General features: G+C 41.0%; 1 protein-coding gene across 1 annotated transcript; it reads right to left on the reverse strand.

The window, feature by feature from the left end:
* Positions 1 to 6,739: 6,739 nt before the first annotated feature.
* On the reverse strand, positions 6,740 to 101,195 carry Clmp (CXADR like cell adhesion molecule). The gene is made up of 7 exons (XM_026402718.2): positions 100,864 to 101,195; positions 29,157 to 29,314; positions 14,298 to 14,499; positions 13,188 to 13,355; positions 12,381 to 12,503; positions 7,885 to 8,026; positions 6,740 to 7,317 (listed from the first exon to the last, which is right to left on the reverse strand). The coding sequence occupies exons 1-7, from the start codon at positions 100,889 to 100,891 to the stop codon at positions 7,017 to 7,019; spliced, it is 1,122 nt and encodes a 373-aa protein (XP_026258503.2). The 5' UTR covers positions 100,892 to 101,195; the 3' UTR covers positions 6,740 to 7,016.
* Positions 101,196 to 144,179: the final 42,984 nt, after the last annotated feature.

Here is a 144,179-nt window from a genome sequence, read left to right on the forward strand (position 1 = left end):
AATAAACGAATAAAATAAAGGTCCATCAACAATTAAAGCCAGCATCAGGACTTAGCCAGGTTCTTTCTCAAAATAAAAAAGACTAGGAATGTAGCTCAATGGTAGAGTACCCAATAGTGAAGCAAAACAAAAACCATTCTTGAATCCTGTGACACAACTAAAAGATGCAGTGTATGCCCAGAGACGTGAGTGTATTTATGGCATTTCATCAAGGAAATTTGAAACGAGGATAAGTCAAGCTGTTATTAATATTTTGACTTTCTGACTATAGTCAGGTATAAATTAGTGGTTTGGAGCATAGGATACATATACGTATCCTTGATACCTTTTTCCATCTTATGTCTTGCCTCCCTAACAAGATATGCCTTACAACACTTTCATGCCTTGTGCAGTGTTTTACAGACAGTAGAATCCTTGCCATTGCTGTTTTTGCTTTTTTTGGGGGGTGGTACTAAGGATTGCTCTGCGCTACATCCCCAGACCTACTTATTTATTTATTTATTTATTACAGTCTCACTAAATTTCAGAGGCTGACCTTAAATGTGTGATTCTCCTTCCTTAGCCTCCTGAGTTGCTGGAATTACAGACATGTGCCATAGCACCCAGCTGCCATTGCTGTTTTATTACATGCTTATGTACAGCATGCATGCAATCCTCACAACTATTTTAGGCAGGTTTTATTATCTCCATTTTTTTTTTCCGTGTGTGGGGGGGTGGGGGGTGCTGGGGATTGAACCCAGGGCCTTGTGCATATGAAGCAAGCACTTTGCCAACTGAGGTATATCCCCAGCCCCATATTATCTCCATTTTATTTTATTTATTTTTTTAAAGAGAGAGGAGAGAGAGAATTTTTAATATTTATTTTTTTTAGTTCTCGGCGGACACAACATCTTTGTTGGTATGTGGTGCTGAGGATCGAACCTGGGCCGCACGCATGCCAGGTGAACGCGCTACCGCTTGAGCCATATCCCCAGCCCTATTATCTCCATTTTAAATAAAGGAATTGAGGCCCATATAGATCAAATAATTTTTCTACCTAAATCTGAATTTTTCAAAATCAGATTTGTTTTATTCCAAAGCTTATACTCTTAACTCTTAGGCTAGGTTATTTTCTACTTTATTAAATTTAAATTCCTTTTAAAATATCTTGTGTAACCACTGCACTGTAAAGAGGAGGAACTATATAAATTATATTTTAATTAGTGCACTTTATTCTTTTATTAATTGAAACATTTAACAGATCTGCTTATAAGTAGCAAAACTAATTGAGTTTTCCTTTTTTATAACTTTTCTATTCAAGAATGATGATAAAAATGAGACATACAAAAACAAGAGGGCTGGGATGTAGATCAGTAGTAGAGTTCTTGCCTAACATGAAAGGCCCTGGATTCAATCTCCAGCATGACAGAAAAATAAAATAAAAAACAAGAGGGAATAGTTGGGGGCTGGGGATGTGGCTCAAGCGGTAGCACGCTCGCCTAGCATGCGTGCGGCCCGGGTTCGATCCTCAGCAGCACCACATACCAACAAAGATGTTGTGTCCGCCGAGAACTAAGAAAAAATAAAATAAAATGTTAAAATTCTCTCTCTCTCTCTCTCTCTCTTTAAAAAAAAAAAAAAAAAAAAGAGGGAATAGTTGGACATGTAATCCCCACTATTCAAGAGGCTAAGAGAGGAGGGTCTCAAGTTCAAGACTAGCCTGGACACCTTAGCAAGACCCTGTCTCAAAAAATAAAAAATTGCTGGGGATGTAGGTCCGTGGTAGAGCAGCTCTGGGTTCAATCCTCAGTACTGGGGAGGGAAAGGGGAGGAAAAATCTGCCCTAAAGAATTGTAAACGTGATTGCTTTAAGTATGGGGTCCCTGAAGTATTTAAATTCTAAATATTTGTTAAATTGACATGCCCTTATTATCTTTGGAAAATTAACTCTATTAATTTGGCCTCTTAATGCAGCTTGTCTTTTTGCCTCTCAGAAAACCTGACAAAATTCTTAACCTTGCTGTATTCAGCATCCTGTACTTAACATTTATTATGCATTATATGATCTAAGCCCATTATTATTTTATCATATAAAAACATCATATACAATTATAAAGTTGAAAACTTTGTCCTAATTTGCAAAAAAAGACAATTCTTTAAACAATCTGGAATTACTGTGTAAATGAGCTATCTATGTCCCATATATGGTGAAAAGCTTTATGGCAAGAAAGAAAGCAAAGGGAAGGGAAAACTCATAGCTGAGGATAAAGATGTGAGGATTTCAGGAACCAGAATGGTCATTAATCAGGATCTTACAGTTCTGATGGAATATACTAACATAATGACTGGGTTTAAATCCTAGCTTTCTGCTACTGACTTAACCTCTCCAAGCCTTGGTTTTCTCCTTTATGAGATAATAATGCAAACATCTTCTCATAGGGCTAAAGTGAGTTTGAAATTGAGAAAAAAATATGTAATATACTTAGTATGGTTTCTGACACATGAAAATTTCTCAGTTCATGAGCAGACATGGTGGTGCTTACCTGTCTTCCCAGCAACTCAGGAAGCAGCCTCAGCAATTTAGCAAAACCCTGTCTAAAATTTAAAAGGGCTGAGGATGTAGCTCAGGGGTCAAGCAAACCCAGGATTCAATCCATAGTAAAAAAAAAAAAAAAAACATTTGTTTTAATATGTGATAATTACTATTATTGCTATTATTTTATTGATGGACTTCTATGAAGAGTTATGAAAAATAATAATCCTACAAATCAGCCCCAAAGAAAAGCAGAGAGATAATGCAGCTTGGGAGGAGGGAGGGGAAACTAGCCAAGCATTAACCTTCCAGTAAATCCTTTACCAATGGGCCTTGAAGGAAGGAGGCAAATACTGAATGTTGGGCTCTGGACTTAGACCTCCCCCCATTGCAAATTAGTCCTAAAAGGACACACAGTAAATACTGAACTATGGGCCCTGAAGGAAGGAGGGGATCAATCACCTATCTCTCCAAGTAACAATGAATCTCAACCTTTTATAGCTGCCCTTCGGAGTTAAAATTTTTAACTTACTTAACTAGCCCCTGACTTTCCTAATGGTACACCCACAAGTTCCAATGATGAAACTATCCTAATTGTACCCTATAAAACCAAAACCCCTTCTGTAAACGATGGCCATTTTCACCAGAAAATGGGTCCCTAGAGTCCCCAAAGAACAACAAACTTCCCTGAATCTGTTGAGGTCTGCACCATCATTTTGGGCTTACACTCTGAAGTTTGTTTTCAGATTTTTGTGAACATCTTTGTATATACTTCTCTTTTCAGGTTTATTTTATTTTCTTAGTGTTACTTGTTAATATGTTACCTTGGCACAAAATACCTGTTTTGTGGTTTTGGTGCAGTGATGCACACCTGTAATCCCAGCAACTCAGGAGGCTGAGGGAGAAAATTGCAAGTTTGAGGCCAGCCTCAGCATTTTACAGAGACCCTCAACAACTTAGTGTCTCCAAAAAATACTGAGGATATACAGTGGCAAAGCGCCCCTGGGTTCAGTCTCTAATTTATAAAATTACTTGTTTATTAAGTTTTGCTTATTGATTTTGATAAAGCAATTCTGATATCTCTTGGTATCCTCTGTACTACTTCCTTGTGAGAAAAAGTACTTGATGTATTTGTGACTGAAATCAATAAATAATAGACCATATTCAGTCTGAGTTCTTCTGTTCTGTTGGCAGCAAGCTGATAAACAAATTTCCAAGGCTGGTTATATGAGCTTCAGCCTTTCCTACAGCATCACTTTTACTTATTTATTTTTTAATTGCTGATACAGATGCATCTATAATAAATATTTGGTTTTTATGATGCTCAAACAATCCAATTACAAGGCAACTTAGAAATTAAAATTGAAACAAACAGCTTAACACCAGAAAAGAAGCAAAATTATATATGTCTTTTTGGAGCAGTCATTCTGAAACTTTTTTTATACAATGTAACAACAAAGACATCAATTCATTATCTTACAAATTAAAGTTTGGTTTACATATTTTATAGAAATGGTTATTCTCTAAACATCCACATCATTCCATCTGTGTTTTCTTTCTACAACATTTATTTCTACCATTTAGTTATTTTATCCTGGTTTTGTTTTCATATTTAAAAATCAATTTATTTGATTTGCAAAGTCAATGGAATATGGTTTAGAACCAGTAGTGATTCTAACTTTATCCCAAGCCCAGAGCCTATATTATCTGAACCCAAATGCTGGACTCAAAAGAGAAGCATTGCAAGACTTCAGCACCTTTTCTCTCAGATCTTTGATTCCCTAGAATCTCTAACTCTTTGTATACTCTCTTTTGTGTATTTGTTGTAGATTTCCATTGTGAATAGATTTTTCAAAAAAACTGGATATTCAGTGGTATTTTAGCCTTCTGAAAACAAACATTGTTTAAGTGATTTAAACCTTTTCATGCAAAGGGAATTGATTCCTGCTTTCAGTGACACAGGCAGGAAGCTTTAGGTTCAAAGGTAGTCAATAATGAGAGCAAATTGCTAGTGATGACACAGCTGCAGCCTCCACAATGTACTTGTTTGGCTCAGGTACTCTAGGAATGAGAATTCTCAGAATTACATAGCAGAAGAGATGTTGCCAGGATACCACCCTTCAAGAAAAGAAAAAAGGGAGGGGGAGGTATTCAGAGTAAAGGATTTTTTATATCTTACAATGAGATAAGAGGCAGTAGAAGGGGGCTGGGGATATAGCTCAGTTGGTAGAGTGCTTGCCTTGCATGCACAAGGCCCTGGGTTCAATCTCCAGTACCACAAAAAAAAAAAAAAAAAAAAAAGTAGAAGAAGCATTCCAACTATGCCAGTTCTCTTAAACTTACATCAGGCATTTTTATGTTTCTTCTTAAGTTTCTCATTTCTATCTTTTTTTGAGGAAGACAAAACTCAGGTTAAGACTTTTTGCTTAGCATGTTCGAGGCCCTAAATTAGATCCCTAGCACCAACAAAAACTTTTAACCTAAGAATCAACTCCTAGGAACTTTATAAGGAAATGCATTTATAGTATGGGAGAACACTACTGTGAAATTAAATAATGAATGAAAAACCAGAGGAGCCAGGTACAATGGTGCACACCTGTAATCCCAACTATTGGGGAGACTCAGACAGGAGGATTGCAAATTCAAGGCCTGGGCAGCTCAGTGAAATCCTGTCTCAAAAAAAAAATAATAATTTTTAAAAGGGGCTGGGGATGTAGGTCAATGGTAGATTGTCCCTGGAGTCAATTGCTAGTACTGGAGGAAAGAAAAAAAAAAAAAAAGGTAAAACTAGAGAATGGACAAAATCCCAGGTGGTCTTGTCTTTTGGAAACATCTGATTACTATTTTAGAGACAATGCTTTCATCACCATACTTGGCATTATTTTTTCTTTCTTCTGGCCTACTACTCCAGCTCTACCAATGGTGAACAGTGGACATTGTGTTAGGTCTTTGAATGGCTATTTCAGGATCAGCATTTTGGGACAGGTATCCTAATAGTCAAAACAATTAAAAAGACATTTTATTATATTGGAGGCTACTACTTTATATTTGTCAGATAACCTTTCTTCTTCCATGCACCAACTATTTCAGTGGCTTTCCTGGTGAATCCTTTCTGCTAATTCTTTCCAAGATGCTGACAACTGAAATGTTAACAGGCACGAGTTATTCTCACTATTTTCCCTATGTGTTAGTTCCCTTTTCTTCCAACCCAGAGCTAGGCTTCTGTGGAAGCTGAAACTGAGAAAATACTGAATTTGTCTCTGCTTTGGCCTCTCATGAGGGAATGATTATGACATACATTTGCAAAGCCATAAGGAAATGTTGACAATCTGATCTTTTTGATAATTTAAGGCCTAGAATCATCAAAAGTCCCAGATTCACATCCTTCTAAAATGAAAGAAATAGAGGAAGCTCCAAGTTTGGTGCAATACTAAACTTCTTTCTATCACTTCCTGGCATATTAAGAGAAAACTGATCTAATCTCTCTTTGTAGACCAGTCAGTCTTGAAATTCTGGTTTCACATATTCTCCAAAGAAATTATAATAGTATGTCAAATTCAACATCTCTGGATCATTTTCTCTAGAGGACTTCTTGCTAAGGACATTGTTAAATAACCTGTAATGAATATTTGCGTCTTCTGGAGATATCCAGCAGGGTAGTCCTCAGAGGCATCTGATTTGAGGGAAAAACTCAGAATTGCTCCAGTATATATTTCTGATATTTGTCAGCAATCCTCTGAACCTCAATATGGTAAGCTTTCCATAGGCCCTTGTCACACATTTTGGACTCCTTTTTTAGTTCTTAGTTTGGGGTTCAGTGTAAAGAAAATTAATAGCAATAGATAAGAGTAGGAGAAACACAATCACTCTTCTCCATCTCTCACTACAACGATTTCAACTCCTTCTGAAATTAATATCCAAACTTATGACATATGAAAGTAAGTTGAACAGAAGAGACATGTTTCCTTTTTTTGGAGTTTCTTGGGAATGGTTAGTCCCATACATGGTACAGATCGGTTTAATATAAGGCTGTGGGTTCTGTTAGACTATCTGAATAATCACAATAATCCAGTAGGTTTGCAGAAATGCATAGAAAATTTATGAAAAACACCTCATTTCTTCTTGACAATAGTGAATTGAAGTATTGATACAAACCATCCCTGGTGAGTAGTTTTAGGAGCATTCACTTCACTTTTCCCCAACCTCCTCACCACAGGTCCTGGTCAATAGACAGATTTGTATTCCTATTTCCCTCTGCCCCCCAACTCTGGTCTAAAGGTCAGTAGGTGCCTTTTTGGAGATGATCAGCTTACATCCTTTTGCTCATTTGGTGGTGTATAAGTAAAGTGCTCATCTGAATCTGTTCCATGTGATGTTCACTGGTACTTAAATGACCTCTTATCTAATTTGAGTGGGTTGTGTGGCTGGTGACTGAACTCCAATGACTAGAAGAGTCCTAAGATCCTGACTCCTAGGAAAGCATGGGAGTCAAGTCCACTGTAATTCAGACAGTTTGGAAGGCTCTGCTCTGGCTGGGGATCATGCTGGGTGTGTTTTCTGCTTTGGTCAGGGTGGCATGATGAACTTTCTTTGGTTCAGAGCCTCTCACTTCTGGCCCCACTAGGCTGTATTCCTGGGTGGCCAGCCCAGGCTGGGGTGCTGCTTCAGTTGACAGTGTCCGCTGGCTGCGTGAGGCACTATTTGCTGTGGAGCAAGTGGAAGAAGAACCGGAGCGTGAGCTCCGAGAGCCTGAGGAAGAGGAGCTAGGTTTCACAAGCCGGGCTTTGGGGGCTTCAGCATCTTCTCTGAAGAGAAAAAACAGCAAAGATAAACTTTAGTACTGGCATTGCTTCCACCATGGTTATGTCCTCCTGAGGTTTCCCAATAAGTTCCTCAAGTTTTAAACCTCAAACAATACCATCAGAAGGCAGCCATTTAGGGAACAAAGCACTTCCTCATTTCTTAAGACTTAGTGCTCAGCAAAGGTTTGGTTTTTGGCCCAGAGATCCATCCTATTACACTGGGAGGATGTCTCCACATGAAATGATTTCTATAGCATTTACCCTGACATAGAGTTTGTGTATGTGAACCCTTTCATGGCCTGTAGGCCCAGCCTTTATTGTATGCCCTTTGAACATGGAAATGAATCAGAAGTAATGGAAAGTTGAACTTTTATATCTCTGTTGAGTATAGTTTCACAATAAAGTCCAGGTAAACGAGACCTGTCCTAGACCACAACTTCTTTCCTTAACAGAATAATCAATTTAACAAAGTCATGATTCAGAAGAAACTGGGAATATTTATTTTGACTAGTTACTAAGGAACTGGCCCTAGAAATAAAAGTTGGTGGAAGTGGAACTTGGGAAGCTTACCGAATTTCATTTGGTCTCTCTTCTTCCTCATATCTCTCTTTGTCTTTCCTTCGGATTAACAGCCACACCAAGAGGAAAATCAGCAGGGCTCCAGCCACAATACCTGTCACTGCTCCTGCAACCATGCCGATGCTTTGTACATCTGTTTTCTCAGAAGCAGAAGCACAAGTAAAACCTAACATAAGCTAGGAAATACAGGAACTTAAAAAAAAAAAAAAAAAAAAGCCCTAGCTGGGTGCAGTGTCACACACCAAAGGTACCAGGGTGCTTTACCATTGAGCCACATCCTCGGTTTTAAATTTTATTTAGAGAGAGGGCCTTGCTGAGTTGCTGACTTCCATTTATATATTTCATTTATATCTGACTTGCAGAATAGCACCCCATTATCCTCTTGTGTTACATGACTGTCCCTCTTGATATTTTTGCAGTTGTAAATATTGAATCACAGACTTCACTAGCAATTGGCCTAGATTTTATTGAATAAGTCTGTGTTAGTTCAGATGATAAACTGGGCTAGGATAGTTACTGTATTAGATCTGAATATTTGTCAGCCTTAATAAGATGATCATTTAGGCAATCCTGTGGCTCTATCAACTACTCTGCTTTCTGTAACTTCCCTCTTCTTCCAACAGTAAAATAAAAAAGAGTAAAGGCAATAATGTTAGACTCCATGTGGGAATTACAGTGGATCCTAGAAATTTAGAAATCAGACTGGGTGCAGTGGCGCCCACCTGTAATCCCAGTGGTTTGGGAGGCTGAGACAGGAGGATCGTGAGTTCAAAGCCAGCCTCAGCAATTTAGCAAGGCCCTAAGCAACTCAATGAAACTTTGTCTCTAAATAAAATCCAAAAAAGGCCGAGGATGTGGCTAAATGGTTAAGTGCCACTGGGTTCAATCCCTGGTACCAAAAAAAAAAAAAAAAAAAAAAAAAAAAAGAAAAGAAATTTAGAAATCAAAGTGAATGTGATTTTGCACATTAGTAACTCACACACTCTTGTATCCATACACTAAATATTTATTAAGTGCTTACCAGGCACAGTTTTAGGCATTTGTGAAGATAGTCAAGGATTTTTGCTTTTTTTTTTTGAGTTTATATTCCAGAAGGGGGAAAATAGATAATAAGTACATAAAAACAATTTCAGATAATATTTACGTACTGTGAAAGTAAAAATGTATTGAGTGATCACTTAGAGAATGAGGGGATACCACTTGAGTTTGGGTCATTGGGACTCTGAAGAAGTGATATTTTGAGTTGAGATAAAAAATGATAGAAGGGCTGGGGTTGTAGCTCAGTGGTAGAGTGCTCGCCTTGCATGTATGAGTCACTGAGTTCGATCCTCAGCACCACATAAATAAATAAAGGTATTGTGTCCACCTACAACTAAAAAAAGATATTTATAAAAAAATTATAGAAGAGGCTGTTTCTTCTGATTATCTAGGACAGAAGGAGTAGCAAGTGCAATGAATATGTATGGGTTTGGGGCATAGTAAGGAAGATATAGTGTAGGGGGCTGAGGTCATGAGGTCACAGATGGGATAATAGTATTCCTGTCAAAATACTTGGGACCAACTCATACAGGGCTTTATATGCCTTAAGAGCTGTAGATAAATAACATGATCCAAGTTACATCTGAGAAAGTATTCCATGGCTATTATAGGAAAAATGGATCATGAAGAAGAAAGGGGAAGCAGTGACACAAATTAGCATGCTTATATAAAGGCAGGTTAGAGATCGTGGTGGGTTGGGTTGGGCAGGAGTAATATATACAAAACAGGTAGATGAATATTACCTATATTTTAAAAGTATACTCAATAGAAAGTGCTGGTTATTCTTGTCCTGCTATCTTTATTTTTTTCTAATATCTTTATAAACGAAATTACCTCTTTACTTAAAAATTGACTTTTTGAAAAAGTTGAACTTTAGATATCTTTTATTTAACTTCTCAAAGTGCTGGATTTATTTTATCTGGGTAATATCAACTTAAGGAATGTGTTTTCCCTGCTACCACACCCCCAACACACATATAATCAAGATGAATTTTCTGTTACTAGAAATTTGGATTGCTTTCACGTTGTCACAATTCAAAATATATTATTCTTTCTCATATGTATTTGCACACTTATGGAATATCTCTGAAGGAAAAATTCACATAAGTATTGTTGGATAAAACTTTTCCATCTAAAGTAAAATGGGTCACTAATTGTTGTATACTCATACAATGGAATACTATAAAATGGCCAGGTGTGGTGGCACACAATTGTAATCCCAGTGACTGGGGAAGCTAAGGCAGGAGGATCATGAATTCGAAGTCAGAAGCAAAAGTTAGGAGCTAAGCAACTCAGTGAGACCCTGTCTCTAAATAAAATACAAACTAGCATTGGGGATGTGGCTCAGTAGTCGAGTACCCTGACTTCAATCCCTGGTACTTGCTGCCGCCCCCCCCCCCAAAAAAAGAAGCTGAACATAAATGGAATAATTTCATTTCTTTAAAGTAAAGTAAAAGTATTCCTATTAAAGTAATTTTAGAATAAAGTATTAGTAATGGATAAAGTTAGTAATCTGGGTAATGGAATGGTAGAAGAAACTGTGATGAGTCCATAGTCATGATACTGGTTGTCAGATCAGGCGGGGGAGGCTTTATTGAGATATCACTCTGGGGCGGAACTCATCAGACCCATAGAGGGAACTAGGGAAGGGTCTGAGGAGAAACCGTGTGGAAGCTCGACCTGACCGGACTTTTATGGGACTTACAGCAGGAAGGGAAGGGCTTGGGACAGGAAAAGGTGTTCTTAGAGTCCCTTGCCCCCTTGGAGTTGGTCAGGGGAGTTGGCTGAACTCCAGGATTGGCCAGGGGGTCCTGTTGATTGACAGGCGTTAGTCAGGAGATCTGGCTGATTGACAGGCGTTTCCAGCGGCATCTAATTGATGTTCTTTTTCGGCTTGGGCTGCCGTTGTTCTAAGTTGCCACTAAGTCTCCACCAAGTCGCCTCCACCGACCTAACACTGGTTATATAGGTATATTTACTTTTGAAAGTCTATCAAAATGTACATTTAGGATTTATGTATTTGATATATTTTACTTCACTATTTTTACTACCCCAAAGTCTGTAGATTAAACTAAATGGTGCTATTAGATTACACTCTGATAAAAAATGTAAAAACTCCTATTTCCTCATAATCTTTCTTATAATTGGCACTACATTTATTTTTAAATTTACTAAGACGAGGGCTTAAAACTTTAAAAAGAGTAAGTTGGGCATGGTAAACCCAGCAGCTGGGGAAGCAGCTGGGGAAGCTGAGACAGGAGGATCACAAGTCCGAGACCAGCCTTAGGTTCTAAGCAAACTAATGAGACCCTGTCTCAAAAAATAAAAAGGCTTGGGCTGGGATTGTGGCTCAGTTGCACAGCACTTACCTAGCATGTGTGAGGTACTGGGTCTGATTCTCAGCACCACATATAAATATATAAATATAAATATATAAAGACCCATTGACAACTAAAAAAAAATTTAAAAAAATAAAAAGACTAGGAATGTAGCATAATGGTAAAGTGCTCCTGGGGTGAATCCCAGCCCCAAAGTAAATATACAAAATAAAAGAGGTCCTTTTATTTTATTGATATAAAACACAGTTAACAGTATTTCTTTTTCTGTGAAGTGCCTGTTAAATCTGTGAGAAAAAATAACCTGAAACTTGAAAACAGACGTAAGAAGTACAATGACTGATAATGTACTTCTAGGTAGAGGGGTAATTGGTAAATCTCTGTTCAATAAAGACAGAAATGATTGCTGGTACCAGTTAAACAAGTGACCCCAGAAATTATGGTCTGTGATTTTGTAGAATATTAACCAGTCCAATGCCTAACTCAGCAATCTTCACTTTCTTTGTTAAATTGTTTCTATCCCTTCTTAAATGCTCTTTAAACATTTTACTAGCTTCCTCATTTAAGTAAGTAGTCTTTTTTTGGGTGGGGGTGGGTGGGTACTGGGATTGAACCCAGAGGTGCTTTACCCAACATTCTGAGCTCCATCCTCAGCCCTTTTTATTTTTTATTTTAAGACAGGTTCTCATTAAGTTGCATAGGGCCTCACTAAGATGCTGAGGCTGGTCTTGAACTTGTGATCTTCCTGCCTCAGCCTCAAGAGCTGCTAGGATTACAAGAGTGTGCCACTGCACCTGGCTGAAGTATTTTTTTTTTTTTTCTGGTGCTGGGGATTGATTAAACACAAGGCCTCATGCATGCTAAGCAAGTGCTCTACCACTAAGCTATATCCCAGCCTACATTTCATTAGAGGGCAGGTTAATTTACAAGCTGGCAAATAGAGTCAGACACAATTGTTGAATGGTCCCTGCAACTGCCAAATTTATTTTGGTAATTGCCATATCCTTCTAGAAATAAGGACTTTGACCTTGACCCTACTCTTGCTCATGATTAAAATGTCTTACATGGAACTACAATGCAAAAATAAAACAAAAATATCCTTTGGATACTTACACTGTACAGTCACTCGCACCACACAGCTTTCCTTCCCAGCCTCATTGCCTGCTGTGCACTGGTAGAGCCCAGAAGAAGACATCGTGAGATTCTGCAACAGAACTCTGCCAGGGTTGTTGTAGTCTATACAAGCAGAAAGAATGACATTAAGCAGCCTTAGTGACAGAATCTTTATTTATTTTTGACAATATAGGACATTGTTGACCTAAGATTCTGTATTGTAGTTTGATAAGAATGAATAGAAAAGATTCATTTTTTAGCATGGGAAAACAGGTAAATATTCTTTTAAATTGTAGTACATCTTCAAAAGTTAGAAAAGATTGTGGATCTTGCCAGGTATAATGGTGCATCCCTGTAATCCCACCGGCTTGGGAGGCTGAGGCGGGAGGATCTTGAGTTCAAAGCCAGCCTCTGCAATGCTAAGGTGCCTAGCAACTCAGTAAGCCCCTGCCTCTAAATAAAATACAAAATAGGGCTGGGGATGTGGTTCAGTGGTCAAGTGCCCCTGAGTTCAATTCCTGGTACCAAAAAAAAAAAAAAAAAGATTGTGGATCTTTATGGAATACTAAACAAGACAATTAGATATGGTAGATTTCTGTAATATTTTTTCCTAATCTCTTTTACCACTTTTATATGGCATTTGAAGAAAGATTTTCTGTCCTAGTTTATGGATTAAAAAAATTCCATTTTCAAGAGGTTCCACAATGTCCTCAAGGTCATATAGTGAGTTGCTGACAAAGCAGATTTAGAATTCATGGACACAGTTCTATCTTATTGGCACAGTAGACTGGTAGAAAGATGACTTACCAATCCTGGATTTGGGAGGCAAATGTTCATCCTCTCCCTCTTTCTCCGGGATTCGCTGCCAGTAATACACAATGGGCTTTGTGCCAGAGGATGACTCACATTGCAGAGTCAGATCACTTCCTTCTGTCAGGTCTCCTTCCAACTCACACTTGGGCTTGGATGGTCTCACTGCCCAAAAAAGAGAAAAAAGGTGTAATGATTCAAAGATTCTCTAAACACCACATCAAAGGAAAAACTATGTTCAATTGAGTTGTTTCTCCAGCCATACCTTATGGTTGACCTTTGAGTTGGGATTCAACTAGGCATGGGTTATATTACCCTGTGATTTCAACCCACTTTATTTACCCTCTGCCACACACACAGTTTAAGCTGCTACTAGTGGTGCTGTTGTAATTTTTAGGGGCTACCTCAGAAACAACTACATACTTTTCAAAGAAGAGAAATTGTTTTTTTAGGAAATTTTAGGAAAGTTAAGTGTGATTTTATTGATACTAAAATAGGGATAGAAAATCATTAAATTGGAGGTAATTAAGTAGAACTTAGTAGGTTTTGCTATCAAAAAATAAGGTGGGTGCCATGGTAATCCCAGTAACTTGGGAGGCTGAGTCAGGAAGATTGCAAGTTCAAAACCAGCCTCAGAAACTTGGTGAGACACTGTCCCAAAATTCAAAAATTAAAAAGGGCTGGGGATGTAGCTTAGTGGTAAGATGCCCCTGGGTTCAATGCCCAGTACCAAAATAATAATAATAATAGCAACAACAATAAATTTGAATCATCTCTGAGAGATTTAAGATAACTATAAGGGAGCTGGAGATGTTTCTCAGTGGTTGAGTGCCTGCAAGGCCCTGGGTTAAATCCTCAGCACTACCCCCGCACCCCCGCAAAAAAATACAAACTCTAGAGGCTATTTAAATTTTGTAATGGGCTATCATGGAAAATATGGCTGAAATACAGAACATAAATGCTTCTTTGCAGGGAGCTGGACTAGGTGACCTCTAAGCGTATAATACAAAGTGCTGAACACAAAGTTTTGTACCACCATGACTTATTTGCCTATCCCGCACAGAGATCTTATTAAGATATGACATTTACCTTGGCACTCTGCCTTACCTAAGACTTTTAAGATGACGTGGCTCCACACATAACGCCCTGAATTCTTCACCTTGCAGGTATACCTGCCCTCATCACTGGGTTTTAGAGGCTCGATCTGCAGGGAGGCATCTCCTGCCAGGAAATTGGAAGCAAATGCCACTCGGCCCTTCTGTTCCTCAGTTAAGTTACTGTAGACATGACGACTGGAGTAAGTGATCACCTGTGGGAAAGATGGAGGCAGAGTCAAGCAATGTGGCTCTCAGTGTTCCTCCCCTGCTGATGTCAAGATGAAGAAAGGGAATACTTCCAGTGGCACTAAGTGGCCAAGCTTGGGGCTGATTCTAATAGTCCAAGATGCCTTGGTTCTCAATAGCAGTACAATTTTGTTTAGGCCTCGCTTCTCCTTCCATGAATCATATATCTGTGTAGCATTTAATTATAAGGTACTAATCATTTAATGCTCAGAATCACTCCAATTTACAGATTAGGAAATTGGGTTGCACACTGAAGTTCACATATCTAAGTTATAGAAAGAAGTGCATAGTTCTGTGTACTCTCAGCATAGAATTTTTCTGAAATAGTATACAACAAATGGTATCAGTAGTTGACTCTGAGGAGAATTGAGGGGACAGAGAGTAAGAATGGAGAGATTTACCCTTGCCCTGTAAACTTTTTTCTGTCTGTTGCATTTTCTACCACTTGCATGTGTGTATCTTCAAAATACACTACACTCTTTGTCTTAAAGAGCATTTAGGTGCGATCTAGTTTAGTTCTTACCACATTTTTTCCAAGTAGTTATTTTTTCCCAAGTAGTTATTATTCCCATTTTTTTTTTTTAGTATTTATTTTTTAGTTTTAAGAGGACACAACATCTTTATTTTATGTTTAGGTGGTGCTAAGGATCAAACTCAGTGCTTCAAGCATGCTGGGCGAGCACTCTGCCACTGAGCCACAACCCCAGCCCTGAACACGGGTCTTTGAAATTCATCTTGTTCTTACATACTATAGTTACCTCTCTCCCTCTTTCTTTTTTCCCTCTTGCATTCATTTCACTGCTCATTAACTATTCTTTTGTAAAGTTTACAAATGAAGGAGAAAGAGTAAAACTGAAAAATCAATCTATTTTATTCTTATAAAATTTGAGAATTTGGTGAGGAGACTGGAGGTAAATGGTCATAATTCAAGTCTGACACTATGGCCTTCATTGTTTGATTTTCTTTCCTTTTTTTTTTTTTTTTTTTTTTTACTTTATTGCAGTTTTGTAAAAATAGGTAGGAAAAATATGTTTCTTCTTTCATAAAATTCACATGAGCATCATGCTTTTGCTTTCCCAGTTAGGAGGAACAAGTTTTGATTTTCTCCAATCAGGAAACAAACTAAAACAAACAAACAAAAAACCTTGAAACTTGTTGTCTGCCTCTACTTTTGTAAACTTTCCCTGAATTTTCTTAGTTTATCACTCCTGTTAGTTACAGAAGCCATGCTAATCTAATCCATCAAAACTTCAGCCACATAATTTCATCTTTGTCCTCTCTGCCATTCAGCAATCCTATCCGTAAACCTGTTTGACTTAACAGGCAGCAAACATGGAGATCTTCCTTTGGGTCAGGAGGAAGTCAGATGAGTAAAACCCTCTTCCAAGTAACTTATAATCAAGCGGGCTTAACAAGAAGAGAAATATAAACATAGAAAAAAGAAAAAACAAGAAATGATTTACTTGAAATAATATCAGGGAGACTGGCCCAGAAAAATTGGTATTTGAATCAGGCTTTGACAGATGAGCAGACTAAATAAAAGACAAGAGGCAGGAAGAAAAGGGCTGAGGGAGCATTCCAGATACATAGAACAGCACTAAAAAAAAAAAAAAAGACATGCAAGCATATGGGAGTCTCCCAAGCACATTTCTGGCTGCAGCTGTCTAAATTGTTTCACTCTAAGCCTTTAACCCCTCCTCAATCATGTGATGCTCTGAAGCTCATCCGATACTTTTCTGAAAAGATTTAAAGCTATCCAATGAAGAGCCCATCCATTCTCTCTCTATTATATAAAACTTTTTCAGTACCATCATGCATTTTGCTCTTACCACCTCTCTGAGAAAAACGTTTTCTCTCTTCTCTGCATATCCTTTTTCCTCAACAGATATTTACTGAGCTTGTGTCAGGCACTATGCCCAGCACTGAGAAAACAAATAGGAATGAGACATACATAGTTCCTCCCCTGAAGAGCTCACAGTCCTGGGGAGAGGAGGAGTGGAGGAGAACTGAACACTGTAACTAATAATATACTTAAAACATTTTCTCAATATGCCCTCACATTTCAATATTACACTATTGTGACGATTTTCATATCTGTGTCTCTCCTTCTTTGTCTTCATCTTCATCTTCGTCCCCCACCCCCTTCTACTTCATGGAGTCTTGCTGTGTTGCATAGGCTGGCCTCCAAGTGGTCAAGCAAGACTCCTGCCTCAGTCTCTGGAGTAGCTGAAATTACAGACCCATACTACCGCATCGGGCATAAACTCTATTTTCATATTTCCAGCTCCCTGGCTGCTGTATATTTCTTTCCACTCCACTCTGCCCTACATACTGCTGTCCAGTTAATCTTGTTACTATGAGCCACACCCCCAGCCCTATTTTGTATTTTATTTAGGGACAGGGTCTCACTGAGTTGCTTAGCACCTTGCTAAATTGATGAGGCTGGTTTTGAACTCACCATGCTCTTGCCTCTGCCAATGCACCTGCCTTTGCCAATGCACCAGCTCTTTTCCAGCTCAAAACCCAAACAGCTCCCCACTATCTTTGAATGATGACCAGACTCAGCCTAGGGTTCTCAAAATGACCTCTGTATTTTGATCCCAATCTCCTTTATTCTACTTCATATACCAGGGTGTATCAGAATACTGTTATGGTTTGGATGTGAGGTGTCCCCTAAAAGCTCACATGTGAGACAATTCAAGAAGGTTCAGAGGAGAAATTATTGGGTTATAAGAGTCTTAACCCAATCAGTAAATAAATCCCCTGACAGGGATTAACTGACTGGTAACTGAAGTGGTAGGGTGTGGCTGGAGGAGGTAAGACTTTGGGGGTATGGCTTTGGAGTGTATTTTTTGTGTCTGGAGAGTAAAAACTCCCTGTTTTCTGATCACCATGGGATGAGCTGCTTCCCTGCTGAGGGCCATTGCCAAGTAGGAATGACGCATTGAAATTTCCTTGCCAGCGTACCCCATGTTGCTTAGAGGACATTCGATGGGACATTGCATGTATGCTTTAGTAAGGTGACCTTGCTCAAAGACCAGGGCGGATCCGGGTTTAGAGCTGATCAGGTTTGAGGAAGTTTCCCACTCCTTGAGTTTAAGGTGTTCCCGGTTTTAGACAAGTTTAGGGCGTTCCCGGTTTTAGGGAAGTTGGAGGTTGAAGATTATTGCTGCTGGGATTAGGGTGTTCCTGCTGCTTGTTCCCATTGAGTTCTCATGAGATTCAAATGGGATTTGGAAAAAAGCCTCGTGGAGTAGATGAATGGTGTGGCAGAACGGGATTTCCCCTGAACGTGTTTGTACAGGGCCGGTGTGAGTTCGGGAATAAAGAATTGCTGTTTGAATCTACAAAGCGGTGAGTGGCTCGTGATTCAGTGCCAAGCCGGGACATTGGCACTTCCCTCCACCACCCTCTCCCATCGTGATGTTCAGTCTCACCTCAAGCCCTGAGGAATGGAACTAGATTTCTTTTTTCTTTTTTTTAAGAGAGAGAGAGAGAGAGAATTTTTTAATATTTATTTTTTTTTAGTTTTCGGCGGACACAACATCTTTGTTGGTATGTGGTGCTGAGGATCGAACCCGGGCCGCCTGGATGCCAGGCCTGCGCGCTACCGCTTGAGCCACATCCCCAGCCCTGGAACTGGATTTCTATGGACTACTCTGAAACTGTGCACCCTCAAATAAACTTCCTCCTCTATTATTGTGCTGGTCAGGTCCTTTAGTCACAGCAGTGAAAACGCTGACTAACACAACTACCTCATTCCCATTTCATGAAAATGAGTTGTGTTTCTGTATGCTCACTGCATTTTTTCACTTAGATCTAAGTCCTTTTTCTCCATCTCTCCACAAACCCTATTCAACTAAGTGTGGCAGCTCATGACTAATTCCAGCAACGCAGGAGGCTGAGGCAGGAGGATCACAAATTCCTAGGCAATTTAGTGAAACCCCTTCTCAAAAAATAAAAAGGGCTGGAGGTGTAACTCAGTGGTTAAAACAACAACAACAACAAAAAAAAAAAAACCCTGGATTTAAAACCCATTACTGAAAAAAAACAAAAAACAATTTGTTCTTTTTTGTTTGTTTTTCTTTCTCTATTGTTTAAATTTTTATTAGAGCATTATAGTTATACATAGAGGTGGTATTCTTTTTAACAAAGACATGATACATAGAATGTAATTTACTCCATTCCCCTCCACATTCCCTACTTTTCCTCCACTCCTCCTTCCTATTCATTCTTTTAAGTCCCAAATCAATGGTTACTTCTCATTACACCCCTTTTTTTTTTACACCTTTCTTAATATGACACTCAAGACTGAGAAGGTTTTTTTTTTTTCTTTGCTCTCACCCATAACATTCTTTTTTTTTTTTTTTTTTCTTCTTTTTTTTCCCTGCAGTGCTGGTGATGAAACCCAGGGCCTCATTCATGCTGGGTACTCTTTGCCACTGAGCTATACCCCTCATCCATAATATTTCTTTGTACCTTTTTTTTTTTTTTTTTTTGAACTGGGGGTGAATCCAGGCCTTGTGCATTACGGTTTCTGCACCATTGTATTTGAAAAGGAATCATGGGAGACTTTGAAATGGGCAGACAGGTTGCTGGATGTGCTTTCAATAATGCTTCTGGGTTATTTTATATGCATCTCTTGTTTTTGTCTTTGGTTAGAATGTTTTACAACTCTTCATTCAATAAGCATTGATTTAAAACATACTCTATCCTAAAAAAAAAAAAAATAAAAAAAAAAAAAAATAAAACATACTCTATCCTTTACACTGTGCTAAAGATGATAAAAATACAAAGAAATGAGTACTATAAGTGTTAAAGTATAACTTTTTAAAAATCAAGTAAAACCATGATTTTCATATATACAGACAAAAACACATGTCAATGATTTTAATAACCAATGAGACATTAAACGGGTTCAAATGAAAAATGGGTCTAAAAGGGATTTATATCTTCTTTGGCCAAAAATCATTTGCATCTTTTTTTTTTTTTTTTTTTTGGTACTAGGGATTGAACCCAGGGGCGCTTAACCACTGAGCCACATTCCTAGCCTTTTTTTCTATTTTATTTAAAGATAGGATCTTGCTAAATAGCTTAGGGCCTCACTAAGTTGCTGAGACTGGCTTTGAACTCCAAATCTTCCTGCCACAGCCTCCAGAGCCACTGAGATTACAGGAGTGTGCCACTGCACCCAGCTTATATTTTATTTTTGAAATAGGGTCTCCCTAAGTTGTTGAGGGTCCTCAAACTTGTGATCCTCCTTCCTCAGTCTCCTGAGTTGCTGGAATTATAAGTTTGCACCACCATGCCCTGCTAAATCTTTTAGATTCTAAAAGGTGAATGCCCTTCCCCAAGATGGATTTCAGAACTTGGATTTGAACCCAAGATTTCTAAAGATGAGTCCCTTTCCTTCTTCTTGTCCTCTTCCCCCAAATATGCAGCTCTCCCTCTCCACTTATCTATAACTTGCAGCTACTATTGAAAAAAATGCAGAAATTCAAGACAAACTATCTGTTTCGATGTTTTGTTTAAGGATAAGTTTTCAACTAAATGCACTTACTGTACTTTTCAGAATATTTCTTAGCATGAAATGATGTTCAGGAGGCACCTACCAATGGTATAAGTGGGGTCCAGTGCAGTCTGGATCACACCTTACCTTTCACCCCTGCGCTCACATCTCTTTGCTCTCACCTAGTTTTCAAACCTCATGTTTCTTTATTCTGAACAATGTCCTCTGGTGTGTTTTGGGGTCTGATCATTCAGTCTTCTGAAATTATAACAGGGGTCCACTTCATGCTGTGAATATAATTTTAAAACTGACATTTCTTTTTTCCTTTCTCTTCTGCTTTTCCCCCTACCTCACCATGGGGGAAAGCAAGATTAACCTTCTTTCCATCCTAGGCAGAGTTATCTGTCCTTCAGCTCAAGGATTTCAGGAATGCAGGAATCCAGCCTTTAGGACTGGCACCAGTGGTTCAAGAAATGGCTCTCTCTCAAGATTACAAAAGAATTATGACTCCTGACAGGGCACAACTGGAGTGTAACCTTTGTAATCCCTCTTTAAAAGCTCACTGTTTCCCCTGACAGTTAAAATCACAGCCTCTGGGACAGGAGTCCATTGTGTGTTTTCTTTTGTTAGCAAAGATATAAAACTTCTTTTTTCTTTTTCTCAAAAATCATGTCCTTATTATTGGATTAATATTGGACAAGGACTGAGCTTTCAGTATCAAAATGTCTCTATTTTTGCCTGAACAACACCTATACATCTTTTGTATGTAGGCTCACCGGTTTTCTCAATTAGAATAGTGACTCCCTCCTTCAAGCTTTAGTGTATGGGGCAAATCTCTACCACAGTGGTTAGTACATTCAAGTAGGCCTGATTCTGTCTGCTTTTCTTTCTTCTCCCCAAAATCCCTTCCCAATATTTAATGGGGGGGGAAAAAAAAAGAACAGATAACATACAGAGTAAGCATCTAGCATTTTGGAAAGCACAAATTAAATTGTAAGATAATCTAATAATTAATCATTTTTTTTTGAGAGAGAGAATTTTAATATTTATTTTTTAGTTTTTGGCGGACACAACATCTTTGTTTGTATGTGGTGCTGAGGATCGAACCCGGGCCGCACGCACACCAGGCCAGCGTGCTACCGCTTGAGCCACATCCCCAGCCCCTAATTAATCATTTTAAATATGAGGTTTTCACTCACACTTCTGATGAGGTTTTCACTCACACTTCAGTTACAGCCTTGCAATATTTTTTGTTTTGTTTTATTTTTAGGATTTTTCTTTTTGTTTCATTTTGTTTGGGACACACTTTGGATCCCAGATGCTTGTTTGCTTCTTGGTTTTCTATATACATGTACAGGTGTGTGTGTGTGTGTGTGTGTGTGTGTATTTTTTTTTTTGGGGGGGTACCAGGCATTGAACCCAGGGGAACTTGACCACTGAGCCATATCCCCAGCCCTAATTTATGTTTTATTTAGGGACAGGGTCTCATTAAGTTGCTTTGCACTTTGCCATTGCTGAGGCTGGCTTTGAACTCACAATCCTCCTGTCTCAGCCTCTGGAGCCGTTGGGATTACAGGTGTGTGCCCCCATATTTTTTAATATGGGGGACTTAGTCCAGAGGCACTTTACCACCAAGCTACATTCCCAGTCCTCTTTAGTTTTTACTTTGAGACAGGGTCTCCCAAAGAAGGTCTTGCTAAATTGCTGTGGGTGGTTTCAAATTTGTAATCCTCCTGCTTCAGGCTTCAGAGTTGCTGGGATTACAGGTGTTCACCACTGCGCCTGGCTTTATTTTGTTTTTAATTGTAAGAAAGATAGTGCTGAGATTAAGTTGTTCATTGCAAAAAGAAAAAAAGAAAAAAAAAGTTGTTCATTGCAGTATGATGGAAAAACAACATCAATTTAATTCTTTTGCAAGCAAGCAAAAAAAAATTAAATATATGAATTACAGTTGTTGTGGGATGTTTGTTTTATGGCATTCCTGGAGGACAGGACAATTTGTTAGGCTTGTATGGAACAGATGGATCAGCTCAACTTTCTGGCAGTTGCTCTGCTGTGCTGTGGTCGGTGTAGCAATTGTAAAACTGTTTTGAATGCAGATAAAAGCAGGTCTCTCTCTGTTTTAGACCAGGATTTTTCTTGCTCAAAGCCAAAGGAAAGAGGGAAAGAGGGAAAGAGTGAAGTACACCAGGGTAGGCATGAAAATTGGAACATCTCTGTTCTAATTTCTCAATCTGAAAAATAGACAAGATTTCTGTTGTGTGGTCTGGACTAACTTTTGGGGAAGTGATCACTCTTATATTAGAAATTTCGTTGTGTTTCCAGAGTTCTAGTGGCCAAGATACCAAAGCTACAATTCAAAGGTTCCTGAGACTGCCTACCCACCCCCAGATGGTCCCTGCCTACTCTGAACATTCTAGACAAAAGGGATGAATACATTTCTTTTCAATTTGAAATTCAAAGCTAAACTGGGGATCTGCGTCATTGGTTAGCCTACTTTAAGCATCACATCTATTCCAACCCTTCCAGTCTTTTCTTTCTCAGTCACCCTCAATCTATTCTCAACACCTTGGCAGTCATAAAGTTCTGTCAACTTTACCCACTATTTATTATCCATGTCTCGAGATCCCAACCACTCATGATTGATGTGTAAGACTTTGTTGTATAGGATGAAATTATTCAACTGATCTTGTTTTTAGTTGAATCTCCCTTAAATTAGTATGCCAAACATTGTCAGAGTGATCACCCTAAAATGCAGATATGTCCCTTACATTCTTAAAATCCTTCAAGAACTTCATGACATTATAGGAACAATTCTAAGTTTTCTGCTATGGCACACAAAATCTTCCATGTGCTGGCCTGCAGCCTCTGTGGGCTCATACCTTATACTCCATCCGCACTAGCTGCTTATGATTTCCTAGAATTTTCCATCGTTTGTGTTTATGCTTTTATGATTCCTTTAAGGCAGTTCCTTCTATCAAGTTTAAATAAGCTATGCTTACTTACAGGAAGCTGTTCTTGACCTCTCCCCTCTTTCAATTACTCTTGGCCAAAGGCTCTTCCTTTATATAGTAATCCTCTCTTATCCATGATTTTGCTTGCATTCTTTCCTTCTCTTCCCCTCCTTCCCTCCTTTCCTTCCTTCTTCCCTCCCTCCCTTCCTTTGCTGGGGATTGGACAGAGTCTTCTGCTAGGCAAGCATTCTATCACTGAGCTACATCCCCAGTCCTGGGGTTTAGCTCTCTGCAGTTTTATTACCTGCTATCAATCACTGTAAAAAAATATTAAATTGTGTACCATTCTGAGAGGTATGATGAGATCTCTGCAGTCCTGTTCTCTTGCTTAGGATGTGAATCGTCCCTTTATCCAGCCTGTTCACACTATAGAGATTCCCAATGTTAGTCACTTAGTAGCTATCTCTGTTATTACACAGCTGTTGAGGTTTCTCAGTGCTTATATTCAAGTAGCCTTTATTTTATGACCCCAAAGCACAAGGGCAGAAATGCTGGGAACTTGGATATGCCAAAGAGAAGACATAAAGTGCTTCCTTTAATTGAAAAGGTAAAGGTTCTCAATAAAGAAAAAGAATCAGGTACTGAGATTACTAAAATTTATGGTAAGAATACATTTTTATCTGTGAAATGCTGAAGATGGGGAAAGAAATTCATGCTAATTTTGCTGTAGCACCTTAAACTGCAAAACTTATGGCCACAGTGCTTAGTTAAGATGAAAAAGGCCCTAAATTTGGGTCTGTAAGCATAGGAAGAAAAATATAGGGGGCTGGGGATGTGACTCAAGCGGTAGCACATTCGCCTGGCATGCATGCGGCCGGGTTTGATCCTCAGCACCACATACAAAGATGTTGTGTCCGCCGAGAACTAAAAAATAAATATTAAAAATTCATTCTCTCTCTCTCTCTCTCTCTCTCTCTCTCTCTCTCTCTCTCTTTCTCTCTCTCCTCTCTCACTCTCTCTTAAAAAAAAAAAAAGAAACTCTTTAAAAAAAAAAAAGAAAAATGGTATATATAGAATTCTGTACTATCTGTGGTTTCAGGCATCCACTGGAGGTCTTGGAATGAATCTCTTGCAGTAATGGGGGGGAAACTGTATTCATGTACAGACAATCCCCAACTTATACTGGTTTGATTTTATGATTTTTTTTTAAAATGCTTTTTTAGTTGTAGATGGACACAATACATTTATTTTATTTATTTGTTTTTATGTGGTGCCATGGATAGAACCCAGTGCCTCACATGTGCTAGGCAAGTGCTTTACCACCAAGCCATAACCCCAGCCCTGATTTTATGAGGGCTTCAATAGAAACTGTACTTCAAAGTTGAAATTTTTATCCTTTACTAGGCTAGTGACATGTAGTATGATACTCCCTTGAGATGAAAGGCAGCAGCAGCAAGCCTTAGCTCCCAGTCAGCCACGTGATCACAAGGGAAACAACTGAGACTCTATAGCTCACTATCTTGCTAAGCAAGGATGTTTGGTAGGTTAGCAGTATTAAATGCATTTTCAACTTCCAATCTTCAACTTAAAATTGTGTTTATATAACTCTATTATAAGTTAAGGAACATCTGTGGAATACTGCTTATCTCTGTCATGATGATTGTCACTTCGTTTTTGTTGTGTTGTTGTTACCAGGGATTGAACTCAGAGATTCTTAACCACGGAGCCACATCCCCAGCCCTTTTTTATATTTTATTTAGAGACAGGTCTCACTGAGTTGCTTAGCGCCTCCCTGTTGCTGAGGGTGGCTTTGAACTCGCAATTCTCCTGTTTCAGCCTCCCAAGCTGCTGGGATTACAGGTGTGCACCATTACGCCCAGCTGTCACTTTGTTTTGAAATCGTCTCTTTACACATTTATTTTTTTCAACTAAGTTCCTTTGCTATAGAGTGTATGTGTTTTTATTAAATCTGACTAAATTGACTTTTATGTTTTTTAAATTTAAAAAAATATATATTTTTTGCAGTTGTAGATGGACAGCATGCCATTATTTTATTTGCCTCATACATGCTAGGCTAGTGCTCTGCCACTGAGCAACAGCCCCAGACCCTAAATTGATTTTTAATCTTTGGTAAGTTCCACTAATGCCAAATAATTTCCTGCACCAGGGTTTATGCAGCATTAGTTCTGCCTAGAATAATTTCCTACCTATATTCTCTTTATTTTCCATATGACACATGTTATACTTTCAAATTATTTAAAAATAATATAAATAGTAGCCAGGCATGGTGGTGTATGCCTATAATCTCAGTGGTTTGGGAGGCTGAGACAGGAGGATCGAGAGTTCAAAGCCAGCCTCAGGAAAAAAGTGAGGTGCTAAGCAACTCAGTAAGACCCTGTCTCTAAATAAAATACAAAATGGGGCTGCAGATGTGGCTTAGTGGTCAAGTGCCACTGAGTTCAATCCCTGGTATATAATAATAATAATGATAATAATAATAATAATAATAATAATAAAGATAGTGGTTAACAACGCAGACACCAATGTCAGAGTGTCCAATTTAAACACGCAAATAGGTGACCTTAGGCAATTTGCTCATTTTTGGTTTTTATTTTGTTCTTGAACTAAGGATTGAGTTCAGTGGTGCTTTACCACTAAGCTTTACCCAGTCCTTTTTATCTTTTGAGAGTTTTACTAAATTGCTTAGAGTCTTGCTAAGTTGCTGAAGCTAACCTTGAATTTGTGATCCTTCTGTTTCAACTTACCAAGTTGTTGGGATTATAGGTATATGTCCCACCACCACACCTAGTTCAGTTCCTTTTTTTTTTTTTTTTTTTTTTAGTTATTGGCAGACACAACTTCTTTGTATGTGGTGCTGAGGATCGAACCCGGGCCGCACGCATGCCAGGCGAGCGCACTACCGCTTGAGCCACATCCCCAGCCCTGGTTCAGTTCCTTATTTGTAAAATTTACCTAATAATCCTCATCATGAGGATTGAAAATAATGAGATAAAATGTAATAAGCAGATTTTTATCTGGCATGTAGTTAATATTCCTCTTTCCTTTCATCCATTCTTCCACCTTCCCTCTCTTCCAAATTATAATGATTATTATTATTTGGTACTGGGAATTGAAAATAGGGGTGCTTTATCACTGAGCAACATTCCCAGTCTTTTTTTGGGGGGGTTTGTTTTTTTTGTTTGTTTAGTGCTAGGGATAGAACTCAGGTCCTTGTGCATGCAAGATAAACACTCTATCAACTGAGCTATATCCCCAATTTTTTGGACACAGGGTCTTGCTAAGTTGCTTAGGTTCTCATTAAGTTGTTGAGGCTGGCCTTGAAATTTTTTTTTTTTTTTAAAGAGAGTGAGAGAGGAGAGAGAGAGAGAGAGAGAGAGAGAGAGAGAGAGAGAGAGAGAGAGAGAATTTTTTAATATTTATTTTTTAGTTTTCGGCGGACACAACATCTTTGTATGTGTTGCTGAGGATCGAACCCGGGCTGCACGCATGCCAGGCGAGCGTGCTACTGCTTGAGCCACATCCCCAGCCCTGGCCTTGAAATTGTAATCCTCCTGCCTCAGCCTCCCAAGTTGCTGGGATTATAGGCATGCACCCCCCACACCTTACTTCCTTCCCAACTATTGAATGTCTTTCCTGGAGGCCCCCCAGAAGGCAGGGATTATGATAGCTTCTTTATTATTGTATTCTAGTGTGGCATACAGTTAAGTGCTAAATAAATTTGTGTGATCTGAATGACTGAATAAATGACCATTTTTACTGTAAACTGAATCAATGACCATCCTTACTATAAATTGTCAGTGAAGATAAATAGGGAATTTTGACCTATTTAAAGTTCTATCAGTGCCTTTCAAATCAACTTAACTCTTTACCCATATATTCACTTGCCTATGCAACCAATAACCAAGCAAGTCTTTTTTTTTTTTTTAGATCAAATGTAAAAACCTAGATGAAAGTTAGATTATAGAGTTGCTAAAGAAGAAATTATTCAGTGACTCTTGTTTAAAGATGGTAAGGCAGACTTTATTCAAGGGGGCAATAGCAATAGGTATAGGGACCATTGCAATGGGGTCATAGAATGGGGAGAGAGATTGTGCTCAACTCTGACTCCAAAAAGAACAAGGGTGGTTTATACAAGGGTCAGGGTGAAGGTGAGTGGATGGAAAATTAATAAGAAGAAATATTAGGAGTAAGAAAGTCTTTGACTCAATGCTTGAAAGGATTATTGTTAAAGACAGACCAGGTGATAAGACATTGAAGATGGTTAGACATCAAGGATGAGAATTTATCACTGAACTGACTTGGCAGGACTCTTGCTCAAAATGGATTTTATAAGAACAGAAGAGGAAGTCCAAATCAGGCCTAGTCAGAAAGACCTCAGGAACTTGACTCAAGTATAGTGAAAAGAGTATTTACCAAGTTCTTGGATTTTTACTATAGGAACATGGCTCTTATTAACTTCATTCAGAACTGAGAATATCATGTCTAGGATTGACCAAGAAGTTGTTGGAATAAACATGTTAAGGTTTATTCAGGTTAAGGTGACCTTGCCCTACAGAGTGTACATCATCTCAAGATGATGTACACTGAGAACAAAATGACAATCAGAATCAAAATAACAAGGTGATGTAGACAGCTACTTAAGCAGATTAAACTCCAGCAGTGATTCTGAAATTTATTGTTAGTGAAAAACCTTGGCTTCTTATAGCATAAATGATCTTATGAAATGAGTAGTATAGATACAGAGTGGGAAAGAAAAATTTGTATTTTATTTTTTTAACCAGGGAAAGAAGCAAAGCTCTGAAATAAAGAAGAAAATTCTAAAATCAGTTTTCCTAAGTCAGCTTTTGACGCTGTGACCAAAATACCCAACAAGGACCACTTAAAGGAGGAAAAGTTTATTTTGGCTCGGAGGTTCAGTTCATGGTAGGCCAATTGCATTGCTCTGGCCTAAGATGAGGCAGAACATTACAGAGGAGGGAAATGGTGAAGGAAAGAACAGAAGAGGAAGTCCAAATCAGGCCTAGTCAGAAAGAACTCAGGAACTTGACTCAAATATAGTGAAAAGAGTATTTACCAAGTTCATGGTGAAGGGTATGGCATCCAGGAAGAAGAAAAAGAGGGAAAGGGGCCATAGGAGGAGGGCACATCTCCAGTGACCCACTTCCTCCAGCCATGCCATGCCTGCCTACAGTTACCACCCAGTCAGTCCATTCAAACCAGTATAGACTGATTAGGTTACAGCTCTCACAAACTAAGCATTTCACCTCACAACACAGGAGGTTTTGGGGGACATCTTATATCCAAACCATAACATTGGGTCACAGATTTTTTAAAATCACAAACTTCTAAACAAAAATATACACTTTCAAAAACAACAACAATAATAAAAAGAGTGCTGGGTGAGGTTGTGCCTGCCTGTAGTCCCAATAGCTCAGAAGGCTGAGGTAGGAGAATCAAAAGATCAAATCTAGCCTCAGCAATTTAGTAAGGCCCTAAGCAACTCAGCAAGGCCTTGTTTCTAAATAAAATATTTAAAAAGGGCTGGGGATGTGGCTCAGTAGTAAAGACCCCTGGGTTCAATGTCTGGTACAAAAACAAAACAGAGTAACAGAGGTGAGAATAGTAGTTATAGTAGGAACCTGATTGAACTGTGGCTGCATGGGAGACAAGGCAGGAAGAATAACAATGGTAGGTTACTTAGTTGTCATTCTCTAATTACAGGCAGCCCAGTGGATCCTCAGAGCACTATGAGTACCATTTTCACCTCCAGAAGTATGGGAAACCAGACGTCCTTCATGGTCCTACTCTAATTGAATACCAAAAACCCAGGGCATGCTCTTTTATTTTCCAACTCCAGAACCAATATCAATTCTCTTGCTGGCTAGTTATGTATGTGGGCATCATATTATGAGGTGCTGAGGATGGAACCCAGTGCTTCATGCATGCTAGATGAGTGCTCTACCTCTTAGCCACAATCCCAGACCCTCTCTAGTTTTGTACATAAAGTCTTTCAACTATAAGTGGAGATGAAAAAGCGATCCAAGCTTTTTCATACCAAATGAAAAAAACAGGAAGATTGAGGAAAGGCCAAAGTAGGGGGACAAGGGAGAGGGAAGACTCTAGCCAGGTGTATACTTACTACTTTTTGGTTTCCTTCATTATCAGTGAGCAGCCATTCGATATCAAGCGTGTCTTTTTCTGGAAGCCCCAGTTGATGGTGGCAGGGCAAAGTGACCTTTTCCTCTGCCACTCTCTTGATCTCAGTGTGAGTTCCCAAGGTTCCAACATAATAGGAAACTGGAAGAGGGAAACTTTAATGAGTAATGCAGAAACTGGAAGGCAATGTGTGGGGAGCAAATATCACAACAAGTAATTACTGGTGTTCCTATGTGCAAGGTACAAGTCAAGGGTGTGGGAAAATCCTAGATGAGAAGTACTAGAAGTCCTGTTATCTCATACCACTGGACCCTCTGTTAATGGAATTCATGAACCTTCTTTTTTGGTAGTGCTGGGGATTGAACCCAGAACTGACACATGCTAAGCAAGTGCTTCTTCGCCAACCTACATCCATAACCCTCATTCATATTTTTTTATTAGTTATTGATAGACCTATATTTTACTTATTTATTTGTTTTCATGCGGTGCTAAGAATCGAACCCAATGCCTCACACGTGCTAGTCAAGTGCTCTACCACTGAGCCATAACCCCAGCTCCATCATTCATATTTTTTAACCTCCCTGATTACATTCTTCCCTTACTACCTTACTGGGTTTTTTTTTGTTTTGTTTTGTTTTTTGGTGTGTGTGTGGGGGGGGGGGGTGTTTATTGTTGTTGTTTGTTTGCAGTTTTGGGAATTGAACCTAGGGTCTCATGCACACTAAGCAAGTACTTTACCACTGAGCTACATTCCCAGCCCTTTTATTTTTATTTATTTTTTTATTTTTGTGGTGCTAGGGATTGAACCCAGGGCCTTGCGCTTTTTATTTTGTTTTGAGACACGATCTTGCTTACAAGCTGGCCTCAAGCTTGTAATCCTCCTGCCTTCACAGTATCTGCAATTACAAGCATGTGCCACTGTGCCCAGCTCTTACTGGATGTTTATCAACAGTGGAATATCTCAAGTCAACAACTGTGTCTTTTGATCTTTCTGTTTTCTACTAGCAGAGGCTTCCAATGGATGATGTTCATAGAAATCATGTACTAAATTGCCCAGTAACTCCTGATTTTTTTTTTTTTTTGGTACTGGGATTGACTCCAGGGGCCCTTTACCATGGCGTTGTTTTTTGTTTTTTGTTTTTAACTTTGATACAGAATTTTTGCTCAGTTGCTTAGGGTCTGCTTTAGTTGCTGAGCCTGGCTAGAACATACAATCCCCCTGCCTCAATCCTCTGGGATTATGGGTGTGTACCACCACGCCCAGAACAAGCCCTATTCTTTAAGTTATAGAATTCAATGTCACTTGAAGCTGAAAAACAACAACAACAACAAAAAACACCTCAAAAAACCTAGAAGTGACCTTGTCACTTTGCAAATGAATTCCTTTAAATCCCTAATAATTGCTGCTGACCAGTAGCATAAATTTAAAAGAATAAAGAGACAACTAAAAAAATTATAATCTAAAGGAAAATTATTCATGATCAAAGGACTATGCAAATTTAGGAGAGAAAAATCATAGGCAATTGATTATAGGATTTAAGAAAAGCTTAACTCTTTCAAGGGATTTTTAATATTTATTTTTAGTTGTAGGTGGGCACAATATCTTTATTTTATTTTTATGTGGTGCTGAGGATCAAACCTAGTGGCTCATGCATGCTAGGCAAGCATTCTACCACTGAGCCACACCCCCAATCCTTTCAAGGGTTTTGTAAATATTAGAAATACTATGTGCAAGTCACCTGATGTGGTGTTTAACACTTAGTGGCTCTAAATACAAAGCAATTGGTTATATTTTTAAGAAGGTGGTATTTCATCAGGGCATGGTGGCACATGCCCATAATTCTAACCTTAAGAGGCAAGAGGATCACTTGAGCTCAGAAGTTTAAGATTAGTTTAGACAACATAATAAGACACTGTCTCAAAAAACACAAAAAGGGCTGTGTGCAGTGGTGAATATCTCTAATCCCAGCTGCTCTGGAGGCTGAGACAGGAGGATGGTGAGTTCAAACCCAGCGTCAGCAACTTAGTGAGGTCCTAAGCAACTTAATGAGAACCTGTCTCTAAATAAAATACATAAAAGGGCTGGGGATGTGGCTCAGTGGTTAAGTGCCCCTGGGTTCAATGGTACCAAAATACATACATTCATACATACATACATACATACATACATACATACATTCATAACACAAAAAGGTGGTATTTGACATGGGCTTTGATAAATGAAATTCACCTAGATAAGAATAGAGCATGAAAAAGGTATTGAGATGTGGGAAGGGGAAATTATGGGAATAGAGGCAGAGTAGGGAGGAGGATATCAGTAATGGTAATAAATAGTTTAGCTTGGCTGATGTGAAGAATAAGTATAGAAAGCAGTAATAAATTAAACTGGAAAGGTAATGGGGCAGTTTATGTGATAAAAGGTCTTACCTGCCACAGTGGGCATGGTGACATAATCCCTGGCTTGCTTGAGGAAGAGAGGTTTAGGAGCTGTAAGAGCACACAGTGAAAGGGGAGATACTGAGACATGTCTTTGTGAGAAAGCTATTAATTTTTTCAGGTGAAAGATAGGTAGTAAATGTGGTAAAAAATAAAAGACAGATCTGAGAAGCAATGTGGAAGTCAAAACTATTGAATAGAGCGACTGGTTAGAATTAAGCAGTTTATGGTTTCCTATAAGCAATCTAAGACTTGGCTATAGTCTGGCTGTTTATATCCTCACCCTAATGCCCGTGTTGAAACCTAACCCCCAATTGATGGTATTTGAAGATGGGGCCTTTGGAAAGTGTTTAGGCTATGAGGGTAGAGACTTTGGGAATACAATTAGTGTCATTATAAGGGAAAAAAAAAGATTCAAAACCTGAGATTGTTTTCAAGCTTGTGTGACTGGTTGGATGATGATTGCATTAGCAGTACTAGGAAAGTTAGGAGCACAATGATGTGTTTTATTTTGGGGTGAAGTGGGGAGGGTAGACACTGAATCTGGGTTTAAGTTCATTGCAATATCTAGGTAGAACTGTCCATGAAGCTGCCCTGAGCACTTTCCCTGACCATAGCACCTCTCCTTATACTGCAGAAACCCATACAGCTCCCCAAATAGTGCCTACCCTCAATTACGTTAGAGGAAGTTGCATGACCCTGGGCATTGCTTATTTCTTCATCTTTCATTTCTCGTGTGCCTCATATAAAAAGCTCTTGGAAACACTCCTGTTCTATCAGTTGTGCCTGGGATAAACTTTTTCAGATCCCTTGAGTTTCCTTGGTCATTTCACAGGAACACCCTATGTGGGAGAGGGGAAGGCAGGGGTTGATATCCCACCCCCACCAAACTGGCTCCACACCATGTTGGGTTTCCAGGTCACTCCTTAGACTCTTATTAATGGCAGCTTACTCTCAGACCTCTTTGTAGTACAAGAATGCCTCCAGGAACAAAAGAGCTTTTACAGAGAGTTCCTGTTTCTCTTAGTAACATATTATTTTGTTCTTTCAACTTCTTTCTAGTTTCATGTTGTATGATTTCAAAATATCAAACAAGCTGGGCGCAGTGGCACACGCCTGTAATCCCAGCGGCTCCAGAGGCTGAGGCAGGAGGATACTGAGTTCGAAGCCAGCCTCAGCAATGGCGAGGTGCTTAGCAACTCAGTGAGGCCCTGTCTCTAAATAAAATACAAAATGGGGCTTGGGAGTGATTCAATCAATGGTCAAGCGTCCCTGAGTTCAATCCCCAGCACACCCTCTCCACAAAATCAAATCTTTCTATTCAAAACAAAATTCCAAGTTACCCCAGTTGAAGCATGTCCTCTATTCATACAATATCCTTTGGCCAATAGGAATTCAATTCCACTTTTCTTTCTTTCTTTCTCTTTTTTAAACCACTTTCATCTTTTTATAGCAGTGGTTTCCTATAAGCTATAAGTAACCTAAGACTTGGCTATAGACTGGTTGTTTATATCCTCACCTGAATGCCTGTGTTGAAATCTAACCCCCAATTGATGGTATTTGAAGCCAGGGTCTTTGGAAGGTGGTTAGGCTATGAGGGTGGGATGCAATTAGTGTCATTATAAGAAAACCCAGAGAGTTCCATGGGTCCTTTCACCATGTGAGGACACAGAAACAAGATGGTGGTCTGTGAGTGAGGAAGCCCTCATCAGACATTATATTTACCAGCACTTTGATTTGTGTGTGTGTTTGTGTGGGGCGGTGCTGGGGTTCAAACCCAGAGCCTTACACATTCTAGGCAATAACTCTACAACGAACTATATCCTCATCCCCTGGTACCTTGGTCTTAGATGAATAGCCTCAGAATTGTGAGAAATAAATTTCTGTTATTTATAAATCACTCAGCACTGGTGCTTGGTTATAGTGACCTGAACTAAGAGACTCCAAATTCATCTTCTCTCCTCTTTCCTATTAATCTCTCTTATTACCTGACTAAATAAGGCAGCTTATATAAGTAAGGCATTGTTGACTATTAAATCTACAGCATTAAAGACTGATAAAATAATATGACAAAACACTGGATCAATTAAAAAATTTGTTCCTGCAGGTCAAATGCTTCAATTGATTCTTCAACTGAATAGTTTTTCCTATTCTATGGATCAAAATCCCAGAGAAGGAAAGGGACGGGGGCAGGGTGTAAGTATTGTAAACAGTACCTGTCGACCAGCTATTGGTTATTTGGAAGTAATTGGTGACTGTTCCACCCAAAATTTGCTGCCTATTTTGTAATGAGTAGTTCAGCCTGGTTCTATCATTCACTTTGATTCAGGGGCTGCCTATAATAACATCCAGCCTCTCCTTGGTTTGCAACTTTTTTAGGTTAGCCAGAATGATCCCAACTTTAGTTTCATATCACCTCTTATCATGCATACCCCAAACATTGAGTTCTATTGGGAAAAATGCAAAGCAAAGTGCAGGACCATAGGAGGAATTCAGTGTGTTGGCCTAATTTGGCTGAATTTATGTGGTGCAATTGAAATGGAAATAATACTTTCAATTTCCTTTTACTGCATATGTCAGAACAATTTTCTATGAACTAATAGGATATTTTCACTTGGGGTTTTATCCTGTAGGTTTGAATACACTGCAGGTATTCAAGAAATATTTATTGAATTGATTTGAATCTAACCCACACAACTGTTTTACCAAAAAGCAAATTAAGACACAGGGGTAAAAGAGTTCGTTCAAAGTCCTAAGAACTCATTAAGAGCAGAAATAATCTATAGAATAACACATTCTCCTTCAATCCCATAAAGAAGCTACAGAGCAACTGAGAAATTTGCCAGTTTGCATTATACTAAAGTAAGCTTGTAAGAAGGAGATCCTACTTCTACCTCTACCAAACACAACAATGCTCAAATGAAACCACTGATGTAAACCCTGGGCAAGGCTAGAGAACCTAGCGCCAATTTCGTGCATACAGTAGGTACTTACTATACACTGAATAAGTAAATGAAAAAAAAAAAAATCAGCTATGAAACTTGCTGAGTTGGGCCACTAGAGGGAATCAAAGACTCAGATTTGGTTCATGTCCCCAAAGAACTGGAACATAGTGGTGGGTGGTATGCTTTGACAGAGTGCCAGATTCTATTTATACCATTTCCAGAATTAAATACAGCAGTGCTGAGAGGGGCTCTTCTGTGAATACAAATGATTTTACCAAGGCAGGGCGCCTCAACCAGAGCTTATGAATCTATAGTCTTCTCTGAACCTCAGCTCCCTAGACACTTAAGAGGCCACCAGTAGCTCTGCAGATTTCTTTTTCTTTCTTTTTTTCTTTTTTAAAAATATTTTTAGTTGTCAATGGATTTTTTGCTTTATTTGTTTATTCATGTGGTGCTGAGGATTGAACCCAGGGCCTCACTTATGCTAGGCAAGTACTCTACCACTGAGCCACAACCCCAGTCCCTCTGCAGATTTCTATGACCCTTATGTAGTCTTTTTGAAGTTCACATGTATCCTTGTTCAATAGCCTAAGTAGACAGGGCCTGGCATCTGTGTTTAACTCCTAGGCTTCGCAGCATTCATGGGTATGCTTGGCATGTGTCTGCCATCTAGTGGGTAAGAGGGAAGGGACAGGCTGACTACCAATAATGAGCCTAGGATTCCTTGGGCACTGAAAGAGTCATCTTTGTTTAAAAATACCTTAGAGATAATCAATTTAACTTACCAGGAAATTCCTGCCCAGATGATTAAATGTCAAGTTGCAAAGCTAGTTAGTGGCAGACCTGCAAGTAAGGGAAGGGTCTCCATTGGCATCTAGGATTTTTCTTGTACCATTGAGAATTGCCTCCTGGTGTACATGCAAAATGCCTTTGAGGAAGCTGCAGGCTTTCCCTAAGTGGGGCTTTTGCATGCAACTAGGCACTTAACAAAGGACTCGGGAGAATTACCCTCTCTGAGCCTTACTGTTATAATCTACAAAATGGGAATTCAGAAAGCCATTGAGGTAAAAGCACCTAGCACAGGAATGGCACACAGGAGGCTCCCCACAAAATATGAGCTCCCTCTCCTGCTCATATCTGCTAAAAAAGGGGACTTTTTCTCATATGATCATTGCTTATATTCTGTTAAGATTAGTTTAAGGTTTTAGTTTCCAAAAGTTTAGAGAATAATATTTTATTAAAGATTCTCTTGAGGGGCTGGGGATGTGGCTCAAGCGGTAGCGCGCTCGCGTGGCATGCGTGCGGCCCGGGTTCGATCCTCAGCACCACATACCAACAAAGATGTTGTGTCCGCCGAGAACTAAAAAATAAATAAATATTAAAAATTCTCTCTCTCTCTCTCTCTCTCTCTCTCTCTTTATAAAAAAAAAATAAAAAATAAAGATTCTCTTGAGCCTTCAAGACCTCCTTCAAATAGATGAAGCAGGGGTACTTTTTAACAGAAACTAAGATGCTGCCTTTAAATAATCTATTTCTCTCATAGTTCCCTAACAGATAATTCTTCCACTTCTCAAATACTTACTGGATGCTGAGAGTGCACAACTTACTGGAACTCTCCATGTTTATTCTTCCCAAGGAAGGGATCCTACAGCATTGCCCTCATCAGCACAGGAACCAAACCCTCCCAAGGCTCCACTTAGGAGAAGCCACGGTGCTTAGTGCAATTTAGGAATGGGTGGGTTCATTTTTTATTTTTTATTTTATTTTATTTTATTTTTAAAGAGAGAGTGAGAGAGGAGAGAGAGAGAGAGAGAGAGAATTTTTTTTTAATATTTATTTTTTAGTTCTCGGCGGACACAACATCTTTGTTGTATGTGGTGCTGAGGATCAAACCCGGGCCGCACGCATGCCAGACGAGCGCACTACCACCTGAGCCACACTCCCAGCCCTCATTTTTTAGATTTGAGTTGTTGTTTACTAGGCTATGTAGACCAAGTAACAAAATTATTGATCATGATGGATTATCCGATGACAGATGTAGGAGCTGTGCCATACACCTGTGTCATATACAGAAGAGCATTGTCTAACAGCAATTAAAGTGTGGAAGCTCCTCCTTGGACTCAGTGGTAATCCTTTTCCTAGTGAACTTGGTACAGTTCACTTTCCTGAATAGAAAAAAAGTTTCCTGTGTTTTGCTTTTACACAGATACTTGAGAAAGCCCCAGGAGAATCAAAATCATCACATGTCAATCAGAAAAATACAAGGGACTTTGGAAGTTTTCTAATTGACCTCTCTCATTTTATAGATCAAGAGACCGAGAGACAGGTTCTTCACCTATCAGGTATGGATGAAGATGGGAATACAAAGATGATAACATTCTCTCTTTCTCCCTCAAATTCTTGGAAAGCTATGGTTAATAATACCTTTCATTTAATTCATTTATTGTTAAATTAAGGTGTTAATTTAAAACTGAGGCCACACAACTGAGGCCACATGGCCAATGGGAGGCATTGTGGAGATAGGCACCACCTCCAAAGTTAGAAAGAGAGAAAGAGAATTTTTATTTATTTATTTATTTAGTTAGTCTTTGGCAGACACAACATCTTTGTTTGTATGTGGTGCTGAGACTCGAACCTGGGGCACATGCATGCCAGGCGAGCATGCTACCGCTTGAGCCACATCCCCAGCCCTCCAAAGTTTGATTCTACTCTTTCCCATGCCAAAAGTCTTTGTCTTTACCTTGAAATTGTAGGTTGGAAACATATAATTTTTATTAAATGTTGATACACAGACCTAGGTAGCAGAGCTAACCTTATTGGAAACACTTGAAATATATTTCAAAAATATATTTGCCTCTCAAAAAACTGTGAGAGGCATTGACAAAGTTGGCTTTCAGAGGATTGTTGCCAGGAAGTGATGGGGTCTGAAAAACATGTCATAGTAGGAATTGTTGACTTAATTTTAGGTCAATCGAAGATGGAAGACTAAAGGCCAATGTGGTAGCTGCCTTCTAACATTTAAAAGGTTATAAAAAAAGTAAAAAGCTTATTGAGTTTTGTTCCTTAGGGTAGAATTGGACCCAGATGGCATAACAGATTCAACCACAAAATGAAAAACAGGGAAATCTCCAATACCACTTTTCAGTTCTGAAATTATGTGATTCTCTTACAAAAGACTTACGTTATTTTGGCTAATGTGATTTTGTTGTTCTGGTTGGTTTTGTTTGTTCGTTTTTCAGTGCTGGGGGTCAAATCTAAGGTCTTGCACATGCGCAGACTAGCCATTTATCCCTGAGCTGCTATCCCCAGTCTGGAATTAATATATTGATAGACTTGGTAACAGTCCCGTCTGAGAGAAGAATGAGCTATATTATCTAGAGAGTCATTCATGTAGGGGTATGTCAGGGAAGAGGATCCTTATATATATGTATGTTGAATGAATATTCAAAATGTTTTCTCACTATGGAATATTTATTGAGTTCCCGGTATATTCAAAGGTACTGTTCTAGTTGAATGTGGTGCAATGTAGAAAATACAAGTACATATTATTATCTTTCAACATGATTCATCAACATCTTTGAGCTTTTACACAATGAATACAAAGGGTCATTCATTGTTCACAGGGCTTTCAAGGACTGTTGAAGGGCTCCTTGAAAGCACTAAAAGGAACTAGCCCAAGCAACTATAGCATTTCTTTCCTATCTGTGCATATTTTAATCCACAAGGGGGCAGAATTTACTTAGGAAGGATTAGCCAATGTCTCACCGTGCAATTCCTAACGAGGATTATAATTGACAAAGAATTATAGACTATCTTGTATTTAAGTTCAATAAGCATTTTGTTACAATTTGCTATTATATATGAAGTTTCCAACTATATGCAGGTCCTTTCAAGGACCCATGGAAATCTTAGGAAATATTATCAGGTATTTGGGAGGAACCTTATCCAGGAAATAACATATACTATTTTAATGACTTTTAATGAATGACTTGAGGTCACTGTTTTACCTTTTTAAAACTGAAGCAGATATTTGCTTTGTATAAGACCAAAAACCTTAAAAAGTTATTTGAACAAAAGTTAATTGCAGAATTTATTATGGAAAAAAAAACACCAATTACTCAGATGCTATGAAGTATTATCTCTAGGCAGATGATAAGAACAGGTGAAAATAGAAGGGACAAAATTCTGTCCCAGAGAGTTGAGAAGCTAAGGAATCAGTAAAAGAACTGTCAAGGTCCTTCAAATATTGAAGTTTGGTCTTTGATGTAGGTCAGCATTTTATCTTGAATTATAAAATTCTGGACTGTCCTCACTGTATATAATCTAGAAACTCAAACTAGTAGGTTCTCACTGTCTTGTCTTCAGGTCAACTTTCTATTAAAACTAGTTTGCTGAAACATATCAAGTTGTTCATATTCTCTTATTCTCACTCAGAATCTGAAATCATAGCAAAACTGTTCCAAGATCTTGACAGGTCTGTTAGCATCCAGTTTGGGGGGAGAAGTACCAGAGATTGAACTCAGAGGCACTCGACCACTGAGCCACATCCCTAGCCCTATTTTGTATTTTATTTAGAGACTGAGTTGCTTAGTACCTCGCCATGGCTGAGTCTGGCTTTGAACTCCCAATTCTCCTGTCTCAGCCTCCGAAGCCACTGGGATTACAGGTGTGTGTCACTGTGTCTGACTATATCCAATTTTTTATTACTTTGTGTCATAATATATTCAGGGATACTGATTTTTCCAACATTTCCTTTAAACTAACACCTTATTTTCAGTGCTTCTGACATTGACAATTGATATCCACAGCAGAGTATCCAGGAGTGCACATTGGTTCAACAAATATAAGTGGCACTCCTGTTATACCATATATTAGGTGCTGCTGGGAATTAAAAAATGAATGACATTGTCTTTTGTCTATGAAGAGACTATGGTCTAATAAAGAGACAAAATAGGCACCCACCAAACCCAGTTCAAGGCAATGTGTGATCAATATTGTGTGAAGGTCAGAGAATGCTCTAGGAATTCAAGGAGGAAGATCACTAGGATGATCAGAATGGCTCCAAAGAAAAGGAAATATTTATTCTAGATCTTGAAGAACAGGTTAGAATTTTAGCAGCTATAAGTTATAGCTGATGACATTTCACAGACTATGAATGACATCTTGTCTGCTTAGCAAGCCAGTCACCAAGCTGACCTCATTGCAGGCTGATTGGAACATCACTGTGCTCCCTTCCTCCTGAGAAGTTCTCATAAGGTCAATAAGATCATATAGTCAGCATGTAAGCTTTGCCACTGTCCTATAGGCTGAGGGTTCACTCAATGGGATTAAGGCTTTATCCTGATTTTTCCAGTAATAATTGTCAGGGTAAGGATGTTATCCCTGTCTACAAAGGCCAGGTCTTTAAAAAATAGAGCAGCCCTTGGAATTATTCCCTGAAATAGTATGCTCACATGCTCTATGCATGTATTCATGCTTACATATGGAGGAACGCACACATAACACTCTGCACAGAGACCTCTGCATGCATGCTAGTACCAGTGTATAGATCAGAAAGAATGTGTGTCTTTGATTCTGAGGCTTCAGAGAACTAGATCTCACCCTAACCTATTTCATTGACATATCTATTTATAGTCTCGGTCTCATTCCAAATGCTAAGGCACTTTCTAAATCTAAATCTTTTATTACTTTCGGCAGAGATTTTTACAGAAGAGAAAAATTAAAAATAGACTTACTACTGAGGGAGCAATAGTCAATTGTTAGAGATCCATTACAATGACAAATTGAGATTGTTGATAACTAAAATCCATTGATATATGAAAGCCTCAAATTCAGTCTTTTTTTTGGGGGGGGTGGGTACTGGGAATTGAACTCAGGGGCACTCAGCCACTGAGCCCCATCCCTAGCCCTATTTTGTATTTTATTTAGAGACAGGGTCTCACTGAGCCGCTAAGCACCTTGTTATTCTTGAGGCTGGTGCCAAGAGCCCGGGCTCAAATTCAGTCTTTATCTTTATCCTCTCCTTTCTACCTACCACAGCTAATAACAAAGGGAAGATGACTGGTTTGAACTTTGTCTCTTCTGCCTTTTCAGTCACTCTTTTTAGGGAGGGACAGAAAAGGCATGAAACAAATAAAAAGAATCAAGGGCACTGCAGTTTTCTACTCATAGCAAAATCACCTCCAGCTGGATCAAAATGACAGTACACATTTGATACATTCCTTTCTGGTTGTATAACAGGACAAATAGCACTACCACTACTGCTGATTTTGATGCTGTTGTTTTAGGATTCTAATTGGGAAAGTCAATTTTGTTTCCATTTAATAATTTCAAAGAGATGGATACATGTAACTTGAATAACCCTATGAGGCAGGATTTTGCCTTTTTACGTACAGCAAACTCTAAGACTCAGAGAGGCTAAGTAATTTGCTAATATCTAAGAGCTAATACTTAATAGAACCAAAATTTCAACCCTTAACAGTGTGACTTGAGACCTGTGCTCTACAAATTATGTAAACTACAACGTTGTTCATGTCATTCTGGTAATACATTTTCCTGGAATATGTTACAGGGAAATTTTACAAAAGTTCTGCCATCCTGATTGGGGGTGGGGGGCAAAATTATCTTCAAAGGTTATAGCAGGTAAAATGTGAAGGACAGTAATTCCCCATACAGCATTTGTGTTCAACATTAAAGAATGTGGTAGTATTTCTCCAAGAGACTAAAGCTACTAGCCTATGATCATTTAGGAGAAATGTTCAGAATATATTCTTACTAATGCATTCATGAAAAGCTGACCAAATGTATCATACCATTCATTTAACAAAGTCTTTTAAAATGCCTTGAAAATCACTAGTGTATTAAATTCCTAAAGACTACAGTAAGCTTTAATATACTTCTTACAGCAGATGTGTGAGCAGAACTATAATCAGACTTAACTCATACCTCACAAGGAAGATCTCAGAGCTCCTATCTCCTAGAGACATATAATGTTGATTAAAATCTAGACCTTGATCTGTATGCTACTTAATGACAGCATGCAGAGAAATGGGCTAAACCAGACTTCAGCTTCTCAAATGAAGATGGCAAGAATAGACTCAGCACTGCAATTTGGCTCCCTATTTTGAATATATATATATCCCTGCAGAAAATGCCAAATCTTAGCAAGAGAGGATTTGTAATGTCAAATAATTTCCTCTAACTTTACTTTCTTCCTGTCACTCATCCACACCCAATGACTCAAATGGTTGCTTCACTCTCTTTCATTCATCCATTCTCTCATGTATTTATTCAGATGATCTAACTATGAGTCTTGGGATTGTCTTTCCAGGGGATTGTCTCCCAGATGATCTTTGCATTTCCATGAGAGCAGCAAACCAGTCTGGCTGATTTACCTTTTCACAGATCCAGTGTACTTCATGCTTATGGTAGAGGGACAAGACATAACCCAAGAACATTATTATTTAATGAGTGGTTCCTCAATCTAGTAAATTATAGCATCCCTTAAAAAAGTTTTTAAAATTAAAAAATATATAATAAAACAAATTGTAAACATTGAAGCAGAACAAAATGCTATATAGTGAAAAGTAAATCTTTCCTGACCCTCAGTTGCCCTCCTGCAGGTGACCCTTGCTACAATTTCATATACTTTCTACATCTCACACTAGATTCATGATTTGGCTGGATATGGAATATTAGGTTGGATATATTTTCATTCAAATTCCAGAAGACCTTGAAATTCTAGCTTCCAGGATCCCTATTGAAGTCTGATGCCATTTTTAATTCTAATCTTTTTTGTTTGTTTGTTTTAATTCCAATCTTTAATAATTGACTTCCTTTAGTTACCCCCGAAGTTTTTAGGATGTTATCTCTGGAGTTATAGATTTTTACTATGCTGGGTTTTGGTATTGGTTTTGTTTTTGTTTTTTATCCATTAATTGTGAAACCATTTAATTGGAAAACTCATTTCATTTAAGTGTCAGGAAATGTTATTGTACTGTTTAAAAATAATTTCTACCATTTTCTCTTCTTCTTTATGCACCTGTCTCTCAGATGTTGAACCTCTAGATTGATCCTCTAATTTTCTTATCTTTTCTCTTATATTCTTGGATTGAATACTTGAATTGTTCCAAGTATTTTCTCAAGAGATCTTTTAGGAGGCAGTTGTTAAAATCAGTGATTCAAATACCACATACATTCCTTTCTAGTTGAATAACTTTTGGCAAGTTTGTTGTTATGTTTTAGTTTACTGTATAAAATGGGGGCATTAACTATACTAAACTCACGGGCATTAAGTAAGGATTAATGTATATTATGAGAATCAAGTTAATTTTTTTATTGATTTAAAAAAATAAATGACAGCAGAATGCATTACAATTCTTATTATATGTACACAGCACAATTTTTCATATCTCTGGTTGTACATAAAGTATTTGACACCAATTCATGTCTTTATACATGTACTTTAGATGATGATGTTTATCACATTCCTCCATCCTGAGAATCAAGTTAGTTTTAAAGCATGCCTGATACTTAATGTGTTCAATTAATATTGTTGTTGTTATTGTTGTTATCTGTTTCTCTTACATGACATCCTATTCTTCAAGGATATGTCCTCCCTTGAAGACATATGTCTCTTAGGTATTAATCATAGGTTCCTTGACTATCTTTGCTTATATTTGTTTCTCTCTTTACTCAAATATCTCATGTTAGTAGAGAGATACTATAAAGCTGTTTGGTAATGCCAGGAATGAACAGGGCTTGTTGCACAGTGGGCTTCTCTGTAGACCTTTGCACTGTGGGATTACCAAATGTCAATGTCTGTAGGTAGATTTTTCTTTGAAGCTTTTCCTTCCCAGAGAATCACCTGTCTCTCAGTGGAAGGGAGTATAGACTGTCAACATTCTCTAAGCTGGTGGGTGGGGAGTCAGGGAGTCATATCCAGGAGGCAAACAGACCAGCCTCAAAGAAGAGGCCACAGATACTGACTTTGTTTACAAATTGGTCATTCTCCTGCTCTTTGCTGTGTTTGATACCTCTGAATGTGGTTTCCCAAACTCCCCTTCTCCCAGAATGACAGATGAATCAGGGCCTCTCACGTGGAGGGTACAGGGAAAACTTAGGTTTCTAATTTCTTTTTTAAAATAAATTAGATACCTAAGTTTTTTAAAAGAAATTAGATACCTAAGTTTTCACCCCATCCTGCAGCTCTAAGCACCATACTTCAGTTTAACCTTTTGCTTTACCAATGTAGTTTTCAGTCCTTGAACCCTTTAATGAAATGGCTTGTTGTCATTAGCGCTGATATTTTAGCCACTGTATTGTAGAAAATCAGTTACCTCTTTTCCACCTGCTCTCATCTGCCAAACATTTGTCAACATTTCTTTTCTACTTTTATTTCCTCCCCCATTATCTTGTCCTTGTGGATTTACATCATCTTATTCCTTTACTTTCATCTTAATAGGAGTTGGGGAGAAAATAGAATAACACCTATGTTCAATCCACCACATCACCTGTATCATCAGTAAGTGATTTGGGGGAGCAGGTATTGCCTTACATATGGTAGACATGGCCTCTTCTCCATTTTTTTAGAAAAACTAAGAACTTGATCATATCTATGGCTTTTTATTGTCTTACTTCCCCTGTTCAATATAGTCATCTTTGCAGGTTTTTGTCCCTTGATGACCACACTGTTTGTGACAGTGATGTTTAGCCTGTGCCAGAGAGGACAGTCCTTAGGGAAACAAAACAACTTGTCCTTGTGCTCAGGAAGCTCTTATTGGATACCAGGTGGTTACAGCCTGCTGGAAAGCATTTCTCTTACAACACCCTCTGCTCAGCATGAGAAGAGGCTTCTGTTTCCCATTAGGCTCTCCTTTCTGCCTAGGGCCTCACATGAGAGGAAGGTACAAGAGAAACATAAAAGTAAGTCTCAACAGAAATGAGAAAATCTCCACTTTGCTAATTTTGACCTATGAAACCCCAAAAGAAAACATGTGGGAATTAAAAAAATATATTTTATTTGTTCTTTCTTTTTCTTCTTTTCCCTTCCTCTGCCTCCCCTTTCCTCTCTTCCTTAACCTCCTTCCATCCTTTCTTTCTGTTCACCAGTCATGTTGTATTTAAGCTATTTTTGGTTCAGATTTGGGAAAATGAATCCAAGTTTTTAGAATACATTAAAGAAGTACAGAAATCCTCAGAATGAGGTCATGGTTCTCAATGTAAACGAAGCCCTGTTCTGTCCAGGAAAACTCTCTTCCACTTTAATCTCTTTTGCTGCATTTGCAGCTCAGAAACCCTTCTAGAGGCTGAGGTCTCCCTAGGAAAAATATTTGTTTAAATCTTTCATTTTCTCTGTGGTCCTTAAAAGCCACTATGGTTTTTAGTCCTGGAATCAGCTGTTCTGAGCATATCATATTGGCCTCCAGCTGTGGCCTTTCTGGGGCCATGAACTCTGCAGAACTGTAACAGACATCTATTAATTCTTATGCATGAGAAATTAGTGGTGAACCCTGTGAGGAGGTGCAGGGGAAATGACCCTGACCTTGACCTTGACCATGACCATGTGTCAACCTGTGAACAAGCAACTGGACCATATATTATGTTCCAACATTGTACAGGGATTCTGTGGAAAGTATAAGAGTAGAATTAACATGTGATTCCTGCTTTGTGTTCTCCTGGTACATCCAATATAGTTATAAGACATATGAAAGAATTAATGGAAACACTAAGACAGCATAAAACATACTACTTCTAAGGCTCTGGCTAAAGATGGCAGTCAATATGAATGGTGCATATAAGTGAAAGAAATAAGACTCCCAGTCTGAAAGACCGTGGCATTTCAGAAGCTAGGATGGGTGACAGGTGAAGGGAAGAGAGAAGCAGAGAGGCAGGAATGAGAGCTGGATATGTGTGGTTGGGAACGAGCTGTCAGTCAGGACCCGATTACAGGGGATAACCAAAAAAAAAGCAAGGAGGAGGGAGTGATTCATTTGTGGGGGGCGGGACTTAGGAGATGGAATTTTCTAAATAAATATTATGAGAATTGGCCCTTTCAAGAGCAGCTCTATTTTTTTTATTTTTTTTTTTTGCTTGTTTAGCAATAAAGTACCTGCTTTTATCTATAACTTTCCAAGTGACTAGTTTACTGTTTTTTTGTTTTTGTTTTTGTTTTTTTGGCAGGGGCAGGTGCAGAGTACTGGGAATTGAACTCAGGGGTGCTTTACCACTGAGATATATTTACAGTCATTTTTATTTTTTATTTTGACACAGGATTTTGCAAAGTTGTTTAGGGCCTTGCTAAATTGCTGGGGGTGACCACAAGCTTGTAATCCTCCTGCCTCAGCCTCCAGAGTTTCTGGGATTATAGGCATGCACCTCTGTACCTGGCTTGTTTATCATTCTTTGAGATTAATCCTGAGGCAACCAGAGATCTATTTCTGTCCTGTAACCATGGCAGTTCCTCTTAAATCTCCAGGTGGGCTCTGATGTCACAAGTGGGTGAATTAATAATAAAGGGATATGGATATATTTCATTCAGTATGTAGGCTTGTCTGGCAGCAGATACTTGAAGGGCCAAATCTTTTCTCTCCTGGGTTGTATCTCTGGAATAATCTAACAGCCATCTGCTCATATCACTTTCTAGAATATCTGGGTCATATCATTTCATGCTCAGTATTTGTTTATTTAATAAACACTTATTGAACACCTGCTATAAGTCAGGTACCATTTACCTAATACCATTTCCGTATTAGGAATATATTTAGGTATTAGGAATATAGCAGTGAACAAAATGGACATTCTCCTTATTTTTCTCCTCATAAAGGTTTGCTCATATTTGTGGAGGTCTTGGACAGTGTGATAGGGTCACCCTAGGTTACATAGTAATTATGTAATCAATATTTTCTTGAAGTGTCATTTTATTGAATTAGTAAGTAATCAAAAACCATGCTCTTGCTGGGCAAAGTGGCATACACCTGTAATCCCAGAGGTTCAGGAGGCTGAGACAGGAGGATCATGAGTACAAAGCCAGGCTCAGCAATTTAGCGAGGCCCTAAGCAACTTAGTGAGACCCTATCTCAAAATAAAACATAAAAAGGGCTGGGATGTGGCTCAGTGGTTAAGTGCTCCTGGGTTTTAATCCCTGGTACAAAAAAGAAAAAAAAAAAAAAAACCCCAAAACCCCCAAACAAAAACAAAAAACAAAACCCTTGCCTTGTATTTAAAAATAAATGGAGAGTACAATACAAAATTCACATGTATTTTTAAACAAAAGCAAGAGTTTAAAGAAATGCCATGCTTATGTCCCAGATCCCCATAGGTACCTATCACAAGCTTCTGCTTTTAGGAGCACTTTGATGGAGGAGTCTGCAAGGCTGTGCTCATCTCCACAGGCCTTGCCACTGCCTACTGGATCAAGAGGAGACTCCTTTTCTGACATGCAGGTCCTTTGGGACCTGCCCATTTCCCAGCACTTACTCTCCTTGCTTCTTACTCTCTCTTCAGCTACAGGGACCACATCCCAAGCATACCAGTCATTAACCATACATTGAGCACTTTCTGGAAAATGGGCTGGAGGGAATATAACAAAGACACACTTCTATCCACAACCCACAATGTGTTGCTTAGGGGAATTCTTTCAAGGAACCAGCTTGAATATGTGGTTTTGCCAAAATAACATGCATTCCTCTTTTATCCATTTTCCCATAATACTCTGTAGACACTTCTATAATTATTTTTGTATGTTTTGCTGGGCCTATATATTTTCTCATCTTTACTCCCATTGGACATTAAACTCCAAAAGCAGGAACATTTTTCATACGCACCTTTGTGTTTATAATCACTTGTCACCAAATTGTCTCTCAATGACAGTAAGCTGAACTGATTAATTTTTCAGAGGTACAAGCAAATTCTCTGGAGAGCTCATCTGAAAACACTCATTATTTCATTCGTCTATCCATACATTAATTAAATATTTACCAGCATCTATTCTTGAGGCAGGTTTATGAAGATAACAAGGAAAACAGAACTAGTCTCTTTTTTCATGAAGCTTCTAAGCTTAATTGTATGAAGAAGACTCATAGGAATAAAAGAAAAATAATTATAAGCATTTAATTATATTAAACGTAATTAAATAATCAGATATATAAATGTGATAAAAGCTATAAAGGAAATTACAGAAAACTATGAACATGTAATTCCATTTTTAAGTATACTTTGATTTCTTAATTTTCTGCATAGTTATACTGGTTAGATTATGGTAGAGTTCTTCTTTTTAAAACTTTTTTTTAACTTATTCAAGCCTTTTTTTTTTCTTTCAAGGTGCTAGGAATTGAACCTAGGACCTGGCACTTAGTAGACAAGTGCTCTATCACTGAGCTATATGTCCCAACCTTTTCAAATTTCTTTTTTTTTTTTTTTTTTTTTTTTTTTTTTTTTTTTAGAGAGAGTGAGAAAGGAGAGAGAGAGAGAGAGAGAGAGAGAGAGAGAGGATTTTTAATATTTATTTTTTAGTTCTCGGCGGACACAACATCTTTGTTGGTATGTGGTGCTGAGGATCGAACCCGGGCCGCACGCATGCCAGACGAGCGCGCTACCGCTGAGCCACATCTCCAGCCCCTCAAATTTCTTTTGAACTGCATCTTTAGACTGTTCTACCTCTGGAGATAATCACTTCTTTTCCACATTGGTAAATTCACCTTATCCTGTAGGAGGAGGGAGAACTAACAGGAACAGGCAGTCTCTTTCAAATTTAGACTCCAGAGCTAAACCTTCTGGGAATAGAGAATTAAGAACAATTCTACATGAAATCTTTCAGAAAATAGAGAAGGAGGGAGACCTTTCCAATACATTTTATCTGTATTATTCTGATCACCCAAGCCAGATAAAGATATCAAACACACACAAAAGAAAATCAGACCAATCTCCCTCATAGACATAGAGGTAACCATCCCTTAACAAAATCAAATCAAGCAATAGATATAAATAATGCACTAGATCAAATGGGTTTTATCCTCAGAATACAAGGTTGATTTAGTATCAAAAGATCAATCATTGTAATTCCTTACGTTTATAGGATAAAGAAGAATCAATATCTTTTCAGCAGATGAAGAAAAAGAATTTAACAAGTTCAACATCCATTTACAATCATAAAAAAAAAAAAACAACTCCCAGTGATTCAGGAAGAAAGAGAACTTTTAAAAAACAAAAGTCTACAAGCTAAAAAGTGAAAAATAATTTAAAAATTTAATCACTGTCAATATGATGTCAAACAACTAATTTGACCTCTTTTTCAAACTAAATATGAAAACATATAAAGATAGGAATAATCTTGTGGAATTTCTGTGCTAATAGCTAAATTATTGAGCACTTGCCAAGAACTCTACAAATATTATTTAATCTTTACAAAACCACATAAAATAGGTGTGATTTTTATGCTCATTTTACAGATGATAAAATTGTGACTGAGGCTGAGACAGGAGAATGTGAGTTCAAAGCCAAGCCTCAGCAATGGTGAGGCACTAAGCAACTCAGTGAGACCCTGTCTCTAAATAAAATACAAAATAGAGGGCTGGAGATATAGCTCAGTTGGTAGAGTGCTTGTCTCACATGAACAAGACACTGGGTTCAATCCCTAGCACCACCAAAAAACAAACAAAAAAACACAAACAAGGCTGAGATGTGGCTCAGTGGTTGAGTGCCCCCCAGTTGAATCCCTGGTATACCCCCTCCCCCAGCAAAAAAAAAAAAAAAAAAATTGAGACTTAAAAGATGTCAAGTAAATTGCCTAATTAATTATAGCTAGGAAAAGGCACAGACCATATTTGAATGGAAGGTCTGTTTTGGACCTTGTATCCCTAAACATTGTTCATTACTACTTCTCTTCAACCACTTTACCTTATAAATTAGGTGGTTGTCATATTGATGCAAATTAATGGCAAAGTTGGGACTTTTGACCCTCTGAGCACTGTTTATTTGTTTCTTTGTTTTCAGACACTGTGTTACTTTCTCATCTCATCCACCTACCCCTTCCTTTTCACCAAGAGACAGTTTTCTTCCTTGGAAGCTCCAGGCCAGAAATTCTCGAGAAATAAATATAACTTACAGAGCCAAGTATTGAATTTCACCTCCTGCTCTGTTTAGCTTTCAAAACCACTAAGCCACAGAGAAGACTCTGCCCACACTCAGAAAAGAGCATATTAAAGCAGGATTAAGAAAACCCTGTCTTCATAGAACTGTAGATGGTGAGAAAGAGTATAAGCATTAAAGGGAAAAGGAGGCAAGGAAAATTAGAATTGGGATCCAGGAACACTGTATGGTGTTCATCTCAGAAATTTGAAACTCTTGGGTCTATACAGGGGAATCTGAGAACTCCAAGTGCTCCTGGGCAGCCTCAAACTGGCCTTTGGTGGACAGAGATCAGTTTCCATCATCATCACTTTCAGCCACCAGTGTCTTTTGGGGTTCCCAGAGAAATGCTTGGAAGTGGCTCCATGGCATCAAGGCTCAGGAGTTTTGTAAGTCTCCTAAATTTAGCAAAATCAAAAAGGAAGAAAAATTCTTTATCATCTGAGTGGTATGAAAAGAAAAATGGTATTGGCTGATGGTGTTTAAAAGCAAGTCAGGAGGCAGAAGAAAAACTTTATCATCCTGTCCTTTTACATAAACTCATGTGCCCTAAGTAATGTCCTGGCACAGATGGGAAGAACCCCACTTCCCCTGGAAGCTCCACTGTGAGCTGCATTGTTCCTGTGTCCTGCACAAGGCAGGACATGTGGACTGAACACTTGAAATGGGTGGGAAGGAAGTAGTTTAGGAATCAGAAGATAATTCACTATCTAACATCCCAGTAAAAGGTGCTTCTAGGCATCATCATGGTACAGGGATATGCAACATTCACATAGCATAAACAGTGTGATGAGATCTTTAATTTTATTCTCCAAATGGATTTTCAAAATGATATAAATCATTCCAAAACAGAATTTAGGTGATCAATTTCCTTTTCCCAAAACTGCTTGACTGGTTAGTTTCACATCTTTGTTCTTCCTCAAATATAAAGGATACAGAAACTTTTCCCCTTAGTTCCATTAAGAAATATTTCCTAGTAGCCAGAGAGGCTGGGGAAAAATATGGTAAAGAATATTTTGAGTCTTGCAAGAAATTTTTAACCTCTCAATTTAATTTTAGTATTTATTTAAGATTAGGAGCAAACCAAACAAATGGGCAATGATTAAAAAAAAAAAAAAAAAAAAGATGCCCAAACAAACATTTTCAAACTCTTAAATACTAGGTTTTAAAAACAATGTGGAGAATGGTTACCTGAGCAGGCTTGGGTCATATTGGAGTACTGACTCTGCCATTTACTATGTTGGCTTTTTAAAATAAGATCCTTAATTTATTTTTGTCATGTGTCAATTGAACATTGAGTCACTTCACATCACTATTGTAAGTATTAAATATAACATTTGTTTATAGCACATACTCGTATGAAATAGATTCTTTTTAACTTATAATGGGGTAATGTCCTGCTAAACCCATTGTATGAGTGGAGAATATAAATCATAAATGTACACTTAGCCTACTGAATATGATAGTTTAGCAACAAGTACCCTACAGAGCATCGGTGGTTTCCCCTTTTAATCATGAGCTGAGGTTCCTTGCTCCAGCGCAACATCACGAGAGAATATGGTACCCCATATTGCCTGCCTGGGAAAGATGAAAATTCAAAATTCAAAGTAGGGTTTCTACTGAATATGTATTGATTTCACATCATCATAAAATGGGAAAATCCTAAGTAGAACAATTCACTGTAAGTCAGGGACTATTTGTATATCTTATCTGTTTTAATAAGGAATGAAAAGGAAAAAAGAAAGTGGAAACAAAGTGAAACAGTAGTGGAAAGAAAGCAATCATCTTGGGGAAGTGAAGGGACATATACATAAGAAACCTCTAAGGAAGGAGCAGAACTGAACCCAAGTGCTGAGAGAGAAACTCTGTTAACATAGGTAGTACTGTTTTTGAGCATACAGCAGAAAGATGATTTCTATCTCCCTTCAGGTTGATTCTGGCCCAAACAGGACACACTGCCTGTGAGTGGACAGCAGTCCTCTTAAGAGACTCAGCAAAGGAGTGATTGCTTTAGGGAATTGTCAAACAGGGAAAGCTGTTTGGAAGATCCACATGCAGATGGCTATTTCCTGAATAATACTTTCCCTAATGTTTCCTATTTCTCTAAGCCCTGAGGTCACAATAGCCGGCTGAGGAATCCTAGAGTTGTTGGGATGACCTGGAAATATGTTCAGGGAAAGCTGAGAAGTTTCCAGTAACTTCAATATACAATTGAAAGATTAGAATGAGACTGAAAAAGACAGGGACAGCTCAGGATAAATTTGCACAGTGACAAAGACTCACTCCTTGATCTAACTCTGGTCAGGCTCCTCTGAGTCCTCCTCTTGTTTAGGTCCAGTCTTGGGCTCTGTCTTGGCCTTTCTAACTCCAGTTTTAACAAAAAATCCTACTGGGTCAGTTTAGTGACCCCCCCCCTCCCCAACACACATACTCTTGGTCTGACCACCCTCAATATCTTGTCATGCTACTGCACTTTCATCAAAAATCCTCTTAGGTCAGTTTAGCAAAGAATCTTCCTTCTCAGTAATTTTCCATTCACCAGCCCCCCTGACCCCTGCCCCAGTCCCATGGCTATAAATCTCCACTTTTCATTTTTGTACTTGAAATTGAGCTCAATCTCTCTCCCATGTTTCAGAACTCCAATGTAGTAACTACAGGTGGAGTTCAGGACATGGAATCCCAAAATACAACATCTTGGCACATGACTATTTTAAGCTGAAAGAATTTGAGAAACATCAGGTACAAGAAGTCCTGAATTTCCCCAGAAGCAGGTCATAAGATTTCTTGTGAGGGGTGCCTACGTTAAGAGGAAAGAAGCATTCTCATCTCTGAAGACTGAGGGATGCTGAGAGACAGTTTAATAAACAGGCTACTGCTGGGCATGGTGGCATACATCTGTAATCTTAGTGACTTGGGAGGCTGAGCAGGAGGATCCAAAGTTTGAGGTCAACTTCAAAAACTTGGTAAGACCCTCAGCAACTTAGCAGGAATCCTGTCTCAAAATAAAATAAACAAATAAATAAAAAGGACTGGGGCTATAGTATAGTAGTGCAGCACTTGTCTAGCACACATGAGGTCTAGGTTCAATCCCCAGTACTGAAAAATAAGTAAACCAACAGGCTGCTAAACTTTCCTCAACTTATCCTTTCCCTACAACTTTTCACTCATCAAACCCAGTCAAGAAACTCAGGTTTAATCATTTCTTTTGAGTCTTCATTTCTTTATGGAGTCTCCTATGTCACATAAAATTTAGTATGAAACATGTTCATATAGTCTTCTCTTGTTAAATCTGTCTTTTGTTACACAGTCCTAGCTGAGAACCTGGAAGGGTAAAAAGTAAAGGTTGTTTTTTTTTTTTTCCCTCCCCTACAGTTTCCTTGAACAAAACCTTCCTTACCACCTTTAACAAGTATTGTAAATAACTTTTTCTTTAGCAATAGCATACTGAGGTGATTAGATCATTCTTGGTGCATAGGCCAAGGGGAACCAATGGGGTTTTTAAGCAAGGGTATTTCATGTTCAAATCTGTATGCTAGCATGTGAGCTCTGAGCTCCGTTCGGGTGACAGATTTCTACAAGAAGTTTGTTTCATGGAGACCAGCTGCAATAAATCCAAGTGCAGCAATGAACAAATTAACTGTTTTTGATCCTATAAAATTTTCCTTTTTCCTTATTCAACTAGAGAACAACAAAACATGGTTAAACATCTTTGCAATGTTTGTGCAAATATATTCAAAAGTAAATTCTGTAAAAATGGCAACCCTGATTTATAGAGCCTATATAGACTACATATCTGTATGGTCAAGGTTAAGAACCATCAGTTAGTGTTGAAAGAGGGAGCAGTGAAAAATAAAATCCTGAATGGGATGTCTATCAGATATTTCAGGGGTGCAGGATATGTGTCAGTTTTTTTTTGAAGTAAGTTGATTGCCTACAGATTGTATTTCCAGTGTAACATATCATGCCTGGAACCTAAATTATTGCTTTTAAGAAATACCTTCTGAAATGCAGGCCCAAAGTATAACTTTAGTAAGTGACTATAAATGGAATCTGACTTATGGGCTGGCTAACAGCGTTTTGTTCTAGATAGACAGGCTGCCAACATAGGCTGTCAGGGTTTGTCTTCCTTCCGAACTGGGTAAGGAAACCTCATCTGTCCAGTTCCTTGAGCCCCACGAAAGTTTCCATTCAACCCCTCTCTTCTAGAAAACCGAATCAACTTTTCATAATGGAATGCTGAATTTTCCTTGTTCACAAAGTGGTATGGAATTCAGGGGTACCCCATTCAGAAGGAGGAAGGGGGAGATCCCAGAGTGAAAGAGGAGAAAAGGCTGGTGGAGCCGGCAGCGTCCCAGAGGGGAGTTGGCCATCTCTTAAGGATAAATAATTTCACCAGAGGCCCTGCTCCGCCATCTGCTCGCTGTTTGCTTTGGACATAGCTGGCCAAGAGGTCTCAGGGTTACACTCTCCCCAGAGATTGACAGCGGCTCGGAGCACCCCCATCTCCCCAGAGCACACTGCCTGCGGCTTGTCCCCCGTCTGCCCAGCGATTTCCGGAATTTTACAGAAACGGGAAGGCAACCTTCAGCAATCTTCAGCAACAGAAGGGCTGGGCCGTCCCCTCTCAAACAAAGCAGTCAGCTGGGCGCCCCGGAGCTGCCGGCTTCTGCGCGGGGCGCGGTGATTGAAACCACATGTGCTGGAGGTTTCTGAGAGCAGCGACCCTGACACCGGGGACGGGATGCTGCTGCTGCTTTTTATATTCCTTTATCCCCTGGGATTCCAAAGTCAGACCCTCTAGGAGCTCCAGACCACCCATATCCGGGCAGAAAGAACAGCAATTTTTGTTGCGTTTTAATTTAACGAAAAGGCATTCCCCCCAGAAAAAACAATAGTAAATCATTAGAAATCCCCAAGGTCTGGGACCTCGGCTTCCAAGTGTGTCTGGGCGGCTTCAGGAAACCGGTTTGTTGTTGTTGTTGTTGTTGTTGTTTGTTTTTTAATTTCTCAGTAGGAGATACCCCTCTTCCCGGAGGGGAGATAGTAAGAAAAGGATGGGTTTTACTTAACTGTGAAACAAATTTCTCAAGTTACCCCAGCACCTGCCAAAAAGAACAACAACAAAAAAGTAAAAAAGAAAAAAAAAATTCAGTCGTCAAACTAGTATAGATACATCTTCACTCTTTTTTTCCTAATGTAAGTCTTTAAAAAATTGTAGGACTAGTACTACGCAAATACGTTCTCATTATTTTTTAAAAAGGGGAATTCACCTTCTTTAACCTATTCCCTTTGAGGGGATTGAACTCAGGGGCACTCAACCTCTGAGCCATATCCCCTGCCCTATTTTGTATTTTATTTAGAGACAGGGTCTCACTGAGTTGCTCAGCTTTTGCTGAGGCTGGCTTTGAACTGGAAATCCTCCTGCCTCAGCCTCCAGAGCCACTGGGATTACAGGCATGAGCCACCATGCGCGGCTAACCTTCCTTTGCTTTCTCCAAGTAATTACTGTTATAGAGTTTATGAATATCCTTGAGGTCTTTGCCTTTATAGTTACAGGTGCATATATGGGCAGATAGAAAAATATAAAACTTTAAGATGGTATTTTATTGTGTATATTATTTTTTTCCTATATTAGAATAAAGAGATCTATTTTCAATTCTACATTGGGCCATATCCCCAGCCCTTTTTATTTTTTATTTTGAGACAGGTCTTACTAAATTTCTTAGGGCCTCACTAAGTTGCTGAGACTGACTCCGAACCTCTGATCCTCCTGTCTTGGCCTCCAGAGCTGCTGGGATTACAGGCATATGCCACCATGCCTGACTGGATTTATAGTTTAAAAAGATAAAATCAAGGGATTAACTATGAGATATAAATCTAGCCACACTGTCTTCCACCACTACTATCCCACATTTTGTATTGCTTTTGAAGGATATGAAAAACAAATCCAAGGACATTTTCCCTAAGCTTTTGTCATTTGAAATCCCAGGCCTCACTGTGCCCACCTATAACCCCAGTAGCTCCACTCTGAAGACTGAGACAGGAGAATCAGGAGTTCAAAGCCAGCCTCAGCAATGGCAAGGTGCTAAGCAACTCAGTGAGACCCTGTCTCTAAAAAAAAATACAAAATAGGGCTGGGGATGTGGCTCAGTGGCCGAGTGTCCCTGAGTTTAGTCCCCAGTACCAAAATAAAATAAAATAAAATAAAAGATAAAAATCCACAGGCCTCAGCCAGAGTGAAGGAACACAAAAGGAACTTGCACCTGATTGGCACCTCACACTGCCCCCACCCTAATGGGTCACCTGACCCCCAAACAGTAAGCACCAGGAAATTTCCTATTCACATTCCTGTCCCACCCTAATGAATCAGCAGGACCCCAATACAATGAACCCCATGAATTGCCTTCCTGTGCCACCCTAAACAAAGTCTATATAACCCAGACCTTTGCCTCAGCCCACCGCCATTTTCTGCCCCCAAAATGAGCCATGCCAAGATTCCACCAATTGACTCTACTGCTAAATTCTGAATAAAGAAAAGCTTGCTGATCCGAGGCTTGCTTCCTGCCTTCGTCATTTGTCCTAATAGCCTGGAGCTAAGAATGATTTTGTGTTTTGTCATTAGTTGGAGTAGAGACCCTTCCTGTAGATCTTCCTCCAGTTAGAGTGTGGGATAGAGTGGTGGCCTGGTGTTTCTATTAGTCCTTCATCTACTTCATTTTTACAACTACCCTCTTCTCCCAGCCTTTGCTAAGAAGGTTGCTTCTCTTTCATCCCCATACCAGGTTCCTCAACCTCAGCACTCAGGTGTTTTGGTTCAGATCATTCTTCACTGTTGGGGACTGTTCTGTGCATTAGAGGACACCTAGCAGCAGCCCTGGCCTCCATCCATTGGATGCTAGTTGTACCTACTCCATAACTCCTCCTTCTTCCTCAGGTTGTGACATCAAAAATGTCTTCAGCATTGCCAAATGTTTCCTGGAGAACAAAATTGCACCCATTTGAGAAACCATTACTCTAAATTTATGTCTCTTTCTAAGCCTAGCTCTAGTCATCTGTGAATTGCCGAGGCATTTACCATATAATTTATCACTTAAGCTTATACACTTAATTACTTAATTAATATTAATAATATTTATGAGGTAGCTTATATAGTCTTGTATGAATCATTTGCAGTGTGCATATCTCTTTCCCCAAAGCTTAGTGAATGCATTTTGGAAATAGGGACCATGAGTGTAGGCCTTCAATAGTACTTATTCACTCAAATTTTCTCCTCTGTGGTCCCAGCAAATGAGCTACTGTCTTTGTTGGATCCAGAAAGACAAAATTAAGTTGATTTATGCAAAGTTCTTCAGCTTTGTTCCTAGGTATTGGATAGGATAGAGGAGGCCATGGGAAATCCAACTGTCTAGGTGCTTACCTTAGGGATACTGCTGTGGTCTTAGAAGTTGTTGAAATGTGAGCCTAAGACCAGAGAGTACCTCTGTAGGGCAGTTTCCACAGTGCCTGGCAGAGGAGGTGGAGAACCTATACTAAGTAGATTTAACTGCAGAGTTCCATGGTAAATGCCCTGAGAGAAGGGGGAATTGGGGGGGTTATGAAATTTCTAGTATGAAATCATGTAGAAAAAGGTTGTGAATCAGGTTCTTGGCTAAATAGGATTTCTTAGAATAGGCAATCAACTACTATAGATGAACCCATGGTTTCTTTTCTCCAGACCAGTGCCATGTCTTCTGTCTGGTGTCTCTATATAGGTCCAGGGAGAGACACATCAATATCCAGTGGCATTTTCCCCATTGAGCTACATTCCCTGTCCTTTTTATTTTGAGACTCTTGCTAAATTGCTGAGGGCTTGAACTTGAGATCCTTCTGTCACTGGGATTATAAGCATGTGCTACCTACCACACTAGGCTTCCAGTAGAGGTTTCTGACAACCTCAGGGTTCCTGGTGATATTGTTTTTAACTCCCACTCCCAATTTTTTAGCAAGCTAAGGGCAGGTTCCATGTCTCCTTTTCACTATGTGGTGGAAGTGACACTGGCCATACAATCAGAACAAAAGTCCTGACTTTTCCCTCTATAAACTGAATAACTATTGTTGATCATTCTCCCTAATCCTCACTGCCCACCTTGTTAAACAGGAAAAGCATCCCTTTATACCCCATCCCTCTGATGGTATGGCATTAGTCCCCATTCTACAGCCTGACTGTGTAGAGGATCCCTGGGCGTCCCTGTCCCAGCTCCTCACACTTACAGGTTCAAGAACTACATTAGTCACCAGGCCACACATGGCACTTGAGCACTTGAAATGTGGGCACCTGGAACTGATAATCTCTTATTTTTTTAAATTTGTGGTGCTGGGGATTGAACCCAGTGCCTCGCCCACTGCTAGGTCAGTGCTCTACCTGAGCTACAAGCCACCTGGAATTGAGATGCACTATAAGCATCAAATGCACTCTGAATTTGGAGATTTAGTATAATTAAGAATATAAGATATCTTGTTATTAATTTTTATATTAATTGTAAGTTGAAATAATATTTTGTATGTTTATGATTAAATGGAAATATAATATTAAATTAATTTCAGAATTTTTTAAAAAAATATGACTACTATAAAAAATAAAATTAAGCCAGGCACAGTGGTGCAAGCCTGTAACACCAGTCTAGGAGGCTAAGATGGGAAGATTTTAAGTTCAAAGCCAGCCTCAGCAATTTAGCAAAGCCTTGACTCTAAAATATGTGTGTGTGTGTGTGTGTGTGTGTGTGTGTGTGGAGAGAGAGAGAGAGAGAGAGAGAGAGCGCGCGTGAGAGAGCTGGGAGCTGGGGATGTAGGATGTATCTTAGTGGTTAAGTGCCCTGGGTTCAATCCCATATCAAAAAAAAAAAAAAAAAAAGAAAGAAAAGAAAAAGAAAAAAATTAAATGTGGGCTTGCATTCTACTTCTATTTCTATATTTTCTATTGTACCACATTGTTCTAGGGTGACGTGAAAGGGTTAGCATTGTGTTCTGATTTATTTTCCTGACAACTGACTGTGACTAGCTAGTTGAGAATTCCCACCTAAGGTAGTGCTGACTAGGTTTTGTCCACGGGAAACTAGATAAGAGGACACCCTTCCACTTGCACACGCACCCTGAGTGGGTTTGGCTTTGCTATTGGTTTTAATGCGCTGAGTGGGCCGTACTCTTCATCAGGATGACATCACACTTCCAGTCTCAGTGGGCCAATGAAACATGCTAGGAAATCAGCCCCTATTACATTACCCAATCTGTCACTTTGCATTCCTTCCTCCTGCTCTTCAGCTCCTACCTGTGCCCTCCCAGAAGGTGAAGATTCATGACAGCAACAAACATTGTCTGGGCCAAGTACAGATAGCTCCTAGATGCTCATTAGGGTGGTTAGGGTCTGAGAGCAGGACAGGGCTATGGGCACAACTGCTCATAAGAATTTTGGGGCAAAACTCCATTATTTCCTCTGAGTTGAAAAGTGAGGCTTAAAATTCTGTCGGATAGCCATTCATAAAAGTTTAAAGTTTTTTTTCCCTGATAAATTCCAGATATCCCTTGGAGAAGTGATAGGTTTGACTATGATCTTTCATTTGTTGAAGGGAAGTGTAAACTAGAGGTTAAAAGCAAGAGCAGTGGAGTTAGACTGCCTAGAATAGAAATCAAGCCCCACTACTTAATAGCTGTGTGACCTGGAGCACGTTACTTAGTTTCTCTGTGCCTCACTTTCCTCACCTGTAAAATGAAGATAGGAAGAGCATAAACTTTTGTATTGCATTGCATGACATCTATCTTCTTAATACATGTTCAAGTATATAGTATGTTGCCGTTGACCACAGGTACAACATTTGGCATAACTGAAACTTTACGCAGCTTCCCAATTCCCCAGCCCCTTAATACTTGGCAACCACAGTTCTGTTCTCTGCTTCAGAGTTTGACTATTTTAGACACCTCATGTAAGTGGAATCACTGTATTTGTCTTTCTGTGACTGGTTTGTTTCACTTAGCATCATGTCCATAGGTTCATCTATTTTGTCACATATGGTAGAATTTCCTTCCTTTTTAAAGCTGAATCATATTCCATTAAAAAAAAATAGAAGAAGCACATGTCCTAAGAGTGTGGCTGTGAGGGTTAATTGAGACTCTCCATCCACAGTGCTCAGTGCTTGGCACATGTATGCACTCAGGAAACATTGGTTTTTCCTTTTTCCTTATATATGAAGTGCCTGCAGTTTTCAGAAAACAGAGATGAATCAGACACAACCCTGCTCTCAGGTCACATTCTTGGAAGGGAGTTTGATGTGTAGACTCACCCACAAGTAGAAGAAGCTCTCCACTTTAGCTCTATGACATGTTCTCATCCTTAAAATTCTACCTTAGCTTGCCTGACACCCATTTCCTCAGGATGTCCGCCTCCCTGCTCCCTCTCTTGGTTCTTCTTGATACATATGTGCCATAAACATTGCTTCCACTTTCATCTCTCCACCACACTTTCTTTGGTGTTCTTTTTACCCCTGGGACCTCCATATACAGATGCTAATAACTTCTAAACCCAGCCCCCCTCCCAGACCTCTTCCCCCAGGGCCAGAGTATCCAGTTATAGTAGCTGTCTTGTATATCCCACAGGCAGCTGAAAGTCAGTGCTGTGCTGACTGATTGATTACCTTTAGGTAAACTGATTCCTAACCTGATTGAATGATGCCACCCTTCCTTAGTTGGCTGAACCAGATCAGGGAATCATGCTTGAGATCTCTCTCTTCCTTTGTTTTTCACTCAGCCAGCCCTGTTCCTATAGATTCTGCCTCCTGAAAGCCCCCAACTCTGACCCTTCTTCAATCCTGCTGCCCTGCTTGCTGTAGACTTAGATCTTCATTGAGCTACCTCCAAAATGGAGTCCTTGCCTTTGGTTTTATATTTTCCACCCAATTTGTTTGCTACCTATTTTGTAAAATGTCATCCCCTCCCCCCAGGTTCAACTTCAAATTGGTGTGGTAAAATGACCCTTGGAAATCTGACTTTGGTAATTCTCTGAGCTCATTTCGGATAACTCTTCCACCCCATGCTCTGTTCTAGCTACACTGAACTTCTTCCTATTTTGTACATGAACAATTACACCACTGCCTTTAAAAACAAACAAACAAACAAATAAACAAACAAACAAAAACCTCACTAATTCATCTCCCTAAAGCACCTTTTCACCTGCATGTGGCTCCATGATCTACTTCCCCCTGATCCTTAGGACCTGGGATCACATCCTCCAGGGAGCCTCTCCTGACCGTCCCTGCATGGCAGTGTTGTACACCTCCAGTCCAGCACTCTCTATTATGTGATGTCTGAGCTATTTGACTGTCTGTGCTTGTGGGTTTGAGACTGTATCCTTCCTCATTGCATTTTTAGCACCTTGTGTAGTGTTGAACACATAGTAGGTATTGAAGAAATCACTGGAGGCAACCCTGACTTATAAGAAAACAGTATCAAGTAGTGGTTAAGGACACTGATTCTGGAGTCAGACTGTGAAATACAAATCTTGGTTTTGCAATTTACCTAAAGGCAAGTTACTTGATCTTTTTTTTTTTTAATACTTTTATTTTATTTATTTATTTTTATGGGTGCTGAGGATCAAACCCAGGGCCTCACACATGCGAGGCAAGTGCTCTACCGCTGAGCCATAACCCTAGCCCAGATACTTGATCTTTCTATCCCTTAATATCCCCAGATATTAAAAGGGAATAATAATAGTACCCAACCTCATGAGTTAGTGATAAGAATTAATATCCATAGGATTGGTAGCATAGTGCCTGGCATTTATAAATGCTACATGGTGTGGCGGACATGTCTAGGGTTTCAGAGCTTCTAAGCAGTTTCCAAGATGGCATTTAATCCCATCATCAGTATAATGACTACCTGAGATTAGTTTATTTTGGCTCACAGTTTTGGAAGTTTCAGACTTTATCAGTTGGTCCCATTGCTTTGGGACCTGTGGTGAAGCAGTATATTATGGCAGAACATGTGGTTGGACAAAACCAACTCACCTCATGGACAAAAAGCAAGAGAGACAAAGAAGTGGTGTCTGGGGCTACTATCCCCTTCAAGTACATGCCCCCAGTGGCCAGGGGGGGTCTTCTGATAGGCCCCATCTCTTAAAGGTTTCACAGCCTCTTAATAGCACCACTCTGGGGAACAAGCACTTAACACACAGGCCTATGGGGCATCATAGATTCAAACTACTACAGTTGGGCTGAGACAGATTTGTGTGAACTCGGCAGAAGGCATTTGGATGGAATCTGAATAGAAAAAGAAAGATCATCAGTGGTCTATAATTCTGGCCATTTAAAGTTTAGCATGCTAGAATTTGCCTGCATGTGGCAAGAGAATTGGGGAAAAAATTGACTCCATGAATAGGAACATCCTAAATTTACATGTTCACAAAACAAGTTGGTTCCTGCTCTAGTTCCCATCAGTCCCATAATAACAACACATTATCTCTTGACTAACTTAGCAGATGGTAAGGTTATTGGATGCTTAGGATTGTTTTCTTGGACAGTGGGCATCTTTACCATTAGACTTCCAACTTTCTGAAAGATGAACAGATTCTGCTTTGAAGAACTCCAAGTCTAAATGCCAAATCCACTATACTTCTGCCTTCATCACTTGGAAGCCCCATCTGTATTTCCCTAACGCTTACAGTGGGAAGAGAACCAAGTGGGTGCATGGCTAAGATTCTGGTCATTACAAAATGTGGTGTGTGTGTGTGTGTGTGTGTGTGTGTGTGTGTGTGTTAGCAAGATCTCTACTTTGCCAACTTACTGCCTCTGTTGAATTCCATAGAAGCTGAAATCTAGGGCATGCCCAATGTTTGGCTTATTCTGGAAATGTCAGCTCCTTGTTAGAAGAGTGAATTGACGGCCACTTCTGCCCTGTCATGGCTGTATCCTCATAGAGTGTTCATTCACTGCTTTGCAAGGAAAGACTATATTCTACTGTCTAAATGGTAAACCATGTATTTAAGCAAGGGGAGGTAAACTGGGAAGGGACAAGAAGTGGGCAAGATATCCAGGGCCTTGAATTTTCAAGAATCAGGTATCTCAGTTATCTCAGGGAGATGGTATAAAATATGTGACACAATATGTAACTCAGAAAAACCCAGTGGGCCACAGTAAGAACATGGTACTCAGCACCTGGACATCTGATCACTTCTTTTGCAAGGCTGGGAGTTGGATTCACTCTTCCAGAAATAGCATTAGATAAAATGTTCTTTCTACTCAGGAGAACATTTTACTACCCATAGAATGAATATACTCCAGGGGTTATCTCCCATCTTTGTAGTTTTCCCAATACTTTCTTTAAGGAAATAAAATAATGTCAGATAGAATTATTAGATAATAATAATTATCTAATTAGATAGAATGCAGTGGCACATGCCTGTGATCCCAGCTATTCAGGAGGCTGAGGCAGGGGGATCACAAGTTTAAGACCAGCCCTGGGTTCAATCTCCAAGTCAACACCTTTCTTCTTCTTCCTTTTATTCGTCTTCCCTTTCTTCTCCTCCTCCTCTCCCTATTCCTTCTCCTCTTAGATTCAAAGCCAACATCTTTTGTCAGTTGAAAATTTTCCAGTTCTAGCACCACTCCCCTAATTCAAGCTGTTATCACTTCATTCCTATTCTAATGTCAAATAGCCTCCTGCCTCTTCCCTTTCTGGAGCATTCTTTGTAAGCCCATCAGATTACTTTGCCTCTAGTATAAGGCCTGATTATAGCCCTTAAATCTGTTGGTCAAGCATTTCAACTCTCACCACCTCAATTTCCTATAATAACCATCATAGAGTGGTTAGAATGATGCCCTAAGGATTTATTTGAATATTCACTGTGATGAAAATGAGAAAATGTTTATGAGAAAACTTAATAATTGCAAGGGGCTTACATACACATTATTATTGTCTGTTTAGAAGAGAAAGTCTCTCTGTAACCCACTTTTCAGTTTCAGCTCATTTTCTCAAGCTCTTGTTTCCACTCCAACAAAATGAAGGTCTCAATCTTAGAAGGTTGGTCTGTTCAACATTCCTTGGATGTGTCTTCTTAGAGCCATATCTGAACATTGTCCACACGAGTCTGTCCACCTAGATTGCTCTCTCCACCCCCACTCCCTTCTTCTACCCTCAGCCAAATCTTACTCACCTTTTTAGCTAATTCAATTCTCACCCTTCAGTAAAGCCTTCTACAAACCACACTGGCTATTGGCAATCTTCCCATCTCCCCGTTCCTTCCCATAGGAATGTAAATCATATAGCAAGGCAGCCTTATTGTTAGATTTGCATAGCTTTCACATATGTGGGGGTTATTTCCTCCTCTAAACTGGATGTTCCTTGCTATAGGCTGAATTGCCCCCATCCCAGAGTTCATATGTTGAAATTTTAATCTCCAGTATCTCAGAATTTGCCATATTTAGAGATGAGATATTTGAAAAGGTTAATTAAATTAAAATGAAGTAATTAGGTTGGGCCCTAATCCAATATGACTGGTACCTTAATAAGAATAGATTAGGGGCTAAGGCTGTGGCTCAGTAGTAAAAGTGCTTGCCTTGCATGTGTGAAGCACTGGATTCGATCCTCAAGACCACATAAAAATAAGTAAAGATAGGGTGTGTACATCTACAACTTAATAAATATAAAAAAATAAAAGAATAGATCAGGACACAAAAAGGTACAGAGAGAAGAACATATGAAGACCCAAGGAAAGAGCCATCTACAAGTCAAGGAGAGAGGCCTCAAAAGAAACAAACCCTACCAGCACTTTGATCTCAGGCTTCTAGCTTCCAGAATTGTGAGAAAATAAATTTGCATTGTTTTAAGTCATCCTGCAGTTTAAGTACTGCAGAGTACTTTGTTATGGCAGACGAAGAAAACCAACCTGCCTCCCACCACCACCGCCAGAGGCCAGTACTCTTGATTTGCTTCAAAGCTCAAATTAAGAAAACATTTGTTCCAGATGCAGTGGCACATGTCTGTAATCCCAGCAACTCAGGAGGCTGAGGCAGGGGGATTACAAGTTCAAGACTAGTATCAGCAACTTAAGAAGGCCCTAAACAACTTAGTGAGACCCTGTCTCAAAATTAAAAGTCAAAAGGGCTGTGGATGTGGCTCAATGGTAAAGCATGCCTGGGTTCAATCCTCAGTACAAAAAAAATTGTTTTTAAAGTTCCTTGTAATATTTTTCTTCTTGCCTCTATATTTTCCTCTGTCTCTTTCCATGTCATATATCATACATGTCCCAGTCATACTCAACAGTGTCTGAGAAGGGCCCTGGAGCACAGAGGTTGTGTAAGTAAATGCCTGATGGGGAAATATATTGGGAAAAGTGATTAAGCCAAGGGGCTGATGATGTAGATTGCCCTCAGAGGAAGCTCACTGAAAAGGTTTATTCTCTTTCTAAAGGCTTTCTCTAGGAACCAACATCTCTTGCCATGTAGCACATCTGGTGGAGGGAGGTCAGAGCAGTGACATTAAATGTAATTGACATTAAAGCATCTCTCTGGACAGCCGTTGATGGTGCTCCCAAGGTTTCCGGGCTCATGTGGCAGTGAGCCCTGACATTCAAGCTCACCAGTCGTCTGGAACACTGAATGCTTCTTCCCTCTTGGGGTACAGTTGCCCTCCAGGGTTTGAACAAATAAGAGATTCAGATATTTTCTCTCCACGGGGTAGGGCTCAAATGAAAACATAGCTGATCTTTCTCTTTGAACTTCTGATTCTTTCCTGCCAGCTCCTCTCCTTTGAGGCCTACTTGCCATGACTGCAGCTGTCCCCAGACATTTACCTCTTTTGTTTAAATTTTATCCCAAGTGTGGAAAATACAGAGACCTCTTTCCTTGAGCCCCCCCTTTATAAAGCTGGGGCAGGCTAGAGAACTCAAAAGGAACTTTACTGTGGACTGGTTTAGGCGGAATCTCAGAAGCACTCGTGTAAAGAGATTGAAGTATTAGTATTTAAACAAATGGTACCCTGAACTTGCTCACTGACATCAATTCTTTCCATCTCTAGACTGGAGAGATTTGCCTTTAATTCCTGAGCTTCTCTTTCTTTGGTTCCTTTCCGTTCCCTTTCAGAGAAGGCAATGAGATTAGACACTATCATAATGCTAACCTTCTGGTTAAGAAATGAACCTATGGCCACCCCCAGGGAGATATGGACCTTCATTCTTCTTTGCTGTTGTTCTCGTGACAAGACAGTGTATGCTAAATGTGCCCTTCCACTCCCTCCTCCATGCCAGTAGGCTCCAGGATTATTTCCTGGCACTCAATCCTGATTACTTTTCTTCATCAGCGAGAAGATTGTTTCTCTTTATGATTGGAGTGTAGGCCAGCAAACCTGAAGACACAAACCTTGCCCCATCCTAAACTCTAGTAGGTATATTGGCTGGTAGAAGAGCCCTAGATGAAGGTCATATAGGCAATGGCTGTTCTGTAGTATTTGGGGACCCAAATTTCTAGGTTTGAAGGTACTGCCCATTTGTGCCAGCCAAGCTAGAAGGTGGATGTTTGATCCTGGAGATTCACAAAGTTAGATCAGAAGGAATCTTGTATCACTTATCATGTCAGATACAAGAACCATGACAAGGCATGTCGTGTCAAATAAAAATGGTGGCCACTTAAAATTAGAGAATTTTCACTGGTTTGAAATTAGAAGATCTAGGATTGAGCCTTAGTTCTATCATTAATCTGAGTAGCTTTGGATAAATCCCTCTCTTCTATCTGAGTCTCTAAGATAATAGTCACTTTACTTCACTTGAAATTATTACAACTCCCTATGGAAGCATCAATGATCATTCACTGATCACATTTTCTGATGGGTGATCATACTTTGATGAATATAATGGGAAATAAATTATGTCATTGCTATAATTTGGTAGTCAAAAGTATTTCAAAATATGGGGCTCTTTGGGAGGTAAACAATAGAAAGAGCCTTGGTGTTTAAAAAGTTGGGGATTGGGCTGGAGATGTAGCTCAGCAGTAGAGTTCTTGGCTAGCATTTGTGAGGTTTTGGTTTTGATTCTCAGTACTGAAGAAAAAAGTAGGGGGGACTATGAGACTAGATGATGGATTAATGAAACAGAAGTCTTTCTGCTCTGATATTCTATAATTCTTGTCTTGTATTATCATTGCATAAGGTAAGGAAGGTATGTGAAGTCTGAGCAAGTATTGTAGCAAGAACAGCAGATGGGAAGGGGCAAGAAAAGTTTGAGGGAGGACAAGAAGAGTATGACCTGATGACCACTATTTGTGATATGGCAAATCCATTCTCTCACTTAGTATTTACAACCAATCATAAAAAGGTATTATTATCCTACTGATAGAGAAGCAGATTCAGAGATGGTTGGTTTTGCATAGCTTATAAGTGAAAGAGCTAGAATTCATTCCATTTCCAGGTCTGCTGATTGTCAAAATATGTTCTTCTGATACCACAATGGTTTTTCATTTAGAGATGTGGTAATCAGTCTCCCTAATGGCCCCCAGTGACTCCTGCCTCCTGGTATTCATGTCCTTATATAGTTCCTTACTACACTGAACAAGACTAACCTTTGTGACTGATGGGGTTTTGCAGAAATAATGGTATGTGACTTCAGAAACTGGGTCATACAACACATTGTGGCTTCTACCTTCTCTCTTGGGTTGCTCCCTCTGGGGGAAGCCAGGTACCATGGCACGAGGAAAATAGAACAGCCCAAGGAGAGTCCCACACGTCTCCTGCCAAAACTAGCACCATGTAAGTATTCCATCTTGGAAGTAGCTCCCAAATATGTTGAAGCCTTGGCATCTAGTGTGGCTATATTTGGATATAGCGCCTCTAAAGAAGTAATTGAGGTTAAATGAAGTCATAAAGATGAGGCCCTGATCCAATAGCGTTTAATGTCTTTATAAGAAAAAGACACCACGCTAGGTGCACTCTTATAATCCGAGCAATTCAGGAGGCTGAGGCAGGAGGATTACAAGTTCAAGGCCAGCTCCAGCAATTTAGCAAGGTCCTAAGCAACTTAATGAGACCCTGTTTCAAAATAAAAAGAGCTGGGGATATAGCTCAATGGTGAAGCACCACTGAGTTCAATTCCTGGTACCCAAAAAAAAGACACCACGGAGTTCTCTCCAAGTTTATACATAGGAAAGTCCATATGAGAACACAATGAGAAGATAGCCATCTGCAAGTTAGGAAGAGAGCCTTTACCAGACAGCAAATTTGCTAGCATCTTAATCATAAACTTCTATCCTCTAGAACTGTGAGAAAATAAATATCTGTTGTTTAAGCCACCCAGCCAGTTAGTGTTTTCTTAAGGCAGCCCAAGCAGACTTATATAGAAGCAGTACCTCAGACCCAATCAAGCTTTCAGATGACCACACCCTCACTTTAACTACAAACTTGGGAATGATCCTGGGCCAGAACCACCCAGCTAAACTGCTTCTGAATTCCTAATCCACAGAAACTGTGAGATAATACATGTTTGTTATTTTAAGCCACTGTGTGTGTATGGGGTTATTTTTTTATGTAGCAGTATTTAACTGATGGAAGAAGTGAGGGAGAAGGCGTGTATCCTAAGGCAGAATACCACAAAAAGCATTGTGTACATTTAGAAGAAGGGGGGCATCACTGTTGAGACTTTACCTGTCTCGTGGTTAGAGCTCAGCTACACTCCATCCCACAGATAAGTGACTTCTGCTGGCTACGCACAGTGGTGGAGATATGTGATGGAGAGATGCCCAGATACATTCTATCTCACAGATATAAATCTCACAAACAATACTTGCTTCCCTACCAAAAAATTTTGCAAAGCATCTGTAGCATCAGGGAATAGGGCTCTAGGGGTCATCTCCATGAATATCACAACTTGCACACTTTCTTTCCAGGACTCTGTCTTCTACTTTACTAATAAGTTTTTATCTATCTACCCACCTACCCATCTATCATCTATCTGTTTATACTGGAGATTGAGCCCAGGGACATTCTACCACTGACCTACACCCCAGTCTTTTTTATTTTTTATTTTGTGACAGAGTCTTGGTAAGTTGTGACTTACCTTGAACTTGCAATTCTCCTGCTGCAAGCCCCCAAGTAGCTGGGATATAGGCATGCACCACCATGCCAGCTATATTAATTTTTAAAGTATTCTATTGAATGAGACTGTGGCCAAAAAAAAATGTTTAACAACTTTAGGAGCAGATTCCAAAACAAAATTCAGAGGAACTTGGAGAGAGGACTGTCATAGTGCAAGGTAGAATGTTCTCAGCAGCCTTAGGTCATACTTTAAATAATCCCAGTCCAGGAGAATCCTAGAATGGAAAAGCTTGACTGTCTTAGACACCAACCAGGACAAAATCTTCACATCATGAATAAAGGAGAAATGGAGGCCCAGAGGTTGTCACTTGGCGTACATGTTCATGATGTTTAAGTGATAGAGTACAGCCTGGAACACTGGTCTTTATATCAGAAGGCAAATTATTCTTTACTCTACAGGACTGGAGGAGAGTAGGAAGGAATTTCTTCTAAGTGAGATGCTGGAACTGACTCAGTACTGTTCCACTGCCCTCTCTGCAGCCATTTCTTTATTAAATGAATTATTCCCTGCTTCTTCCTTGCTAGTATCTTCTACACAAAACCCCCAGCTTTGGCCTCCCAGACTTTTTTCACATAGATCACTCAATCCACCTGAGAAGTACATTACTTGGCTCAAATTCTGATGGCCAGTCAGCCTTTGTCAGGGCAGGAAGAGGCATGAGAGAAAGTGACCCAGACTACAGGGTTAGACTGGGGCTCTCACATGGACCACTGGCCCCTCTGGGATCTTAAGCAAGTCACGTATTGCTTTTCAGCCTTTAAGTGCCCTTCCAATTACAGCCTGCCGTCTCATCAATCAGAGAAAGCAATCCCCTTTAATGAGTTAGTGAGCTAAGTCTCAGCATGCCTAGATAATATAATGCTGCAATCGTGTGTGTGTGTGTGTGTGTGTTGCTGGGGATTGAACCTAGGGCCTTAAGCATGTGAGGCAAGTACTTTATCAACTGAGCTGTATCACTAGCCCTAATGTTGCAATCTTAATAAAATGTTTCTCTCCTAGAGAAGACTATTTAAGAGCAAGAACTATGGTGGACAATTCAGACACTGGGAAAGATTTGAATGTTGGTCTCCACTGCTAAAAAAAAAACAGACTAGAGGACTCTAGGCATAGAGCTACTGTGGTCTGATGGCTTTGCAGCCCTGGGTGTGCCCTTTCACCTACCTAGGCCTCATTGCCAGACTCTTTAAAAGAGCACTTTATCTGAGCATGGATTACATGCCTGTAATCCCAGAACAGCTTGGGAGGCTGAGAGGTTGGAGGATCACAAGTTTGAGGCCAGTCTCAGCAAGTTAGCAAGAGCCTGGCTCAAAAATTAAAAAATAAAAAGGACTGTAACTTAGCATTAAAGCGCCCCTGGATTCAATCGCTGGTACAAAAAAAGAAAGAAGGAAAGAAGCAAAGAAGCAAAGAAAGAAAGAAAAAGAAAGAGAAAGCTCTATTAGCCAGGCTTGGTAGTATACGCCTGTAATCCCACCTCAGGAGGCTGAGGCAGGAAGATCACAAATTCAAGGCCAGTCTCAGAAATTTAGCAAGATCCTGTCTCAAATGAAAAAGAAAAAGAGCTAGGAATGGACTCAGTGGTAGATTGCCTCTGGATTCAATCCCTAGTATCAAAAAAAAAAAAAAGCTACTCATTGGGTATATTGTTTAGTTTTGCAGTAAATCACAAAGCCAGTAAACTACCTGAATAGTTACAGCCCCTACAATCAGGGTTAGTTCAATTATTGTCCTCCTGTTTTCTGGATTAAGCATAGTGTGTGAGCCAGCTTTCTGTTACTGTGACAAAATACTTGAGAAACAACTTAAAGAAGTAAAGACTTATTTTGGTTCATGGTTTCAGAGGTTTCAGTCTATAGTCACTTGGCCCCATTGCTGTGGGCTTGTAGTGAGGCAGAGCAAACTTGCTCACTTCATGGTGGCTGGGAAAGTGGAGGTGGGAGAGAGAGAGAGAGAGAGAGGAGGGGGTCAAGGACCACATATTGTACTCAAAGACCCCCTAATTCCTACATCTATGCTCCATCTCCTACGTTTTTTCTATGACCTCCTAATAATGCCTCAAATTATGTACTCATTAATGGATTAACCCCTTCAATCATTTCCCAAAACCCCTCCTCTGAACATCAGAGAATTGGGGACCAAGCCTTCAACACATGAGATTTTGGAGGATATTCCAGGTTCAAATAATAACACACAGAGATCTAGAACTAGATAGATCTAGTTTCAAAATCTGCTTTATTGCTTCTAGTTGTTGAACTTGGGCAAGTTATTTCATCCCTGTAGCCTAGGTTAATTTAATCTACAAAGTATAGTACACTTCATGCAAAAAGTGGAGATTATTAGGATTAAATAAGATCATGAATAAAGGGCTTCACAATGTGTGGCACATAGAAAAGTTCAGTGCATATTAGCTATGACTAGTGCTATTTTGCATCTAATTCATTGAGCTCCCTTTGTGAGTGGGTATCATGCAAGACACTGGGGATACACACAGAAAAGACAGTAGTTCTCTTAGGAAGTTCTTTAAGTAGTAGCTATGCAGGCTCAGTTCTAAAACATTTGGAAAATGTGTGGAAGACCTAAGATCTGTCAAAGCATTAAAGAAATGAATGACTAAATTTGAATGTGTGCATGTTATTTAAAACATTATTAAAACCGTGTTTGGAAGGCCCATCAAAACCCCCAGTATCTCCTGGGAACTCTAAACAGTTGCTTTCTGTAAGAAGGTAAATATCAGCTGGTGGGACTTCCAGAATGTGTTCACAGCAGAAAATCCATAGGCCACTATGAAGATGGAACTCTGCTGTGTTGAATGGCTCTGGGGGAGTCCACACATGACATTAAGGAGGAGGAAGGAACAGAGAGGCAGTGGGTAAGAAGGGTAAATGATGTCTCCTCATGACTCATGTGGGTCACTGTGCAGTAGGCAGCCAAACAGGTGTGGGAAGCATCTGAGTGTGCGTCACATCTGGATGAGAACAAGAGAAGGTGTAGCTTGTTGGAGGGAGTCAATGAATGCTTAAAATTGGTGTGCTGGGTTAATTTTAATTTACGTCAGCTTTTCCCTACTGCGTCAATCTTGAGATAATCATCTCACACTTAACAGAGTAGGAGATGGGCAACCAGCAATTGTAAGGCCGTAGGTAAGTGATAGGATGGGGGTGAGATGCCCAGGTGTGCCTGGGGCCAGGCAGGAGGGGCAGCTTTCAGAGGATAGTTGTGATACCTTGAGTCTGCAAAGATGGAGGTCTTTCATAATTCTCTGCAAACATTAATAATTGTACCTTTAATTTTTTTCAATGTCTAGCCCAAAAGGGAAGATAAGGAACTCATCAATCTTTTTTACATTTTCTGTGTTCGTTATTAAGATCTCCTGATGATGATTTTATTTTTGTAATATGTTCCCAGAGAACCATAAAATAGACCCTGTTGGTAAGAATTTATTTTAATAATCCAACTATATCCTCATGAATTTAATGTTTTCCTAAGAAGGTAAATAACTACTAACATTTTCAGAATGAGAATTCTTAGAAGCAAGTTTTGCTAAGTGTCTTTACTGTTCTTTTTAATGACTTCCCAAAGGCTGGCTCACATGAACACTGACTGTTTATTTCAAAGGAAAATCAGAGAGTGCAGCAGATATTCTACTCAAGAATCTTGGGAGTAAGGAATGAATTATGCAGAATTATTTGGGATGGTTTATGTTAGAGATTAGTCTTTGATTTACTGGTTTCCCAAGATGCATAGATTGGCTTGATCCTGCTTCACTTCTCTTCCTTTTGAAGCCTCCTCCTCTGTAAACAACTCAACCATGAATGTTTCATAGAAGTCGACAAGGAACTTGCCCTTCTATTTATTGGCTGAAACAGGCACTCAAGATGTCTTTGACATCCCTTTGCCAGCAACACTGCCAAGAGGGACAGGAAAAGCAGTTTCTAGATCAGAGGTGTGTACTGGGTGCCCACTCAGTGCTTGTCCCTGGGTGGCAACACTGCAAGACTTAGCTTCTAACTGCAAGTTACTTGTAATCTATCTGGGGAGGTAGAACTAAGATGGATGGAGCAACTAATTTAACCTGTTAAATCAAGTCCTTACCTGTGCTAAACCAATCATGCTCAGTCTACTTGTGAAAAACTGATTCTTTTCTTTCTTTTCTTTTTTTTTTTTTTTTGTATCAGGAATTGAACCCAGGGGTGGTTAACCACTGAGTCACATCCCCAGCCCTTTTTTATATTTTATTCAGAGATAGGGTCTCGCAGAGTTGCTTAGGGCCTTCCTAAGTTGCTGAGGTGGGCTTTGAACTCTAAATCCTCCTTTCTCAACCTCCCCAGCCATTGAGATTACAGGCATCCCAGTCCACCGCGCCCAACTATTTTTTTTTTCCTTTAAATTCTAACTGGCCAAATCTTGTCCCTTTAGAGGAGCAAACTTCCAAAAGTAGTTTTAGGGGCTGGGGATGTAGCTAAGTGGTAGAGGGCTTGCCTAGCATACTCTGGGCCCTTTCAATTCTCAGCACCACAAAATAAAATAAGTAGCATATAAAAGCAGTTTTCAGACCACAATCAACATCATAGAAGAACTCATCACACTTACAAATTCTTGGCCCAAAACTCTCTAGGAGTAAGTTCCAGAAACCTGTGTCTTAACAAGTACTCCAAGTGCTATAATGCATGCATGTTCAAATTTGAGAACCGCCTGATTCAGCAGGCCTGGTATGCAATGTGAAGGTTTGAGCTCTTGGATATTTACAAAGCTGCACAGAATATATTGATGAAAAGTCAGGGTTGGGAATCACTGTGCTGGCAACATTAGTGATCCAGGGATGCAGAAAACATGGCCTCTGACATGAAAGAGCTCAGAGTCTAGTGGACAATATTAAGCCACATGCCATCAAGTGCAGCAGAACAGCTTGTCTCCCCCACCCCCCGCCCCCCCCCCGCCAATTGAGCAGGATTCCAAAGAGTTGCAAGAAGACCTTGCAAAGTGACAGATACATAAAAGGGCCAGAGGCAGTAAGAAGTGGGAAGAACAACAACCTGCTCCTTGCTCAGCTCTGAGGAAGGCATCCATTTATGCATTTAACAAACATTTCCTGAATGTCTACTCTTGCAGCTGATTATTTATGATTTACTGCTCACCAATTACCAAAAAGGATTTGAGATAGTTTAGAATGTTAAAACACATCCAAAACAGGAATATAAATAATGCAAATTGAACACAGACCCATTAAAAGGAATAGGAGAGTAGATCTTTCAGGCACCTGAGATGAATTAATTAAGGGCTTGCAGGGAGAAAGGCACTGAGAGGGGTGCTATGGGGTTTAGTGGAAGAGAGGAAGGAGCTTATGTCCCACAAGGGAAGACAAAAGTGTACATAAATAACCATATTAAGGTAAACCTATGGTAGTTTCATGACAAGCAAAGTCATTTCTGGCTGTGGAAGTGGGTACCTGTGCCTTGAAAGAGGAAGTGACTTTAAGTGCTGAAGGAAGAGGAGATTGGGCCACAGTTGGAAGCAGGAAAGTGGATTAGTGAGAGGAAGAATATCCACAAAGTGCCCAAAGCAAAGAAACAATGCAAATAAGGAATAGGATAAGTCAATGGGAACTGGGAGGTCCCACTGAAGTAGATGATAAATCTTAGAGGGTCTCATCTTCAACTGGAGAAATGTGTGTTCAGTTTACTAGTCAGGAGTGATGTAGGTGTTTTAGCAGGTGAGTCACACAGGGAAAGTTACATTAGTAAGATTCTTTTAGCAGACACATGGAGGATGGAATGGAAAGAAAGGGCATAGGTAGTAGGGAGACTACTTAGGATGCTGAGCATGGTCTAAACTCTAGGGAAGGAAGCATAGCCTGCACTGGAGACAGCAGGAGCAAGAGAAAGAAGACAGCTGAAAGCAATAGTTGGAAGTTATACAACCTACGGCGATTCAAAGTGCACTTTATTTTGAGACAGGGTCTTGCTAAGTTGCTTAGGGTCTTGCTAAGTTGCTGAGGCTGGCTTTAAACTTGTGATCCTCCTGCCTCAGCCTCCCAAGCCACTGGGATTATGGGTGTGTGCCACTGTGCATGGCTGAGTTTACTTTTTAATGAATGAAAAACCAACTGAGGGACAATAGCTATCTGCACAGCCCTTAAAACTTTGGGATGCTCTGGCACATTATGTGCATCTGCCTCTTATGAGAAGAGACAAACTTACCCATTTTCCTTTTCCAAGTATTCAACCCAGTGTCAGGCATAGAGTAAGTGCTCAATAAATTTGGATGAATAAATGAAGTTGTAGTTGGTACTAAAATGTTCTTAAAAAATGATAATGAACTAAAATTCATTAAAGTGACCTCAGAATTCTTGGAATTGAAACTAACGAAAGACTGTTGTGACATAATCAAGTACATTTTCATTTGGCTGAGGAAAAAAGGATGTCATAACAGGAGGGTCATGATCTCTACAAAGTTCTACAAAAAGGAACTATAAAAATGTGGTTTTGACAGTATTATTCCATGCTCTGCATAGGACAATCTGTTCTGATAAAAACAGATTCCTCTTCAGACTAGACAGCTTCTCCAGTTTTTATCAGCCTGACAGAGGGCCCCTCACAGCCACCATGGCAACCTCTGGCCTCTGGAGGACACCACATCTCCCAGGAGAGAGTGTTCTGAGCAAGTAATTAACCCTGGTATAAACAGGCTGCCACAAATGGCTTGGCCGTAGAAAGAAGTTTGAATCCCAGCTCTAGCATATGCTGAGTCTGAAAGCTTGAGCAATTTAATTGAACTCTGGGAGCTTTGGTTTCTTTATCTGTAGAATAAGAATGAAATTAACCTATCAGAGTTATGAACATTAAAAAAATAAAATAGTATGCATGAAGCCCCTAACCTGGTATCTGGTACCTAGTATATCTGATTAGCATTCCTTGTCCATCCCTATCCCTGACCATCCCCCTGCTCAGATGTCCCTCTCATAAGTAACAAAGGCATTACAATAATAATAGAAAAATAATTCTGCATTCTGGCAGGTGCACACAGGATCATGGTGTCCATGGTGACCATCTTGAAGTACTAATTCCCTGTGGCCTCATCAGCCTCCTTTTCTCTTTTCAGAAATGCATCATTATTTGCAATTTTCTGATTTGGTAGAAATCCACCCAGCTAGATTTGAGGACAGTCTTCTTTTTGTCCAACTGTATATCTGCAGAGACCTTTTTTAAACCCTCTTCTTAGCCTTCCCTTGATAGGGCCTAAAGAAAGCATAGGGTCTCCTCAGGACCTAGATAACTTGATGCTCTCTCCCCACGCAGGTATATTGAAATTAGGGTGATGCAAAGGGCTGTTGACACCATCCAGCTGTCTTTCCCTTTCTCAAGTTCTGTTAAAGGTTTGCTACTTCCAATATGCTTATAAGGGCCTTGGATTAAATTTCAAGGGAAAATAAAAGAAAAATTCAAGGGGCATAAGGACTGAATTCCCTACTACAAAGCCATATAGATTTGTCCCACATTAAGATTTGTGTAAGGGGCTGGAGATGTGGCTCAAGCGGTAGCGCGCTCGCCTGGCATGCGTGTAGCCCGGATTCGATCCTCAGCACCACATACAAAGATGTTGTGTCCGCCGAGAATTAAAATAAACATTAAAAAAAATTCTCTCTCTCTCTCTCTCTCTCTTAAAAAAAAAAAAAAAAAAAAAGATTTGTGTAAAAGCCAGGTGCAAAGTTGAGTGTCTGTTGTCCAAGTTACTCCAAAGGCTGAGATGGGAAAATCTCAAATTAAAGGCCAGTCTAGGCAACATCGCAAGGCCTCATCTTACATGGAAAAAGACAAATTCTGCTTGAAATTCAGGACTTGAGGCCATGATCCTTCCACTCCTGCAACCTTCCAATCTCCCTTCCACAATTGGCTTGTTCTTACCTTAAAGGCCTGAAGGGGGAGCAGTTGAGCCCAGGTTCTAGGAAATTGGTGGTTGGATGTAGGAAGGTTTCCTAGTACTTATGGCCGGCCTCCCTGAGTCCAGGTGCCTCTTCTCCAGCTCCCTCTCTTTTGCCCAACCCCAAGCTATGCTGTCTTCAGAGGGATTGACTATAAATGGTCATCGGGGGAGGAAGCCAGAATGCCAAGAGCTAGGAGCCTGACAGAGCTTGTGCATCAGCCTGACAGCTTCAATAGCCCAGAGTCTGCATGGAATCCCAAACAACCCTTGTTTCTTCCTCCCCAACCACCGGCCGCCTGCCTGCCTCCCTAGCCTTGTTTAAACAAGATGAGAGCAGGCTGTGTTTGGATTCAAAGGCCAGTGACCTTTCCCCAGTGCCAGAGAACAGGTTAGCAAGACAGCCTGGCCTGAAAGTGAGCTGCTTTCTTGCTTTAGGTCTTTCTGACTTTCAGAGATTGGGGACCATAGGAATTTCATCATCTCACAAGTCTGCTGTGAAAGATGGGATCTGTCCATGGCTAATGTGGATTGCTTGGGTCTGAGTTTAGGGATCATAACTGAGGGCATTGTACTAGGTATTTGTGGAAATGGGCATGTTTAGCATAGCACTTGACACATAGTAAGAGTAAGTGACAACTTATTAAGTACTTACTATCAATAGACCATCTTCTGAAGAAGTATTATCATTTGTTTTGGGTTGCTGAGAAAATACTTACAGAAGTTTAAAAACACATTGGAGTTTTTCAGCCATCAAGTTAAAGAAATGGAATGTGATTCAGGGTCCATTTGATTGCAAAGATGATGCTCTGGTCTCCATTCTGTACTACCTCTTACTGTAGTGATGGGAAGATGAACATGGATTTCAACCACAGTTCTGAATAACCACTTCTTCCTCTAGGCTTCAAGTATGAGTTGAAGTTAATGACCTCTCACCTATTGTGACTTTGAGCTGAAGACCTCTAGGGAAGCTATTACCTAGAGAAGCTATTCCTTATTTTGAACCTGCTTCTACCCCTGTGTATGAGTTGAGGCAGAGCAGGGAGGATCCCTGAGTTCCAGCAGAAGCAAAGGAAGAGAGTGTGGTTTCTCTTACCAGGTCCAGGGAAGAGAGATATACAGATTACCTAGCATGAAAGATGTTTCCAAAAATTGAAATCCCCTTCTTTGACTGAGAGATGTCAACCTGCCAAGGTCAGGGAAAGAAATGGGACTGGAGAAACCTTTTCCTCTGCATCTATGCAGGATCAAGAAATAGGAAAGCATAGTGGGATAACCCCTGGTCTTCAGAGACCCCTGAATATGAAGGACCATCATATATAAGGGAGGAACAGAACAAAGCTCTGGTCCCTCCCAAAGACCAAGTGTCTATTTTTGGAACTCCAAAAATGAGCTGTCAGGACCCTGCTGGGGAGTATCCTCATAACACTGTGGTCCCCCAAAGCCAGCTGGGCTCTGAAGGTCCAGGAGGAAGTGCAAAGTGAGAGAGATTTGCTTTGGCTGTGAGGGCCTCCGGGACTCCTAGGGGAATCCACGGGCCTCATATATATTTATGTGAACTTAAGATGCTAATGAATGTTGTGGAGCCAAGAGCCCTGCTGAGTTTGTGAGCAGTTGGTCCCACTCTTAACACAGTCTTCTTTGTCTGCGGGGCTTTAGGTTCAAATTGCATATCTGGGCTTGGAATTGCAGCTGACATGGAAACCTGCCCAGGCCTACAGCGGAATCACAGTGGGCTCCAGGAGGAAGCAGGAATTCCAGCCTGCTTCCTCAGACAGTACACTGAAGCCTTGGCCTGGCTAAGGTTATCTGGTCCATTTTCCAGAGTCCAACAGACAGTGTCCAGCCTTTCTTAAATAGGGAGGTTTTTACCCCATTCTTATTCATCCATTCCAGTGACAGCAACCTGTGCAAGATCCTCCTTTTGGTTAGCAAATCTGTTTTGTAACACATGAAGCCTACTTGCTGCTCTGGGACCTGAAGATTAGCTCAGTCATCTCATAAAGACTATCTGCTTTGCATTTCTACTCCATGCCGCCTCCTCAGTTCCATCCCAATGACCAAGTTCAGTCTATTCATCATTATGCAATGACTCTGGGCCAGGTACTGGGAAGAGCAAGATGAATGAACCAGACTTCATCCTCATAATCATAAGGTTTTATGGGCAGACATTCAAATCTATTTATTATAACAAATGAGGGTTATAAAATTTCATTTACCTAAGAATCTAGAAAATATAAACAAATATATAATGACAGAGAACTAACCAGGAGTTGCTTGGGAATGATATTGGACAGAATAAAAAAGAGCAATTAAAAAGGGATGTAAAGAAACTTGCTGGATGGGTTGCTGCAGGGGTTTTTTATCTTGTCTGGGATGATGGCTTCACAGATGTACAAGCATCAAGTCTTATTAAGTTGTGCATTTTAAAGGCATGTGTTTTTTTGTGTGTACTAATTTTGCTTCATTAAAATTATAAAAATAAAAAAATAAATAAAAAAAAATGAGGGCATTTGCTAAAATGGAGCCATGAACCAAAGTCTTTAGAAAGCAGGGAAAATATCAACTGGCTCTGCTTGGGAATAACGGATAAGATTTTCCAGAAGGACTAATCTCCAAGCTTGGCTTTAAAGGCCAAGTAAGCGTTTTCCAGGTAAGAAAAGGAGGGGAAAGTTCATTCTAAATAGAGGGCAGAACATGCATGAAGGCAAGACTTGAAATGGCCTTGACCAAGTGGGAAACAGCAGGTCATACCAAAGGAGCTGAAACACTTCTTCCCAGTCTGCAGACAGCACGTAGCCACAGTCTGCAGTAAGCCCCGATGCCAACCTGGCTGCTGAGCCAAAAGAGCAGGCTGCCCTGGGAAGGGTGGCATGGAAGGCCCTGGGGAGGCTCTGGAACTAATTCAAGCAAAAGAAAGAGCCACTGAAGGACAAGGGGGCACTTACATGTTTTGCAATTTTTTTTTAAAAGTTTAAGATGGTAAATTTATTATTTTAAAAAAGTTATTATTATTTTTACTTGTTGCAGTACTGGCAATTGAACCCAAGGCCTCCTGCATGCTAGATAAGGGCTCAAAAATATTGAGCTACATCCCCAAGCATGTTTAACAACTTTTTTTTTTTTTTTAAGAGAGAGTGAGAGAGGAGAGAGAGAGAATTTTTAATATTTATTTTCTAGTTCTCGGCGGACACAACATCTTTGTTGGTATGTGGTGCTGAGGATCGAACCCAGGCCGCACGCATGCGAGGCGAGCGCGCTACCGCTTGAGCCACATCCCCAGCCCAATGTTTAACAACTTTTAAGTAACATTTAGAAATAAATGTCGTAAGTATTTAGTATACAAAACATGAATTTAAGGCCAAAATAATGAAGACAATAACAGCTGCAACCACTCTTAACAGTTTGGGAAAATTTTCTTTCTAGTCTCTTTTTCATGCATTTATACATTGACATAGTATAGAGTTTTTTTGTTTGTTTGTTTGGTGCTGTGGATCGAACCCAGGGCCTTATGCATGGGAGGCATGCACTCTATCAATTGAGCTATATCCCCAACCCCTAGATTTTATAATATACACAGTTCTATGATTTTCTTTTCTTCTCTCTCTCTCTCTTTTTTTTTTTTTTTTTTTTTTTTTTTGTGATGCTGGGAATTGAACCCAAGGCTGTGGACATAGTTAGGCAAGCGCTCTACCACTGAGCCATGTCCCTAGTTCCAGTTCTGTAATATTTTTACTACTCAACATTATGTCATAAGCATTTATCCAAGTCATAAAAATTTCTTTGTAGTCAGTTTTACTAAAAGCATTCTATTCAATGGTATGGGTTCAGAAATCCTAAATCACTCAGCCACTTGCCGATTTGGGGACATTTAGCTTGTGCCAATGTTGTTGTGGCAATAGATGGTTTTGCAAATAAGTTTTTGGACATTATAGGTTTGGTTGTTGTTGTTTTTCAGTACTGGGAACTGAATTAAGGGACTTGCACATCCTAAGCAAGTACTCTACCATTGAGCTGCACCCCAGCCCTATGAACATTATATTTGATTATGTGCTTAGTATAGATTCCTAACAATGGAATCACTGGGCCAAAGTTATGAATGTTTTTCAAATTGCTGGAGCAGACTTTTAAACTGTTTTTTCAAAAGATCTATGCTGTCTGCCCCCATTAAAAATGTATTAATATTCCTGAATTAATACATGTATCTTTGTCTTCACCATCATGCATGTTGTCTATGTATCTTTATCTTCACCATCATGCATGTCGTCTCTGCAGGAGCTTTTATATCTTGCACCGTTGGACCTAGGCCAGAGCTTCACTCTCTTTTTTCACTTCCTCAAAGCCAGCACCTCTTCTTCCAGACTTCCTCAGAATAATTATCAGTAAGGAATAATATAGTTTGCTTTATTCTCTCAGAAAAAAACTCATTTTCTGGAACAGGGTAGTGGACAGCAACATCCCAGAGTGAGCTGCATGTTGTCTGTTGGGAACAGCTGCATTGTTGTATTAGAGCTCATATGATTGTCCATGACATAGGACTGCTCCACTTTGGCTGGATTCACGGCATAGCCCAGCTTTTCTCAGAGAATCCCTGGTGCTGGCCTTTTACTCCTAAGGTATTCACATGATAGACCACAATGCTGCTTCTCTTGGTAAAGCACAGTCTTACCTAAGTGCATTCAGAGACACATGAAGACGTAGGCTGACATTCTTTTTTGTACATGCCAGATGGAAGTCTGTGCATAATAACCACAAGGGAATGACTGCATCGTGCCTGGCTCATTACGAAACATGTTAATGGGCATGATCTCATCTGCAGAGATGGTGTGATTAATGAAAAGAGCACAGACTTGGCTACTTTGTGATTTTGGATGAGTTTTTAGTCTCTTAGAGCCTAACTTTCCTCCTCTGTAAGATGGGAATTAGTGTTATTGTTTTGCAGCTACACAAACTGAGGCTCAGGGATAAGGGACTTGCCTAAGGTCATATAACTGATAAAGATGCTATGCACGGCTCCCCACTTCCCCACCACATTTTTAAAATTACAGGCTTATGCATCTACTCTTCTTAAGCTTTCCACCTGATGTAGGGGCCAGGACATTTCTCTTTACAGCATGCTCTTCCTTCACTTACTGGAATGTTCTCTCCACTACAACATGTAATGTCATCTCATATTTCCTTCCATTGGATAGAAAGTAGTTTAAAAGTTGTTGTTTTTTTTTTTTTCCGTAGCATACTATGCTTAATATAAAATTCCAAATGTTTCCTTCTTTCCTAGTCAAGGAAGCAAGATGGTTTACAGGAAGGGATGCCAAGAATAAGGATAGTCTGAACTAAACCACATTCTATCCCGAATCTGGCTCATTTTCCACTTTACACTACAGCACCGGCTCCTGAAATATATTTCACACCCCTGCCATCGAGTCTCCTTGAGCTGTTTTGGTAAGCACTGAAAAATAATAACAGAGCCTCCCACTTGCTGCTTCCTGCCTCCCCTGGAAGATGTGTTTAGTCCCTGGGGAGGCTTTTTGTGATGGATGATCTTGCTAGCTCTTCCATCTTCTGGAGAAGGTCCTTCTGTCTAGAGGCAACAATGTCAGGTCCTTTCTATTCTCTTTTCTATTTAAGGCCCTTTGAGTTTTTTAATCCAGAAATTAGAGAGTATTTAGGATTTTTTTTTTTGAGAGAGAGAGAGAGAGAGAGAGAGGGAGAGAGATTTTTTTTAATATTTATTATTTTTTTTTTAGTTTTCGGAGGACACAATATCTTTGTTTGTATATGGTGCTGAGGATCAAACCCTGGCCGCTTGAGCCACATCCCCAGCCCTAGGATTTTTTTTTTTTTAATGGTTGAAGGTTATTAATTCCTACCTTTTTGTTCAACCCATTTTTTTCCCCTTAACTTAAGCCATCTGGTTTGCCCTCATTGTGAAACATGATAGTGGGATGTGACACTTTTGAAAGTACAGGCAGGGAAATGGGGAGAGAGGGCTCTATTGCAAAAGTGACAGCTTTCCCTTCTCTCCACATACCTCAGAAATATAGCTGAAAGCATTTTAGTTTCAGCTGGCTTGAGATTCACTTGGGGGGCTGAGGATATAGCTCAATTGGTGCTTGCCTCTCATGCACAAGGCCCTGGGTTCAATCCCCAGCACCACACACACACACACACACACACACACACACACAGAGAGAAATTTACTAGGGAGCATAGTATTTCTTAACCAGGGCTGAAAGCTTATAAGTCTCAGTGTCAACTGGGAACAGAACATGATGGGTTCCATATATCAAAGCAATTGCAAAGGGGGATGGATGTCTGTCATCTGGATCCAGAGTAAGCGTGGAAGAGCTTACTCTTAAGGAGCACATCCCGGTCTCCGTATCACTTGGGAAATTTAAGGTTCATACAAGTTTTGACTTCTACAGCTGTGAGTTAAGAAATCTCACCTAGTGTTTCCCTAGCACTGAGTATAAACTGTGGTGTTGGCCCATGGTGAAGTAATAAAAACATGTAGACAATCCAATATGTGTGCAAAATGAGTTAATATTAATAAAATACATAGAACATATACTATATAGTTAGCACTCAAAAAATGTAATAAACAGCTGTCTGGATACTATTGTCAACTGTTTTTTTGTTATTGTTGAAATGTCATTTCTTTTCAGGAATAAGTTTGTTTGTTTATGGTACTGGAGATTGAACATAGGGCCTCACACAGCAAGGTAAATGCTACCACTGAGCTACATCCTCACCCTTTTAAAAAATTTTTATTTTGAGACAGTCGCAGCAAGTTGCCCAGGCTGGTCTCAAATTTGTCATCATCCTGTCTCAGCCTCCTGAGTAGCTGAGATTACAGGTGTATACCACCATGCCTGTTTTTTTTTAATTTAATATTTATTCTTTAGTTATAGGTGGACACAATACCTTTATTTAATTTTTATGTGGTGCTGAGGATTGAACTCGGTGCCTCACACATGCTAGGCAAGCACTTTTCCTCTGAGCCAGAACCCCAGCCCACCATGCCTGCTTTTTAAAGGAATGATTTAACAGCAAGATGATGGTTTATATTTTTTGTTTCAGTCTATAGTCAGCAATATTTTAAAAGTGGGTCCTTGATTTTGTGCCCAAATTTACTTGTGGAATTTTATTGGTTCCTAAAATCTAAAAATCTGAGAAACGCTAATCTAGGCACATCTATACTTCAAATCAAATTTTGTCTGATTCCTAAATACTTTCATTTTTGTGGCCATTTGGGCCTTTCAGATTTGTTCTCAAGGACTGGATGTGTGTGGAAGGGGGCAATAGACTAGTGACTCAGTGGCTCCACTGCGCTGTGAGTTTCCTTCCAAGGTTGAGAGTGAGCACAGAGATTCTAGCCCCCAGATCTCTGTTCAGAACTCTGTCCCTCCATTTTGAATGCCAGTCTCTCCTGGTTCACGAGCACTTGCTGGGACTGTTGGAGGTGGAAGCTATAGCTCCTCTGGGATGGAGCCTCAATGGTAACAGTCAAGCCTGTCAAGCCAAGCCAAGCCTCATCTTTGCAGAGAGTTAACCATGTGTGTGGAGAAGCAGTGGAAGAGTCTCCCTGGTTCTGTCACACATGCGAATCACCATGGCGGAAGTCATCTAATTCATACGTGGGAAATGTCATGAGAGACACTGGGGTAATATTGTGTTCAGCTCAGTCCTTCGATGAGGTTTAGGACAATTGGGTCATTCTTTCATTTGTTCAGCAAGTCTTTATTGCATACTGTTACATGCTGCAGAGGCTGCCAAGAGCAGTCAGATCAGGATCATGCCTTCAGAGAACTTATGGTACAGAAAGAAAAAGAAGCCATGTGTAGGAATAATTATATTTGAAATGTTGGCATAATGGAAAGTCTATGGGAGTTTAGAGTAGTTAGAGATAATTTTGAAAGAGGGAAATGTAGGGGCTCTTAGGATAAAGATGGCATTTTAGGCCATATGGGCTGTCTTAAAGTAAGCCTCTGCTTTTGAATTCAGGGCCCTTCCTTCCAAATCTTCAGTGCTCTAAGTGTAGTTTTGCCCTCTTTGCTGGAATGTATATTTGGGGCATGGGGAAGGGTCTCAGGAGGCAAGGATGAAGACAAGGGGACAGATGGGGAGATAAGAAGTGGACACTGGCCCTATCTCCCTGTCTCCTGGATATCTTCTAGGAGACTCTGGATGACTCATTCCATCCTTGATGAATCAGAAACCCTGAAAAGAGGGGAACTTGAGTTAGAGGACCAAGCCTGTGGGTTCCATTTTTCTTAATTTTTCATCCACAAAAACTTGACAGTGAATTTATTCTTAAACTTAAAGGGTTCATGGAAATCCAGAGAAGCCAAACAGAGTTGGAAATGTGGGCTCTGGCCTCAAGATGAAAATAAATTAGAAAATACACAGCAGCAAGGAAGCCTGATAGGTCCTACAGGATCTGGACTATGGCTGAGCCCCGGTATAAAATTCCACAAGGGATCAGGGATGGGCCTTCATGATCCTTCAGGAGCATTTCACTGGCGCCTCCATGAAGATTTGAACAAGATTAGAACCTCAAAACTTCATTAGTAGGGAAACCGTGCTTTTCAAGATTTATCATATCTATTTAAAATATCTTGACTCTAACAATTGTTTCATGGATATATACCAAAACTTCACAAATTGCATGCTTCAAATATGTGCAGTTTATCATCTGTCAGTTATAGCTCAATATGGTTGTTTTTCAAAAAGCCCTCCACAGAGCAATACCCTCAATAACTCAGGACTATGCTACACACAAATTAGGCTCCTGTGAAATACCCTTGTTGGTGCTAAGTCATTCTGCAGGGGAGGCCAAACTTGTCAACATGATAAAGACAGTTCAAGTGGAAAAACATCCAAGTTTTCATCATCTCTCACTTGGATTCCCACCATCTTCCTTCCATTTCTTCACCCTGGCACCTTTGTCATTTCCATAGTCCCAGAGACCCACACTCAGTCTTAGCTTTTGGTCATTTGCTAATTGAATGCCAGTGGACAAATTATTTCTCTGAATTTCAGCAGTTTGCTCCTGCATCAAGTGGAGTAATTTTAGGGAGATTAATTTGTGGAGATTAATTGAGTTTACATATTAGGTGCCTGGCACATAACATGACCTCAATTAATGATACTACCATGATGCTGATAACTAGGGAGAAAAGCAAAAGGAAACAGGAGCATTTCACTGTAAAAGAGAAGAGCCGATGGGAGACAATATATGAAGGGTCTTTGTTCAGCTATTTAAAGGGCTTTTGGGAAAAAGGAAGCTATGGGTAGGCTGTTGGGTAGAAGATATAGCTCTGATGAAGTAGAAAGGATGCTGTCTCTGAAGCTTCGTGGCCCTGTGTCTTTAGGCAAGTCCCTTAAACCCCTCTGAGCCTCAGTTTTCACATTTTTAAAGAGGGGGGCCGGCACTGTGTACTTTAGATTATGGTTGTATTACATGAGATTATATGTATTTGAAATGTCTAGCATATACAACCCGTCACAGATAAATGTTTCAAAACCTCCCTTTGTAAACGTGCAAGGTAATTATGGCATTAATCGTCAAGCCCTCAGCTGGGGGCAGTTTCCATGAAGGGAGACTGCCCCTCAGAGTAGAAAGTCATTCCTCGATTTTTATTCTGCCATAAAGAAAAATGAAATATGACATTTGCAGAAAAATGGATGGAACTAGAGACCATTACGTTAAGCAAAATAAGTCAAATTTAGAAGGTCAAGGGTCATGTGTTTTCTCTCAGATGTGGAAGCTAGAGAGAAAAAAGGAATAGAAAGGTGAAGGTGGATCTCAAGAAAATCAAAGGGAGATCTATGGAGAAAAGGACCCAAGTCGGGGGATAGGGAGAAGTGCTGGGATATCGGCCAATTTATTTTGTTATATTATGTACTGTGTGCAGGTAAGAATAAATAACAACAAACTCCATCAGTATGTACAACTATGATGCACCAATAAAAAACTGGGGGTGGGGGTGGGGGGAGAAAGTCGTTCCTCATGTTGAGAGCTATCTTAGGAAAGGGCTTTTTGCAAATACTGAGTTTTTGCTGTTTTCATAAATAGAGGTTGGCTAATCATCTTCCTGGAAGTGATTTCTGTTGGGTGGATGGGACAGATCAATTTGTAAAAGTGTTCATCATTTAATCTCCTGTACCAGAAAGAATAGGGAAGACTGGGGAAAGAGGAAGCTGCACAAGCAAGTGGACCCTCATTATAACAAATGCTGCAATGTCAAGCCTTATAGCAGTCAGAGAGGACTTGGCACACAATAAATCTTGTAGCAACTCTAAATATTGCCATGCTGGTGAGGGCAAACCACATCCAAACCATAGCACTTCCCATCACTTCCCAACAGTGCCTGAGGTGGGTGCCCCAATCAGCCTGTAAACCATGAACGTGTGCTATTTCCAGAATGAAACTGAACAACTATTTCACAACAGCCTCCACTCCCACATGTCCTTTCCCCACCTCTTCTTATGCTCCAGGCTCTCAGACTCCACATTCCACCCACTTGCCTGTCCCCTGATGCAATGCTCTCAAATGACTTTGCTTTCACCTCCTAGTACACATATTTTCTTTTATGGGGGTGGGGGTGGGGGAGTATTGGGGATTGAACCCCTGAGGCAATTTACTCCTGAGCCACATCTCCATTTTAATTTTTTATTCTGAAACAGGGTCTCATTAAGTTGGTTAGGGCCTCACTAAGTTGCTGAGGCTGACTTTGAATTTGTGATCCTCCTGCCTCAGCCTTCCAAATTGCATGTGCCACCACACTTTCTCCACTGTTAGCTAAGGAATATTCCAATTTATTGACCACCTTTCCCCAAAAAGTCTCATTTCCATTATTTCCTATTCCAAACATTTTAGCATGAAATCTATTCTATCTGACATCATTCACTATTTTCTTTTTCCTTTGTCAATCTCCGACCAGTCTGTTAACAAGCAGGGTCTTGGGACATGTATGGCTCCATCTCCACTCAAAAGAACACACACAACGAGTTGCTCCTTAACTGAAATTCTTATTTTCTTATAAGATCCACCTACAACCAAGTCCTTTGAGATCCTGGGGAAAATAACATGCATGGAAGAAATTGCTTTAAAATCAGATCTACATCTGAGACATCTCCCCATTTTATGAGTAAAGTGATGGCTTGATTTCAGGGAGGGATTAATATCAGCCCAGAAATCAGTTTGGTCTGAAACAGCTCTAACTAAATGGATGAACACATTCATCTCCGGCCCTGCCTGTCATTCTCTCCTCTGGGCTGCCCTTCTTTCTAACTCCCTACTGAGCATGTGACTTGGAATAGAGAGAGTCAACAAATGTGGGTTATGCTTCTTTTAGTTCAAGGCCACACTGCAATCCCAGAAATACAAATGACTTTCCCACCTTGCTTTGTGCCTTTCATATTAACATCGGATAGGCAGGTTTAAGAGAAAAAAAAAAGATGAACAGAAGATAATGCACTGAGCCCATTTAAAAGAATTGAACAACTGCTTTCACCCAAATTTTCTGCAATATAAGTCAAGGTCTAGAGAAGTCAATGAAGCACCTGAGGACTCTACCAGCCCCTTCCGCACCTGGAGCACTGACTGGTTTACTTCTGTTCACATCCAAGACAGGCAACCATCATGGGCAAGAACAGGCACAACGTCACTGATAGCTTGTTTGCAAAGCCAGGTTAGATTCTTGTGATGGGGAACCAGGCAACAAAGGGAACACATGTGGGTTTGGAATATCTTGGATAAACTGATTATTTTGTCAGGAGCTACCGAGGGTCTGCTGTTTGTCAAGTATGGCTCCTATTATACGCATTACCCTTTTGGCTTTTATTTCACATCTCTGAGCCCTGGGGCCCCAAGAACACATCCTGCTACTGTCCTGGCATATGCTGTGGCTTATCTGCTATCACTGTGACATTCTAGATGGTTCCTAATCAAGGGACATAGCCAGGGAACCAGGAAATTGCAACACCTTCCTAAGAACGTCATTGTTGGAAGGAGAAGGGCATCTGGAATACTAAACAGAAGATGGTGGGACAGAAGATCTTAACCATTGCTCACTCATGTTTACACAATGCTGAATCACCTACCACCCTTCCCCTATTATGGTTTTGGTATGAGGTGTCCCCCAAAAGTGCGTGTGTTATTACAGGAATGTTCAGAGATGAAATGAGTGGATAGCAAGAGCTGCAACCTAATCAGTTCAGTTTGAATGGACTGACTGGGTGGAAACTGTAGGCAGGTGGGTCCTGGCTGGAAGAGGTGTGTCACTGGGGGCATGCCCTGGAAGGGTGCATCCCCCCACCCCCCATCCTGCGCCCCGTGGTCTCTTCCTCCCTTCTTTCTTTGCTTCTTGGCTGCCACAAGGGGAGCAGCTTCTCTACACTTGGCCATCTATAGACTGAGGCCTCTGGAACTGTGAGCACCAAATAAACTTTCCCTCCTATAAGTTGTTCTTATCTTGTATTTTGGTCTCAGTGATGAAAAAGTTAACTAATTCAATTGAACAGGAGACCCTAACCCCTTTCCACTATTTACAGACCTAAGTCTTTTGTAGCATTGCATGGCATCCACAATTACAGAAAATTCTGTCCCAGTTTGGTTAATTCAGGTGTGAAGTTCCAATTCCCTAACTCTTGTTGAAGATGCTTTAAGTCCTGCTCTAGAGCTTCTCAAATACTATGTGTGTGTGTGTGTGTGTGTGTGTGTGTGTGTGTGTGTATGCCTTTGTATGTGTGTTTTTAAATAACTTCATGAGGATCTTGCTCTGAAGACAGATTCGGGTTCAGGGTTTGAAAAAGTTCTGAGAATCTGCATTTCTATAAAGTTCCCCAGTAAAACCAGAGGCTAGTGTGAAGATCACACTTGAGGTGGCGAGATAATACTAAGGTGACTCACCAGATGATTTTTTCAAAACTGTTCAGATTTCAGCCCTAAAGATCCTGTATTTCACATCCTCAGAAACCCCATTCCTGGGCAAATTAGGATGGCTGCTCACTGTACCTACCGTCATTGCCATTATCTACTGGCAATTGTCTTTCAAAGAAAGCTCCCTGAATGTCCACTTAATGGGTAGGGGTGGAGAGAAAAAAATTGAAGAGGGGAACCAGCACAGAAGCCCTGCTGAAAGCTATGGGATGCATAATCTACTCACAACAGGGTTCGTGGTCATTTAGAGCAAGGGGAAAAGAAGTGATTTGGGAACTAGAAGACCTAGCTTCTAGTTTTGATTTGACTCACTGAGGTACACCAGAACAATTGCTTAACCTCTCTGAACCTTATTTGCAAAACAATCTGACAATATCTGCCTCACAACGCTGCCATGCAGATTAGATGAGCTAACATACATGTAAGCACTAAACCTGGAGATCCTATGTTTTAAGTCCCAGCTAAATTTTCTGTGATCATTGCCTGACTTGTATTTTTTCTGCTTACTCTGCCTCTGTAATAGCCTGGTAGGGTTGGTAATAAACAAGGTGAACCCATCAAGGCAGAAGAGAAGCAGGAAAAGAGAAGGAAGAGTGGCTTAAGCTCCATGCAGGAGGAAAGGGGCCCCTGAATTGGCTCAGGGCCCACACATGATTCTTTAGCCATTCACCTCCGAGGACCTAAGAGGGCCAGAGCAGGAGTCAGTCCACATTGCTGGGTTGATCTGGTATTCCCTGCTGCAGTCCCAGGAGAAGACCGAGAACTCCAAATGGCATTGTAATGTCACCTATGCTATTCAAAAGTTTTGAACAAACCACGTGTGGTGGCCCATGCCTGCAATCCCAATGGGTCAGGAGGCTGAGGCAGGAGGATGGCAAATTAAAAGCTAGCCTTAGCCACTTAGTTGGGCCTTCTCTCAAAATAAAAAGGGCTGAGGATGTGGCTCAGTGGGTTAAGCACCTCTGGGTTAAATCTCCAGTCTCTCCTCCCCTGCCCCCCAAAAAAGGTGTGAACAAGCAGCTCTGGGAGTACAGAGTACTCAGCCTGGAGAGTCAGGGAATCCAGGAATGCAGATATGGTGATATTGAGTTTTTGAACCCCTGTTCTTAAAGGATGGGAGGAAGGGCAGAAGATGTAACAAGGCCCAGGGGAATAGAAGGTCCATAGTGAGGAGGTCTTTGTGAGCCAGGTGTGGGACTTGAGGCAAAGCACCTCTGTAAACTTGGGGCCACTTGGCAGTCCAATCTTTCAGGGGTAGATCTCCTGCAAAGGTTATGGGGGCGGGGTGCATCAGGAGAAGGAGCAGAAAGGAAAGACACAGCACTGAGGGTTATCTGTATAGAGCTCTCTCTCAAAAGAAAGAGAGAATTTTTTAATATTTATTTTTTAGTTTTAGGCGGACACAACATCTTTGTTGGTATGTGGTGCTGAGGATCGAACCCGGGCCTCGCGCATGCCAGGCGAGCGCGCTACCGCTTGAGCCACATCCCCAGCCCAGTATAGAGCTCTCTCTCCCTCTCTCCTTTGGTGTTAGACTAAGAACAGGCCATTTGGGGTCTGGAGAGGGAAGGAGCAGGAGGAAGGTCAGGCTACCATGGCAGTACTCGGAATAGAGTCACCTGGGTTCCTGGACGCCTGGGAAGCCGCAGGGCTCTAGGAAGAGGGTGTAAGAAGCAGTGGAGATGAAAGGGGGTTGCGGAGAAGTGGCCTCATTTCCAGACCTTCCTCCAAGGAGGACAGAGAGGGCAGAACCTGCTGCACTTAGTTACAGGCTGTAGTGGGGGTGTGGGAGGAAACTCCCTCAGAGGGAAGTGGATGGGGACAAAACCTCAGCTGAAAACCCAGACTTCACCTGCTTGGCCCGAGAATGCATTTGGAGCAAGACTTCTGGGCCTGCAGGAATCTGGGACACCAGTTCAGCCCTCTCTCATCAGGAGAAAAATCACACTTTGCTGCTCAGGTGAGCAGAAAAGAACAGATTTTTCTTCTCACCTTGAAGTTTGCCTTTCCTTCTGAATTTAAAAAGGAAATGTAATTCAACACATCTTGAATTTGGGTGTTGGGCTCTTCAGAGTCTAATTTTGGTCAGGACATGACTGCTTGAGATCATAGGAATCTATAGTTCCTTGGAAGGCGTCCCTGAGTGGCCTCCTGCTGTGTATCAGCAAGTCATGTGCCGTGTTAAGAAGACTCAGTCAACAACAGATCAAATACATTAAGGTGGTCCCACAAGATTACATCTAGTGACGCCACAGCCACCTTGGTTGTGTAAGTACACTTTAATTTTGATTAGGGACAGAATCGCCTGGTAACAATTTCTCAGAACAGATCCTGTTAGGTTTTGAATCTGAATGTCCCCCAAATTTGTGTGTTGAAGGCTTGGTCTCCAATGAAGCAATATTCAGAGGGAGGGCTTTGGGGAAGTGCGTGGATCGTGAGGGCTCAGACCTCATCAATGGAATCATCTCTTGACACCTGAAGAGAGTACTAGGAGGAGGTAGAAACTGGAGGCAGGTAGGGCCTCCTTGGAGGAAGTAGGTCACTGGGGACGTGCCTGGAAGGGTTTATCTTCTCCCCTTTTTCTCCCTCCCACTCTCTCTTCTTCTTGGCATCCATGAGCTGAGCAACTTTTCTGTTCCACGCACTTCTACCATGATGTTCTGCCTCACCTCAGGCCCAAAGCAATGGAGTAGCTGACCGTGGACTAAGACCTCTGAAACGGCTGGCCAAAATCCCCCCCCCCCCCCGCAAGTTATTTGTGTCAGGTGTTTTGTTCATGGTGACTAAAACTAACACATATCCCTATTATTAAGCTTCATGTAACTGTGCCTGTTACCTTTGCTATCTTTTCATTTCTGACTTCCCGGCTCCATGTTTACTTTACAGAAAGTAAACTGAGCTCAGATTTACCATTTTGTTATATCAAGCTGTACAGCCCAGGACAAAATACCTAACCTAAGTTTTCTGAGGTTGGTAAGAATAATACCAACTCATTGATCATTGTAAGGACACCGAAATTACTTGTATGAGAATCCCTAGCATGATGCCTAGTATAGAGTAAATGCTCAATAAAACTACCTGACACTGAAAGCGAAAATGAAACAAGCAGTTATTTGCCCAAGCTGGGGCAGTCCACATTGGCACAGGTATTAGAGAGCATGTGGTAGAGAAGGCACAGCTTGAGAAAAGACTTACATGCTGTGATGTTGTTTCAGCGACCTGCAGACAGCATGCTAAGCAGCATAGGAAGGGCATCTCTTGCCCAGGGATAAATAAAACAAAAAGTTACTCTCCTGGAGCAGTTGCAGACAGATGGGGCACAGATGGGGTCTATGAGTCCCTTGGGGTCCTGGAGCAAGGCGATATTACCCAAAGGACACCAGGAACTTGCCTGCAGGGCAGAGGAGCAGCCATGGCCAGAACACTGAAGACTGGCCCCATGACCCAAATCAGCTGTTTTCCAGCAGGTTCCACAAATACCCCTGGGCTGACCCTCCCCCAGCAAAGACAGTCACAATAACAATAGATGTTCGCTGTTCATTATGTACCAAGTAGGGGGCTGAAATTCTTTACATGCATTAGCTTCATTTAATTTTTCTCTCACATACGTGCACACTATGACATTGTTACTGTCGAGAAAAATAAGGTTAGGGAGGTGAAGTAATCTGCTCAAGGTCATGCAATTATGCAGCACCCCAGACAGGCTTCAAGCCAGGGTCTGGGGACTCCAGAGGCCAGCTCTTATAGCAGTTGCTCCATGGCTGGTCCACATGGGAAGCTTTATGCTCCATCCCCCTGCTCTTCCCTTGAAGAGTGATTGGAAATAATTGGAACTGTCATTGGAAGTAATGAGAAGTGACAGAGTTTGGGTTAGAAGGCTTATTGCTCCAAGTCTGAACGATCCCCACAAACCCAGGCCTAAATTTAAACAGTGAAGTCACAAAGCAATTTCCCTCTCAGGGATTGGATCCCCACCCCCAACACCATCCAGAAAAGAAATAAGAATGTCAGGGGCTGAGTCTCTTTTCCTGATAATGAAAATTCCTCCCTGACTTGATCCTATTCTCTTTCCACATGGAGGAAAACCATACAGACCCTGGGTGAACAGACTGCCCTTATTAAGAGCTTCAAATTCACTGATAGAATAATTCTTTCTTTTTCTTTTTAGCCTCCCATGAGGGAAGAGGCAATAGTGGTAGCTATGTAGCTGGCAGGTTGTGATGAAGAATGACACCATAACTTTGAAGAGGCAAGGTCTTGGGGAGATTCAATCCCTCCAGGAAGTACCTGGCCAAATGCCAAGGACACACACTGATTAATGCATCCTTTTCGATGCTGATGGGGTGATCCATCACCCCCCCACACCCCTGCTTATTTAGCACCAAGCTCACTCACATGAAAGTGCCGTGAGGAATATGAAAAGATCAGACATAGACCCTGAAGACCACAGAAGAAATACCGGACCTTCACAGATGGCATGCAAATAAGTTGCCTCCTCCTTGAACTCCTAGAAATTTTGGTGCTTTCCTACATGATCTCTCTGTCCCTTCTGTAATTTCATGTTTATGACGGTCTCCCCACTGGGTGAATTCTTAGGGGACAGAAATTGTTATTGGAGTCTCAGAGCCTAGCTTAGGATCTGAAGACTGCAAGGCTCATCCCTAATTTTTAAAATTTTTTTTGATACTGGGCATTTTTTGGGGGTACTGGGGATTTGGGGGGTGCCCAGGAGCACTTTACCACTGAGCCACATCCCCAACCCTTTTTATTCTCTATTTTGAGATAGGGTTTTGCAAAGTTTCTTAGGGCTTCCCTAACTTAATGAGGCTGACCTTGAACTTGGCAATTCAGCTGCCTCAACCTCTGGAATCAATAGGACTACAGTTGTGAGGCACCATGCTTGGCCCTTCTGTAATTATCTTGTGAGGGAGTGAGTGTGAATGCAGTCAGAAATGGCAGGGTAAGATGCGAGTGCTAAAGAACACACAGGGAACAGGGTAGGAGGCACAGTTTATAATCCCAGTGACCTGGGAGAGGCTAAGGCGGTAGGATCACAAGTCTGAGACCAGTCTGGGCAAGTTACTGAGACTTTGTCTCAAAATAAAGCAAATAAAAATATAGGCTGGAAATGCAGCTCAGGGTAGAGGTCCCCTGCGTTCAGTTCCCAGGACCACACCACAAAAGAATAAAGAGGATAAAGGGGGAACATTGAATTCCCTGAAAAAGAATGATCTCAGGAAAGGGTGCTGCACAAACACCAGGTTGGTTTAGCTTGGTTTTCCCTGCTCTGCAGTCCCTCTGCCTTCCTCCTCTTCCCTCCTTTTCTGGCCTCTCCTTGTTTCCCCTCCCCCTGCCCCTAGCCTTCCTCTTCTGTCTACTCCAGCTTTCTGACCCAGTCTTTCAAGACCTCCTCTGCTGTTTCTCTTTAGAAAAACTTCCAATATTCCACACTGATTGGGGAGCTATTCTGAAGAGAGTGCTCATTTTCTCCTCTCAGTATGGGCGCAAAGGAAACAGCTTTCTTCCCTGCCTTCTCTTTAAACAAAGCAGTTTTCAGTCTTATCACCAGCAGACTTTGGCTGAGATTGCACACGCAGCCATTGAACTGACTGCCACTCACAAAATCAAGGTCTGATGTCAGCATTCTTCCCCATGTGGGTCTGCAGGGTGCCAAAGGAAATACACTTTTATTTTTCCAGAATCCAGACATTTAGGAGGCTCAGATAACCAGAACTGTGGTGGGGAGAGGGGCAGGGGGAGAGGGAGAATGGTAGAATCTGCATTCTTTCAGAACTGCAGAAAATAGGAATTTTACTAGAAAAAGCAACATACAAGCAAGTCCCTACCCCTCCCTAAGGCTTCACCATCCACAGCCTCAAGATCATGGCTAAGATGGGAGACTGCATCAGTCCCCAGAGCAGGGCACTCTACACAGTAAGCTCAAGGGCTACAAAAGGGCTCTGACTAAGTAGAAGGGACTAGTAATCCACACATGATATATGACTAGTGACTCAGTTATAAATAAGTCATTAAATCAAACAAACTACTTATGAAAAATTTGAATGAACCTGGGAAGGGTGTGGGTGATAATAAATATTCCAACAGAATTTCCCACTTTGGGATGTATGGTTTAGCACCCCATTGTTGTGGCCTCTGTGTCAGCCAGATACTATCTTCTTGGCCACACAGCCATGATTTCAGAATAATAGCATCTCTCCTGGTAAATGGAAGGCACATGGTGTTTGGAATCCCAAGTCCTGGCTTGATGTCCCAGCTCACCTGTTTACTATCAGCATTTTCCTAAGAAGCTTATTTTACTTCTTTAAGCCTCATTTTATTTATTTGTAAAATGCAGTAATAATAATGACATTTACTCTCAGAGAACAATTGGAGGGAGAGATAAGTTATGCTAATGTATTTAAAAAACTGCTTCACCATTACAAATATTAGAAATTAAATACATCATCAAAATACTCCTGCTCTATATACTCTCCTCTCAGGGTATAACAGTGAGCTAATAATAAATAATATGCAACTCATATTTCAAACCCCAAGCGCAGATTCAAATTCATGCAAGGAATCCATTAAGCTATACATTTAATAGGTACACATTATTATATGCAAATTGTGCCTTAAAATTAGAAGAAAATGCTTAATGTTTGCAAGTTGTTTCACACAATACTCTTTACACTGAAGTCTCTCCTGGGTGTCTATTCTTATTGGAGTTTTGTAGGTAATGGCCTAGGATAAGGTCCTTTGTATTTCAGTTTCTGAACTTCCTGGGCAGGGAGATCTGGTCATTACCCTGACCTCGAATGATGTTCCCTGGTTCACAGAGCCACAGTGCAGTTGCAGGATGGAGATTATGACTATTTTCTTTGTATTGGTTCATTGGCTCTTCTGGGTTCACAATCATATGCCACATATTGCTATGAGTAGACAATAACTGAAAAAAATCAAGCATGGCAGTACCCAGGTCTTCCTGATCACAACCATATCTTAACCAGCTAGCACAATCTTAGAATTCAAAACCTCACAATTTGAGGTAGTAGTATAAGATCTAACCTTAGGCTAATATCCTCATTGAACACAGGAGGAAACTGAGGGTGGTATGACTTTCCCAGGATAACCCAGAAAAATTATAAAGGTTGAAGCCACTGATTTCCAGTCCCACGCCTTGTATGCACACACCAACATCTTTGGAACTTAGGGTATTAATTCCTTTCTCCTAAATGCGCCAGACATTAAACATGACACTGCACAGTTTCCAGGATTTCCAGTTATGATAGTTAAATTGAAATGTTACGACATCTGCCCTATTTTTCAACCAATTTCTCAACATAAAAACCATGCCAATTATTCAGCATTTAGCTCATTTAACTGAAGCACTGGAAGAGTGACTGTGATCTTGAAGTTTAACTACATGAGCTGAAAAGGAAGGAGAGACATTTTTCTGTTTCAAGAACATGGGATAGGGACACATCACAGAAATAGGGTTCCATTCCTGCCCCTTCTACTAAGCTAGCTGTAAAACCTTAGCCAAGTCTCTCTAAACTTAGGTTCCAAGGAAGGATATCAGAAGGTTAATCAACCCCTAGAAATTATTGGCAAAATTTGATGCATGTGCAACTTCGATAAGAAGTGGTTTTGTGGTTTTCATCAGATTTTCAGAAAGGTCTGGGACTCAAAATTTCATGAGCTATTGATTTAGACATTCTCTTAGCTTTTTTCCAATTTTGAAAATCTGTGACTCTAACTTAAAAAAAAAAAGTATGTCTAGTTCATCATTAACTACCTTCATGAAATCCACTCGTATGTGTACAAGACAAAAATAGGATGAGACAAGATATGAGCCTACTGGGAAATATATATATAAATATAATATCTCATTATTATGACCATCATCATGACCTATCCCAGTGGCTTATACTTTCTTTTTTCTTTTTTTTTTTAAAGAGAGAGGGAGAGAGATAGAGAGAATTTTAATATTTATTTTTTAGTTATTGGCGGACACAACATCTTTGTTTTGTATGTGGTGCTGAGGATCGAACCCGGGCTGCATGCATGCCAGGCGAGCGCGCAATACCGCTTGAGCCACATCCCAGCCCCAGTGGCTTATACTTTCAAGTCTTCCTTGAGCTCATTTTCTGTGAAACCAAACTCTTTCCCCATCCTCTCAGACTGAAGTATTTGCACTCAATATTAAAAACAATGGGCACTACCAAGTGTTTATGAAAAGGGAGAAAGATCATGGTTATAGAAATTTTGAATTCCAGATCCATGTACCCCACCCTCATTTTACCAACAAAGGAGTCAGAACAAGTACCCAGGGAGCTCAACAGACTCCCAAGTCCAAGTCCTTTGCATTCTACCAGCTACTTCATAAGGTAGCAGTGTGCAGGATGGAGGAGAGAGTCAGGTAGGACACAAATGTAGCATGGGATTATGATGTCCAGGAAAGTTAAGGTGGAATCATGAGGACCCTAACAACGGGGGAGGATTGGGGTGGTATTTGAAGAGGTTGGGGTCCCCCTTCCTGTTCTGCAGGGCTCAGAGCACTACTTGTTCATTCACATCAGAGGCAGAGCATTTGACTTCACTTATTGGCTGGTCCAGAAGTTAAAGAATCAACTGGCCCATCCTTAATGAGACCCTGGACTCTCTCAGCCTTCTTAATTTCTCTGCTGTATTGTGCATTTTCTAGGAAAAGAAAAGCCTGAAATCAAGCCAGCCATAATCAGAAGCAGCCCCAGAACTGCCCCTTTAAAGGCCCAGAGATGACTTTAAGATTCAGGCAATTCTGTGGATTTTCTTTTTGACTTTTCTAAAGAGTCCTCAAGCATATCAGGGTTCAAAACATCTTTGTAATCAGGGGCTAATCCAGTCAGCAGAACTGCTTCCCCTGGGGGCTCCTGATTCCTGCAGAGATGTCAGCTGGAGAGGGGTTCCCTCAGTGTTGTTCCCCTCTGATGTCTGTCTCTTCCTTGAACAGTTTAATCAACTCAGAGTCCAGATGTCATGAGTTCAAGGATACCTGACAAAGTCCTACATGTAGCAAAAGATTAATAGTAGATGTGAACAATGAAAATCCAGTTGTGCAGAATTCTAAGTCACAAGTCCGCTTTTCTCTTATACCCAGACCTTAGTTTGTAAAAATTTTATAAAGGAAGACCCAAGGGCTGGGGATATAGCTTGATGGTATAACAGTTGCACAAGACCCTGAGTTATATCCCCAGTGCATCAAAACTCTCTCTTATACACACACACACAGGACAGACCCAAGTGAGAAATCAGAGAGATGACTTTAATGATGAAGGCAGGGTTGTTATTTTCTCACCAGAGGAATGATTGTGCACAGTAGGCACTCAATAAACAAGGGCTGGTGAATTATGACATCTTTTGACCTACATCTTGCTCAGATCCTCCTTTCTCCTGAACTAAAGCTGATCATCACAGGTGTTCACAACTAGGTACAACAGCAGATGGCAGCTGATCATAAGGACCAGTCACTTTTCACTTCCACCATTAACTGTACTTGACCTACCTGCAAATCCCATCTCTGCTAACTATGAGCTCATGGCCTTGAGCAAGTTATCTGACCTCTTTACACCTTGATTTCTTCATCAGTAAAATGAGGTTAATCACAAAGGGTAGCCAATAGAGTTGATATAAAGAATAAAGAAGGAGTTAACAAAATAGTACATACAAAGTGCTCAGTATAACAAGGACCTCATAAGAGGACTCCAATGTTTGAGTCTACAAAACATCTGGTAATTGAGAACTCAGTGGTGAAGGAGACAAAGGTGCCATCCAGCTGGGTCAGATGTGCAAAAGGGCATATGTTGCAAAACTTAGCCAAAGGCATTTCCCATCCTATTTGAGCAATAGTTTAGGTTAGCCCACCTCTTCCATTCAGCTAGCTTGGGTGGTTACCAGTCTGAGTGTGGCCTACAGTTTGTAAAGTTCCAAAGAAAGAGAGAGCTCTGGCCACCTATCCCAAGGTGGCTCTTCAGTGCCTGTTCACTTTTGTTTGCTGTTTCTTCTAGACATCAGCTTCCCTCCATCACCTACTATTGTAGGTTTTCAGGGCTAAAAGAGCCTTAGGAACAATCTCATTTTGTTTAAGAGCTAAGGAAACGAAACCCTGAATAATGAGTAAGCTGGCAGAGATCTTCCAGCTAGTCATTTCAAACTGGGGACTAGTTCTGCTAGTGCTTCCCTCAGTGTTTGTCTGGTGTCCTGAGCAGGACCATCAGCCATCCTCCACCACCCCAGTGGGCTCTTTGTTTTGAATTCCTGGTAACTTTGGGTCCTTTCTCCAGGTGGACCCCAAGCTTGCTTTCATGGTACGCTATGAATTTTCTTTAGTTCACTCTTGCTGCCTCCCCTGTCCTGGCCACTCACGTAGTCTCATTCCCCTTCTGGAACCTCAGGCTGCTCATTCCCTGCGGGGTTCTGTCCTGCAAACCCGCCCCTCCCTCTCCAGGCTAGGTAAGTCAACCTACTTTAGGACGTCTGAGGCCATAAAGGGACACCTAGGAGGGCTCTTCTCTCTCCAGAGCATGTTTTAAGAAAAAGTGGTGCTCGCTCTGTTTCCATTCGTTTTAAGTCTTCATCCCCTTCCCTTCGCTCGGTCCCTGCTATTCTGTTCTGCTTCCCTATCTTCCCCTTTCCCCTTTTCCTTCCTCTACGCGTCGCCTTTAGCGCTAGCACCTTCTCATGGTCCTTGCGCTCTTTCCCCTTTTCCTTCTCTCCTTTCCTGCCCAGTCTCTTCCCCTCTCTCTTCCTCTTACCCCTCAACACATCTGTTTCTAATCTGAGCGCTCAGAGGCGCCTGTTTGAAACAAAAAAGCTCCCCCCACCCTCAGGAACCTGGCACAAAAATTCCTTGATGAACCTTCCCTCCCCCAATTCTCCTGAAACCAAATACCTCCCTAAGAAGGACCCTCCACATCAAATGGTTCACGGCCAAACTCGACTAAGAAATGCCCCCCAACCCCCAGCCAGCTCAAGGGCCCAGATGTGTGAGACATTTTCGATGGCCGACTGGGCGGTCCTCCGCTGCCAGATGCGCTCCTGCGTGGCGGGTAGGCAGGGACCCAGTGGTCCGCGCACTCAAGGGCTACGGGGAACCATGGTGCAGAAGGCGAGTCTTCCCGGACGCTGGGCTGTGTTTGCCCCGAGCCATCCAAACTCCCGCCCTCCCCGAGGCACTCACCTAGCAAGAGGAGCGGGAGGAGGGACATCCCGATTCTCGGACGCGGGCACTTCCCCGCTCAGCGGCTGCCTGGTTGCTGGGCGGCTGGGCGCAGCCGACAGACCTTTGGATAGCTGGGCGCGGCGCTTCGGGGTGCGCGCGGGGGGCTGCAGCCATGTGCGGGCGCAGCAGCCCTCCCCACGCCTTGTGTCCCCGCGCCCCTCTCCCGGGTCCCCGCGCCTTGCGCTCCCAGGCACCGTGGGGCTTCCAGCGCTTGCCCCACTAGCTCGCACTCGGACCCGAGCCCGGAGTAGGGTCAGGGGAAAGAAGGCGAGTCGGAAAGGCACTACTGCTTCAAGGAACACTTTTCCCTGTTTGGAAAGAAAAACGAGTGGAGAAAGAGAGAGGAAAAAAAAATTGAGCTGGAACCACATGGTTGCCTCCTACCGCAGCCCCTCCCTCCTGGCTCCCTCCCTTCCTCCCTCCCTCCCTCTTTCTCCGCGTTTGGGGTTAGCTGTGGGGGCTGCTCGGCGGGGGAGAGGCTAGAGTTGGCCGGGGCTGGGATCTACCTCAGGGTCTGGAGGGAAGGACGCGGGGGAATTGGGGTCGGTCCGAAGGCGGTTTGGTTGCTGGAGGCGCTGGGTGTTGGGTTGATTCTGTGTAGGAGAGAAACAGTAACACTTCGGCCAAGAGCCGTAGGGTGAGGCCTTGTTAATTCAATTCTCTTTCTGTTCTCTCCATTTTTCTCTTGCATCTCTTCTTCCGTCTCACACAGCACTCTTTGCTTCCATTTCTCTTCCAACTCAGTTATTTCTCTTCTCTCTTATTTACATTCTTTCTATCTCTCCTTTCTTTTCTCCTCCCTCCTCCTTTCTCCTGTCCTTTCCCTGTCGGCTTTGGACAGTAGGAAGCTACCAGACCGATCACCTAGACAGTAGAGCATGGACGTGGGTTGTTAAGACAGTCTCCAACCGGTTTGGTGGTTGCATTTCCAACTTAACTGCCTGTTCTGGCACCTCGCAGCCACACTTTGTCTGGCTTTCCCTTGACCTTTTACGTTTGCTCATCCTCTCTTGCCGTTAGTGTTCACGCTCGGATCTGGGCAGAGCTAAGCTAGCCACCGTCCTAGTGAAGTGGGGATCCGGATCTTGATAGGATGGGGTCCTTCAGGAAACATAAGAACAAACTGCATTGCACAGGGCCCTGGCAAAACTGGCACCATCCCATTTCAGGAAAAAGAAGGCAGAGGAATGAAGTCCTCCTTCCAGCTACAGCGAGCACTCCCTGGGCACCCGCGACCCTGCCAAGGAGGCCCACACCTGGAGTCTGGCTGCTGAACAGGACAGGGCGCGGTCCCCTCCTACCCTTATTTGGCCTTAGGGGTTTGGTACTTTAAGATCCGGTTGCTCAGTGGCGGCGAAAGGGGACCTGTGGAGTAAAGAACTGTGAGAGCGGCACTCGGGACTCACTGCCTGGAGCTTAGACCGTGAAACCTGTACCGGGCCTTCCAGAAAGCTGGGACCTGCGCTCTCTGGCCCCAGTCTCTCAATGCCCATGGAAGGCTGAGTGAGGATACAATCGCTCACCTTCCTTCACTGGAGTCTAGACTGGGAGCTGGGGCCACAGCCTGAGAAGCTGGGCAGCTGCCAGATTACCCCAGAGGGCCAGTGGCCTACTAGGTCACATCTTCGTCTAGTTTTTCCATCCCTCTGCCCAAGACCTTTAGTCCTAACTGGCTCAGTCCTTACAGTTGTAATGAAAACCAGTTCCATTTCAAAGGTGGAGGAAAGCAGAGGCCAGGACACTCAGAAATGTTAGCAAAAGCAGGAGCCGTTCTTGGGGCTCTGAGATCCGATGTAGAGTTGCCTTAGTAAAATTGCAGCATTTATTCATGCACTCCTTTTGTAACTATTTCTTATGCATTCACTCAGTGCCATATGATATGTTAGGTGTGGAGGACACAAAGTGACTATAACTTGGTAATTAGTTGACATTTTTTTAAAAATTTGGCACCAACTATGGACCAGGATTTATATTAATTAATGTTTTATTTTTATTTAATTCTTATGACAGTGCTAACTGGTAGGCATTTTAAATTCCAATTTAGGTGAGGAAATGACAACTTAGGGCTAAATATTTTGCCCTGGATCACAAAATAAATATCAAAACTTCTCTATTCCAATATTAGCATTATAATTTAATATTTTAAAATACCATGTTTTAAAACATCTATTTTTCAGTTGTAGTTGGACACAATACCTTTATTTTATTTATTTATTTTTATGTGGTGCTGAGGATCAAACCCATTCCTCGCACATGCTAGGTGAGCACTCTACCACTAAGCCACAACCCTGGCCCTTGAATTACTACATTTTCTATTATGAAGTATTTAAGGTTTCTTTGACTCTGAAGTAATTTTATTTTTCATTTTATATTTCTTGTGTAATGGGGAAAACGAATGTATTCACAATTATAATCCCAATATAAATGTGTTGGAAAAAAAGTATAAAGAACAAGGAAGGAAACTATACAGGGAAAGTAATTTTTTGTTTGTTTTTTAATTTGTTAAATTTTTTGACAAAATTTTAGACTTACCAACAAGTTTTTTTAAATAGTACAAAAATTCTTTGATGCCCTTTATCCAGATTCCCCCTCTTTATTTCTTCCTAGGGGAAGTGTATTTGCATGTTTTTAAGGCCCCACCTCTGCTCCTCCATCACTGGTGGCCTTTCTCACAGGCCTGGTTACTCTAGGCTGTTTATTGCTTGAGGGCTGGTTTGTACATAAAGACAGATGTGTGTGGGTGTAGGCAGATGTGCTCAAGTCCAAGGTATCAAGATGCTTTCAGTTCAAGGTCATTAGCCATCAACACAGGAAATGATTTGGTCAGGCTGAGACTGGGTCATAAATACTGTATTCTCAGGTCCAAAGTCTTATAACCAGTAGGTATTTGGTTCACCATCCTGGGGGAGGGCTTTTGGCCCCCAGGAGATTGCTATCCTTAAATTCAAAGCCTCTTTTCTGGGCCATCCTTGCAAAGTAAGAGTGCTTCTGGTGTGGCCTATAACTCAGCAATCCATGCCCTACCTATTCTGGGGTCAACGGATTATGCTTGGGTGCTGTGGGGAACCAAAGAATCAGGTGGTGGCCCTGACTCTTAATGGCTCTCCCAGTGTAGTAGGAGAGAAAAGATCACATGTGAAATGTTTCAACAACAATGTCAGAAAGTAAAGTGTCAGATTGATGACCCTGACAATGAAACAATGGAAGTTCTGTGACAAGCCCACTAGGCTAGTGTCGTTGAAGAAAGCCTAAGCCAGGTCTTGGGGAGGAATAGCATTCATTAGATGAGAGGATCTGGGTGGAGCCCTGGGTGGGGCATTCCTGGACAAACACATGGAGTTGGGTATCGCTTTGGTGTATTTAGAGGGCATTGAATGAAATGATATATATGAAATGAAATTGAAAATTGGAGCAAAATACCTAAGACAAGCCAAAATTGTGAAGGATTCTTAATGCAACGCAAAGAATTCTGGAACTTGTTCTGCATCTTCTCATCAAAAAGATGTTAACAAAAATACCTTGATGAGAACCACAGGATGTGTAAATCGGCAATTCGGTCCAGAGGTGAGGTCAAGGGTTGGGTAGTAGTGGGTCATGTCTTTCATGTCCATCCATCTTCCTACCCCATGCTTTCATATGGATAAAGGACATAATCTCAGTATTTTGTAAAGTGATATGTGTCAGGTAGCTAGCAAGCCATGAAATAGGTGAGTAGGAACAAGACGATGAAGGGCAACTGAAAACCACAGGAAGCCTTACAGGAAGAAGGGACCTTGGTATATTAAAACCTCCCCTAGCTGCAATTATATCCCTTAAGAAAAACTATTGCCCACAGGAGGATCAAAGTTCAAGGCCAGCCTCAGTAACTTAGCAAGGCCCTGAGATAAGGAGATCCTGAACAACTTACTGACACCCTGTCTCAAAATCAAAAATAAAAAGGGCTAGGGGTGTGGCTCAATGGCAAAGCACCACTCACTTCAATCCCCAGCAAAATAAATAAATAAGCAAATAAATAAATAAATAAATAAATAAAAGCTATTGTTTTAAGATTATGTCACACCCTCCCAGGTGACTTCAATCCTCCCTCGTCACCAAACCATCACAACTCCCAATGACCCTGGCAACCAAAACACCAAGACCCTCACAAAAAAGCTTGATGGGGGCTATTCAAAGAGTAATAAACTGAGTAAGGGGGCAAGAAATTAAGACAAAAATGGGGAGGACTCAATTTTCTTAAAAACTCCAACTCTAAGAGCAATATACCATGCTCTCTTGGAAGTGGACCGTGTAGTTCCTATGCTGTCCGTCAAAAGTCAAAAGTTGTATCTGGGCAGGACTCTCTAAAAACTTCCCTGGGATCCTCTCAATAAAACTAGAAGGAATGCTCTATCTCTCTCTCTTGAAAGTGTCATCGTTTCCCTTTTCCTATCCTTTCTAATAAACTCATTCCTGTTGCTCTGACAGACATGTTGGAAATCTTCCTGGCACAATTGCTGCCTCAGTTTTATGGCAGGTCTCTGCCCTGTAACAATCTGCATATGCAGTTTCAAGTCTTCTCCCTTACGGGGTGCCAAAGAGTGCTATCCTAAATATCTCCTCTGTGGGGATTCTGGAGCCACCAGAATGGGGGACAGCATGATGCATTGGAAGGGAAACCTGAAGCAGAGGGACTGGTTAGAATCTGTTGCATTTGAAGGGCAGATGACAGAAGAGTAACAAAACAAAACTAGAAATCTGTGGGAAAAAAAGATTGGACAGGGTTAAGAATTTAACAATGATTGTGGGTAGGACAGGGAATGGCCAAGAAAAGAGGCACCCAAGATGAGTGTAAGAGAGCTAATATATTGTACACTAAGAAATAGCAGCCATTTGATTACTTCCTGCAAGTAAGCCTCACAATATCATATTACAATGAGGAAAATTAGGTTCATAGAATTAAAAAAATTACATCCCATTCTATGGTTAGTAAATGATTAAGGTGGGATATAAAGTAAGAAGATGCAAACCTCTATGACTCACTGTCTTTTGAGTGACTGCTGACAAAGTAGGGAAGCTGGGTAAGTTAACTTGTCACAACCAGAAAGATAAATTACTCAATTACTGAGAGATGGTAACTTTGAGGGAATGATAAACCTCATCCATCCATCCATCTTCCCATTCATCTTTCTTTCAGTCAGTAATTCAGGGCTGGATCAGTAGCTCAATGATAGAGAGCATGCCTAGCATGTGTGATGCCCTGGGTTCAATCCCTAGCATGAAAACAAAACAAAAACAGGTGGGCGCATGCCTATAATCTCAGCCACTTGGAAGGCTCTTCAGGAAAATTGCAGGTTCAAGGCTAACCTGGACAATTTAGGGAGATCTGGTCATTCATAAATAAATAAATAAATAAATAAATAAATAAATAAATAAATAGGCTGCGGATGTAGCTTAGTGGTGTAAAGCTTGCCTAGAATATGTGATGCCCTGGGTTCAATTCCCAGTGCTGTAGAAACAACACTATACAAAACAAAAATCCAGCACATCTTCATTAGGTATCTACTATTTTCTGTTGTCAAGCACTGGAAAATTAATGGTGGTCAAAGAAAAATTGATCTTTCCCCTCTCAAGCTAATGGTGAGTTAAGGGAGATGGACACAAACCAGCAATCAAATATGGAGGGGGAAAAGTTCAGAGAGCTATAGGGATCAAAGCAGGGCCTACTGCAGGAGAAGTCTAGGAAGACTGCCTGGGAAGAGTCTTATCAACGGAGAGGAAAGGAGCACAGTAGGAAGATGGACACTTCTGCTATTATCCCTTCTCACAGGGTGCCTGGGAACTGTGGACCACATCTTTTAACCACTTTGAGGTATTCACCTATGTTCCATTCTCACAGATTAAGTTACAAGCTCATACATTTACGAAGAGGCAGCTGTCGATGATGGAAAACATTCTGGGCTAGAAGGGAGAAAGTTGAGGCTCTTTGTGTCTATGAATAGATCTCCTGGCTTCACCAAGTCTTCCTTTCCTCTTTGCCTAACACTGTTAGGAAGAAGAAATGAATTTATGAGGAAGGCGCCTGCTGCAGTGTCTAACACATATGAGACTTGGTAAATATTTGTTCCAACTAAAACTAAAGTGAAGTTCATAGGATTCCATTCCCTGTAGTAAGAAAAGCCAATTTTCTGTCTCATTTCCTTTTCCTATTAAAACAAGGTTATCTTTATATATTCTTTCCTGTCCTGCAAGGATACTTCTCAACTTGGCTTTCCAATGTGTTATTTCTTTTTATGGTTAGATAGTAAGAGGCCCCAGCTGGCTTTCAGGGTCTTGCCTGGACAATTTTTATGGAGGCTATGTCTGAGGGCCAGTGTGCTAACACAGGGTAAGGATTGAGTGTTCTCCTTATGATGATAGAGATAGCAGTTGAGAGTGACCAGGCCCTATTCTATAAACATCACATGGGGGACAGTCCCCATCTCTGACCTTTGTGGTCAGCCTTGGAGTCAGTGACTTTGGACGCTAGTCTCTTGTAGGATATTTATTGGTTAAGAAAAGATCTTTGCCCCATCTGTCTGAATGAAGCACTCAGAATGCAGAGGTCTGTGCCTCCCTCCAATGGGCTTTAGAGGTGGTCACAGGAAACTCAAAAGCCAAGATGAACACAGAGGTTTCTATAGCTGAGGAACCTCAGGATTTACAGAAGGACTCTGCTCTACATTCTACCTTTCCCCCTGAGATCAGCTGATCTGGTCTCCCCACCCCCACCCCACATCTTACTTTTAATTCTTATAGACTAACAACCTCAGGAAGGCAGTTCAGGCTTTGCAGGAAGATAGGATAATTTTGAATTCTAGCTACTTTCCTGACTGCCTGGCTTGGACATGTTTCTTAACCTCTCAGCCCACATGATTGTATCTGTAGGATTTCTTATATGGTTATTGAGAAGGCTGCAGGAGACTATGTAAAGAAAGCTCCTGGCATTTGGTGTCCATGTAGGGCACTTTGGTGTTCAGCAATTCTATCTCTCTTGCCCCTTACTAAAAGGGCAATGTATGTCATGACCCCAGAATATGGTGTAACTGGATCTGCAGAGGGTCCTTTCTCTTCTCCAAAAAGTAGAAGATAGTCTTTCCTGATTTTAGATCAAAACACTGAAGTCTAGTGGGGATTGAACCCAGGGGCGCTTAACCATTGAGCCACATCCCTAGATATTAATTTTTTTTTAGTTGTACATGGACACAATGCCTTTATTTTATTTTATTTATTTATTTATTTATTTTTTAAAGAGAGAGTGAGAGAGGAGAGAGAGAGAGAGAGAGAGAGAGAGAGAGAGAGAGAGAGAATTTTTAATATTTATTTTTTAGTTCTCGGCGGACACAACATCGTTGTTGGTATGTGGTGCTGAGGATCGAACCCAGGCCGCACGCATGCCAGGTGAGCGAGCTACCGCTTGAGCCACATCCCCAGCCCCTTATTTATTTATTTTTATATGGTGCTGAGGATTGATTCAGTGCCTCACATGTGCTAGGCAAGTGCTCTACCACTGAGCCACAACACAAGCCCATCCCCAGACATTAAAAAAAATATTTTATTTAGAGACAGGGTCTTGCTGAGTTGCTTGGAGACTTGCTAAATTGCTGAGGCTGGCTTTGAACTTGTAATCCTCCTGCCTCAGTCTCCTGAGCCACTGGGATTACAGATTACAGGCATGTCCCACTGTGCCTGGCCTGGTGAAGTCTAGCGACTTTCTAAGAAAAACACACAATTAAAGGGGCAAAAAGTATTCTATCTTTCTTCTCCTCGTATCTTTTTCCATCTCTGAGTTGAAATTAAGAGCAGAAAAAATGTTTTTGCTACTCAAAATTGCCCACAAGAAAAGTTGGCATAAGGGAGCCAAGCAGGCAGGAAGAAAATTAAGGATTAAATTTCAGAGGCATCGGATCTAACTTCCTTGTTTTCCTGAAAATGTCCCAGCTCAGCGAGTGACAGCAACACACCCAGGGCCACACAGCTAGCTGGTGGCACGGAAGCTCTAGAACACTAGTTCAACTCCTAGTTTAGTGTTCTCCCCAGTGTCTCGCACTGACCTGTGGCGAATGTTGGGTGACTTCTCTCCAAAGGAGAAGTTACCAGACCCATGCCTGGCTTCACTCTGCAGCTGACCAGTGACAGGTGACTTTTATAAGAATCCAACATCAAGTCTCCCTCTTACCATGTAAGTACCTGGCAGAGAACAGAAATGACCAAACCAGAAAACAAAAATAGTCCTGTCTTCTGGCTGGGGAAGGACAACTAGTTTGCAGTCTCCAGTCGGCACAGCGCTCCTGTATTTTTCATGCATTCAGGCCTAAAGGATGCGCTCCAGCCTGCAAGCTGGCAGTCATCCCATCTCAGTGCAGCTGCTGTCTCCACTATTGAGCTGGATGGGCCTTTAGAGTTTCTTCTAGTCTTTATTTCTTATTTCGTAGATAGAGACCCAGCCAGGGGACAGGCTATCTCAGGGTCACTGTCCAGTTAGAGGCAGAGCCAATAAAAGCAGAGTGTAGAACGGTTCTGCTGCTTCCTAAAAGGTCAGGAATGAAAACAGGAAACTCCATGGTGACTGGTAGCAGAAACAGGTATGTAGGGCTCAGGGAAGAGCTGGGACTTTTTTCTTTTCTGTTTTTTTAGTTATATATGGACACAATATCTTTTTTTTGTTTATTTATTTTTATGTGGTGCTGAGGATCGATCCCAGTGCCTCACATGGGAGGGGCAAGCACTCTGCCACTGAGCTATACCCCAGCCAGAGCAGGGACACTTTTCTAGTAGTGAATGAAGCCCAGCTGAAGCCATGGAACAAAACTGATGACAAAACAGAATATGCAAAGCCTAAACGTGCCACTGTTGTCCTGCCTGTGGGGAACTCATGTAGTTTGTGGCTGAGAGGCTACATACAGCTGTCAGCAGCTGTTCACAGCTGCTCATTGACAAGACAGATGTCCTTGGTAGCCAAGCTCAGGAGCCATGTGACCCACCACACACAGACATGTGACAAACTCAGATCATTGTCTTGTGGCCCTTTAGTGTTCCCTGACAGTACTGCCCTCAGGAGGTGAAGAAAAATACATCCTGAAACTAGAGTGTAGAGCGGAAAGTATGGATAGAACATGGGGTGTAAGGTCAGGAAGCCCTGCAGGCACTATCAGCAACTGAGTCCGCTTGAACAAATTAGGGACCTGAGTACCTCATTTATTTATCTGAAGAAAATACAAATGCCAGTGCCTTGTCAGCTCTTTGTATTCCTAATGAATATGAGATAAACATAATTAGGAATATCAATTGTAGGAATTGGCAAAACCTAATTGAAATCAATCATTCTTTTCTGTCCCCCATCTTGCCCAGTTGCAGTAGAGAGTGGATGAGTCTAAATGGGCTTGGTGTGGACCCATGATGGACACAGCAGGGCACAGCAGGGCACAGGGGGGAAACTGAACCAGGCCCAGAACTCACGTTGGGCCTCTCCCCCAACTGTGTCTCCCCCCAGAGAATGTGACCTGTACAAAGAGAAGGCAGATAGACAGAGCTCACTCGATCATCCAATTCCATTCCTAACACCCATTTTTGCCCATTTCCACCTAAGAGGCTAAAAAGAAAAATGTCCACTTTCTTAGTCTCCCTTGTCCCCCAGGAGGGTCATGTGACATAGGTCTAGAAAATGAGTTAGGCACAAAAAAAAATTTTTGTTAGGGAGCTTTTGGTAAACTCTATTTTCTACTTTGTGCAAACCAGAACTGGAGTTTGCCTCCATGGAGCTTCCAATTTATGGGAGGTGGGGAGGTATATAATATTCTTTTAGAAATCTAAGATACAGCATAGTCGTGGGTCTAAGAAAGGCACAGTGCAGTTCTCTGGAAAGTGGTATGGAGTGTTGTCATGTGAGTCATCAGGAACTGCTTTCTGGGGCGCGGGGGTCTTTGAGGTGGGGAGGACTTCCTGAGGTTGGGACATTCAAACATGGTTTCCAATCCCAAACTCACCAGCCCTTAGCGTCTCCATTATTCCAAGTCACATTATGGGAATCCAACTATGGCACAACTATGACTCTGGAGATGATCAGATATAGTTAAATTTGGTACTCACAGAGTATTTTCTTCTGAAGTCCTTTAAAGATCCAATCTAGGGTTGGGGTTGTGGCTCAGTGATACAGCACTTGTCTAGTATACGTGAGGCACTGGGTTCAATCCTCAGCACCACATGAAAAATAAAGGTATTATGTCCATCTACAATTCAAAAATATATATAAAAAGTCCAATCTAACTAGTCCCTCTGAAGTGTGCAAAGGTAGACAAAGAGTACAGAAGGAAGCTCACACAAAGGAAGTAACTTCTTTTGGGTACCGGGGATTGAACTCAGGGGCACTCCACCACTGGACCACATCCCCAGACCTATTTTGTATTTTATTTAGAGACAGGGTCTCACTGAGTTGCTTAGCACCTCGCCATTGCTGATGGCTGGCTTTGTACTTGCAATCCTCCTGTTTCAGCCTGTCAAATTGTTGGGATTACAGGCATGAGCCATCGCACCCAGCTATAGGAAGTAACTTCTAAGACTCTAGAGCTGTTTGGGAAGAGCATCTTCCAATCCCCTTGGCCATTCTTCTAGCAACTATCCAGCTTCATCTTCACCCACATAGATTCCTACCATCTCCTGTGTACATAGCCCTCTAGCTATGGAGGGAGGCATCTTTATCTAATAAGCATCTGTAAAATGAACTCAGCTCATACTGAGGACATGAAACTCCTATGGAAAGAATCTGTACTTTGAGTTAATTATCCCTAACAGCAAGTCATGGATTTGCTAAAGTTTTAAGTGCTTTCCCTGGTGACTAGTACAATGCCTTTTGAAGATTTCTGTTGGGCTTAGGGCTGGCATATCAACTGGAAGCTAAGCAAGTTTTATTAGGACCATTCTCTAATCTCTCCAAATATTCCAGCCTAGACCACCATGTATTTAAAATTCATCCATCTATACCTTCATTAGGATGGCAAAAGAATAGAAAAACACACACAGAGAAAATAGCAGATGTGTTGATGAAATTGAGACATTTGTGTACTATTGGTAAGAATATAAAATGGTGCTATGAAAAAGAGTATGGTGTTTCCTCAAAAACATAAAAATGGAATTACCATTCGATCCAGCAATTCCCAAAAAATAATTGATAACAGAGTCATGAAGAGATGTTTGCACATCCATTTTTATAATAGCATTACAGTGGCCTAAAGGTAGAAGCAAATGTTCATCAACTGACTAATAGATAAACAAAATGTGGTATAGCTATACAAAGCAATATTATTCAGTATTAAAAAGGAAAGAAGTTCTGACACATGTTACAACGTGAAAGAAATTTATTAAGGAACATGAGCCAGTTTTAAAAGGACAAATACTGCGTGATTCCACTTATATGAAATACATAGAGTGGTCAAATTCAGAAAATGGAAAGTAAAATGGTAGCTTCCAGAATGGGTCTAGATTTTCAGTTTGGGAAGATGAGAAAGTTGTGAAGATGATGGTGATGTTGGTTGCACATGTGAACCTACTTAATGCCACTGAACTATGCTTTTAAAAATGGTTGGTAGCTGGGGTTGTGGCTCAGTGGTAAAGCACTTGCTTGGCACATGTGAGGCACTGTGTTCAATCCTTAGCACCACATAAAAAAATAAAAAAATAAAGTTATTAAAATAAATAAATAAATAAATAAATAAAAATGGTTGGTAGATTGGGTTGGGAAGTAGCTCAGTGGCAAAGTGTCTGCCTTTCATTCCCAAAGCCCTGGGTTCAACCCCCAGTTCCAAAAAAAAAAAAAAAAAAAGTTGGTAGAGAAATCATCCCTCTTCAATAATATACCTGTGGGCTGGGGATGTGGCTCAAGTGGTAGCGCACTCGCCTGGCATGCGTGTTGCCCGGGTTCGATCCTCAGCACCACATACAAACAAAGATGTTGTGTCCGCCGATAACTAAAAAATAAATATTAAACAATTCTCTCTCTCTCTCTCTCCCTCTCTCTCACTCTCTCTTTGAAAAAAAAAAAAAATAACATACCTGTAATCATAGCAGCTCGGGAGGCTGAGGCAGGAGAATTGCCAAAGCCAGCCTTAGCAATGGTGAGGTGCTAAGCAACTCAGAGAGATCCTGTCTCTAAATAAAATACAAAATAGGGCTGGGGATGTGGCTCAGTGATTGAGTGCTCCTGAGTTCAATCCCTGCTACATCCCCACCCCCTAAAATCACATTCTTATAAATAAAAACTCTGCTCCTAAACTGTCCATGTCAGATGTAGTCTGTTTTATGTTTTTGATCATCACAATGGAATTTAAAAAAGCAAGACCTTGAGTCAGAAAGCCCAGTTCAAGTTCCAGTATTGCTGCTCATTAGCTATGGATCTTGTTATTACAAAACCTAATTTTCCTTGTCATTGGCTGAATATCATATCTACTCTGACTACTTCATCAGGCAGATATAAAGATCCAATTAGATAATTTATGTGAATGTTCTTAGCAAACCACAGAACAGTAAATGGATATAAAATATTTTTCAAGATAAGGAGGTTTTCTCTGAGACCTGTGGTAATATTTTTCAACTTTTCCTGCCCAAAACTTCCTTGTATCATACCTACATTCCATCTAATACAGTTTCAGTAACAAGTAACCTTTCCACTGGGATGTTTCCAGATTCCAGGTTCCGAGATCCTTCCATCTGGCAGGTATCAAAGTAGACAGCAGGAACCCTCAGCAAACAGTTTGGAACCACAAACTTTTGGGGCCAAGGACAGAATTCTTTTCCAGGTCCAGTTTGGTTTGCAAATTCCTGGCTGTCATAGCAACCTCAAAAGCAAAGGAGGACTGTTCAGTGTTGTCTTTGACTGCAGCCTGGCCTCAGAATGTGCTTGGATTGGCGCAGGATGAACACTGTGCCTCTCCCTCTGCACAGAGATGGGTGAGGCAGGAGTTACCCAGGCTCATGCCCTCTGGCTGCAGGGCTTCCTGTGCCCCTTGTCACCCAGCTCCTTCTCTGCTGTTTTGTCTCCAAGTGACTCTGCCAAATCATCAGTGGAGAGGGATTTTCCAGAAGAGGCCACTAGGAAATGGAATTAACTCTTTAGTGGAAGCAAATATCTGCTCTCCTTGTGTAGATGTGTGAAGGGGAGAAGGCAGCTGTCAGTGTTTCCATGGAAACCTTTGAGAAACGGATGTGATTCCATTTTGGAAAAACCAGTCTCTACCTTAGAGCAGGGCCTGTCCAAGGGCGGGGGTGGGGGGGGTCGGTTGACCCTTGTTCTTGGAAAACCCATAGAGCACCTAGGCACCTGGCTAGAGCACCTAGGCACCTGGCTACCCTGCTGAGTTATTTGTGAATAACAGAAAAGGTCTGCGGTGCCAGGTGTCCCAGACTCAGCAATGCTAGATCCTAGAAAGACCAACGAATGTTTGAGGCTTAAGGCCTGACTGTGATAACCCAAGCAATCCCCTAGCAATAACCAATCAGCGTGAGACAGGGAAGATACCTGGAATGCCAGGCAGGCGCCCCCCCTCAAGTAGTCTCGGTGATTGATAACATGTTAGGAAACTTCCTACCCCTCATGGCTTAAACCAGTCAGTTCAAACGTATCCACCCCTTGAACTAACTAATCACCCTTACCCAACTTATTCCTGCCAAGGAATGTGCTAATCAGTGTTAAGAGTTGTTTGATTTTCCCGCGGTATGTAATGATTTGCTGTGTGATGTTTAGAGTATCCCTCAAAACCTATAAAATCTCACTGAACAAAGGACCGGGACTCACACCTTGGAACTGCTGTGTCGGAAACAGTTGTGACTCCAGGCTCGAGCTTGCAATAAAGACTCTGTGTGCTTGCATTGGATTCGGCTCCTGGTGGTCTTTCGGGGTCCCCCAATTCGGTATTACACCTCGAGCATCCCCATTCAGTCATCAGCTGGGCTCTGTTGACCTACTCAAGCCCTTGCAACCAGGGCATTTTTTCTCCAGGGCTTGGGTGGAGGCACCTAGAAATAAGAAAGACTTAAAAAAGTCTTCAATGGTTTCATAGTGTAAAAAGAAGTTTGTGAAATTGAAATGAATAAATGCCTGGCTTACTAACAAGTTGTATTACTTCATTTTCATTCATAGATATATTGATGATTGCAAGATTTTTATGTATTTGAGAATGACTTATAGGGCTGGGGATGTGGCTCAAGCAGTAGCGCGCTCGCCTGGCATGCGTGTAGCCTGGATTCGATCCTCAGCACCACATACAAAGATGTTGTATCCACCGAAAACTAACAAAAAATAAATATTAAAAAATTCTCTCTCTCTCTCTCTCTCAAAAAAAGAGAATGACTTATAGACAATTTTTTCCTCATCGCAAGAATTCCTGATTATATGCCATGATTGCCAAGAACTCCTTAGACCAAATTTCAAAATTAAAATGATAAAAAGTATTGTAAGATTTTCCAGTAAAGGGTGTATTTTAATGTGCTTAATAAGATGTGGTGTGGGGCCTCAAAAGGTCCCTGCTTACTACTTGTTAGTTTGTTTTTTCCTCTCCTCCTTCCTTCTTTTCCTTCCTTCCTTCTTTCTTCTGTTCCCTTTAATTTTCTTTCTCCTTCCTTCCTCATTCCCTCCCTCACTGCATTACCTGATCTATCTCTCTCTCTCTCTCTCTCTCTCTCTCTCTCTCTCTCTCTCTCTCCCTCTCTCTCCTCTTCTTCCCCCTTCCTTCCCTTTCCTCATTTCCCTTCCTGTCTCCATCTTTTTCTGTGCTATCCCTTCCTACACTCTTCCTTCCTTCCTCTCTTTCCTTCGAGGGGCACATTTTCACTGCTGTCTGACACTGGGGCAGCATGAAGTCATGAGGAACTCCAGTGGACTCAGGTGGTTTATGTTCTTCTGAAGGATACTGGGCTCATTACTGTCTATTTGGATCTCAGTTTCCTTCTTCACTTGTAAAACTAGCCAATAACAAACCGCTTTTGAAAGAGTTCCTGTGAAAATTAATTTGATTACTAAGGTGGATTGTCTGATGCTGGTTATTAATATTTTCACTGTTAATAGCAGTAACTACCCACACTTCACTAGTCACCACACAAACATCTGCACTATGTCCTCTATTCACTGAAACACTCCTCTTCTAAGGTGTGCCAGAATCAAATATGTGATTCCAGTTATTTCTTAGGACTGCTTCTGTCTGTGGGTGATATTCAATATTACTGCAGAGGTGACAGTTGGTTCTGGAGACCTGGGCTGTGTTGGCATCATCTTTTAAGAGGGAGGTTCATGCAAGGGTTCCAGGGGCAATTGGGGGCAGCTGGGGGCCAAGGGCAATAGCTACTTGAACTTACAAGCCATAATGGAAACATTTGAATATTTAATAATGAATATGACTGTAGCAGATAAATGACCTGCATACCAGCCTGCCTAACTCCAGTGTCATCTGTTGTCAGTTAATTCATTTACTCAGTCTGCTAACAGTTAATAGTTTTTGAGCAATTTCTTTGTTCAAAGCATTAGGTTTGACATAGTGGAGAATGTAAGGAAGAGCAAATAAAGATTCTCTAAAGAAATTTATGGTATAGTAAGGGGACTGTGGAAGATAATCAAATAATCTCAGTAAGAAGAGTATAGAACACATGTTATAAGAAACAGCACATAGGGGCTGGGGATGTGGCTCAAGCGGTAGCGCGCTCACCTGGCATGCGTGCGGCCTGGGTTCGATCCTCAGCACCACAAACAAACAAAGGTGTTGTGTCCGCCGAAAACTAAAGTAAATAAATAAATATTTTAAAAATCTCTCTCTCTCTTAAAAAAAAAAAGAAAAGAAAAAGTACACTTGTCTTGGGGGTCAGGAGCACGGGGTCACATTTGGCTGGAGTCCATATGGAAGTCTTCATAGAGAAGGTGACTTTGGAGTTGGGTCATCAGATGAGTAAAATTTCAATACATCCGGTAATCTCAGAGACTTGGGAGGCTGTGACAGGAATATCACAAGTTCAAAGCCAGCCTCAGCAACTTAGCAAGACCCTGCCTCAAAATAAAAAAAAGAGTGGGAGGTATATCTCAGTGGTAGAACAACCCTGGGTTTATGCCCCTATTCCCCCACCATTCAATATATGAGTAGTAACGGGTGGAAGTCTAGATGCAAGCAATAGCAAGGGCAGAGCTCAAAGAACAGGAATGGAAGTGCTTTTGAAGACTCTGTGAGTGTACTTGTTTTGGGGTAGGGAGCATACAAAATGTTTGGGTGGATGTCAGCCCAATAGGGTGGGTTTGAGCCAAATCATTGAAGCTTAAGATATGTGAGCTGTGTTCAGTAGGAAAAGAAAGCTGTGAACAGTTTTTCACCTGGGGACCCTGGTGTCTAGGAAGTATTTACACATAAAAGGAGGGGGTGGGGTAAGAAAGGGAGGCCCGGAGAAACAGGCTCTTGTTGTTCTAGGTGAGATAAAGAGGGTTGAGCCAGGACAGAGACAAGGGCCTGGAGTAATGACATCAGGGTAAATTTCTTAATAGATTTGTTGATTGATTAAAAAAGGAGCTTTGTAAGGACAAACAATGCACACATGGGCACACATGATGATGGGAAGCAAACCTCAGATCAGCAGGCTTTGCTTTATTCAGCATTTAGTGGCGCAGTCAATTGGTGGAACCCCGGCGTGGCTCATTTTCAGGGCAGAAAATGGCAGCAGGCTGAAGTAAGGTCATGGGTTATATAGGCTTTGTTTAGGGTGCGACAGGAGGGCAATTCTTGGCATCCATTGTATGGGGCTCCTGCTGACCCATTTGGTTGGAACAGGAATGTCAACAGGGAATTTCCTGTGGCTTTTTATATTGGGGTCAGGTGACCCATTAGGTTGGGGGTCAGGTGCCAGTTGCTGTGCAAGTTCCTTCTGTGCTCCTTTGCTCTGGCTGAGGCCTGGGATTTTAAATGGCAAAAGCTTAGGGGGAATGTCCTTGGATTTATTTTCCATATCCTTGAAGTCTGGGGCTCTCGTGGGTTAAACCCAGGAGAGCTCTACCACTGAACTACACAGTTCAAAACCAGAATGAAATATAGAAGCTAGAAGAGCAAACTGATTGAGAGAAGAGAACCCAGTAGATTTATGTGGCATGTGAGAAACCTACAGGAGAGCCTGAGAGAGATTGCACCAGTATTTTAGCTTGAATTGAATGATTAGCTACCTATCTCAGGAGAGGGCAGCCAGGTAGGGGCTGCAATCAAGAACAGAGCTGCCCACTGGGACAAAACTGCTAAGAAACAGAAAATTAATGAGCCACCAAGGGCTGCTAAGGAAAATTGCCATTTCCAGGCACCAAAAGGGCAGAGTAAGGCCATAGAGGCCAAATCAAATTTCTAGAGCCAAAACATTCTTCCAGCTCAGGCAGCTGCCCAGCAATTCGGTACTGAGTTGGAGCCTGGATAGGAATTTCCACGCCTTCCGAAGTGACAGAGCCCTAGTGGAACCTTCAGAATGATGTATTCCTCTCTCTCTCACCCCAGGCCCCATTCATTATGTCTGGGTAGGACCTGGGTATTTGTATTTTTCAAGCTTTCCATCAATCTACTTCTCAGACATTAGTCTAGCAGGAACTAGTGAGAGCACCTGCTCAGAACTGGTCCTGGTTGCAGGCTGCAGGGCTGAGCCTGTGGGTGAGAACCTAGTTTTCTTCTTTTTCTTGTTTTGGAGTGTGGGGAGGCAGGGAGGGGGGGGGAGAGAGCAATGTAAAAAGCTGATCCCTAGACAAAGAAGATTTGGACAGAGATGAAGGTGAGATTTCTGCCATGAAGCTTTCCACAGAGAGGTGATGCTGAAGTTCTGGATGGAAGACAGAGCAGGCAGTGGAAAAGAAAACTGGGCACAAGCACCTTGCAACCAGCACTGCTCTGCCACTCAACTATGCACTTGGCCCTTGCCTCCTGTCTTCTGTTTTAAAGAGATCATAAACTGCATGAGGGTGAAATTTCTTTCTTTCTTTCTTTCTTTCTTTCTTTCTTTCTTTCTTTCTTTCTTTCTTTCTTTCTTTCTCTTTCTTTCTTTCTTTCTTTCTTTCTTTCTTTCTTTCTTTCTTTCTTTCTTTTTTTCTTTCTTTCTCTTTCTTTCTTTCTTTCTTTCTTTCTTTCTTTCTTTCTTTCTTTCTTTCTTTCTCTTTCTTTCTTTCTTTCTTTCTCTTTCTTTCTTTCTTTCTTTCTTTCTTTCTTTCTTTCTTTCTTTCTTTCTTTCTTTCCTTTCCTGTACTGGGGATTGAACCCAGGAGGGCTCTACCACTGAACTATACCTTCATCCCCCCCCTTTTTTTTTTTGAGGCAGGGTCTTCCTAAATTGCCCAGGCTGGCCGGAGCTTGCCTCTGGCTCCTGAGTAGCAGGAATTACCAATGCACCTGGCCAAGGCCAGGATTTTTTTTTTTCTTAAGTTGGAAAATTTCAAACCTAAACCCAAAGTAGAGAGAATCGTGTAGTGAACCCCCATGTTCCCATCACCCCACTTCCATCATTAGCCACGCCAGGCTGACCTGTATCCCTTTCATCTTGGCCCAGCATCCCCTCCCTAACCACCACTCATCCGAGGCAAATGAAGAAAGAAATTACCCTTGCCCTTTGACCTCTTGTTTTACAATCCAGCCACCCCCCTAGGCTAGTAATAAAAACAAGTTCTGAGGATGAGAAGAAGATCAAGGGAGACTCAGTGGCTTCCCTCTAATTCCTCTTTTGAACACAAAGAGGCAGTCATGAATTTTGCTTCTTCAAATTGTCACCAAGTCTCTGAGCAACACATGCAGACTCTTACCCAGGGCAACGCATGAGGACCTAGCTAGAAGCAGAAGAGCTGCATTCTGGGTTTAACTACAGTGCTTTTCTGCATTCTGAGCAGCCTGTGGCTAATCATTAACAAATGATAGTTCTGCTCCAGGGGGCTACAGCTCTGGAGAGCAGAAAGACGTGTGGAGCCTCAGCATGCAAGGGGTGCGGTGCAGTGTGTAGGGTGTCACTAGCACTGGAGACCTTGAGCCTGGGTGGTCTCTAAGCCACAGATTTCAGAGACTGCTTTTTGGCTCTCAAGTCCCTGTTCTCAAGGAAATCTCTGTTCTGAGTCTACTACAGCTCACCCTCCCCTGCCCCGCCCCCTTCTGTCGCCCCACCTTCATACCCAATTTACCAAGCAGAAAAATGAGAGGGGCAAAAGAATTTCAGCAAAATGCAAGTAGTCATAAATCTCTCTAAGCCAGTTAGACTCTGGTGGTCAAGAAGGGGTCAGGCAGCAGGCATGTGGTGGGTGTACGTGCCGAGAAAGTTGCAGAGAAAGCTGGGAATAACAGCGATGGACGAGAGGGATTTCCATACAGGGCATTTCCTTTTTTGGTCCCGATCCAAGGAGTCCTGGTTCCTGAAGTGCCAAGAGGGACTCATCAAGTGTGGAATCTTCTCTGCATAGCCTCTACCACCCAAGATGTCAGGAGCAATATTATGGAAAGGTGCTAACATTGTGCTTTGAAATTGGAATACTTAACATCTCGGGTTGTGGGAACCACAGGAGTGATATGGAATATCTTGAAGGATTTCGATTTTACCAAAGATTTTTTCTTTCGAAGGAGGAATTATTGTTTTGTAAGTGATGCAATGGGATATTAAAATTTCCATGAATTTATGAAGACAGACATAAGAACACAAAGAAGTGTCCCAAAGGTAGTGACCTCTTTTCTTTCTTTGTCATTAGGAAGTTGGGGGGGGGGGGCGGAACTTGACAGGTACTACATGATGTTTCCTGGGGTAGGTGAGTTCTTAGGATTTTGCAGTCTCACTCACCTGACTTGTCTCCACTCATCTCCTGACAGCTTGCAAGGATGGCAGTTTTGTGGTCTCCTGGGATGGACTTAAGCCTTCCTGTTCTCTGAGCCTTTGTCCAAACTGTCACTTATGTGTGGGACGACTTCCTGCCTCCTGACAATAGTGTTACCTCTCTATTTCTTCTTACAATGGAATTCAAGGTCATTTCCCCCAGGAAGCTCTGAGTTAAGAGAACTGACTCTCAGAATCTGAAAGAAGAACCAGGCTGGGATGCCTAACCTACATTCCAATACTAAATATTTGCACAATTTTGTATAGGACTCAGTGTATAAAACTGTCAAACACGTGTTTTATTTAATAATCATGACAATCCTGTGAAGTATATGAGGTGAGAGGATTATTTGTAATTCCCATCTACCAGCAAGACTATTGGAGCCTTACAGACGTTAAGGAACTTGCCCCAAACCACACCTCTAGGAAGTGGTTCTTTGACTCTGTAAAAAATTTTTTTCGAAACTTGGACATAAAGCAGGAGAGTGACTGCATATCCTTTTAGTGTCCTACTAGAGCACCGTTTAAAAACTCTCCTAAAGATTGTTTAGTTTAGCTGAGTATGGTGGCTCTCACCTGTAATCCCAGAAACATAGGAGGCTAAGGAAGGAGGATCACAAGTTTGAGGCCAGCCTCAGCAATTTATGGAGACCCTAAGGAACTTAGCAAGATCCTGTTTTAGGGGGAAAAAAAAAAAAAAGTTTGCAGGTAAAGTCTGCTTCCTGGCCATTTAATCTGTGATTTAATCTGTGTAGTCTTCCAGAATCCTGAGTTTAGCTGGGCCCTCTAATTTCGTTGGCTATTCTTGTCTTGAAATTCTGAATTTCTGAACAAGGGCTCCTGAATGTTTATTCACTGAGCCTAGCAAATTATGTAGCCAGTTGTGTCTTTAGGAGAATATACATATATTCTAGGAGACTGTATATGGAATATATAATGGACTTTGCTATTTCCAAGTAAGGACTCAGACTCTGCAGTTACATGTTAACTTGTAGATATGGATCTGATAGAGATGCAAATGATTTATGCCCATCAGAAAAAATAATCTAGGCTTTTATTGCCCTGTGGAACATTTAACTAGATTTGTCTCTAACAAACTTTTTCTGATGTGCTTTTCTCTAGGCTGTATAACCTCCTCCTCAATGGCTCTTAGAATCAATTTTCCCATCTTATAGATTCCATCGTTGATAATTATATTACATAAAATATTTGACAAATATTCATTTAATTTTGTAAAAGAATCATGTTTTTAGCTTTTTTTGGAAATTGTGCTTTGACAATTCCATTTTCCAAGCCTTTTCATCTAGTGGTCACTGAAGTCACACTTTGCTCCTCAGTTGGCTGGGATCAGCTGGGATCAGCTGGGATCACTGATGAGCACTCACTGAGTTCTGTTTGTGCATTGATGTTTATGCATGTTAGGGACAACTTTTAATTTTATGTGTCTTGTCACTCAATATATTTTGAAAATTCTTTTAAAATTATATATTTTAAAAAATAAATACCACAACTGCATGATTCAAGTTCAAAATTTTTACCTCCCATGACTATCCCCAACATGCAGTTTTCCTAACCTCTAACCTTATACTCTCTCTACATCTTCAAATATGTTTATTTTGGGGGGTCTGGGTTTTTTTCCACAAATGGTAGAATATTTTATACTCTGCCCTGCCATTTTTTTCCTTTATTTTTTGTAATACTGGGGATTGGACCCAGAGGCTCCTACATGCTAGGCAGGCACTGAGCTACATCCCCAGTTCTTTTTTTTTTTTTTTTTTTTTTGGTACTAGGGATTGAATCCAGGGGTGCTCAACCATTGAGCCACATTTTCGGCCCTTTTTATTTTTTTTATTTTGAGACAGGACCTCCATAAATTGCCTAGGGCTTTGCTAAATTACAGAGGCTGGCCTTGAATTTGGGATCCTCTGCCTCAACCTCTTGCTGGGATTATAGGCATGTGCCACCATGCCTGGCCAGTCCTTTTTATCTCGTTTTGAAACAGGGATTCCCTCAGTTGCCCATACTGGACAAAAATTTATAATCCTCCTGCCTCATTCTCCTTATTAACTAGGATTACAAGTACATGCCATTATACCTGGCTCCCCACCCCTCCTTTTTTTTTTTTTTTTTTTTTTTTTGTGGTGCTGGGGATTGAACCCAGGGCCTTGTGTATGTGAGGCAAGCACTCCACCAACTGAGCTATATCCCCAGACCACACCTGGCCTCTTTTTTTTCATTTAATAAAATATACTCGTGGTTATTCAATTTTAGTACATAAAGAGCTCCCTTATAGTTGTTTATGGCTCTTTGCTGTCCCATTGGATAAATTTGCCATAATTTAATAATTCTCTTATAGTAGTATTTAGGTTGTTTCCAATTGTTTGATATAACAAAAAATGAAACATTGAATAATTATGTGCCTATATAATTGTACCTTTATGTAGGATAAATTCCTAGAAGTGAAATATGTTGGTCAAATGACATACACACTTAAAATTTTTGAAGTTTTAAAGTAATTACTTTCCATAATTTACATTTATTTGTACTTCCACTTCCATTATTTGTACTTCCACTTCAGTTATATATGAGAGCCTTTGCCCACATGGCAATGGAGTCTGTTGTGACATTTTTTAACTTTGAGAGGGGAAATAGTATCTCATAGTGTTTTTTTTTTTAAGAGAGAGAGAGAGAATTTTTAATATTTATTTTTTAGTTATCGGTGGACACAACATCTTTGTCTGTATGTGGTGCTGAGAATCGAACCTGGGCTGCACGCATGCCAGGCGAGCGCGCTACCGATTGAGCCACATCCCCAGCCTTCTCATAGTGTTTTAATTGCAAGTCTTTGATAAATAATGAGATGAAGCATTTTTTCTTAGATCTGAGAAGGATTGCTTTTTTTTTGAGAACTGCTTGTTCATAACCTCTGCCAATTTTTCTGTTGGCCAGTTAGTCTGTAATATAAGTTACAACTGCTGCTTTTCCCTAGATTGTCCTTAAAACAAAAAACAAAACAAAACAAAACAAAAAAACCTTTAAGGCAGGTATAGTGGTGCATGCCTGTAACCTTAATGGCTCTGGAGGCTGAAATAGGAAGATTGCAAGTTCAAAGCCAGCCTCAGCAATTTGATGAGGCCTAAGTAACTTAGCAAGACCCTATCTCAAAACAAAAAAGATAAAAATAAAAAGAGTTGGAGATTGACTCAGTGGTTAAGTGCCTCTGGGTTCAATCCTTGGTATCAAAAACAAAACAGAACAAACAAACAAACCAAAACAAACAAAAAATCCCAGCATTGTTTATGATTTTTCTTTACCATGTGGACTTTTATTTGATATTTTTGAATTTGTCAATATTTTCTTCTATGGCTTCTAGTTTTCTGTAGTAATTAGCAAGGTATCCTCCAACTGAAATTATAAAAGCACTCTCCCAGGTTTCTCTTGGTAAGTTTTTGGTCTCATATTTCACACATAAATTTTGAACTAGTATAGCATTTATTCTGGTGTTAGGTATGAAGTATGATTTTTAACTTTTTTTTTCAAATGATTACCATATTTCCTAAGCTACATATTAAATAATCTTTCTCCACAAATGAAGAGCTTGGTTTTACTATTCAATAATTTTCCATATGCACTGTGTTTATTTTTTAAAATTTTCTGTTCTATGCCATGATCTATCTATCCATCCATCCATCCTAGGAATTAAACCCAAGGACTTTTAACCATTGATACACACCACCAGCCTTTTTTAATATTTTATTTAGAGACAGGGTCTTGCTAAATTGCTGAGGCTGGCTTTGAACTTTCCATCCTCTTGCTTTAGCCTCCCCAGCTGCTGGGATTACAGGTGTGCATCACTGAGTCCTGCTCTTCTTGTTTTTATTTTGAGACAGGGTCTTGCTAAGTTGCTGAGACTGGCTTCAAAATTGCAATCCTCCTGCCTCAGCTTTTTAAATTGCTAGGATTACAGCACCTATGCTATGATCTGTCTATTCATTGCAGAAATGCTGCATGATTTCTATTACTGTGGCTTTGGATACCCTAGTATCTGGAGAGTATAGTATTCTCCTTATCATTTTCTGTTAAAGTATTTCTAGGATATTTCTGTATGTTTATTTTCAATGTCAACTCTAAAATCAGGTTGACAAGTGAAAAAAAAAAAACCCTCACACTTGGTATTTCCTTGAGAGAACATTAAATTGATAGATATGTTGGGGAGAACTAACTTCTTAATAATTCTGTTGGTCTACCAAAGAATGTGGTAAGCTTTCCATTTAGTCAAACTTTCCATTCCATTTAATTTCAGCATTTTAAAGTTTTATTTATTTTACATAAGTCTTAAGTTTATTCCCAGATGGGTTTGTTTTGAGATTTGGGGTCTCCCAATGTTTTCCAGGCTGACCTTGAACTCCTGGGTTTAAGTGACTCTCTTGCTTCAGCCTCTAGAGTAGTTGGGATGACAGACGGTGTGTGCTACCAGGCTGGCTGCTAGGTATTTTTTTTTTATTGTTATAAATAGGTGTTTTCTGTTATCATCATACTGTCTGTTGTTCAAACATGTGAAAGTTCTCGAGCATATGAGCCAGCTGACTCAATCTCCTTGTCCTATGAACTAACATCCACACCAAGTACCAGAGTGACCTTTCTGTGCCCTCCTGGGGCCTGGGGCTTCTTCAGGTTTCCTGACCAGCAATGCTGGGGTAGAAAGGGAGAGGGTTGATTTAAATGATCTTCCTAAGATAAAGAGCAGATGATTTGTCATTTGTGGTGCACCGGCTTGTTCTTGGCAACTTCTTTGAAAGTTGGCTTTTAGTGCCAGGGATACGGCTTCTAAATGGCCTGCTAACACCGACTGTCAGGCAGCTAAACAGCAATGAGTTTCTTTCTTTATTTCTTTTTAAATCAATCAATTAATTAATTAGTTCTAATTTGTTATACATGACAGCAGAATGCATTTCAATTCATAGTACATAAATGGAACACAATGTTTTATTTCTCTGGTTGCACACAAAGTATGTTCACACCAGTCATGTCTTCATACATGCGCTTAGGGTAATGATGTCCATCTCATTCCACCATCTTTCCTACCCCCATACCACTCCCTTCTCCTCCCTCTCCTTTGCCCTATCCAAAGTTCCTCCCTTCCCCCCATACTCCCCCGCCTCCATCCCCATTGTGAATCAGCATCCACTTATCAGAGAAAACATTCGGCCTTTGGTTTTTTGGGATTGGCTTACATCACTTAGCATGATATTCTCCAACTCCATCCATTTACCTACAAATGCCATGATTTTATTCTCTTTTAATGCTGAGTAATATTCCATTGTGTATATGTACCAGTTTCTTTATCCATTTAGGGATGAGTTTCTTTTTGACTTAAATATCTGAAAGAATTCTCTGGGGGCTGGGCATGTGGCCCCGGGTTCGATCCTTAGCACCACATACCAACAAAAATGTTGTGTCTGCCGAAAACTGAGAAATAAATATTGAAATTCTCTCTCTCTCTCTCTCTCTCTTTAAAAAAAAAAAAAAAAAAGAATTCTCTGGGAGGTAACTGGGTAAGGAAGGCTATCTTCACCTAACCAGAGATCCAGCCTGAATGTAACCAAACAGGAAACTACAGATTGCAAGGGTAGAGAGCCTGAGCAACACTACTGAAGCATGCAAAAGTTTGACAGCAAAGATCTTTGTATAGGCATAGAAAGTCTGCCTGGTGTCACATGGGCTCATTTAAAAAATAATATTAGTGATTAATTTGTTTAGTTTCCAGAAAATAACTTACATCAGTTTTAGAATCTCAATTTAACATCATCAGAATTTGGCTAGAATTCCAAAGAGTTAAAAGAAATCCTAGCATTTGACCTAAATGCCCTAGGATGCCTTCTCTCTGGCAATATTTAACACCCCAAAATGAAAATACACAAGCTCCCTGAAATTGCTAGAAGAGGGCCCAGCAGTTTTTCACGCATCTTTCGCCAACGAGATAACACTTTAATTTGGGCCTCTGACTTTTTCTCACCCTGGAGAGGAGGCAGGATTACTTGTCAGAGCTTTGGGGCCTCTATTATCCCTGCTTCTTTACTGGGTATTAGTACAAGAATTCCCAAGAGTGACTTGACTTCCTATACTTTTTTCAATGATACTTGAGAAATTGGGGTTCAGGGACTGGGAACATAGCTTATAGGTAAAATGCTTGCCTCACATGCATGAGGCCCTGGGTTTGATCCCTAGACTGTTAAAAAAAAATGGGGGCTCAGAAATTGCAACATTAAGGAGTAAAGTTAGATGAAGCTTTCAGAGCCTTTTCTGTAACTTATATCTTTATGAAATGTCTAGTTAAAAAATAAAGTCTAAGTTCAAAAGTTTAGTGACTTTGTCTTAAATCTGTGACCTGATTTTTTTTTTTTTTTTTTTTTTTTTTTTTTTTTAGCTCTAGGGATTGAGTCCAGGGGCTAACCACTGAGCCACATCCCCAGCCCTTTTTATGTTTTATCTTGAGACAGGGTCTCACTAAGTTGCTGAAGCCAGCTTTGAACTTGAAATCCTCCTGCCTCAGCCACCCAAGCCACTGGGATTACAGGTATGCACCGCGGTACTCAGCTGTCTTCATGGTTTCTCGAGGCACAGAGCTGTGTCAGACAAGAGTAAGGCGAAGTGGGTACCTGTTTTCATCAGCTGCCAAGAAACACATGCACTAGGTCTGCCGGAGTCGCTCAGCTATAGAAGCCCCAGCATCACCATCCTGTCCTCCAACCGGAGGTTTTTGGTTAGCTTCTTTCTCTTTCCCCTGCTCTCTTTTATTCCCTTCCTTCCTTCCTTCCTGGATCTATGTGACTCCATGCTCTGAATCATCCAAGTCATGCCTTTTCATTTATATTCTTTTTGACCCAAATCTTAGAGTATGAAGTAAGAAGGAAGAGAGCCAGCTGGAGCAGCTGTCAGCTCAGCAGAGAGTCACTGACCTTCAATGTGTGGACCCTGAAGACACACCCTCCCATGGCTTTCCTGGCTGCTCCACTGGATCATGCCTGGTTTGACCCATTTCCTCCTGGCCCTGCCCTCTGCTCCAACTTCTAACCTTCCTCCTCCCCTCTGCACTCTCCACACCCTCCACCCTCCACCCCCATCCTCCTGGCTCTGTCTTCCAGCCAACCCTACTAGGACTGGATGGTAGACCTTAACCCCTTACACCCTGACTCACCAAAGCCCTTTAGGGTGCCCTGAGATACATGTGGGAGAGTCCACAAGTGCTGGGTGCTGGGGAGACAAAAATTAAGAAGACATATCCTGGCCCTAAGGGACTCTCAGAAGCTCCCCCTCAGTTCCTTCAGTTGTAAGAGTGAATTCAACTGGGGGCTCCTGTCTTTGAAGGAAGTTTACCAAAAATTCAAAGAAAACCCAGAGAAGAGGGGGGAAATATTGTTACAGAGCTGGGGCCGCCACAAAGCTGAGGCAGCTGTGGAGGTCCTCTCTTGTTCTTGTGATCATGCCAGAAGAATTCCAGACATGTTGCTAAGAGTAGCAGTCATGACTTTTTTGAAGGGAAAGGGAAAGGGAAAAATGGGACACTCGCAAAGGAAAGAGTGTGTCCTTTCAGAGAGAAGAAAATGGCAGCCCCTCCTGCTCTCTAGTTTTATTGAGGAGTCCCAAGGGGAGTTTCCAGAATCCCGCCCAAGTCCACCTCTTGACTTTAGACTTACAGCAAAATGCCGGTCAGACATTCAAGCCCTCACTGCATATAATAATTCTAAGTCATTTTTGGCCCATGCTGACGCATTCTAATTAAAACCTGTTCTTACAGATTTTATGACTAGGGGGAATTATCCTCATCTCCCTAAGATCTGATCACAAAAGTCTCCCCCTTCAGGGCAAGCTGTGTTCTTATTGGCATTCTGGGTCTGCATTTCTCCTGCAGATAACAGGTTGTTTGCTGAGGAATGTAGTAACATCCTATTGACTTAAGTCAGCAAGGACTGCAGTTAATTTGCTTTCTAAAAGTTAGCTTGTGGGGATTGAGGGAATGTGAAGTGAGGATAACATACTCATAGGAACTGCATGGACCTCCTCAATGGTGTGGTGCTCACGGAGTTGGAGTTTTTAAGGAAATTGGGTCCCCCCTGGTTTTGCCTCTACTATCTGCCTCCTGAATCACTTTGTTATGCTTTGAGTAGCCCTCAATGAGCTTTCTTTTTGAGGGTCTTGATGTTTTGATTTTCAGTTGCCCTTCACTGTCCTTTCCCTGTTCACCCATTCATGGCTAACTATTTACCTATCAGTATGACCAAAAGCTGATAAAGTGACCTCCGTGGAGAAGGTGCAGAAGAACTAGACATATTTAGCCAAAATGTAGCCATCTGTAAGGGAGCTGATCATTTCTTTCCGTGCCTTCTTTGGTCACAGAGTTCTTTTCATTCATTTTCATAACTCCACATAGGTGGTCTTGAGGTGAACTTGGGTACGGTGCTATGCTGAAAGGAGGCCAGGACAAGGAGAATGGAGCCTTGGGTTCTAATCCAAGCCATTAGATGGTTTTGTGGCAAATGCCACATCTGCTCTTATGCACTGATTTCTTTGGGAAATTGTACTTTCTACCTCATTAGGATAATGAAAAATCACCATTTATATATACATTTCAATTTTTATTGAGTACCTTATATATTAGGTACTTATTCCTAAGTAAGTCTTTTACATAATATTCTTTTTTTTTTTTTTTTTAAAGAGAGAGTGAGAGAGAGGGGGGGGGGAGAGAGAGAGAGAGAGAGAGAGAGAGAGAGAGAGAGAGAGAGAATTTTTAATATTTATTTTCTAGTTCTTGGCGGACACAACATCTTTGTTGGTATGTGGTGCTGAGGATCGAACCCGGGCCGCACGCATGCGAGGCGAGCGCGCTACCGCTTGAGCCACATCCCCAGCCCCTACATAATATTCTTGAAAGGTGGGTGTTAGCAACCTTCACTCCCCCTACATCCCATCTCCACAAGGTCCTGGAGACCTTGGTATGGAGACAGCACTAATGAGCTATGCAAATTAGGGAAATTCTTCCATGGCTTGACATCCCATCCTGGTCCTCTTTTAGATTGCTTCTTCACAAACATTTCCATCTCTGCTTCTTACCTTCCTCTTTCCCCATTCCATGCCCCAGTGAAATGAACTTTATTCTGTTCCAAGTACATGCCCCAGGCTTTCCTATTTTTCTTCTGCTTTTGCTCAAATTCTTTGCTCCATCTGGAATGCCCTTCTGTCTGTCTCTCCCTCTCTCTCAGCCAAATTTCTCAGTATGACTGATCCTCATGGCCTTGTGTAAAGTCCCTCTTCCCCAGGAAGACCTCCTTCCAGCTGGAAGTGTTCATGGGACAGTCTTTCTTTTTAGTGGACTATTCCTTATTTCTCTTTATAGACATATGCTTTCTGAAGACTTCAGAAAAGAAAAATAAGTTCATAAAGAGAAATAAGTTCATATATGTTTCAACTTTACTTTTGAGATCATAACACAGGATTTCATATGTAAGAGCCATGGCTTCATAATTCAATGAATGAATGAATGAATATTCAGATATTGAATGGAGGACTGAATTGTGTATGGTTTTAAGTCAAAGATATACAGGGACAGTTATATTTGTTCACTTATTAAGCATATACTAGGTTTGAGGACATCTGCCAAGATTTATAACACAATGTTTCTTAGAATTTGTGGTCTCTAACAAACAAATAAGATTTAATATCTCTTCTTCAGGAGACATACATAAGCCAAAGTTAAAAAAAAAAAAAGGAGAAGAAAAAACACATTTAATATGATAGATAAAGGAGGAAAGGTATTTATGATAGAAATTGCAAATAGGAAAAAGAGATCCAAGGTCTGACAAAGAAGAGAGCATTGGACTGGATGTGACGCCAAATTCAAATGTTGAAATCCTCACCTTCAAGGTGATGGGTTGGGGGTGAGGCCTTTGAGAGGTGATTAGGTCATGAGGGTGGAGCCCCGGTGAACTGGATTAGAGGCCATATAAAAGGGCCCCTGAGAACTTGCCAACCCCCTTCCTACCATGTGGGGATACAATGAAAAGACAGCCATCTGTAACTGAAGAAATATATTTCTGTCGTTTACAAGCCATACATGCTATAGTACTTTTTGTTAAAGCAGCCTGGACTGACTAAGACAAAAAGGGAAGGTATAATGTATGTTGGCTTTTTGTCACAGTAACCACAATAGTGGCCAATAACAATTTAAAGGAGGAAAAGTTTATTTTATTTTATTTTTTAAAGAGAGAGAGAGAGAGACAGAGAGAGAGAGAGAATTTTAATATTTATTTTTTAGTTTTCAGCAGACACAACATCTTTGTTTGTATGTGGTGCTGAGGATCCAACCCGTGCTACTGCTTGAGCCACATCCCCAGTCCCAGGAAAAGTTTATTTTGGGCTTGCGGTTTCAGAGGTCTCAGGTCATAGTTGGCCGACTCCATTGTTCTGGGTCTGAGGTAAGGCAGACCATTATGGCTGAAGGGCGTGACAGCTCATGGCAGCCAGAAAGCAGAGTGGGTGGGGGGAGACAGGGGAGAAGATAAACTGTTCCAGGCACATCCCTAGTGACCTACCCCTGCCTGCCTACAGTTACCATCTCTTAATACATTCAAACTATTAATCCATTGTGAGGATGGCCTTAGGTGTGAGCCCTAAGCAACTCCATTTTAAAAACTCCAGTTTGTGGGCTGGGGATGTGGCTCAAGCGCTAACGCACTCGCCTGGCATGCACAGGGTGCTGGGTTCCATCCTCAGCACCACATAAAAATAAAATAAAGATGTTGTGTCTGGGCTGGGGATGTGGCTCAAGCGGTAGCTCGCTCGCCTGGCATGCGTGCGGCCCGGGTTTGATCCTCAGCACCACATACAAATAAAGATGTTGTGTCTGCCAAAAACAAAAATAAATATTAAAATTCTTAAAAAAAAAAAAAGATGTGTCCATCGAAAACAAACAAACAAAAAAATTAATAAATTCTCTCTCTCTCTCAAAAAAAAAAAACAACAAAACAACAACAACAACAAAAAAAACCTCCAGTTCAAAACCTGCAGTCCAATTAGGCACACCTAAGAGCCCTCCAGTATGGCCTCAGACATAAACAAGTCATTTCCCCCACCCTGAGAAAGTAAAGCCTCTGGCAGGCTGTCCTGATAAGATCCTGATAAGAGGGAAAGTGAGACGTTCAGGGTGGAGACCACCAGACCAGATGTTTCTGCCCTCAGGGTAAATGATATCCTGGAGAAATCCGGTGGTAGCTGGTAAGGATTGAAAGAAGGGTGAAAAGCCCCAAATCTAGTATAAATAATGGAGCTAATGAACAGAGATTCAGCCAGCCCAAACAAGGACGCACTCAGCTGGAGGGCCTGATGAGGACCTGGACTGACATCCCATCACTTGTCATCGTTTTCTTGATCCTATGTGTGATCCTCACCACCCTCAAACTCTACAGCCTCTTCTGGACCCTGGTGAGAGTCACAACTTCTCCATTTGACCGTCTCCTCAAAAAGTCGTCCACTACACACCAGGAGAAGCCTGCCTTGGTTCCGGATCTGATCACTGTGCATCTGCTGGAAAAGAAGCCTAAGACTTCTGAACTTAGCATGCAGAGGGAATGTCCAGCATTAGCCTGTCATGATTAAGTGTGTTTGCAGTGCTTAGAATTAATCTAGAATTGTTTACTATTAACTAATTAATCTAGAATTGTTTGCTGTGAATTGATCATTAATGCTATTGCAGTGCCTAGCATTAAGGATTGTCATTTTCTTGATTAAGAACCTATAGAGGGCTGGGGATGTGGCTCAAGAGATAGCGCGCTCACCTGGCATGCGTGCAGCCCGGGTTCGATCCTCAGCACCACATACCAACAAAGATGTTGTGTCCGCTGAGAACTAAAAAAATAAATAAATATTAAAAAAATTCTCTCTCTCTCTCTCCTCTCACTCTCTTTAAAAAAAAAAAAAAAGAACCTATAGAGTAAAATTGTATTGAGTGATTTGAGTGAATAAAGCATTGAAAAGGGCAGAAGCAAGTGGACATTCTTTGTTTTTTTCCCCTTGGCTGCATATGTCACAATTTGCCCCCTCTCAACATCCATCAAGCAAATTAGTCCACTGATTAGGTGGTAGCTCTCCATATAAACCTCTGAACATCCCTGCTTTGCCACATGAGCTTTTTTGGAGACACCTCATATCCAAACCATAACAGAGTGACTAAAGGAAAAATGTTTTTTGAATATTGATTGAGGGGCTGGGGATGTGGCTCAAGCGATAGCGCGCTTGCCTGGCATGCGTGCGGCCCAGGTTCGATCCTCACCACCACATACAAACAAAGATGTTGTGTCCGCCGAAAACTAAAGAATAAATATTTTTAAAAATTCTCTCTCTCTCTCTCTCTCATCTATCTATATCTCTATCTTAAAAAAAAAAGAATATTGATTGAGAACCCTCAAGCCAGCTCTATACAGAGCATATGTACTAAGATCTTTTATCATAACACTGTGTTTCACTAAACATCTACTCAATCTATGAACATCTATTAAGAAAGTACCTTGAGCTAGGGGATGGAATTAGGACAAAATGACATATTTCCAGTCCTTGAAGAGCTCATAGTCTAGAGGACAGTATATGATAAGCATTCAACAGAAATTTATTTGGGATTCTCTGGGAGGAGAGAAGAAGAACCTGTAATTCTTCTTGGAGGGAAGGGAAGACTCACTTGTTCTTTGGCCAAGGCCCAGGAAGCAATGAGGTATGGAATTTTGAGGAAAAACTCCAGATTCTAGAGGCAGTAGGAAGCAGACTATTCACTAGATTGTGATTCCACCCTTAACTCCGTGTAATTCTAACATGCTACCGAGCCTCAATCTCTCCCTCTGTAAAATGGGTTAATTAATGGTTTACAGAGTTATTTTGAAGACTAAATGAGTAAATCCCCAGTGTCTAGGTAGTATCTGCCCCATCCTACCCCAGAGCAAGATTAAAGCAAAAGAGTCTCCTGGTTCACTCAAGAGATGACTTGTTGGTTTGTTGTTTAACCTTGTGGTCCCAGAAGTTAACATCAGATAAAAGGGTTGGGTGATTAAGCAGATAAACTTTTCTCTAAAGAGTTTTAAAGCTGAGCTAAATGATTTTGCAGGCTGCTAATCATAGATTCCCAAATTGGCATTTACATAAAATTACAGTTTATAGATATATAAAACAGTCCAAGCCTGAAATGAGCAGGCTTATTTCCCAATACATTATGGGATGAGGCAGAGTGAGGAGAAGGGTATTTATCCAGTTATGGGGATTCTGAATTTGGCAGGTTGGTTCTTGGGGTGGGGGGAGCTAAGGGACTCCTATGGGCATCCCATACGCCTGTGCTGTTGGTTATTGGAGAGTGGATGATAGTTGGCTGTATATTTTCCTGGCAACCTATTGCAATGATTTTTGGCTGTTTATTATAGCATTGACTCTGGGTTAAGTGAGCAGTAGACCTTAAAACCAGAGAGAATGTACATACAGCTCTAATTTCTGCCTTCAGCAAAACACTCCTTTGATATAGTCTTTATGATGGCAACTATGTAAAATTATGCCTGCATAAACAGTAGGGTTGCAAGCCCTTAGAGGTTTAGAGATTATTAAAGTTGGTTTTTAAGGGGGAGGAGCTGTCTTTTCATTTAGTGGAAGTCCCCTGTTGCAAATAAAAATTTTATTTTTCGTTGCTAGGGTGAATGAATGGAAACAAAGCAGGAAGATCAGAAAAGGAGAGAGAAATGAGCAGAAAAGAGGAAGAAGGAGGAAGATGGGAGAGATGGTAAGAAGTGCAGAAAGATTGGAAGAAAAGAGTGGATTAAAAAAAGGAAATAAAGATAGAAGAAAAATGTTTGCAAAGTAGAGTTGATGAGCTGGGCATGGGGGCACATATTGTAATCCCAGAAGCTTGGGAGGCTGAGGCAGGAGGCTTGCAAGTTCAAAGTCAGCCTTAGTGATTTAGCAAGGCCCTAAACAACTTAGTGAGACCCTATCTTAAAATAAAAAGGTCTGGGAATGTGGCTCAGTGGTTAAGCACCCCTGGGTTCAATCCCTGGTACCAAACAAAAACAGACAAACAAACAAACAAAAAAAAACCCCAAACTAAAAAAGTCCAACAAAGCGGAGTCAATCTTACAGGGCCCCAAGATGACACTCAATTGGAAAATTTTCTTCATTAACTTAGAAAACCATCCTGGGAGCATAATGGAACCCAGTTCATTTATTTGCCACTTGAAAACACTGGTGACTCGGGGACAAGTTGTTGGGACAAGGAAAAAAAATGTATCTAGAGGTCAGCAAACCAAAGAGCAGGTTATCACCAACAAAGGCCACCTTCACTCAGCCTGGGTCTTAATCTCTTTTTATTCCTAGGTAAGGGGAAAAGATAAGCTAGGAAAGGACTAAGGTCTGGGGACTTCTAAGCCTTGGTGGTCTGGGACAGGATGTTGTAAAATCTGGCGGTTGGTGATCTATTGATCACGATGTCCCTAGAAATCTTGAAAATATCTTTAGTCACACTTATCTTGCCATACAGGGTGATACAGGCAAATATATATTTGAAATTATATTTATTTCAAAGTAAAATTGTCAGATTGATTTTTTTCTGCTCCTAAAAAGCAGTAGTTATCTTTTTTTCTTTTGAATATTTATTTTTTAGTTTTAGGTGGACACATTATCTTTATTTTACTTTTATGTGGTGCTGAGGATCGAACCAGTGCCCCACACATGCCAGGCGAGCGTGCTACCACTTGAGCCACATCCCCAGCCCAGTAATTATCTTTTAAAAGTTCAGATCATACATAAAGTAAATTAAAGAAAAAAATGAAAGCGAGGGGGAAAACTTGAACAAATCCCCTGGCTTCACTTGCTTTTACTTTATTTTAAGGGGTCTTGGGGATTGGACCAGTACCTCATGAATGCTAGGAAAGTGCTCCACCACTGAGTTACATCCCTAGCCCTTCTCTTGCTTTTATAACCCATTTCAGAGGTCACAAAGCTAAGCAGTGTGTTCCCAGTAGCCTTGCTATAGATAACACCTCTCGTATGTGGGTCACAATGGTAACATGGTAACAGTTGCCCAAGTGGGTTTCCCCCTTCCCCCAGGGCTGGGGGATCAATCCCAGCACTTCATGCATGCTAAGCTAGCATCCTACCACTGTCCTACATCTCCAGCCCCTCTAAGTTGTTTTTTAGGATCATGGAGGTAGCTCAAACTGGTTAAACCCATCGACCCTTCCATTGGTTCTACAAAAGTGTCCAATGGGTGGCTTTTGACATCAGAATCATGATAATGCCTCCATTTTCTTTCTTTCTTTTCTTTCTTTTCCTTTTTTTCTTCCTCTGGTACTGGGGGTTGAATCCAGGGATGTTCTATCACTGAGCTACATCTCCAGACCTTTTTATTTTATGTTGAGACAGGGTCTTGTTAAGTTGTCCAGGCTGGCCTTGAACTTGCAATCATCCTGCATCAACTTCCTGAGTCACTGAATTAAGGCATGCACCACCATGTCTGGCTATTAATGGCACCCTTTACTGAACATGCATCTTATGAAGAACCATGAAGTTTTATACCGTGTGCACAGACCACCAATCACTTTCCCTACCTCCAACCACTTTTTGCACATGCCTCAGACCCTTCCTGTTTCAATACCCCATAAATACTCCTAAAACTTATCCTCCAGGAGACAGATTTGAGAGTTTTGGGTCTTCTGTCTCTTCACATTTGGCTTTATGAATAAACTCTTTCTTTTTTGCAAAACTAATATATTGTCTCAGTGGTTGGCATACAGAATAGACCTGATTCAGTAACAACAAATAAGAAGAAACAAAAAAGCAACAATAACTGATAACCCCAGAATTCAGAAACAACTGCTATAGACATTGCTGGGTACTTCACCAACAATTTCAATTTTTCTACATCTTCCTTCTTGACAAAGTTTAGGTGTCTACCTCATTTCACATAGTACCCAAGGACATGGTCAGACTGATTGAAAAAATAATCTTAAACTTTTCTTTTCTTTTGGTACTGGGGATTGAACCCAGGGGTACTTTATCAGTGTGCTACAGCCCATTCTGGTTTTTTTTTTTTTTTTTTTTTTTTTTGTACCAGGGAGTTAACTCGGGGGTATTTGACCACTGAACCACATCTCTATTTTGTATTTTATTTAAAGACAGGGTCTCACTGAGTGGCTTAGTGCCTCCATGTTGCTGAGACTGGCTCTGAACTCATGATTCTCCTGTCTCAGCCTTCAGAGCCACTGGGATCACAGGCATGTGCTATTGTGCCTGGTCCCAGTCTTTTTTAATTTTTTGGCTCAGGGTCTTAGTAAGTTGTTTAGGGCATGGCTAAGCTGCTGAGGCTGGCCTTGAACCTGCAGTTCTCCTGCTTCAGCCTCCTGACTTGCTGGGATTATAGGCATGTGCCATCATGCCTGGCAATATTAGTTTTACTATTAAAATAGTTTTGACCTCATAGACCTAGATAGTCTTAATGTTCCTGGGTATCCCTGCAGCACACTTTGAGACCTGCTGGTCTAAGCTATACTATTTCTTTTACCAGTCATTTAGGATGGGCCTCTGACCTAATTCAGACAAAGGAGACACAAAGGGAATGCTTCAATCTACTTGGAAATGTCTTCTCAAAAGTAAAAACAGTCCTATAGGAAGACAGGGATGTGCTGCTTCTGCTAGTCAATGCCACGTGTGCATCTTGACTTTGCAAAGGGATGAAGCTGAGGATGGCAGAGCAGATATTACTGAGCCACAGAACTGACCACATTGAATTACCTTGACTCAAATTTTGTGAAATTAATTTTACGTGGGAAAGGGAAGAGGAAGGAGTACTCGGTGGTGGTTATCCTTTCAGACTCTTTTCTAAATGTTTATACTTATAGATTGATATTAATCCCTGTATCCCTGGCACTTAGCTCAGAATAACATCTGGTGCATCTCTGTGAGTAACAGATGTTCTTTCAAAGAATGAATGTGTGGTTTTCATTGACTTACAATGATTTCCTCTTATTCTTCTCTTGGTGAGGATGAAGAGCAGAAGATCAATCTAAGAATGACAGGTTTCTCGTGTACTATGAGACCTACCTAAACAGATATCTTCAAAGAACTATATTATTGGGGCTGGGATTGTGGCTCAGCGGTAGAGCGCTCGCCTAGCACGGACAGGACCCGGCTTGGATCCTCAGCACCACATAAAAATAAAGGCATTGTGTTGTGTCCATCTACACCTAAAAAATAAATATTAAAAAAAGAACTATATTATCTGTCTTTATGCTGCTGTCATCACTGGTGTTTTGTATCCTAAAGGAAATTGGGCATTGACCTAATGTAACTTGAAAACATGGCAGTTTCTGCTTATGTAGTGATTTATAGTCTTCTAAGTGCTGACATGATGATCTTCATCCTCAAAAATCAAGTTGTGATGCAGTGCATTATTCACCCTTTAAGGATGAAAAAATGGGGGACAAGGGAGGTCAAGTGACTAGCTTAAGTCATATAACTGATTGACTGCAGAACCAGGACTAGAATTTCAACCCAGTGTTCTTTGGGGGTTGGATCTCAGGCAACTGTCAAGGTTCACCACCAAGAATTTGCCTGTCTGTCCTGGGTGTTGGGCAGGGAAGAGGTGCAGGGAAACTGGCCTTTGTCTTTTGTCCCAAGCCCTACCTTCATGGGAAGTCCAGAGCTAGTGAAGGAGCTGTGGCAGCCCCATGACCCACCTCTTTTGAATGATGCTAGAATGGCAAAGCCCTTGTTCTGAATGATTTTACCTTGAGGGGATCCTTTCTGCTAGACTGACTACGACATTAACAATGGATGAGGCCAGGGACCTTTCCCACCCAGAGTCCAATGGGAACTGGCAACTGTCAGATTTGAAATTTCTCATTGCAACTCATGGGCTTCTGCTGACCTGGGACATGAAGGCCCCATCCTGGACACAATCCAGAATTAAATGTTAACAACTAACTCAGGGAGAGAAAGAACATAAATTGCTTGAGCAGTGATGCAGCAAAGGAATTCAGGTCTTTACCTACAGGGTGGACAAGGGGAGGTTGGTCCAACAGGGTCCAAAACCTACCTTCTCATCCTGACTGTGGTCTGAATGTCTCCTCCAAAATCCATGCATTGCCAAAGTGATATCATTAATGGGTGGGCCCTTTAAGAGGTGGGTAGGCTGTGAGGGATCTTTTCTCATTAATTAGATTAAAAGTGTCTTCATGTAGTAATTGTCTAGCTTGCTTGTGTGCCAGGTGAGGACATGACACAGCAAAAAAAGTCTTCACTAGACCAAATGCCAGCGTCCTGAACTTGGACTTACCAGCTTCCTGAATTGTAAGACATAAATTTCCATTCTTTATAAATTACCTAGTCTCTGGTATTTTGTTATAGCAGCATAAACAGACACCCTGCCACTATTTTCTTGTGTGACTCTGAGCTGATGGCTTACCTTCTCCAGAACTAAGCTTACCTACTTTTAAAAAGAAAGTAAGGGGCTGTGGATGTAGCTCAATGGTAGAGCTCTTGCCTAGCATGTTTGAGATCTTGTGTTTCATCCCTAGCATTGCCCGTGCCCCCAAAAGTAAGAATTAGATGGTCTTAAAGAAGATGACTTTTGAAAGCACAGGGGACATCTATATAAAATTAAGTCCATTTTCTTAAAAAAGTTATTTAAAAAAAATAAGGAGGAAAAAAATAAGGAGAAAATACACTTATTCATAAAGCAGAAAATCTGTGTGGGACACACACACACATATCAGCGTATATACAAAATGTTTAGAACCTTATCAATGAAATACGTAAATGTTTAAAAAAGTAATCATGCCTGCTCCTGCAGTTCTTACCTAAGCCTGGCTGTTTGCTCATCTCCCATGCTTGGCTCTCAGCATCTTGCCAGGTGCTGGTTCTACATGCACAACTGTGTTGGAGTAGACGAATGTGAATGAAAAGCGTGCACAGGCCTTATGTTATCTGTGAAAGCAGAGAGAATACAATTGAAAGAAACTTGGCTGGGCAGGGTGGCACATGCCTGTAACCCCAGTGACTCCACAGGAAAGCAGGAGGATGGCAAATTCAGGCCCACCATCTACAATATAGTGAGAAGCTGCCTCAAAATAAAAATTAAATGGGCTGGGGATGTAGCTCAGCAGTAGAGTAGCCCTGGATTTTAATCCCCAGTATAAGGGAGAAGAAAAGAAGAAGAAATTTGGAGACCAATTTCGGCAGTCTGGCTGGGCACAAATCACGAGCCACTGAAGCAGGAACAAACTTCATTTCTGAACTCCACCAGCACACTCCACACACGCTCCCCGGGAACTCTCCTGACGCCACACGGCTCTTCCAGGAACCAGCAACCGGAAATCCCCCTTCCGGAAATCCCTCCTCCCGCACTTCCCCAACCAATGGGAACTCTCCGGGAATCCCCACAAGAACTCCAAAGTAGTGCGAGAACTCCAAAGTAGCAGGCCGAGGTGGTCAGTAAAGGTCTAATATACAACCGAATCAATCCAGCATCATCTTAATGGCTTGCCTCTCAACCAATACTATTGGCAAAATGCCAGGGGCCATTCCGACTTGGCTGTGGCTCTCAGCAACCAATATATTTGTATATTCCTAGTTTCATCTTTAACCAGCTCTGTGCATGGAGCAGTATCTGCATTACTTCATCTGCAAAGTAGCATTGCTATAGGAATAAAGGTCACTTGTATAGTTCTCTCCAGCAGTCCTTAGTCTCTGGCAGGTGCTCAATATGTGGTAGCTGCTCTCTGTCACAAGGCTGTGTGAGATGAGCACCACACTGGTGCACACAGAGGTTGACAAGAAAAACACAATTATTTCCTGTTGGAATAACCAGGGCAGGATTCCTGGGGAGGAGTACCTAGGTAGGGCCTAGACAGAAGGTCCCCGAATTTGGTAGGTAGAGATGGGAGGGGGGAAAGCAATACAGGTGAAGGACAGCAAAGGTGAGGGGGCAGGAACGTGTAAGGAACTTTGAAGCAGTAGAGGGCCAGATGGTTTATCTGAAGAATATGCAAAAAGAAAGTAAGTGGGAGCCAAGTTTTATAGGGTAACAAAAGCAGGGCATTTGTACTTTATCCTGGGGAAATTAGGAAGCCATTGGTGGCTTTGAATAGAGTGACAGATTTAGAAGCTGCACCTCTACAGGATAAATTGTGGGGAAAGCCATTGGCAATTACAACTCAGTGGGAAAATAGGTGAGTGTTGCAGCAGCCGACTTTGAGGCAGGCCTTACTGAATTCATTCCAAACAGATGCCCTGGTGTCTGAAGTTCACATGCTCTGGGATGCTGGGTCTGTGATGGTGGTCTTGGGAAAGAGGTTAGGGTCATCCTGGTAAAGGGTAGGGGAGGACAAGAAGGCTGAGGGTGGATTTTTGAGAGTAGGGAAACTCATGTAGGGATTGATGGTTCTCAGTGCAGTGGAGTCTATATGGATTAGTCATGTAAGATCTTGCACGTATATGAACTAAACAGAGTCTTCAGGGACCCAGGGTGATAAGGCAACTTTATTTTTGCCAAGAGGCAGCAAATTCTTTATCTCTGAGGAACACTGAGGTCAAATAACAATCCCTGAACGTAGTCAAAGAAAGATGAGAAAAGAAAGAAAATGGAAGGAATAAGGTAAGAGGGAGGAAATGGAGTGGGGGGAGATGCCGGAGAGAGGAAATTTAAAAAGGAAAAAAGGGAGGCAGACCTAGACAGGGATGCATTCTGCCCACAGACCCTATGCCACTGTGGCTGGCTGAGAGAAGACCTGTGGGGAGCCACTCTGAATGACCCATGCCTTCCAGTCCTGAAGCAGGAGGCTCTGACCAATCACTACATGTCATGGTGACTTGGGCATTGCCCAACTCAGATAGAGGAGGATCTTCAGGTGTAGGTGTCACCCCTGGGGTTGAGTTACACCCACTGTCCCTTGTAACCCTGCCCCTTCTGGCCTTTTTTAGACAGAACTTTCTAAAGAACAAGAGTCCGCCCAATAAAAGCCCACTTCCAAAGTGCTTGCTTTCTCTCGCCAGTCTTTCTCTTGCTTTCCCTTTTGGGGAGTCTGAGGCCGAGAGCAGAGAAGCTGTCCTGAAGCTTGTGTGAAGGTAATTTATTTCTGTGTTTTATTTAGTGTCCCTGTAAATTCACACGAGTGATCTGAAGTTCAGCTGCCCGTGCAGGTCAGGGGCGGCAAAGACCCAGAAAGGCAGGCTAGCACAAGGCTGCAGCCAGTTTTATCCATTTGGTTGTAAACAATTCAAATGGAAAAATGTTGGATGAGACTCCATTTGCTCAGTGGACGGAGGAGGGCTAGTCATCAATCTTTGAGCTTTTTTCACTTCTGGGGATTGTCACCCATGTCAGATCCATCTGGACATTTCAACTTTTTTTTTTTTTCCAAATGTCATTGCCAGGAAGAATATTTAGCACACTTAGATGTAAGAAACTAGGACATTGAGGGAAGAAATAGAGTGTTAGCATCAGTTTCAACCCTTTCCATAAAATCCAAATGTTCTTAGGATACCATTAGGGCAATTGAATAATTTACTTCTCATTTATGCATTCATTCATTCATCCATTTCTTCAACTACTTTGTCACAGGGCTTGGTACATACAGGCTGTTATTGGGCTTCTGGTGGGACCATCTATGCCAAAAAGGTGGGACCATGCTCAGACAAATGAACAGCACAGAAGATACGGCAAGACATTCTCCTAGTTATGTGTCTGTTAAAACACAAAGCAAAAAGCAAAGCTCACCCATATTATTTTGCTACAGCTCCCTACAACTCTCTGTCCTTCCCTGTTTTCTCCCCAGTCCACTCCTATCTTCTGTGTTTTTAAGTACTCCTGCTTGAAAGTAACTTTCAAGGTTAAATAACCCCTTTCTTTTCCCATGTTTTTTACTGGTACATTGTAGTCATACGTATTGATGGGATCTGTTGTTATATATTTGTACATGCACACAACATAACAATATAATTTGACCAATATCGCTCCTCAGCACTTCTCCCCTCTCTCCGCACCTCCCTCCCACCCTTTGGTCCTTTTCCTCTACTGGTCTCCCTTTGATTTTAAGGAGATTCAGCCCCACCTTTCTTTTCCTTTTTCCTCGCTAGCTTCTGCATATGAGAGAAAGCATATTGTGTATATATGATCTTCTGAGTTTGACTTATTTCACTTAATATGATGGTCTCTAGTTCCATCCCTTTTCCTACAAATGCCATAATTTTATTTTTTTCTCATGGCTGAATAAAAATCCATTGTGTATATATACCAAATTTCTTTATCTAGTCATCTGATGGTGAACACCTAGGCTGGTTCCATGGTTTGGCGATTGTGAACAGTGCTGCTATAAACACTGTTATTGCATGTATCACTGTAGTGAGCTGACTTTAATTCTTCAGCATAAATACTGAGGAGTGGTATAGCTGGGTCATATGGTGGTTATGTGCCTAGTCTAAATAATCTTTTTTTTAGTAGTCTTTTTAATTTAATTTATTGTACCCAGAGATGCTTTACCACTGAGTTACATCCCCAGTCCTATTTATTTATTTATTTATTTAGAGACAAGATCTTGCTAAGTTGCTGAGGCTGGCCTTCAACTTGCAATCCTCCTGACTTAACTTTCCAGATCACTGGGATTGAAGGCATGAGCCACCACGCAACACCCAACTAGTAGTTAGTCTTATATTATGATTTTAAAATTTCATCTCACTTTCTATGTCCTATGCTCTGAATGTTTGCATCTCCTTGAAATTCATATGTTGAAACCCTAACCCCCCAATGTGATGGTATTAGGAAATAATTAGGTCAGAAGCATGGAGCCAGTGTGATGATTAGTGCCCTTATAAAAAGAGAGACGCCAAGGGTCTTGTTTTCCCTCTCTCTTTGCCATGTGAAAATGCAGAGAGGAGATAGACAAAGCAAAGAAGTGACCTCATCAGACATGGAATCCATTGCATCTCCATCCTGAACTTCCCAGCCTCTAGAACTGGAGAAATAAACTTCTGTCACTTAAGGCCCCCAGTCGACTGTATCTAGTTACTGGAAGCAGAGCTGGCTGAGACACCATCTTTACTACATTCTCATTTATAGCAATTGCTTATTCTCTAGTCCTTCCGAGGGGTCAGAGATTTTATTTTCATTATGTTTAAGCCTCACAACCACCTCTCACAAGGAATTGAAACTCACCTAGGACTCATAGCTTGCCTGGCACACAGAGCTAGAAGACGGCAGAGTCTGGCTTTGACCCTTTGTTTGCCGCACTTGGATGAGGATCCTTCCCCCACTCCCACCTATGAGTTAGTTCCACCTTTGATCTTGTCCTTGCCACGAAGCCAGAGAATTTCAATTGGAAAACTGTACTCTTTGGTTCCCTTTCTATTAA

Source organism: Urocitellus parryii, chromosome 4, assembly GCF_045843805.1.
Source record: "Urocitellus parryii isolate mUroPar1 chromosome 4, mUroPar1.hap1, whole genome shotgun sequence".
In the NCBI taxonomy this organism is placed as follows: Eukaryota; Metazoa; Chordata; class Mammalia; order Rodentia; family Sciuridae; genus Urocitellus; species Urocitellus parryii.

Excerpts from the sequence above, each read along its gene's own strand:
- Clmp (XM_026402718.2), bottom strand. The coding sequence starts at position 100,891 with ATGTCCCTCCTCCCGCTCCTCTTGCTAG. Across the intron at positions 29,315-100,863 it reads CCTCCCGCTCCTCTTGCTAG|TTTCCTATTATGTTGGAACC; the intron begins GTGAGTGCCTCG and ends TCCCTCTTCCAG. Across the intron at positions 14,500-29,156 it reads ATGAAGGAAACCAAAAAGTA|GTGATCACTTACTCCAGTCG; the intron begins GTAAGTATACAC and ends TCTTTCCCACAG.